At 46.0% G+C, this 144,179-nt stretch overlaps 1 long non-coding RNA gene across 1 annotated transcript; it reads right to left on the bottom strand.

The window, feature by feature from the left end:
- Positions 1-29,954: 29,954 nt before the first annotated feature.
- On the bottom strand, positions 29,955-91,154 carry LOC134928837 (uncharacterized). Its single transcript, XR_010178049.1, has 3 exons — positions 90,899-91,154; positions 83,681-83,735; positions 29,955-30,225 (listed from the first exon to the last, which is right to left on the bottom strand). It is a non-coding gene; the product is annotated as an uncharacterized LOC134928837 (long non-coding RNA).
- Positions 91,155-144,179: the final 53,025 nt, after the last annotated feature.

Below are 144,179 nucleotides of genomic sequence, written 5' to 3'. Positions count from 1 at the left end.
TGGTGGGGGCCCAAACCAACCAGTCATTTCAGCCACAGTCGTGTGGCAGACCCTGTTTATATAACATAAGGGTGGTTGGGAGGGCCCAATCACAATTCCATCTTGCACCTCTTTTTTTATTTATTTATCTTTGCATCATGTGATGTTTGGGGAAAATTGTTATAAGTGACATCCTGTCTGCCACTGCACTGCCACTCCTAAATGGGCCAGGTGTTTGTGCCGGCCACTAGGGTCGCTTAGCTTAGTCATCCAGTGACCTCGGTGAAAATTTTAGGACTACAAATAATATTGTGAGGTGTTCAGAATAGACTGGAAATGAGTGGAAATTATGGTCATTGAGGTTAATAACACTATACAGTAGGATCAAAAATACCCCCAAATTCTACGATTTAAGCTGTTTTTGAGAGGTTTTTGAAAAAAAGCACCAGGATCCAAAACAAGTCCGAATCCAAAAGCAAACACAATAGGACACGAGGATGTGCACGGAGACTGGAGGGGGGCGAGGTTCAGGGGGAATTTTAAGAAAAATTACTTCACAGAAAGTGCAGTGGACAAGTGGAATAGCCTCCCATCAGAGGTGATAGAGCCTAAAACAGTAGAGCTACAGTATTTAAACATGCATGGAAGAGACATACATAAGGATATCCTTACAAAGAAATAAGGATCAAATAAGGTTTGATGCAAAAAAAAGGTTAAAAAAAAGAGGCAGATTAGATGGCCAAAGTGGTTCTTACAGTATTTGTCATCAAATTCTATGTTTCTGTATGCAGACCCTCCAACATGACCCGCCGCACTGCTCTGTTTCTAGACTTCCCTCTTAATTTATGATTTCCATCACCTGTGTTGAACTAGTTATATGATAAGAAAGCTGTTTCTTCACAGGTGATGGCAATAATAAATTAAGAGGGAAGTCCAGAACCAGAGCATTTTGTACCTAGTGGGGCGGGTCATGTTGGAGGGTATGTGTATTTCCTGGAATGAACCTTTTTTTTTTTCACATTAATGTTTTTTTTCACAGGCCCTACACTGGAACAGGCCATGGAGGAGGAGGAGGAGGATGATGATGATGATGATGATGATGCATTTAGTGGTAAGAATTATTACTGACATTGATCTGATGCCATCAGAGTAGCACTTTTCATCAGATTTTTCTGGCAAATGCGTAGAAATCGGATGAAAATTGTTTTTGTTTGAACTGGTGATATTGCCCATACAGTAGCAACCGATCACATCCCACATTAACATTTACAGTATCTAGTTACACTTACAGACAATAATACAGTACAGTAGGTAATATTTGATTGGTTGCTACTGTATGGACAACATCCTGTTCTAAAAAAAACACCCATCTTACTCAATTTCTCTCTCTCTCTCTCTCTCTCTCTCTCTCTCTCTCTCTCTCTCTCACCCCTTGTCACTGTCTCTCCATTCATCTCTCTAGATACTGTCAGTGATGAATTTCCCATTAGGCACGAGAGGCACGTACTGTACCTAGTGGCGGCATCTGTTTGGGGGCCTCAGTTGGATGCTTACAGTATGCTAATACTGTCATCCCAAAAATTACCACTACAGTAACTGCTAAATATTTTAAGTGTACTGTACAATATGCACATACAGTACTGTACAGTATACATAATTCAAAAGAAAAAAGAGTTGCTACCTTATTCTAGTCATAATCACCGGCATACGGGTCACTCACAAATTTTCTGATGGTCTCGGTGGGGTCCCTTGGAATCACCATGCCTGTCACAAGCATACCTTTTTTTACCCACCTGACACTGGGCCTGGACACTAGTGTACTATTACTATACTTTTTACTGTATACTGTATCTTATAATATTCTTCTCTTTTACCCACAGACGACGAGCCAGAATACATTTTTGGTAAATATACTGTACAGTAGCAATAGTTGGTACTGTAATTACAGTATTTTTTTTCTCCAACATTATTTTAAGTCAAACTGATATGACTAACTGTATTTTATCTTTTTACAGTCCGTCGCCAACCAGTGGAGGAGACACCTGGTAATAAAATATAAATACATAATGCACTGTACTGTATTCTAACTTACTGTAACATGTATAACACTGAGCTGATCATCTTCACACCCTCTGACATAACCTTACAGTACATACTGTACTTTCTCTCTTTTTTCACCCTCTTCACTCCACAAATGCATGCTGCCTTTCCTGACTACTGATATAATAGTGTGCAGAGCGTAGCGAGGCACCGTGCCCACCGCATGGCGAGCGAAGCAAGCATAACGAGAATAAGAGACACTATTGCATGATATGTTGTGAATAAAGTTGCAGTACTGTGTGGCGTCATTTCAGATTGGGGAATTACTGTGTGTCCATGCCCCTTCCCAGCAAGAACATGCACCGTTTTGGGATGCACACCGAATGTGCACACTGTTGCTATTTTAAACATACAGTACTGTAGGTTGGAGGAGCACCAAAATGAGGACTGCTATGGTTGAGGGGTGATGGTGCTGGGAAAGGGGTACAGGATCAGAGGCGGAAATAGCGTCTGTGCAAGGGGGCAGCATCCAAAAACTTGACTAGGGAATCATAATATTTATGGCTGGCTCTGAGTACAGTCCACTATTATTGATAGTACTCCCTACAACACCACCTACAGTACTGTAACCCTCTTTTTTCTGAAGCGGTCATGAAATGTCATGACTGCTAATACATACAGTAAATGTCTACAGTATTTGTACTGTGGTGTTTTATTCCTTTGACAATTTGTTTATGACCTATTGAAGCTAAACTCTTGTACAGTACTTTATATTTTGAATACCAGCAATACAGTATAATACTGTACCTACAGTATACAGTAATAATTGTATAGTATTTGAATGTGACTAAATGTTTTTTTTTCTCCAATATAGTGCCAATGATTTATGGGGGCCCCAGACAGGGGCAAGATAGGTGGGCTGGCCCAGAAGCGGGCAGGCAGCAGCCCACTTATACAAGAGGTAAACTAAAGCAATGTTTAAATTACCTCGACAGCATACAGTAGTGTTTGATTTACTGTACTGACAATACAGTACTGTACATTGTAAATAACAAGATTGTCTAATATAGAGTAAAGTACTGTATTGCCATTACTACACTGTAAAGTATTCAGTATTTGTTTTGTAATACTGTCCTTTTTTTCCCACAGAACAGTTGCAGCGTGCCGTTCTGCTCCTGCGGGTGGTGGTCCACCTCTTAGTGGACCACTTTTTTAATTTGTTGTTAAGATCATTTTACATTTTTTTTTTTTTTAATAAATGTTTGTTATTGTACTCCATTGTATAGTATCTTTTTCTACTGTATAAGATAGGCATACTGTACACCATACAATTATCTGGCAGATAATCTGCAAGATCTGGCTGTTTGTAATGAAATTCTCTCGTAATTTAGCTGTGGTGTACCTCCTGAGTGTGCTGGCGTGCTTTCTGTCCAGTTTGGGGTGATTTGGAGCAAGTTTGGTCGGCCATCTGGCCGACATGTGCTGTCGACTGTTTGGCAAACATGTGTTTTCCCTCCAGCATGTGTGTGTCAGGCATTTTGTGTGTGTCAGGCATTTTGTGTGTGTCAGGCATTTTATGTGTGTCAGGCATTGCTGTGTGGTTCCACAAATGTTAGTGTGTCAAAGTGCTGACCACTGACACCACTATTTCACTTTGGACCGCATGCCTTTTGTGGAACCACACAGCCCAGCATGACTTATTGCTGGGCTGTGTGGTTCCACAAATGTTAGCGTGTCAAAGTGCTGACCACTGACACCACTATTTCACTTTGGACCGCATGCCTTTTGTGGAACCACACAGCCCAGCATGACTTATTGCTGGGCTGTGTGGTTCCACAAATGTTAGCGTGTCAAAGTGCTGACCACTGACACCACTATTTCACTTTGGACCGCATGCCTTTTGTGGAACCACACAGCCCAGCATGACTTATTGCTGGGCTGTGTGGTTCCACAAATTTTCTTGGAAAACAAATGAACATGAGTGTCTTTACTTTAATACTTTTTTTTTTTTTCCCCACAGATATCTATATACACAAGAAAAGAATGTAACGAAGAACAAACTACTTTTTTGTTTTAATTAACTTTCAAACTTTATTTAAAAAAAAACACCTTTTTTTTCTTCAATAAACTTTTAAAAATAGAAGTTTCCTGTGGTTTTTATTAAAATATGAAATGCAAGATGCCTAACCAAGTTGTTTTACATACAGTATACCACTCTTAATTGAATTCCCATCATACAGTAGTACTAATTTATACAGTACAGGAAGTTGGGAATACAAACATTGGAAACCACGTCATGTTTATTTTAAGAAACACTTTATTTACGGACAAAATCATTTGGAACATGTAACATCACACATACTGTACTGTATTGTAATAAAGCCAACATCACACATACTGTACGGTACTTTAATCAAAAGGTAACAGCACAAATACAGTAACAATATCAACTTTAACATTTTTATAATTTATTTTTTTGTGGTGGTGGTGCGGGGTAATGGTTTTTGTACTTTATTTTTAGGTTTTGCTTTTTTGAATTATTTTTCGTTTTTGTCTTTTGCTTTTTAACACTGTCGCATACGGACACCAGAATAGAGGACTGACAACAGCAGCCCCTGGATGGAAACGCAGCCCAAGGCCCCAGATGGACACAGCACAATGGACTCGGCTGCTACTGGATAGATACAGCAGCGCCCAAAAAATCAACAGGAATAAAAGGGGCAACTTGTAACAGGCCCTTACATTACCAGGAATGTGGTGAGCCAAGTTCATGCACTCCCCTTTGAGTAACCAAGCTGCTCCAAGTGGATTCAGCACAGTGCATGCAGCCCCAGAAAATGTACAGGTCATACAGGTACATTGACACAATTTTTTAGCTTCAGCTGTGTGAAGCTGATGTGCTGAAGCTAGGAGGTAGGTAATGATCTGGTTTCATCATAGTCGAGCTTCCAAGTCATTTTCCTCTTCGTTCTCAGCACAGAGTTTATGGTATCCCTTATCTTCCTCTTTTCTGGATCACCAATCCTCACGCGGCGTTCACACCTAGCCATGATGTCATGTACCAGATTTTTGGGCAGCGGAAGTTTGCCCTTGGAACCATCAAAGTTCACACGATTGGCCCACGTCAAGTATTTGTCGTACCGTACATGGTGCTGGAACAGAGAATATGCATATTTCTGAATATGTCCATTTGAAGCTCTGTACAGATGGTCGTCCAGGGAAGTTGAGATGACAGCCAGGGCAATATTGTTCAGAGAGCCTCCGAATGTATTGCGAAGTGGCCTGTGAGCAGGTGTGCTGGTCATCATTGGTGTTCCTGGCAACAGCACACTTGAATCCAGGCCTCTGCGGTCGTCCAGCCCTCTGCGGTCGTCCAGGCCTCCTCTGCGGTCCTCCAGGCCTCCTCTGCGGTCCTCCAGGCCTCCTCTGCGGTCCTCCAGGTCTCTTCTGCGGTCCTCCAGGTCTCTTCTGCGGTCCTCCAGGTCTCTTCTGCGGTCCTCCAGGCCTCCTCTGCGGTCGTCCAAGTCGCTGACTTCGTCCAGTCCGCTGCTGTGGTCCAGGCCTCCTCTGCGGTCCTCCAGGCCTCCTCTGCGGTCCTCCAGGCCTCCTCTGCGGTCCTCCAGGCCTCCTCTGCGGTCCTCCAGGTCTCTTCTGCGGTCCTCCAGGCCTCCTCTGCGGTCCTCCAGGCCTCCTCTGCGGTCCTCCAGGCCTCCTCTGCGGTCCTCCAGGCCTCCTCTGCGGTCCTCCAGGTCTCTTCTGCGGTCCTCCAGGCCTCCTCTGCGGTCCTCCAGGCCTCCTCTGCGGTCCTCCAGGTTTCCTCTGCGGTCCTCCAGGCCTCTGTGGTCGTCCAGGCCTCCTCTGCGGTCGCCCAAGTCGCTGACTTCGTCCAGTCCGCTGCTGTGGTCCAGGCCTCTGCGGTCCTCCAGGTCTCTTCTGCGGTCCTCCAGGCCTCCTCTGCGGTCGTCCAAGTCGCTGACTTCGTCCAGTCCGCTGCTGCGGTCCCCCAGGCCTCCTCTACGGTCGTCCAGGCCTCCTCTGCGGTCGTCCAGGCCTCCTCTGCGGTCGTCCAGGCCTCCTCTGCAGTCGTCCAGGCCTCCTCTGCGGTCGCCCAAGTCGCTGACTTCGCCCAGTCCGCTGCTGTGGTCCAGGCCTCTGCGGTCCTCCAGGCCTCCTCTGCGGTCGTCCAAGTCGCTGACTTCGTCCAGTCCGCTGCTGCGGTCCCCCAGGCCTCCTCTACGGTCCCCCAGGCCTCCTCTGCGGTCGTCCAGGCCTCCTCTGCGGTCGTCCAGGCCTCCTCTGCGGTCGTCCAGGCCTCCTCTGCGGTCCTCCAGGCCTCCTCTGCGGTCCTCCAGGCCTCCTCTGCGGTCCTCCAGGCCTCCTCTGCGGTCGTCCAAGTCGCTGACTTCGTCCAGTCCGCTGCTGCGGTCCCCCAGGCCTCCTCTACGGTCGTCCAGGCCTCCTCTGCGGTCGTCCAGGCCTCCTCTGCGGTCGTCCAGGCCTCCTCTGCGGTCGTCCAGGCCTCCTCTGCGGTCGTCCAGGCCTCCTCTGCGGTCCTCCAGGTCTCTTCTGCGGTCCTCCAGGCCTCCTCTGCGGTCGTCCAAGTCGCTGACTTCGTCCAGTCCGCTGCTGCGGTCCCCCAGGCCTCCTCTGCGGTCGTCCAGGCCTCCTCTGCGGTCGTCCAGGCCTCCTCTGCGGTCGTCCAGGCCTCCTCTGCGGTCCTCCAGGTCTCTTCTGCGGTCCTCCAGGCCTCCTCTGCGGTCGTCCAAGTCGCTGACTTCGTCCAGTCCGCTGCTGCGGTCCCCCAGGCCTCCTCTACGGTCGTCCAGGCCTCCTCTGCGGTCGTCCAGGCCTCCTCTGCGGTCGTCCAGGCCTCCTCTGCGGTCGTCCAGGCCTCCTCTGCGGTCGTCCAGGCCTCCTCTGCGGTCCTCCAGGCCTCCTCTGTGGTCGTCCATGCCGCTGACTTTGTCCAGTCCGCTGCGGTCCTCCAGGCCTCCTCTGCGGTCCTCCAGGCCTCCTCTGCGGTCCTCCAGGCCTCGGTCATCCAGGCCGCTGACTTGAACCGCTTGGTGGTGTGTTGCAATGATGGTGCGGCAAACTCCAACTTGCCATTCTTCCCTCGTTTGTTCAATGACTTTCTTCATGGCTTCTACCATCTGTTCCTTTATGCCTTCTTTAAGGCCAGCCACATCGGTCTGCAGCTGATTGACCTGTCCACCAACTTCTGACTCCATATTGGTCACCTTACTGAGTAGCTCCTTTAGTAAAACAGGACAGGTACACTGGCAGTCCTGCACTTTGGTGTTCACATCTGTGAAATGCAACCTTCTTCGTGGTGAATGTGTCATGTCTTCTTGTCCAGGGGTGGCTACATGGTCCAAAAAAGAAGCTTCCTGATGCAGCGTGTTTGTCACGTCCTCTAGCACCGGTATTTCCAGATTCATTGGCTGAACACTGTGATCTGCAGGAGATGGAACAATTACATCATTTGCCACACCACATATCATCTCCAACGTATTATTCTTTGCCTTGGCATTTTTTCGTGGTTTCACCACATTTTCTTTCTGAGCCGCCTTGGCAGTTTTCTTCTTCTTTTGTGGGACTAATGCAGCAAGTTTCTGTGCCACTGATGGGTGGGTTTTGGCACTCCCGTAAAATCTGGTAGTCTGCATTCTTTGTCTTTTGTCTAAAAATATAAAAACCACAATAAGAAAACATGTAAAGCACAGCATGCTAAAAATAGCAAACAACTGTACATTTTCAAATAAAGTGCACAACAGTAAAGTGCAAATACTGTACAGTATTTGCCTTTTTTCCCTGTGCCTCCCAACAAGAACCTCTGCAGGAGGGACAGAATGCTCTGTTACGGACTTCAGTTTAAATATACAGTATGATTACCATCACCTGTGCGAACAACTATACTGTACAGTAGTTACTGTATTTGATAAGATAGGTGTTTCACCACAAGTGATAGCAATCATTCAGTACTACTGCACATACCTGTAGTACACCGGGATAAGCAAGGTCTATGTACATTACGTTATACCGAGCTGGATCGCTTAGCAACCTGACAAAATGGCCACCGACCGTGAACTCCCAGCACGTGGCAGCGCTTGGATATGGAGTGAGATACAGTATGGTACAGTCCAGGGGCAATGCTGAAGGAGCGTCACAATCCCCTAGCTCAATTACTAGAGCCATCTTAACAGCAGTGTGGGCCCCTGGACACAGCAATGCACTGGGGCCCCTACCCACTCACCAGCGGAAGGGGTGGGGGGAGCTATCAGCGGCAGCTTTGATGCTCCGCGGGGGATAGGGGGGGTTCTATCTTTCGCTCAGTATGTACAGTAGGACCTGGAGAAATAATTTCTGCTAATTATTCCTTTACTGCACAGATGGGGCAGGAAGGAGAACACTAAACTGTAGAAGGGGGCATTGTGCTGAATGAAGGGGCCCTGGTACATGACTTCCAGGGTGGTAGGGGGTGTTTAATACACAGGGGAGGAGTGGATAATGGAGTGGGCTTAATATTAGTGTTATGGACTGCAATTAGTTTCCTGTATGAAACAGATACAGTACAGTAAATAACCCTCCTTGGAAGTGCATGGGCCCTGTGAGACTTACAGTAGTGTACAGCATAAGGGTCGACTGACATGATGTACAAGCATTACATACAGTACATGTCAGTACTGTATGTAAATTCTTCAATTATTGCCTAACAACAATGCTGCTTACTGTATATTAAATACTGTAGGCCTAGAAATGTGCATCTCAATATAGTAGTTAAAAACACAGGGGCCTATGTGGATAAGCGAGTTCTATGCACACTAAAAATGGCCACCGACCGTGAACCCCCAGCACGTGGCAGCGCTCGTATATGTAGTGAGATACAGTATGGCATACATTTCACAGTTCAGGGGGCAATGCTGAAGGAGCGTCACAATCCCCTAGCTCAATTACATTGGGATAAGCGAGGTCTATGCACATTACGGTATACCGAGCTGGATCGCTTAGCAACCTGACAACATGGCCGCCGACCGTGAACTCCCAGCACGTGGCAGCGCTCGGATATGTAGTGAGATACAATATGGCATACATTTCACAGTTCAGGGGGCAATGCTGAAGGAGCGTCACAATCCCCTAGCTCAATTACATTGGGATAAGCGAGGTCTATGCACATTACGGTATACCGAGCTGGATCGCTTAGCAACCTGACAACATGGCCGCCGACCGTGAACTCCCAGCACGTGGCAGCGCTCGGATATGTAGTGAGATACAATATGGCATACATTTCACAGTTCAGGGGGCAATGCTGAAGGAGCGTCACAATCCCCTAGCTCAATTACATTGGGATAAGCGAGGTCTATGCACATTACGGTATACCGAGCTGGATCGCTTAGCAACCTGACAAAATGGCCGCCGACCGTGAACTCCCAGCACGTGGCAGCGCTCGGATATGTAGTGAGATACAATATGGCATACATTTCACAGTTCAGGGGGCAATGCTGAAGGAGCGTCACAATCCCCTAGCTCAATTACATTGGGATAAGCGAGGTCTATGCACATTACGGTATACCGAGCTGGATCGCTTAGCAACCTGACAACATGGCCGCCGACCGTGAACTCCCAGCACGTGGCAGCACTCGGATATGTAGTGAGATACAATATGGCATACATTTCACAGTTCAGGGGGCAATGCTGAAGGAGCGTCACAATCCCCTAGCTCAATTACATTGGGATAAGCGAGGTCTATGCACATTACGGTATACCGAGCTGGATCGCTTAGCAACCTGACAACATGGCCGCCGACCGTGAACTCCCAGCACGTGGCAGCACTCGGATATGTAGTGAGATACAATATGGCATACATTTCACAGTTCAGGGGGCAATGCTGAAGGAGCGTCACAATCCCCTAGCTCAATTACATTGGGATAAGCGAGGTCTATGCACATTACGGTATACCGAGCTGGATCGCTTAGCAACCTGACAACATGGCCGCCGACCGTGAACTCCCAGCACGTGGCAGCGCTCGGATATGTAGTGAGATACAATATGGCATACATTTCACAGTTCAGGGGGCAATGCTGAAGGAGCGTCACAATCCCCTAGCTCAATTACATTGGGATAAGCGAGGTCTATGCACATTACGGTATACCGAGCTGGATCGCTTAGCAACCTGACAAAATGGCCGCCGACCGTGAACTCCCAGCACGTGGCAGCGCTCGGATATGTAGTGAGATACAATATGGCATACATTTCACAGTTCAGGGGGCAATGCTGAAGGAGCGTCACAATCCCCTAGCTCAATTACATTGGGATAAGCGAGGTCTATGCACATTACGGTATACCGAGCTGGATCGCTTAGCAACCTGACAAAATGGCCGCCGACCGTGAACTCCCAGCACGTGGCAGCGCTCGGATATGGAGTGAGAGATGGTATACATTTTAAAATACACCGGGATAAGTTGTACAGGCCATGGAGCAATGCACAGGGACATTCATCATTTACGTACAGTATATAAATAATTGTAAACCGTAAATGAAAGAATTACCGGTCAAATACTGTATGACGAAACTGTGTCAATGAGCTGGAACAGTATGGCCTGTGAAGAAGTTTTCGAAGGCAGAAACGGAGAGCAAATTATCAGGAGATTTCTGAAAGGTCGGAGAAGATCCACACAGCAAGTCTGCCTACGAGGAAACAGATTTGCAAAGTGGGTAGCGGGCGGTGACTGAGACGCTCTTTTATTCACATTCAAAAGTACAGTATGCTCTGTGATTGGTGTAAGGATGAATGCGCCTATATTGGCACCAATCACAGCGGTAAGAATTCCTTTTGTGTGAATGTGAATAAAAGAGCGTCTCAGTCACCGCCCCGCTACCCACTTTGCAAAGCTGTTTCCTCGTAAGCAGACTTGCTGTGTGGATCTTCTCCGACCTTTCAGAAATCTCCTGATAATTTGCTCTCCGTTTCTGCCTTCGAAAACTTCTTCACAGGCCATACTGTTCCAGCTCATTGACACAGTTTCGTCATACAGTATTTGACCGGTAATTCTTTCATTTACGGTTTACAATTATTTATATACTGTACGTAAATGATGAATGTCCCTGTGCATTGCTCCATGGCCTATACAACTTATCCCGGTGTATTTTAAAATGTATACCATCTCTCACTCCATATCCGAGCGCTGCCACGTGCTGGGAGTTCACGGTCGGCGGCCATTTTGTCAGGTTGCTAAGCGATCCAGCTCGGTATACCGTAATGTGCATAGACCTCGCTTATCCCAATGTAATTGAGCTAGGGGATTGTGACGCTCCTTCAGCATTGCCCCCTGAACTGTGAAATGTACAGTATGCCATATTGTATCTCACTACATATCCGAGCGCTGCCACGTGCTGGGAGTTCACGGTCGGCGGCCATGTTGTCAGGTTGCTAAGCGATCCAGCTCGGTATACCGTAATGTGCATAGACCTCGCTTATCCCAATGTAATTGAGCTAGGGGATTGTGACGCTCCTTCAGCATTGCCCCCTGAACTGTGAAATGTATGCCATATTGTATCTCACTACATATCCGAGCGCTGCCACGTGCTGGGAGTTCACGGTCGGCGGCCATGTTGTCAGGTTGCTAAGCGATCCAGCTCGGTATACCGTAATGTGCATAGACCTCGCTTATCCCAATGTAATTGAGCTAGGGGATTGTGACGCTCCTTCAGCATTGCCCCCTGAACTGTGAAATGTATGCCATATTGTATCTCACTACATATCCGAGCGCTGCCACGTGCTGGGAGTTCACGGTCGGCGGCCATGTTGTCAGGTTGCTAAGCGATCCAGCTCGGTATACCGTAATGTGCATAGACCTCGCTTATCCCAATGTAATTGAGCTAGGGGATTGTGACGCTCCTTCAGCATTGCCCCCTGAACTGTGAAATGTATGCCATATTGTATCTCACTACATATCCGAGCGCTGCCACGTGCTGGGAGTTCACGGTCGGCGGCCATTTTGTCAGGTTGCTAAGCGATCCAGCTCGGTATACCGTAATGTGCATAGACCTCGCTTATCCCAATGTAATTGAGCTAGGGGATTGTGACGCTCCTTCAGCATTGCCCCCTGAACTGTGAAATGTATGCCATACTGTATCTCACTACATATACGAGCGCTGCCACGTGCTGGGGGTTCACGGTCGGTGGCCATTTTTAGTGTGCATAGAACTCGCTTATCCACATAGGCCCCTGTGTTTTTAACTACTATATTGAGATGCACATTTCTAGGCCTACAGTATTTAATATACAGTAAGCAGCATTGTTGTTAGGCAATAATTGAAGAATTTACATACAGTACTGACATGTACTGTATGTAATGCTTGTACATCATGTCAGTCGACCCTTATGCTGTACACTACTGTAAGTCTCACAGGGCCCATGCACTTCCAAGGAGGGTTATTTACTGTACTGTATCTGTTTCATACAGGAAACTAATTGCAGTCCATAACACTGAAGTTGTATTTTCAGTACTGTACAGTATACAATACTTAAATTTGAACATCAGGTACTGGATAGTAAACATGTACAGTATTAACTTCTATCATAAAACTCTTATGCATTTTCAGATGTGTAAATTTTAGACTACAGTATTCACAAATGTTTTCTCTCCATACAGGAATTATAGTTGGACAACATGCCAGTAACTATCAACAAAACGATGAGCAAGATAATCGCCAACATGAAAAAAGAAAATAAAACCATCAAAGAGATCCATGCATGGCTCAAGGAAAGTGGCATTATAGTCACTTTAGAAACGGTGCGCTATCATGCATTCGAGAGAACAACGCCCAGATTTGTATTTCCTACAAAATGCACATGGTACGTACTGTACACTACTGTAATGTTTAAATGACTTGCTTTATACCATAAACAATTTTTTTGAAATAAAATAAAAACTTCATCAATTGTAACTGTGATTGTGCTGTTCATGAATTCATATTTTTCATACTGTATTGTACTGTAGGAGAGTGCAACAAATTGTGGAGGAACTAACTCGTGAGGATGATGAGCGTACTGCTCTGCAAATAAAACGAATTCTCCATTCCAAGTATGACCTGGACATATCGGCCACCAGCATCAGAAGGATGCGACGGAAAATGGGATGGACCTTTTGCGCAACAAGGTAAAATACTGAAAGCAGTATAAACCATACAGTAAATGCACTGTTAATAATCCCTTGATACGTGATATAATAATGCCATAAATCATTATACAGAGTGTGTACTTTATACTATATACAGTATGTGTGTGTGTATATACTGTATATATTCTATCCCAAAAGAGATACCTACTGTATAGGCACTCAGAGACAGCAATGAAGCATTGCCGGCTTATTGTGATGATTACATACTGTATACTGTGTGTGTGTGTTTGTGTGTATGTACAGTATGTATATATATATTACTCTGTATGTAACTTAATGTACTGTATGTACAGTTTAATGTATACAGTAGGTATATAATACAGTATACTGCACATACAGTCTACTGTATATACAGTAATCTGTAAATCTGTAATTTCATAACTGTATCTGATTTCATTATTTTTGGCTCTTCACAGGATATCTCCAATGATAAGAGATGTGAATAAAGAAAAGAGAGTGGAACAGGCACGGCGATGGATTGAGAGTGGTGAAACATTTGATGATGTCATTTTCACAGATGAATCGTCTGTTGCCCTTGAGCGGTTCTCCAGAATGTCATTCAGGAAACGTAAACATATCTCTTTAAAACCACGCCCAAAGCATCCATTGAAAGTCCATGTATGGGGAGGCATATCACGATTAGGAGCTGGTCCCCTATTATTTTTCGAAGGTACAGTACTATACTTTATTCTGTGCCTGTGTTCTGTAAAAATACATGTTGTACTGTAGAGTACGTGTAACTGCACAATAAAAGGAGTTGCTTATTAATGAACAACATTTTTTGATTTCTGTAGGAATCATGGATAAGAAATATTTCCAAGAAACAATAGTAGAGAAATGTATGGTGCCATTTGTGAATAAATATTACCCAACTCACCATAGGATATTCCAAGACAATGATCCTAAACACTCCGCCTCAGCCAAATTTATGGAAGAGAAAGGTATGAATTGGGAACGCACACCACCAGAGTGAGTATTCTTTCAACAGTGTACAAGTAAAATTTTGGATAGCACTCTAGTACTGTAAAAAAAAAAATTGTTTAATAAACAGTACAATATTGTATGTTTAATTTTCTCTATTTACTGTAATGTAATTAATTTTTTCTATACGCTTTTTTTTTATTTTTATATAGATCACCAGACATGAACCCAATCGAATTAGTGTGGGCTCAATTGAAGAGGTACGTTAGGAGTGTTGCAAAGCCAACAACAAAACAGCAACTGGTGGATGGGATAAAGAAATTTTGGCTAGAAGTACTCACACCTGAACATTGTAATAATTATATAAATCACCTGTATAAAGTATTACCTGTTGTAGTTGAAAGAAATGGTCAAGCCACAAATATGTAGTTCTGTATTTTCTGTTTAAAATTTTAAATTGGTGCATTATTAAAAAAAATGATAAAATTGCCTTTGTCTGATTATTGCATAAACTAATGTAGAATATTATACAGTAGTAATGTTATTGATGTGTACTGTATGAACAGTTATTTTCAGTTTTATAAGTCCTGAATAAGAGTACTGTACATTTTGATCAGTGCAGTACATGGAATCGGATGTTGTAATACTTTATTTTTACATTAATATTGATGTTTTTCCAATAAATATTCAATTTTACAGTATGGTACGGTACAGTACATGAGGGTACCTGTACAGTATGATACGTCATTATGGGGGAGAAATACTGTATCCACTAAATGTACAGTAAAATGTTTTTTTCTTATTACAAACACACAAATGCATCTCAGATGGAAATATGCTATACACAGCAGACAGCTTATGGTGACAGAACTTCCCTACTGTATCCCCACCCATAGTCGTGGTATATTTTAGATTGCCTAATGAGACACTCCTGCAGCATTGCCAATGATTCATGTAAAACCTGTGTGCAAACAGTATCTGTATTGAATGCAAAGTACAGTAAGAGTACAGTATACAGTATTATCAGAGCCAAACCTGACCAACATGATGCCCTAGGCTAGATTTTGGCTGATGCCCTCTTGCACAGATGCTACGTAGTTCCGCCTCTAACCCTGCACCCCTTTCCCAGCACCATCACCCATTTTGGCGCTCCTACCCCCTATAATCTAAATAAGAACAATGTGCACATTTAGTGCCAGCCCAAAACAGTGTACAGTATGTTCTTGCTGGGAAGGGGCATGGTAACACAATAATACCCGAAGATGAAATGACACAACACAGTACTGCAACTTTATTCACATTATATCATGCAGTGGTGTCTCTTATTCTCATGACATCATATCATAGTACCACATTACTCCTAACAGTAATGCCCCTTATTCACATTACACCCCACCACATTCATCTTTATTTACATTAGACCACAGGTTCTCAAACTCAGTCCTCAGGACCCCACACAGTGCAGGTTTTGCAGGTCTCACAGAATCACAAGTGAAAAAATTAGCTCCACCTACTGTATGGACCTTCTAAAATGTGTCAGTTAGTAATGAATACATCTGTGCACTTGCTGGTTTACCTGCAAAACATGCACTGTGTGGGGTCCTGAGGACCAAGTTTGAGAACCACTGCATTAGACCATGCAGTAGTGCCCTTTCCTTATGTTACACCAGAAAATATTGTAGTACACCTTATACACATACAGTACAGTAATGCCACACATTAGTAATGCATTTCATATTTAAATTTTCTGATTTAATTTCATAGAGCCGCAGTCACTCACAGAATATAGGCATGTACTGTAGCATCTCATTTTATTCTGCAGAAGCTGATTATTCCCGTTTGGCTAGTTTGCCGCCTCTGTACAGTATATCACAATAGAAAAAAGTTATAGTGTCAGTGAAAAAAGCACCTCATGACAGATACTGTACACAAGCTCATGTCTAAATACTGTATACTGTAAGCAGTGACATTAAGGGGTACAGTACTGTATATGCAATTGCAGTCGAATTCCGGAAGGAATACGGAAAAAATGGACACGGGATCCCCCATCTTTTTAGAACCAGCACCGGGCTCTGCGCCTGGTCCTGGTGCAAAAAATAAGGGGGACAAAAAAAGCGTAGGGGTTCCCCATATTTTTTGAATCAGCACTGGGCTCCACTAGCTGGACAGATAATGCACAGCCGGGGGAGACTTTTATACCGGTCCCTGCGGCCATGGAATTAAATACCCAACTAGTCACACCTGGCCGGAGTACCCTGGAGGAGTGGGGGCCACTTAAATCAAGGGGACCCCCCTCCAGCCACTCGATTATCTCTATCACCCCTGTGTATTGTAGCTAGGGGATTGTGACGCTCCTTCAGCATTGCCCCGTAGCCTGCAAAATCTGTGCTGTTATTTGCTCCATAGCTGAGTGCCTCCTAGGAGCTACTGTAGGAGTCACAGGCGGTAGCCATTTCAATTGAGTCTGCCCTGCTATAGAATTGTACAGGTATGTGTACATTACCGTACGGTGCATAGAACCTTTACAGTAGAAACTCTCCTGCAGCTTTGGCCTGCTTTACTGTATGTACTGTAAAACTTGTGTTTTGTCAGTTTGCTATGCGACCGAGCCCGGTGTAACGTACAGTACTGTAATGTGCATAGACCTCGCTTACAGTATCTCTGTGTATTTTGGCTAGGGGATTGTGACGCTCCTTCAGCATCGCCCCGTAGCCTGCACAGCTTATGCCATTTCTCATTCCATACCCAACTGCTGCATGCCACGAGGTGGGGGTTCAGGACGTGGGGGTTCATGGGTAGTGGTCGTTTTGACAGTGTGCTATGCGATTGAGTCCGGTGTACCGTAATACTGTATGCAATCCTACAGTGGCTTATCCCTCCCCTGTGTATTTTGGCTAGGGGATTGTGACGCTCCTTCAGCATTGCCCCATAACCTGCACAAGGGTTCAGGGGCGGCGGCCATTTTGCCAGTGTGCTACAGTATGTCATCGAGTCCGGTGTACCATAATATGCATACTGTGTATTTTAGCTAGGGGATTGTGACGCTCCTTCAGCATTGCCCCATAGTCTGTACAATCTGGACTATTACTTGCTCCGTAGCCTAGGGCCTCTGTGGGGCAAGGAGTCATAGGTGGTAGCCATTTCTATTCAGTCTGCCCAGCTACAGAATTGTATGTGTACTGTGTACGGAGCATAGTACCTTAACCTGCATAGAACCTGCACATTATGGTACACCGGACTCGATCGCATAGAACCGCTCATGCAGCTACTGTATGCCCTGGTTTACAGTATGTGAATAAAAAAAATAATAAAGTGTCTGAAAAAAACTACAGTAACATGCATTCGTACTTAAGGAATCGAACCCTGGACTCTGAGTATAGGAAGCGAAACACTTCACCACTTCGCCGCAGACAAATGTATAAATCCGTTGGTTTTGATTATGCTGTAATGGCTACGGGATTAGGACGATAACATACTGTAGAAAATTCCTAATCTTGAGAGGCAATAGTGAACTTGTAACACACATCCATTTGCGACAGTGTACACTACTGGTTTTACAGTACTGTGTTTTGTCTGCGGGACTTGGACGCTCACATACAGTATTCATAAAGTATTGTAGATGGATCATATACTGTATGCTGTACTACTGTATTTGCGTCGGTGTCGTACTGTATATACAGTACTGTATTAAATAATGCAGCGTAATGAGTACAGTATTTGCTGTATGCAGCGTAATGAGACGCCTTAGTAAAGTAGTCCTTATTATGTATGTCAGTATTGTATTTTACGGGAGACCACACGCATGCGCAGTGGTGATTGTAAAAAGCGACATCTGGTGGCTGATCGCATGTATTACACGTAAAGGTAACGCCAAACGTCAAATGTCTGTCTCCGTGCGATTAGATAGCCTCTCTGTGGCTAGGCGCGCCTCGCTACGCCACAGTACGCTGCGTATGGTCGAACGGGACAACCGCCGCGGCCACTCAAGATAAAGGTGGCTACATCTGTATACCCCCCAGTTCCTGCACACATATCTGTCTATCTATGTATGTAGTGTATGCGTGTATGTATCTACAGTACATATCCTGCTGAGTTGTGTTCCCCCTTTCCTCCCCCATACACCACTACTACCTGCCTGGGGTCACCGCAATATGTCACACATAGTGTGGTTTTATTTCACCATATATTTTTGGAGGGGCAGTTTGTGGGTTCGGGGGGGGGGGGGGCGGCGGGGGGTTGCAGTAGGAAGACATTTTGCCTAGGGTGCCGAAAAACCTTGCACCGGCCCTGCTGGGCGTATGGAATGGCCATATTATGACCTATGCTATAGTGTCTTCGGCAAAACTGCGATAACAAATCCCATAGCACTATCGTCATCCAGCTCTGCCAGTCGCCAGATGTCAGTCGACGAGGACTGTGAGGAAACACAGCACAGCCTTCCCAGCTCACAATGCAGCCCATCATCCCCGCTGCTTATATCGGACAGCAGTTTTGAAGACTCGACCGTCAATGATGATTCCATCAGTGCCACTATTGAGGACGTACCACAGTCTCAGGCGGAGACGTCGCAACCCCCCAAGACCACGACTTTGCGCTCAAATAGTAAGTATTACCATTACAAATACAGTTGCAGCAGTCCCTATATGTAAAGGCATGGTAATGTTGCAAAGTATAGCTAGTGTGCAGGTGGGAGAAGGCCACAAACACGTATATGCTACCACTGCTATTTTTTAATAGAATCATGGTAATGTTGCAGAGTATAGCTAGTGTGCAGGTGGGAGAAGGCCACAAACACGTATATGCTACCACTGCTATTTTTATATTGTTGCTTACATTCTGTTTCATCTCCTTCACAGTCTACAACGTTCCACAGCGGAAAAAGAAACTGAACAAAACAGAACAAACGGTCAAAGCAATGAAGTCCATTATCGTGGATCACCTGCGTGAGGCAGATAGTGAGCTCAATGCCCAGGAAGATGCACGGCTTGAGAGATTCCTTGCGTCAGAAAAAGAAATGCATCAAACTTTTATGAGTCAGTTAATGACCATGCATGATAGGCAGATGACATTTTTTGAACGCACGTTTGCACGTACCATAGGGAATACCACACAAACACAACAGCAAGACACAGCCTACCCACAGCACCCATATGGTCCATACAACTATGAGCCTCCCTCAAATCCCCCAACACAAATCCCGCAATCTTTAGAATTTCGGGTATATAGACAACTGCCTTAGAGCAGCGGGTTATAAAACAATGTTTGTGTTTTAAGGTTATGTTTGCACTGTATCCTCAACCCTGATACCTACAAATGCAAACATTATTTTGATTTTACAGAGTGCCCTGTTGGCACTTTAAAGTTTTATAGTGTTACCTCAGAAAATGGGCAGTGGGATCCAGATATTTGGGCTACCTTTTTATATTGTTACCTCAGAAAATGTGCGGCAGTGCGATCCAAATATTGGGGGTGACCCGATATCTGCCAAACCAAACATTAGGGTTTTTTTTTTACAGAGTGCCCTGTTTGCACTTTACTCTTTTACCTCAGGGCAGGTGTCTTCACCATGTGGCCCTCTAGCTGTTGTGGAAACACATAGCAACACATGCTGGTACATGTTGTTCCACAACAGCTGGAGGGACACATGTTGAAGACCCCTTGCGTTATGTGGAATTTTACAGTGACATGTTTGCACTTAAATATTTTATATTGTTACCTCAGAAAATGTGTGCCAACTGTTTAAAAGGAAAAATATAATAACTTTTGAACCAAATTTTTATAACTGAAAAAACGAAATAAACAAAAATTGTTTGCACACAAAAACTTGTCTGTTTTCTCTACTGCAACATTGTTTGAAGATTAGCTGCAATGGTGGCCCTTATGCACTCGCTGGCAGCGTCATGCCCCCCCACCAAGCCTGGTGCATCATGTACAGCGACCCCCGCCCCATGATCATGTATATTCCACTCGGGGAGAAAGTTTTCCTTTTGTATCTCACATATGTTATGGAGAATGCAGCAGGCCGCTACTATATCTGGCATTATTTTCAAGTCCACATCATTCCTCTTCATGAGGCAGCGCCAGCGTCCTTTTAAACGCCCAAACGCATTCTCCACTGCCATACGGGCCGAACTTAGGGCATGGGTATATGATGTCTGTTCGGGGGATAAGTGAACATGCTGGGTGTAGCCCTTCATTAGCCAGCGCTGTAATGGGTATGCTGCATCACCAATGAGATGGACCGGGATGTCCACACCATGTACGATCACCGATTTCTGTTAATAAAACATTAATATTATTACAGGGGTAAAACTTGACTATTGGTTTATGGGCGAACATTAGTTTAAGTAGTAAATAATCTTACCTCTCGAGGGAAAAGCCATCCACCAAGCTTGTCCTCAGCAATACTGTAAAGATCGGAGTTGGCGAGAACCCTTGCATCATGTGACCGTCCGGGCCACCCTATGAAGACATCTGTGAAACTAAAAATAAAGGTTTATGCATTATCATAAAACAGGCCAAGCCTATTTCAAACACATTAGTGAAACAGTGCTTACCAGTATTTGTGGTCCACTACAGCTTGCAGAACAATGGAATGCCAACCCTTACGATTGTAATAGTCTGCTGGGTTGTCATGGGGGGCGATGATGGGGATGTGGGTCCCATCTATGGCACCAGCACACTGTGGGTAGCCACGCTTCTTAAACCCTTTTATAGTCTCATCTAGCCACTGTCCTTGTGGCAAGGAAATAAAGCGATGGTACATGGTATCCAGCAATGCCCGCGTGACCTGGTATACAATCTTGCAGACCGTGCCAATCCCTACTCCAAATAAACTGGAAACTGTGCGATACTCTCCAGGGGTAGCATACCACCAGAGAGCAATTGCTAATCTCCTGGCTGGCTCAATGGGCTTACGGAACCTGGTGGTCTGCATGGTTATTGCGGGGGACAGTAGTTCCAAAACATACTCGAATGTAGCGCGAGACATCCTGAAGTTTGACATCCACTGCTCCTCCTGATATGCTAGAATAGTCTGCATGAATGCTTCCCCATGTCTGCGATCTCTCATCCACATTCTTCGGCTTGGTGTACAGTTCATTGTTATGAAAGAAATAACAACAGTGGATGATATACGCGCTCTCCTCCTTTTCAAATATTTGCGTCGATAGGTAGCCCTCTCTGCAAAGAATTGAGCTCTCCTTCTCCAGCTCTGCAGTAGGTAGCACAAGGTGAAAAGCTGCATCAAGCTGTCTGTAGCAGAAAGCAGCAGTAAACTGCAAACAGTCTGCGACTCCATGCTAGACACAGCTACTGCACCGGTGTCCATTGCTGCAATGCTGTGAGCAGGCCCCACCCCTCCGTTTTGGTCCTTTTGATGACATCATCTTGATGAGACAGTAAAAAGTCCATTTGTAATGACAGCAATAGGCTTTTACAGAGCTTACCCGGGTTAGGTGGAAACAGATCAGACACGGGAATAACCCGTGTCGAAGTGTAGTGGAAACGGGGGAGCCGACACGGGTTGTAGCCGTGTTAAACATCCCGGATCGGACACGGTACGTAGGTGGAAAAGGGGTATAATTGTACTGTGTGTGTTTTACAAAAGGAAGCTTCATACACAATATGTAAATGTAGTAATTTGTATTTGTTAGAGTTCTTCGTGTTAGCACATTAATTATTGCTCAGAGTCCAACAATTCCCTGAAACATTTTTCAATTGAGTTGGGAAACATTAGAAGCCACATATTTCTACAAAAATGTGAGCTAAATTGTTAAGTTTAGGCCACAATCTATTTATCATCTCCAACATGAATATTAAGAAGTAATGCATGTTGACGTAAAGCTATAAAAAGACCAATGCAAAATATTGACTAAATAGTGGCTGTCTTCAACCCCATACAGAACCACCCATCATGCCCGAGGATGCCCAGCAGGAAACTGACTTGCAGGATTCGTACACACTACACCTGCAAGCTATAGATCCAAACCAGCCAACCACGCCGCAGGACATAACCCAACCACCCCAAACATCCCACAGTCCCCAATTGAGCCCAACACCACCCCAGCCACAAATGGCCCCAGAGTTTTGGTCCAGTTGGGCCACACAACAGGCGCAACACTATGCCTGTCTGAACACCCACACCCAATACCTTGCCAGTCTGCCCCATTATCTGCCTAGACTCAGTCGGAACTCAGGCAGACTGATAGTTCAAGTTGGCAGAGTTGCAAATTCTATGGAGCAGATAAGGGCAGACAACAGCCAAATGCAAGCAAATTTACAATGAATCATGGATGACCAACAGCGGCAGCAACAAGCACTCATACAAATTATCCAACACAACCAACTAATAAACAAAAACCTCTCCCGAATCATTGCCAACAACACTGCCGCAAATACACAACTCACTGCAAGCCTAAACATCCTAAACCAAAGCCTAAATGTGTTGGCATCCCACCAACTAAGCTCAAGCTCAGGAACAACCACACCAAGCCAGACCCCAGTTACCTCCCCAGTTAGACGATCCAGCAGAACCAGGACCAATAAACCCATCCCAATCCTCTGCATCCAGCAAAAAAAAACAACAAAGAAATGATGAAGGCTGCAGCAACAACTACAATATGTTACTTTAAAAATAATATTTTTCTAATTGATTCACTAAAAATGCTTGTGTTTAAGGTAATAAATTAATCACACGCAATATGTGTATTGTTTCATTTGCTAATGAGTAACAGTGTAAGTTATACATTTTATTGGCTAACTGTAAACAACATGAGAAATAACAAACAATAACGCAACACAAACAGAATTCAGACCTATAAAACATTTTATAATAGTGGTTAGGCAAGGTTATTTATGACTAAATAATACTTACCGTTAAAATAACGCAGAATCACTTCTTGCCTTACCTGCCTCCCTACATCTGTACTCATACTGTCGCCAGATGTTACTAACTCACCTACTTGCTGACTGTTTTCTTCATCAACAACATGTGGCAGTGTCACGATCCGGGTATCTGGACGCCATTTCTTACCTATCAGATGCCTCCTAAGGCTGGCTCAGCGCTCCAGGACCGGATCCCATCTGTTATCCTGATGTGCACATTCCCGCATCCTCTCCTGTCTCTCTGGACGCAGTCACAGTAACGCCTTATACATCTGGCATGGCGTCTCCCGCGGCCTCCGCCGCCGTCCCTGAGCTTCTGCATTCAGAGTGGCGATTACGTCAGCCGCGGCCTCCGCTGTGTCTGCGTGGTCGGATGTGCATCTGTCAGCCTGGTGTCTCCTGTCTCCGGTGGCCGGCGCCGCCATTACTGTTTTCCAGACCACATGGATTACAATCCAAACTTCCCTCCAAGTGTCTGCATGGGCGCAGCCATCTTGGATTCTGTCAGCTGATCATTCCTACCAATCCGTTGTCAGTATTATTAATTTGCATAATTGCCTAGCCAACGCCTTCCTTGCTGCAGGTATAAATAGGTTGTGCCTGAGCAAGGAAGGCGTCAGTGCTTTGGTTGTCAAACCTAGTTCCAGTTTGTCTCTCTTCTGTGAATGTCTTCCAGGTTCCAGCTCCTGTCTCCAGACTTCTGCTATAGAGACCCGCACCAGCATTCCATCTGCGGTGTAGCCTGACTCTCCGATCCATACTGGACTCACCTGTTTCCAGCTACAACATCACCTGCTTCCAGCTCAGCTTCCAGCAGTGTACAGCTTCTCTTAAAGGGCCGGTGTCCTTTCTGCAGTTTACCACTCTCCACCGGTATTATTATTTCTCCGCTCTCAAATTCTACATTTCATCTACATTGCATCGCTCTCAAGCTTTATTTATTATTTAACTGGTTCCAACCAGTATCCACTCCGTGCCAACACCTGTCTGGTTCTAACCAGTACCCACAGCAGCATTTTATCTACAGCAGTCCAGCTTTCCCTGGAACACCAGCTGGTACGACCCTGGGCTTTCCTCATTGCTACAGTTGAGCCTGGTAAGGACTTTCCAACTTGCAGATAATAAGAACTGTCTCATACCACCAGAGCTCTGTGGCCCCTGCCACCCTGTAGTACCCAGGAACTGTATTATTATTTCTCTGCTGATTTTTATGTTACCTTTTACTGCTACTGTGATGCATGGAGTTTGTCATAAATAAATATCATTGACTTTTACTCAAGTTGTCGTGGTCACGCCTTCGGGCGGTTTCTCTTCATGTTACTTACATGTCCAGGGGTCTGATACAACCTCCCAGGTTCCGGTACATCTCAGCCCCTACAACTGAGGCTGCCTTCCGTCAGCTCAGGCCCTCAGTTGTGACAGTAAGCACTGACCAAATGAATCCAGCCGGAGACCAGGATCAAGTGGCCAGGCCGATGCAAGAACTGGCAGCCCGACTTGAACATCAGGAGGCTGCACAGGGCCACATCATCCGCTGTCTCCAGGATCTCTCTACTCGGCTGGATGGGATTCAGACAACTCTCCGTGGATCAGGCGCATCTGGGGCGTCAACCACAGTGACTCCAACTATAACCCCACCCACCTTACCCGTTTCTGCTCCACGTCTTCATCTTCCAACGCCAGCAAAATTTGACGGATCTCCAAGATTCTGCAGGGGATTTCTCAACCAGTGTGAGATTCAGTTTGAGCTACAACCTGGCAATTTTCCCAGTGACCGAACAAAAATTGCCTACATCATCTCTCTTCTCAGTGGCTCAGCCCTTGACTGGGCATCACCGTTATGGGAGAGGTCCGACACCCTGCTATCTTCTTACACTGCATTCGTGTCAACATTCAGGCGCATCTTCGACGAGCCAGGCCGGGTAACTTCAGCTTCGTCTGAGATTCTCCGTTTACGCCAGGGATCACATACTGTAGGACAATATCTTATACAGTTCCAGATCCTGGCATCTGAACTGGCATGGAACGACGAGGCCCTGTATGCTGCATTCTGGCATGGTTTATCCGAGCGTATTAAAGATGAGTTAGCTACCAGAGACTTACCCTCCAAGTTAGATGAGCTAATCTCACTTTGTACAAAAGTTGACTTACGTTTCAGAGAGAGAGCAATTGAGCGTGGAAGATCATCTGCTCCAAAATCTTCTGCTTCTCCTCCTCGCCAACTGTCACCAACTAAAGATGAACCCATGCAAATTGGCCGTTCCCGTTTAACTCCTGCTGAGCGCCGAAGACGTCTCTCTGAGTCTCTCTGTCTGTATTGTGCAGCTCCGTCTCACACTATTAATGCCTGTCCCAAACGTCCGGGAAAACTCCAAATCCTAGCTCGCCAAGGAGAGGGCCGGCTAGGAGTAATGATATCCTCTCCATCTCCTCAAGATTGTAATCTCCCAGTCTCGCTTCAAGTTGCTCAACGTTATCAGAACGTCATTGCCCTCCTGGATTCCGGAGCAGCTGGGAACTTTATTACCGAAGCCTATGTTAAACGGTGGTCCCTACCCACCGAGAGACTTCCTTCCTCCTTTTCCTTAACTGCCGTGGATGGCAGTAAAATTTTTGATACAGTTATTGCTCTAAGGACTCTACCAGTTCGTCTGAGAGTGGGAGTTCTTCATTCCGAACTTATTTCACTTTTAGTGATTCCAAGAGCCACACATCCTGTGGTCCTGGGCCTTCCATGGCTCCGTCTTCACAATCCTACAATTGATTGGACGACTACGCAAATCCTGGCATGGGGTTCCTCCTGTGCTGAGACATGTTTGTTTAAAGTGTTGCCTGTCTGTTCTTCCTCCCCCAGGTCGTCTGATGTTCCACCTCCTCCATATCAAGATTTCACGGATGTGTTCAGTAAAGCTTCTGCTGATATCCTTCCTCCTCATAGAGAATGGGACTGCCCGATTGATCTCGTTCCAGGGAAGGTTCCACCTCGAGGCCGAACTTATCCGTTGTCTCTGCCCGAGACGCATTCTATGGAGGAATACATTAAAGAGAACCTAGCAAAGGGGTTCATTCGACCTTCTTCTTCTCCAGCCGGCGCAGGCTTCTTTTTTGTAAAAAAGAAGGATGGTGGTCTGCGGCCGTGCATCGACTACAGAGGTTTGAACGACATTACCATCAAGAACCGCTATCCTTTACCCCTGATTACTGAGCTCTTTGACAGAGTTAGCGGTGCTACCATCTTTACAAAGCTGGACTTGAGAGGTGCATACAATCTCATCCGGATCCGTGAGGGTGACGAGTGGAAGACCGCATTTAACACCCATGACAGACATTATGAGTACCTCGTCATGCCCTTCGGATTGAGCAATGCTCCAGCTGTCTTCCAGCATTTCGTCAATGAGATCTTCAGAGACATTCTATACCGTCATGTCGTGGTTTATCTAGATGATATCCTCATTTTTGCCAACAATTTAGAGGAACATCGTTTTTGGGTAAAGGAGGTTCTGTCCCGTCTCCGTGTCAATCATCTCTATTGCAAATTAGAGAAATGCGTCTTTGAAGTCAAGTCCATTCCGTTTCTAGGGTACATTGTGTCCGGTTCCGGACTAGAGATGGATCCTGAGAAACTACAAGCAATCCAGAATTGGCCGGTACCCTTAACCCTCAAAGGGGTCCAGAGGTTCTTAGGGTTCGCCAATTATTACCGAAAGTTTATACGAGACTTTTCCACCATTGTGGCGCCTGTTACTGCTTTCACCAAGAAGGGTCCAAGTGGTCTGAAGAAGCCATGCAAGCTTTTCATCTTTTAAAACAGAGGTTCATCTCTGCGCCTGTCCTGAAACAGCCTGACATCGACTCTCCTTTCATCTTAGAGGTGGATGCCTCCTCCGTTGGAGTAGGAGCGGTGTTTTCTCAGAGGGCTAAAGATGGCCATTTACATCCTTGCAGTTTCTTCTCACGGAAGTTCTCCCCAGCGGAGCGCAACTATGCCATTGGCGACCAGGAGTTGCTAGCCATCAAGCTCGCTCTAGAGGAGTGGAGATATCTGTTGGAGGGAGCTTCTCATTCAATCACCATCCTTACAGACCACAAGAACCTTCTATATCTGAAAGGCGCACAATGTCTTAACCCTCGTCAGGCCAGATGGGCACTTTTCTTTTCCAGGTTCGACTTTAAACTCCAGTTCTGTCCGGGCTCTCAGAATCGCAAGGCCGATGCCCTTTCCCGCTCATGGGAGCAAGAAAATGAGTCAGAGTCTTCAGACAAGCATCCTATTATAAATCCGTTGGCATTCTCCACGGTAGGGATGGACTCTACGCCCCCATCAGGGAAAAGTTTTGTGAAGCCGACACTAAGGAAGAAGCTCATGCATTGGGCCCATGCTTCCCGCTTTGCCGGACATACAGGTATCCAAAAAACCCTGGAGTTTATCTCTAGGTCCTATTGGTGGCCAACTCTGAAAAAGGACGTTTTGGAGTTTATTGCATCTTGCCCAAAGTGTGCTCAACATAAAGTATCCCGCCAGTCGCCTGCGGGGCAACTGGTTCCACTATCTGTTCCCCGTCGACCATGGACCCATTTGTCGATGGATTTTATTACAGATTTGCCCATGTGCAACAAGTTTAATACCATCTGGGTGGTAGTTGACCGGTTCACCAAGATGGCACACTTCATTCCTCTCACCGGTCTTCCGTCAGCTTCCAAGTTGGCTCAAGTATTCATACAAGAGATCTTTCGACTCCACGGTCTTCCAGAAGATATTATCTCAGATCGAGGAGTTCAATTCACAGCCAAATTCTGGCGAAGTTTATGTCAAGTCCTCCAAGTCAAGCTAAAGTTTTCCACGGCTTACCATCCTCAGACCAATGGTCAAACTGAGAGGGTGAATCAGGACTTGGAGTCCTTCCTCCGCATCTATGTGTCCTCCTCTCAAGATGACTGGGTTCAATTACTTCCCTGGGCCGAGTTCTGTCATAACAACCAGTATCATTCTTCATCTTCTTCAACACCATTCTTCACCAACTTTGGATTCCACCCTAAAGTCCCTGAGTTCCAACCGCTTCCAGCAACTTCTGTTCCCGCAGTGGATATCACCTTGCATCAGTTTGCCAATATCTGGAAGAGCGTACGATCAGCTCTGCTCAAGGCATCGTTCAGGTACAAGAAGTTTGCGGATAAGAAGCGTCGAGCAGTTCCTGCTCTCAAGGTGGGTGATCGGGTATGGTTATCCACGAAGAATTTGAGGTTAAGAGTTCCCAGTATGAAGTTTGCACCTCGCTACATCGGTCCTTTTAAAATTGATCAAGTCATCAATCCTGTTGCTTACAGACTCCAGTTGCCTCCCTTCTTAAAGATACCCAGGACATTCCATGTTTCCCTGTTGAAACCGTTAATCTTGAATCGGTTTCATTCCTCACTTCCTCCAACTCCGAAAGTCCAAACTCAACGAGGCGTTGAGTATGAAGTAGCCAAGATCCTGGACTCACGTCACCGTTACGGTCAACTTCAGTATCTTATTGACTGGAAGGGTTATGGCCCTGAGGAACGTTCATGGACCAATGCTTCTGATGTCCATGCTCCTGCCTTGGTCCGGAGATTCCATTCCAAGTTTCCTCAAAAGCCAAAGAAGTGTCCTGGGGCCACTCCTAAAGGGGGGGGTGCTGTCACGATCCGGGTATCTGGACGCCATTTCTTACCTATCAGATGCCTCCTAAGGCTGGCTCAGCGCTCCAGGACCGGATCCCATCTGTTATCCTGATGTGCACATTCCCGCATCCTCTCCTGTCTCTCTGGACGCAGTCACAGTAACGCCTTATACATCTGGCATGGCGTCTCCCGCGGCCTCCGCCGCCGTCCCTGAGCTTCTGCATTCAGAGTGGCGATTACGTCAGCCGCGGCCTCCGCTGTGTCTGCGTGGTCGGATGTGCATCTGTCAGCCTGGCGTCTCCTGTCTCCGGTGGCCGGCGCCGCCATTACTGTTTTCCAGACCACATGGATTACAATCCAAACTTCCCTCCAAGTGTCTGCATGGGCGCAGCCATCTTGGATTCTGTCAGCTGATCATTCCTACCAATCCGTTGTCAGTATTATTAATTTGCATAATTGCCTAGCCAACGCCTTCCTTGCTGCAGGTATAAATAGGTTGTGCCTGAGCAAGGAAGGCGTCAGTGCTTTGGTTGTCAAACCTAGTTCCAGTTTGTCTCTCTTCTGTGAATGTCTTCCAGGTTCCAGCTCCTGTCTCCAGACTTCTGCTATAGAGACCCGCACCAGCATTCCATCTGCGGTGTAGCCTGACTCTCCGATCCATACTGGACTCACCTGTTTCCAGCTACAACATCACCTGCTTCCAGCTCAGCTTCCAGCAGTGTACAGCTTCTCTTAAAGGGCCGGTGTCCTTTCTGCAGTTTACCACTCTCCACCGGTATTATTATTTCTCCGCTCTCAAATTCTACATTTCATCTACATTGCATCGCTCTCAAGCTTTATTTATTATTTAACTGGTTCCAGCCAGTATCCACTCCGTGCCAACACCTGTCTGGTTCTAACCAGTACCCACAGCAGCATTTTATCTACAGCAGTCCAGCTTTCCCTGGAACACCAGCTGGTACGACCCTGGGCTTTCCTCATTGCTACAGTTGAGCCTGGTAAGGACTTTCCAACTTGCAGATAATAAGAACTGTCTCATACCACCAGAGCTCTGTGGCCCCTGCCACCCTGTAGTACCCAGGAACTGTATTATTATTTCTCTGCTGATTTTTATGTTACCTTTTACTGCTACTGTGATGCATGGAGTTTGTCATAAATAAATATCATTGACTTTTACTCAAGTTGTCGTGGTCACGCCTTCGGGCGGTTTCTCTTCATGTTACTTACATGTCCAGGGGTCTGATACAACCTCCCAGGTTCCGGTACATCTCAGCCCCTACAACTGAGGCTGCCTTCCGTCAGCTCAGGCCCTCAGTTGTGACAGGCAGATGTTGCCGCAAACACATGTTATGAAGAAAACAGCAGCAGAACACAATCCTAGTCACCTTTAAAGGACTATACAAAAGCCCTGCAGACTTATCCAGACACCGAAACCTAGATTTCAGCACCCCAAAACATCTTTCTATCACATTCCGCGTGGACTTATGTTCATTATTATATTTGTGTTCAGCAGGAGAGTCAGGTTGGGACAATGGAGTAAGGAGCCAAGAGTAGTAGATATAACCACCATCACCTGAAAGACAGATATAGGCAACATTAGGACATGTGGTTTATGGGAAATAACATAAAAAAAATGAGGAGGTTGAAGTTACCACACATACACACAACACACTTGGAACATACCCAGCAGCCAGCCATCAGGCATTTGTCCAGCCTCAAACTTATCAAAGAGGGATGACTGACTGAGGATGAAGGAGTCATGGCAGCCGCCAGGGTAACCCGCAACAACACTCATAATTTTTAGATTTGCATCACAAACCACCTGGACATTAGTGGATTGGCCCAGATGTCTATTGGTATAAATATATTGCCTGCCCCTAGGTGGTCTCAGCTCAACGTGTGTGCAATCTATGGCACCCAGCACATTGGGCATGCCAGCAAGCTCATAGAAAGCTACCCTGACTGCATGCCACTGCGACTCCTGGGTAGGGAAGCAGATAGAGGCATCTATGTGGGGATCCAAGACACCCAAAACCTGAGTGGACATTACAAAATATAAGGTGAGTGTCATGACCTGTAATCAATACAATACTGTGTTATATTACATAACAGAAGCACCACTTAGACATAGACGTGTATGTATGTTTTAACTCACCTGAATTAAATATTTTGAAAAGGTGGGCTGTGATATACTAATTACATCGCCAGTCACAGCCTGGAAGCTGCCAGTAGCCATAAAGTGCAACACAGCAAGGAGTTTGTACAGGCCTGAGACAGAGCGAGAGCGTGCTGTCTCAGGGTCTAGGTCCAGTTTGACAAGGTCATACAGACGGAAAATGTTGTTTCTATTTAGCCGGAACATCTGTATAACCAGGTCATCGGCCAATGCGTTCAAGTTTAAACGCCCCCTAAAAAAACGAGGCCTGCGCAGCCTCCGCAGCACCTGTACAACCTGCTGACCATGTTCATTTTCCTGGCCCTGGTTTATTGTAGCCTCATGGAGCACTGTCAGGTATCCCCCAGCAAACAAGAAAGCAGTACTACACACGGTAGCAGCCATTTCAGAGTGAGAGAGGAGAAAAATGTGTTTGGGCCCCTTTTAAAGGCCCAAAAAGTCAGGTGTGAGTAATGTAGAATTGGCAACACATGTAAACACGCTTCTCAAAAGCAGGTCTACTTTTTTTTAGCCTTTTTTTACTGTTTGTATTTTTTCACGGCCGCAAATGCATTTTCACGGTAGAGATTTCAAATACGAATGCATAGTAAATGACCGACTTCTATACCTAAACAGCCGCGTTTGACCGATGGTGTATTCATTCGTATTTTTACTACACAGCCGTAAAAAAAATACGAATGCCCTCATCACTGCCGAGATTTGAGTTTAGTAAATTCCCGAGATGACACTTTGAACAAAAAACACCAAATCGGTCAAAATCGGTAGCTTAGTAAATATACCCCAAGGAGTATTCCCCAAGCAGAGATGTATAGAATTACACAAGTGGAGAGCATGATCTCTCCTAGCTAGTTTCTGTGCATTAACCCCTTCATATCTGGAGACTCAATGGGGGTAATTCCAAGTTGATCGCAGCAGGATTTTTTTTAGCAGTTGGGCAAAACCATGTGCACTGCAGGGGAGGCAGATTTAACATGTGCTGAGAGAGTTAGATTTGGGTGTGGTGTGTTCAATCTGCAATCTAATTTGCAGTGTAAAAATAAAGCAGCCAGTATTTACCCTGCACAGAAACAATATAACCCACCCAAATCTAACTCGTTCTGCACATGTTATATCTGCAATGCACATGGTTTTGCCCAACTGCAAAAAAAAATCCTGCTGCGATCAACTTGGAATTACCCCCAATAGCCCAAACAATTTTTTTATTACCAGTTATTTATATGGGTGGTCATTCCGAGTTGATCGTTCATTAGCTGTTTTTAGCAGCCGTGCAAACGCTATGCCGCCTCCCACTGGGAGTGTACCTTAGCTTAGTAGAAGTGCGCACGAATGGATCGCAGAGTGGCTACAAAGTTTTTTTTGTGCAGTTTTAGAGTAACTCAAAACCTACTCAGCGCTTGCGATCACTACAGACTGTTCAGTCCCTGTTTTGACATCACAAACACGTCCTGCGTTCGCCCAGCCACGCCTGCATTTTTCCTGGCACGCCTGAAAACGGTCAGTTGACACCCAGAAGCGCCCACTTCATGTCAATCACTCTGCGGCCAGCAGTGCGACTGAAAAGCTTCACTAGACCATGTGTGAAACTACATCGTTCGTTGTAATAGTACGTCGCACGTGTGCATTGCGCCGCATACGCATGCGCAGAAGTGACTTTTTTTGCTTCATCGCTGCACAGCGAACGACTGCAGCTAGCGATCAACTCGGAATGACCACCATAGTGCACACATATTCCGCAGCGCTTCACAGAGAGAGGATATTTGGCCATTCGCATCAGTCCCTCCCCCAATGGAGTTTATAATCTACAGTATATTCCCTACCACATGTACACGCACACACATTCACACTAGGGTTCATTTTTGTTGGGAGCCAATTAACCTACCAGTATATTTTTGGATTTTGGGAGGAAACCAGAGTACCCGGAGGAAACCCACGCAAGTACCGGGAGAATATACAAACTCCACACAGTTAGAGCCATGGTGGGAATCGAACCCATGACCTCAGTGCTGTGAAACGGTAATTCTAACCATTACACCATCTGTATTTATCACATTTATGCATTCTTTATTCCACGGATACTTTTTTTTATTTCTTTACAGCACCTACAATAATACCCCTTTCAGATCGCAATGCCGGGTCCCACTCGGGAATTGGAAACGGGTCCTTCCAGGGTGGGACCCAGCATTGGACCTTGCACACTGCGTCCCTGACCCAGCAATATGCCGGATGGATAGCTATAGCGGCGGGGGGTGGAGCCGGCATCAGGGGTGGGTCCGGAGGTGGCGCTGGGAGATGAGCTTATCTTCGCGCAACCTCTCCCTATGTAGTGAACGGGTCCCGGGTCGCATCGACCTGGCAATCCATTCACACTGCACCTGACCCGGTATTCAACCCGGGAATAACACTGCTTTATTCCCGGGTTGAATTACCGGGTAAGGCTTCCCGGGAATTTGTGCATGGCCCCTTTCACACCGCACAGCGACCGGGCCGACCTGGCAATATACCGGGTCAATACCAGGTTATTTGTGCGGTGTGAAAGGGGTATAATTTGTCAAATTAATTCTAGAAGATGGATGGGAGGAGAGGTCACCTTTTAGGGCCGTTCAATGCGGTCTCAGTGGGTGCACAGCCATTGGCTATCTACAATATAACTTCATTATTGCACCAGCTCTGAACTTACTGTAAATGTCAGAGACATTTCATGGGACGCATTATAGACCTACCTACCAACTGAGCATTGATTGAGAAGACAATTTTTAAGCACACTTGTAACATAGGAGATGTAACATAGGAGATCATACACATACATGTACAATGGGCCTAATTCAAGGTTGATTGCAAAAGCAAAAGCATCCTCTAATGGGCAAAACCATGTGCACTGCAAGGGGGAGCAGATATAACATGTGAGGAGAGAGTTAGATTTGGGTGGGTTATATTGTTTCTGTGCAGGGTAAATACTGGCTGCTTTATTTTTACACTGCCATTTAGATTTCAGTTTGAACACACCACACCCAAATCTAACTCTCTCTGCACATGTTACATCTGCCCCACCTGCAGCGCACATGGTTTTGCCCATTAGAGGAAAATGTTGCTTTTGCGATCAACCTTGAATTAGGCCCTATATGTACTATATGTAATAAATAACGTTCTGATATGCCCTTACTCTTATCTAAAAAGATTTTAGGTGAAAAACTGCTAGGTTTTATATACTAGAAGGTGTAGCTCTAAAGGGCTTTTTTTAATTGCTATTTACACTTTAATAGTATGCACTTCTGAAACAATATTACTGCATCCCCACTTGGCCCAGCCAATGCTGCATCACCCTGCGCAGAGTTGCCACGTGCTTTGCAAGACCCCATTTGGCTCTCTTTCAGCAGGGCCTGATGAACCAATAGGCTGATCAGGCTGCAGCCTGGAATGCTGGGTCCTGGGGGGGCGCAGCGCCGACACAGTAGATTAATTAGGTTTCTTTTTCTTTTTTTTACCTCTAAGCAGCGATGGCGATGCTCATTTCTGCCATCGCCGCTCATCTGCCCTAAGCTGTCATCGAGGCCGCTCCTGGTTTCAAGGGGGCGGGCCCCGTCTGTCAATAACACCTAGGCTAAGATATGTAGGCAGCTAACAACAAATCCGATGCTGTTAGCGGCCCTAGTGCGGTACTAAAGCTAGGTGCACACCTAAAGATTTATCTGTCCAATCTGTCTGGTGGGAACAAAATTCTGGTAATGTATGGGAGCAAATGACAATCAACCAATTTGCTCTAAAACGTAGAAAGATAGACAAAATCGATTGTTCGGATAAATTGTTTTAATCAAACAGATTTAACCAATTTGAATGAATGACCATTGTCTGTTTTCCAGTGTTTGGATACAAATGATTGATTGTCATTTGCTCTCATATAACCAGATTTTTGTTCCCACCAGACGGATTGGACAGATAAATATTTAGGTGTGTACCCAACTTTATTCTCAGCTTGGTTTTGTGAGATTACCACACAGACTGCATCTGCAGCTAACAGCATCGCTTATGCCTGCCTGCTGTCAAGACCTAAAGAAGACACTGGGCGGGATGTACTATTAGACATCGCCGCCCCTCGCCGCCTACCGCAGCGATACTAATCACATATGTACTAACATATGCGATTAGTATAGCAATGTGGTAAAGGAGGCCCCCCGCGATGATGTCTGCAGGGGTCGACGGTGGTCAGCGGGGGTCTCCGTCACCTCCCAGGCCCGGGAGGTGACGTGCGCAGGGAGTCCCCGGGCTCCTCCTCCTCCCCCCTGCAGCTGGAAGGAGAAAAGACTGTACTGCGGGGGAGAAGGAGGAGGGGTGCCGCACCAGCAGCAGCACAAAGGTATGCCGGGGAGAGGGGGATCGTCGTGAGCGGGTTGGCGGCGGGATGCGGCGGTAAGAATCCCATAGGCTTCTATAGGATATCACCATAAAAAGATGACGATACCCTATGGGGCGAAAAACGCTGCGGTCAGGGGTTAGTACATATGAAAATGCAGTAAAACGGGGGTTTTACCGCATTTTCCCTTTAGTAAATCCTGCCCACTGAATAAAGAAGAGGAGCTCCAGGGGCCCTGGACTAGGGACAGAAGAGAGGAAGCAAACAGGAAATTGAATCTGTGGTAAATTTTGACACATAATTATAGATTTTTAGCTGCATATGAGCAAAGAAAATTAGGTGGTGGGGGGTGGGGAAGAGCGGCTGCTTCTGTATTAGCCTAGGGTGGCTGGAACCCTTAATCAGGCCCTGCCTTTCAGGGTTCTACTGCTCATCATTAGCTCCCCATACACTCACGCTTGGTACAGGGCCACCTGCACTGTGGAGATTAGCCGACCTACCAGTGCCTGTATGGAGCCCCAGTAGCACAGCTCTCTCTATGGCTTTATGTATTCCAGCTGCCTTGTTCCCCACATACCTCAGCACACTTCTAGTTTCTGTCCTGAAAGTAGTGTGTACTGTCTGTAAGTGTGCACCTTCATATGCACCAAGCAGACCAAGTATCTAGGTGCACCAGTGTGAAATCAAGGGGGTAAATTTACTAAGATGGGAGTTCTATTTAAGATGGGATGTTGCCCATAGCAACCAATCAGATTCTACTTCTAATTTATCTAGCACCTTCTAGATGATAGTACCTGGAATCTGATTGGTTGCTATGGGCAACATCCCATCTTAAATAAAACTCCCATCTTAGTAAATTTACCCCAAGGTGTTTTGCACTGCTTATCTAGGGGCCCATTTAACATTAAATATTTTCAGCTTATTCCCACAAAAACACCTGTTTTCAGTCAGTGTATTACAATCAGCTCCAAATCTACCTGAACAGTATACTTTCTTTGAATTACAATTAGGGGGGTCATTCCCAGTTGATCGCTCACTAGCAGTTTTTAGCAGCCGTGCAAACGCTATGCCGCCTCCCACTGGGAGTGTATTTTAGCTTAGCAGAAGTGCGAACGAAAGAATCTCAGAGAGGCTACAATGTTTTTTTGTGCAGTTTTAGAGTAGCTCAATACCTACTCAGCTCTTGCGATGACTTCAGACTAGTGATATGCACCGGACATTTTTCGGGTTTTGTGTTTTGGTTTTGGATTCGGTTCCGCGGCCGTGTTTTGGATTCGGACGCGTTTTGGCAAAACCTCCCTGAAAATTTTTTGTCGGATTCGGGTGTGTTTTGGATTCGGGTGTTTTTTTACAAAAAACCCTCAAAAACAGCTTAAATCATAGAATTTGGGGGTCATTTTAATCCCATAGTATTATTAACCTCAATAACCATAATTTCCACTCATTTCCAGTCTATTCTGAACACCTCACACCTCACAATATTATTTTAAGTCCTAAAATTTGCACAGAGGTCGCTGAATGACTAAGCTAAGCGACCCAAGTGGCCGACACAAACACCTGGCCCATCTAGGAGCGGCACTGCAGTGTCAGACAGGATGGCACTTCAAAAAATAGTCCCCAAACAGCACATGATGCAAAGAAAAAAAGAGGTGCACCAAGGTCGCTGTGTGACTAAGCTAAGCGACCCAAGTGGCCGACACAAACACCTGGCCCATCTATGAGTGGCACTGCAGTGTCAGACAGGGTGGCAGATTTAAAAAATAGTCCCCAAACAGCACATGATGTAAAGAAAAAAAGAGGTGCACCAAGGTCACTGTGTGACTAAGCTAAGCGACCCAAGTGGCCGACACAAACACCTGGCCCATCTAGGAGTGGCACTGCAGTGTCAGACAGGATGGCAGATTTAAAAAATAGTACCCAAACAGCACATGATGCAAATAAAAAAAGAGGTGCACCAAGGTTGCTGTGTGACTAAGCTAAGCGACCCAAGTGGCCGACACAAACACCTGGCCCATCTAGGAGTGGCACTGCAGTGTCAGACAGGATGGCAGATTTAAAAAATAGTCCCCTAACAGCACATGATGCAAAGAAAAAAAGAGGTGCACCAAGGTCGCTGTGAGACTAAGCTAAGCGACCCAAGTGGCCGACACAAACACCTGGCCCATCTGGGTGTGGCACTGCAGTGTCAGACAGGATGGCACTTCAAAAAATAGTCCCCAAACAGCACATGATGCAAAGAAAAAAAGAGGTGCACCAAGGTCGCTGGATGGCTAAGCTAAACGACCCAAGTGGCCGACACAAACACCTGGCCTATCTAGGAGTGGCACTGCAGTTTTCTAATGAGAGGATGAGTGCTTCCATCCTAATGTGAATCTGAACCACTAGCCATGAACATAGGCCAGGGCCCCAGCCGTTCCTTGCCACTCCGTTTCGTAAATGGCATATTGGCAAGTTTACGCTTCTCATCAAACACTTTTAATTTTGATTTTTGGGTCATTTTACTGAACTTTTATTTTTTTGGATTTTACATGCTCTCTACTATGACATTGGGCATCGACCTTGGCAGACAAAATTGATGGCATTTCAACGTCTCGGCCATGACTAGTGGCAGCAGCTTCAGCACGAGGTGGAAGTGGATCTTGATCTTTCCCTATTTTACCCTCCACATTTTTGTTCTCCATTTTTTAATGTGTGGAATTATATGCCAGTAATATATCAATAGCAATGGCCTACTGTACCGTACTGCTATATATTATATACTGGTGGTCAGCAAAATTATGCACTGTCCTCCTACTATATATACTGCGCACAACAACTAAAATGCACCACAGGTATGGATGGATAGTATACTTGACGACACAGAGGTTGGTAGAGCAGTGGACTACTGTACCGTACTGCTATATATTATATACTGGTGGTCAGCAAAATTCTGCACTGTCCTCCTACTACTGTGAAAAACTTAAATGCACCACAGGTATGGATGGATAGTATACTTGACGACACAGAGGTAGGTAGAGCAGTGGACTACTGTACCGTACTGCTATATATTATATACTGGTGGTCAGCAAAATTATGCACTCTCCTCCTATTATATATACTGCCCAAAACTTAAATGCACCACAGGTATGGATGGATAGTATAATTGACGACACAGAGGTAGGTAGAGCAGTGGACTACTGTAACATACTGCTATATATTATATACTGGTGGTCAGCAAAATTATGCACTGTCCTACTATATATACTGCGCAAAACTTAAATGCACCACAGGTATGGATGAATAGTATACTTGACGACACAGAGGTAGGTAGAGCAGTGGACTACTGTACTGTACTGCTATATATTATATACTGGTGGTCAGCAAAATGATGCACTGTCCTACTACTGCACAAAACTTAAATGCACCACAGGTATGGATGGTTAGTATACTTGACGATACCGAGGTAGGTAGAGCAGTGGACTACTGTACCGTACTGCTATATATTATATACTGGTGGTCAGCAAAATTATGCACTGTCCTCCTACTACTGCGCAAAACTTAAATGCACCACAGGTATGGATGTATAGTATGCTTGACGACACAGAGGTAGGTAGAGCAGTGGACTACTGTACCGTACTGCTATATATTATATACTGGTGCTCAGCAAAATTATGCACTGTCCTCCTACTATATATACTGCGCAAAACTTAAATGCACCACAGGTATGGATGGATAGTATACTTGACGATACAGAGGTAGGTAGAGCAGTGGACTACTGTACCATACTGCTATATATTATATACTGGTGGTCAGCAAAATTATGCACTGTCCTCCCACTACTGCGCAAAACTTAAATGCACCACAGGTATGGATGGATAGTATACTTGACGACACAGAGGTAGGTAGAGCAGTGGACTGCTGTACCGTACTGCTATATATTATATACTGGTGGTCAGCAAAATTATGCACTGTCCTCCTACTACATCGCAAAACTTAAACGCACCACAGGTATGGATGGATAGTATACTTGACGATACAGAGGTAGGTAGAGCAGTGGACTACTGTACCATACTGCTATATATTATATACTGGTGGTCAGCAAAATTATGCACTGTCCTCCTACTACTGCGCAAAACTTAAATGCACCACATGTATGGATGGATAGTATACTTGACGACACAGAGGTAGGTAGAGCAGTGGACTACTGTACCGTACTGCTATATATTATATACTGGTGGTCAGCAAAATTATGCACTCTCCTCCTACTATATATACTGCGCACAACAACTAAAATGCACCACAGGTATGGATGGATAGTATACTTGATGACACAGAGGTAGGTAGAGCAGTGGACTACTGTACCGTACTGCTATATATTATATACTGGTGGTCAGCAAAATTATGCACTGTCCTACTACTATATATACTGCGCACAACAACTAAAATGCACCACAGGTATGGATGGATAGTATACTTGACGACACAGAGGTAGGTAGAGCAGTGGACTACTGTACAGTACTGCTATATATTATATACTGGTGGTCAGAAAAATTATGCACTGTCCTCCTACTACTGTGCAAAATTGAAATGCACCACAGGTATGGATGGATAGTATACTTGACGACACAGAGGTAGGTAGAGCAGTGGACTACTGTACCGTACTGCTATATATTATATACTGGTGCTCAGCAAAATTATGCACTGTCCTACTATATATACTGCACACAACAACTAAAATGCACCACAGGTATGGATGGATAGTATACTTGACGACACAGAGGTAGGTAGAGCAGTGGACTACTGTACCGTACTGCTATATATTATATACTGGTGGTCAGCAAAATTATGCACTGTCCTCCTACTACTGCGCAAAACATAAATGCACCACAGGTATGGATGGATAGTATACTTGACGACACAGAGGTAGGTAGAGCAGTGGACTACTGTACCGTACTGCTATATATTATATACTGGTGCTCAGCAAAATTATGCACTGTCCTCCTACTATATATACTGCACACAACAACTAAAATGCACCACAGGTATGGATGGATTGTATACTTGACGACACAGAGGTAGGTAGAGCAGTGGACTACTGTACCGTACTGCTATATATTATATACTGGTGGTCAGCAAAATTATGCACTGTCCTCCTACTACTGCGCAAAACTTAAATGCACCACAGGTATGGATGGATAGTATACTTGACGACACAGAGGTAGGTAGAGCAGTGGACTACTGTACCGTACTGCTATATATTATATACTGGTGCTCAGCAAAATTATGCACTGTCCTCCTACTATATATACTACGCACAACAACTTAAATGCACCACAGGTATGGATGGATAGTATACTTGACGACACAGAGGTAGGTAGAGCAGTGGACTACTGTACCGTACTGCTATTTATTATATACTGGTGGTCAGCAAAATTATGCACTGTCCTCCTACTACTGCGCAAAACTTAAATGCACCACAGGTATGGATGGATAGTATACTTGACGACACAGAGGTAGGTAGAGCAGTGGACTACTCTACCATACTGCTATATATTATATACTGTTGGTCAGCAAAATTATGCACTGTCCTCCAACTATATATACTGCGCAAAACTTAAATGCACCACAGGTATGGATGGATAGTATACTTGACGACACAGAGGTAGGTAGAGCAGTGGACTACTGTACCGTACTGCTATATATTATATACTGGTGGTCAGCAAAATTATGCACTGTCCTCCTACTATATATACTGCGCACAACAACTAAAATGCACCACAGGTATGGATGGATAGTATACTTGACGACACAGAGGTAGGTAGAGCAGTGGACTACTGTACCATACTGCTATATATTATATACTGGTGGTCAGCAAAATTATGCACTGTCCTCCTACAACTGCGCAAAACTTAAATGCACCACAGGTATGGATGGATAGTATACTTGACGACACAGAGGTAGGTAGAGCAGTGGACTACTGTACCGTACTGTTATTTATTATTTACTGGTGGTCAGCAAAATTATGCACTGTCCTCCTACTACTGCGCAAAACTTAAATGCACCACAGGTATGGATGGATAGTATACTTGACGACACAGAGGTAGGTAGAGCAGTGGACTACTGTACCGTACTGCTATATATTATAGACTGGTGGTCAGCAAAATTATGCACTGTCCTCCTACTACTGCGCAAAACTTAAATGCACCACAGGTATGGATGGATAGTATACTTGACGACACAGGGGTAGGTAGAGCAGTGGACTACTGTACCGTACTGCTATATATTATATACTGGTGGTCAGCAAAATTATGCACTGTCCTCCTACTATATATACTGCGCACAACAACTAAAATGCACCACAGGTATGGACACAGAGGCAGGTAGAGCAGTAGACTACTGTAACGTACTGCTATATAAATAGTTATACTGGTGGTCAGCAAACTGTGCAAAATTGAAATGCACCACAGGTATGGATGGATAGTATACTTGACGACACAGAGGTAGGTAGAGCAGTGGACTACTGTACCGTACTGCTATATATTATATACTGGTGGTCAGCAAAATTATGCACTGTCCTCCTACTATATATACTGCGCACAACAACTAAAATGCACCACAGGTATGGATGGATAGTATACTTGATGACACAGAGGTAGGTAGAGCAGTGGACTACTGTACCGTACTGCTATATATTATATACTGGTGCTCAGCAAAATTATGCACTGTCCTCCTACTACTGCGCAAAACTTAAATGCACCACAGGTATGGATGGATAGTATACTTGAATACACAGAGGTAGGTAGAGCAGTGGACTACTGTACCGTACTGATATAATACTGGTGGTCACTGGTCAACAAAATTCTGCACTGTCCTCCTACTATATACTACAATGCAGCACAGATGTGGAGCGTTTTTCAGGCAGAGAACGTAGATATTTTCAGCACACTGAGCACAGATATTTGCAAGCACACTGAGCACAGATATTTGCAGCACACTGAGCACAGATATTTGCAGCACACTGAACACAACTGAGAGAACGCTGCACACGTCCTCTCCCTATCATCTCCAATGCACGAGTGAAAATTGCGGCGACGCGCGGCTCCTTATATAGAATACGAATCTCGCGATAATCCGACAGCGGGATGATGACGTTCGGGCGCGCTCGGGTTAACCGAGCAAGGCGGGAAGATTTGAGTCCGCCTCGAAACCGTGTAAAATGGGTGAAGTTCGGGGGGGTTCGGATTCCGAGGAACCGCACCCGCTCATCTCTACTTCAGACTGTTCAGTTCCTGTTTTGACATCACAAACACGCCCTGCGTTCGCCCAGCCACGCCTGCGTTTTCCCTGGCACGCCTGCATTTTCCCTGGCACGCATTCGTATTTTCGAACACTCCCTGAAAACGGTCAGTTGACACCCAGAAACGCCCACTTAATGTCAATCACTCTGCGGTCAGCAGTGCGACTGAAAAGGATCTCTAGACCTTGTGTAAAACTACATCATTCGTTGTAATAGTACATCGTGCATGCGCATTGCGCTGCATACGCATGCGCAGAAGTGCCTTTTTTTGCACAGCGAACGAATGCAGCTAGCGATCAACTCGGAATGACCACCTATGTACAGCAACTTGCGTTAAGGCACCTGCAAATGTTCACTTTCCAAACATCTATTAACATAATGAGATTAAAGACTGCAGAATCAGGGCCGTCTTATCAGCAGTGTAGGCCCCTGGGCACAGCAATGCACTGGGCCCCCTGCCCATCCTCCAGCGGTAGGGGTGGGGGGTGCTATTAGTGGCTGCTTTGATGTCCCGTGGGTGGTAGGGGGTGTTCTATCTTCCGCTCAGCATGTAGGACCTGGAGCAGTAATTTCTGCTAATTACTCCTTTACTGCACAGATGGGGCTAAACTGTAGAAGGGGGCATTGGGCTGAATGAAGAAGCCCTGGTACATGACTTCCAGCGTGTTAGGGGGTGTTTAATACGTAGGGGAGGGGTGGATAGTGGAGTGGGCTTAATATTTATCTTTTTCCGGTGGGAGGGCAGCTTACTTGACTGCAGATATCTCAAGTTTCTGAAAATATATTTCTTAGCTTTGAATGGGATAAAAATCTAGAGAGACCCACCTTTGAGAAGGTTCTGGGGACTTGGGGATCAGAGTTCAGGAGCCAGAGCAATTCACCAATGAAAATCTAAAACTACATATTAGGCGTCTGGAGCTGGAGCAGGGACCAGCTGCTGGAAGGCTGATATCTCTGGTTCTGGGCATAGAAGAGACAAGGTGCCAGTGTCCACCAAAAGGAGAGAGTCCCAGCTTTTCGATTATAGCCTCAGAAAAACTCCAAGTCAGATAGAACCCCAGATATCTGGATGGGAAGAGCAATTAACAGGCTTGGATGGGGACCACTGCTTTCAAGTCGGATATCTCTGGTTCCCCAGGGCCGATTTTCAAAAATCTGGTACCCCTGGAAAGAGGGGACCCTCAGCTATCAGCCTAGGACCCCTATACTCCTGGGGCCCTTGGGCAAGAGCCCATTGAGCCGATACGAAAAGACGGCCTTGTGCAGATTGTCAAAGGCCTACATGACACACAAATCAAAATATGACCTCAGCTGTTGATACTTACATTAGGAGGGGCGCTTAGCACATATAAACATAAATGTAAAGATGTATGTAGTATATGTGCTGGTTTGTTTTATCTTGGGACAGCAGTGCTGTGTGTAATGTATCACAGCCGCCGTACGCATCCGGGACTCAGCATTAGGCATTGATCACTCTCCTTCTAAGTCCGCCCCCAGATTCCCATTGGCTATGTTTCACATGAGTCTGTGGACGGGCTTTGAAGGACAGTAAAGCTGAATGCTGCGTTCTATGTGCAGCGACAGCTGTGACAGGGACCTGCAATCGGCACATATATTACATACCTCTCTGCATGTATGTTTATATGTGCTAACCTGCTCCCTCTGCACTATGTGATGTGAGCTTCAGCCCAGGGGCTGCAGCCGCCACTGCTCATGACACACATAAACCATGATCCAATACACGATACCAATGCATTCCTCTTTATCTTGTAGATCACACTCCTTCAGGATGTAAAAAAGTCACAATTCTCTCTCACTATGGTGTCTATTCATTATCTTAATTATTGTGGGCCGAATGTATCTAACTCAAAATCAACTTTCCCCGCAAGTCCTTTCACTGGCGGTTTGACTAGGTAGTGCTGCCTGCTGCACATGTGTGAACTTGGGATCACGCAAGTGGGAATTCCAGTTGAAGGAGCCGAACAGTGATGGAGTGACCATAATGGATTCTTCTTTGCAACTGGGACTGGGGGGCAGATGTATTAACCTGGAGAAGGCATAAGGAAGTGATAAACCAGTGATATGTGCAAGGTGATAACCAGACCAGCCAATCAGCTCCAATATGTAAATTACCAGTTAGGAGCTGATTGCCTGGTGCGTTTATCACCTTCCACTTATCACTGGTTTATCACTTCCTTATGCCTTCTCCAGGTTAATACATCTGCCCCTGGCTGCGGGAACAAACGCTAATTGAAGATGGGGAATGCTCCCGCAGTCAAGCTCTGAAAATGTTATATTGAATAGTCCTGACAATTAATTCATACAAAAACAGATTCAAATGATAATTTTCAACTGCTTTTGTATAAATTTAGTGATGATGAACAGAACCCTATATAATGCTTTTGTGTGTAAATAACTTAAGTTTTAGCAGGGTGGCAAGCTAAAGTTGTTTGCCTATGGATATTTTACTATAAGACAAGTGTACCTCTTGTATATCCCTGATTTTTATTTTTAATGAAAATATTCTGCTTATGAGTGTATGACTATAATTATCTGGCAGAATAGTTCAAGTTAACATAAACAGCTTTGTCTGATCTAAGTTGACAAATTTTGCACAGAATTGTCAGTAAATGTAATCGCTGAGCTGGTTCTTCAATACTTTATTAACATGAAAAGTTCCTTCTGCCGAGTAACTTTACCGCATACAACCCTGGCTGCTTTGTTAATGGGATTAGCACTAGAAATGCTTGGAAATTTCTAACCAGTCTCAGACAAATTCCTTGATATACACTGATCCGATCTTTGGAATTTGTTCTCTGGGCCTGATCCAGGTTTGTAAGTAAAGCAAAAAAAGCAAACAACTGGGCAAGGGATCAGTACTAAATGCCGCCGGTCGGAATCCCGGCGGTCGAAATACCGACGCCGGAATCCCGACCACACAATCCCGACAGGGGTGGCGAGCGGAACGCAGCCTCTTGCGGGCTCTCTTCGCTCGCCACGCTGCGGGCACGGTGCCTCGCTACACTCGGCACACTATTATATTCTCCCTCTATGGGTGTCGTGGACACCCACGGAGGGAGAATATGTCGGGATTGTGGCGGTCGGGATTCCGACGTCGGTATTTCGACCGCCGGGATTCCGGTCGGCGGCATCTTGACCGGATCCCCTGGGCAAAGCTACGTTGCACTGCAGGTGGGGCTGATGTGAAATGTGCAGAGACGGTTAAATCTTGGTGGGGTGAGTTCAAACTGAAATCTAACTTGTAGTGTAGACATAAAGTCTAGCATTTGTGGGCTAAGGGTTTTTTTCAGAGTTGTTAGCAAACCAAAAAAGTAAGCAATTAGGCAAAACCATGTTGCGCTGCAGGTGGGGCAGATGTAACATGTGCAGAGAGATTTGGATTTGGGTGGATTATATTGTTTCTGTGCAGGATAAATTCTGGCTGATTTATTTTTACACTGCAATTTAGATTTCAGTTTGAACATACCCCACCCAAATCTAACTCTCTCTGCACATGTTACATCTGCCCCACCTGCAGTGCAACATGGTTCTGCCCAATTGCTAACTTTTTTGGTTTGCTAACAACTCTGAATAACCCCCTTAATGAAAAAAGCAGCCAGTATTTACCCTGCACAGAAACAATATAGCCCATCCAAATCTAAATCTCCTCACATGTTACATAAATTCCACCTGCAGTGCAATATGGTTTTGCCCAGTTGCTTTTTTGTTTTGTTTACAAACCTGAATCAGCCTCTGTTCCCAGCCCACTTTACAGTATTTACAGTTTTGCCCTTCATCTTTCACATTCTACATTTGCTGTTCATGTTCCCCATTTGCATTAATGATGATTAAAAAAAAGTATTTAAAAAATATATTTTTATTCAAGGAGCTTACATTACCAGGCCATTAACCTTTGAGGGTCACCCTTAGCATTTCAAAAAGTGTTAACATTTTATTCATTATTGTAGACTCTTTGCCAGCTGGTTTACAGAGATATACAGTATAATCTGGCTCGATCATGTGATAACCATACTCCACCATAGTTGAACTGGCTCAAACATATTTAGGACCTCATTCAGCAAGTACATGTCAGAAAGAGAGAAAAAAACGCCTCTTGCGGAAATTGCGAATACATCGCAATGTGCGGTCTGATCGCAAAAACATACGCAATTACCGGAACATCGAAGATTTTTCCTAACTCCGCCAGGCAAGGTCATCCACAATTCTGGCGACACAAGAGGCTGGAAGTAGTCATCGTTGATGTCAGAGGCCATCCTTAAAAACACCTGGGAGACACCCAGAAAACGGAAGGTTTGTGCCCAGAAAACGGAAGGTTTGTGCCCAGAAACACCGACTTCCTGTCAGTCAAACAGCGGCAGCATTGCGATAACGATCTGTACGCAATTTCTGTTGCTATTTTCCCTCGCGCGTGCAAAATGCAAACACTGCACATGCGCAGTCGTTTGATAATCGGCCGGATTGCGATTCTTACATTTTGCAATCCAACCTGAATAAAGCCCATATTGCTCAAATTTAGCTTACATTTTGTGATTGATCTAAAGTCCAACAATTTCCAGTGAATCAGTGGCCAATTCATGTCTAGTTAGCACCCACATTATAGTGTTGTCATTCTAAAGCTCTGACATAACCTTCATGTTAAAGAATATGCTATATTGGAGCAGCATAAAGGATAATCAAACAGGAACTCTTATATTTCTGTACAAACAGTAACAACACATGCTGTAATCTCAACATGCAGATGTCAGCGACCTTCTTTTTATCTATCTTTATCAGCAACTGGTGACCTCTGCAATGTACAGTGGAACACAGTTGATAATAGTGGTTGCAATATCAAAAAGGCATGTCTAACACCTCCACTCGTAAACGGCATCTCATACCACACCATCTTGGATCCAGGGCCATAGAGAACGGGGACATGCCTGTGTACTGGGGGAACAAGGCCAAATCTAGGAGGCGTGGTCATACCACCTAAAAAAAAAGTGCTGTGCGCTGTTATGGCGGGTACTGCATGTTGCAAGGCAGACAGTTGTCCCCTCAGAAGCACTGCTCAGCAACTGACTCGGGCCCGCAGCACTGCAAAAGGGAACCTTTGTCCACTTTAGCAGGGCTGCAAAGGTGGACAATACCCCCCCTCAGAAACTGACCCCAGCCTCCGCCAAGCCCTTCCAACAAACCCAGGCCTGGGTAAATACTACCCACCCAACCTCCCACTTGGCACCACTGTGTGGATCTTATGTCCCCAATGACCTTAGGATTGGCTTTGTCAAAACTTCTGCCAACATATTTCCATTCTCACAGTATGTCAGCAGAATCATATCTTGCTGCACTAGATCAAGGAGGTAATGATGCTTCACATCAACACGCTTGCTTTGCTTCAAAATATTGTTATGTTTTAGGTCAGATTTCTTTCTAATCCACGGTCCATATGGAGTCTTTTCCATTGTTATTCCCAATACATTAGTTTGAGGATAGCAGCTGTCGTGCTTTCCCCAGTAAATTGTCAAAGAGCATGCTCCGCCCACTTTCAGAGTGTCCCGTTCATCTTCTCAGCGACATTTGGTCTGAATTGTACATTACTGATGCACTAAACATAGGGCCTGATTAGGGCCGTATATCTAGAGAGGAGGGGACCCGTGTGCAGTCTCCGGGTGTGGGCCCCCTCCTCTCCCATCCCGTAGCCGGCGGCAGCGCTGTTAGCGCTCTATCTGAGCACTAGAGACTCTGGCACAGTAGCAGAGTCTACAGCGCTCGGTGCTCAGAGCGCTAACAGCGCTACTGTTGCTATGGTGACGGGAGAGGAGGTGGCCCATGCATGGACACCAGGAAGGTAAGTATAGAAGAAATTATAGATACGCCACTGGGCCTGATTCAGAGATGAATGCAGGTATTGTGTCCAATGCAGATTCACGATTATCAGGAATCTGAGAGGACAAATGTCTGACATGCACAAAACGGGCCTTGCGCTGTTGAGAAAGAGAGAAACCCTCCGCTGCTGCCTGATTGACAGACAGCAGTGCTGAGGGGGTAACATAGTAACATAGTAACATAGTATCTGAGGTTGAAAAAAGACAATTGTCCATCGAGTTCAACCTATTTGTGGTGTCCTCTGCATGATGATTTGACTAAATAGTAACTATAATGCATGACTATGCACCATACCCCTGGATATCCTTATCCAATAGGAATTTATCTAACCCATTCTTAAAGGTGTTGACAGATTCCGCCATTACAACTCCCTCAGGCAGGGAATTCCAAACACGTATTGTCCTTACCGTGAAAAAGCCTTTACGCCGTATTGTGCGGAATCTCCTCTCCTCTAACCTGAGCGAGTGTCCACGAGTCCTCTGTGTTGATCTAACCAAAAACAGGTCCCGCGCAAGCTCTGAGTATTGTCCCCTTATATATTTGTAGATGTTGATCATATCCCCTCTTAGTCTCCGCTTTTCCAATGTAAACATGCCTAGTCTTTCAAGCCTTTCCTTGTATTCCATCGTCTCCATGCCCTTAATTAGTTTGGTCGCCCTCCTTTGTACCTTTTCAAGCTCCAGGATATCCTTTTTGTAGTACGGTGCCCAGAACTGTACACAGTATTCAAGGTGTGGCCTCACTAGTGATTTATATAATGGGAGTATAATACTCTCGTCCCTAGCATCAATACCCCGTTTTATGCATGCTAATATCTTATTAGCCTTCTTTGCTGCAGTCCTACTTTGGGTACTACTGCTTAGCTTGCTATCTATGAGGACACCTAAGTCCTTTTCCAGTACAGAATCCCCTAGTTTTACCCCATTTAGTAGGTAGGTGTAATTTTTGTTCTTGTTACCACAGTGCATTACCTTACACTTGTCTGTGTTGAAGCGCATTCTCCATTTGGCTGCCCATGCTTCTAATTTAACTAAGTCGTTCTGAAGAGACTCGGCATCCTCCTCTGTATTTATAGCCTTACACAATTTGGTATCATCTGCAAAAATTGACACCATGCTCTCTAGACCTTCTGTTAGGTCGTTAATGAAAATATTGAACAATAGCTTTCCTAATACTGAGCCTTGCGGCACACCACTTAGCACTTCAGTCCAAGTTGAAAAATATCCATTAACCACAACGCGCTGCTTCCTATTATCTAACCAGTTTTTGACCCAAGTGCATATTGTGCTTCCTAGCCCTGATTCTTGTAGCTTGTATATAAGTCTCATGTGTGGTACAGTATCAAACGCTTTGGCAAAGTCTAAAAAGATTACATCCACGTCTTTACCCTGATCTAGGTTTGCGCTTACTGTTTCATAAAAGCCAAGTAAGTTGGTTTGACAGGATCTGTCCTTCATAAACCCATGTTGATTCCTTTTAATGACCTTATTGGTTTCAAGGAACTTCTGAATACTATCTCTTAGAATACCTTCCAATACTTTCCCCACTATAGATGTAAGACTAACTGGTCTATAATTACCTGGTTCAGCTTTACTTCCCTTTTTGAATATAGGCACTACTTCCGCTATACGCCAGTCTTTGGGAACCATACCTGATATAACTGAATCCTCAAAGATCAGAGATAGCGGTTTTGCCAGTTCAGAGTGAAGCTCCATTAGAACCCTTGGATGAATACCATCGGGCCCTGGTGATTTATTAATCTTTAAATGTTTTAATCGGTGACAGACTACTTCCTCGCTTAAATAAGTACCTATCAGTGTGATATTGTCCTTATTGAGATTGTGTGTCAGTCCCTGAATTGGGTCCTCTCTAGTGAATACTGTTGAAAAAAACTCATTTAGTGTGTTCGCTATGTCATTATCATTTTTGCTTAAGACTCCCAACGTGTCCTTCAAAGGGCCTATACTCTCCTTTTTTAATCTCTTGCTATTGATGTATTTAAAGAATTTTTTGGGATTTGCTTTGCTTTCCTTTGCTACTAGTTTTTCAGTTTCTACTTTAGCCGCTCTTATTTCCTTTTTGCAATTTTTGTTACATTCCTTATAGTGCTGAAATGACTCTGCTTCCCCGTCAGATTTGTATTTTTTAAATGCTCGCCTTTTCTTGCCCATAAGTTCCTTAATCTTTTTGTTAAGCCACATCGGTTTATGATTTTTATTCCCTTTTTTGCTACTCATAGGAATATATTTGAGTGTATTTTTAGCTAGCAGGAATTTTAGTACCTCCCATTTCTCCGTAGTATTTTTTCCTAAAAACAAACCTTCCCATTCAATATCCCTGAAAAATACCCTCATCATTTCAAAATTTGCTTTGCTAAAATTTAAAGTCCTAGTTGAGCCAGTATAGGGCTGTTTGTAGAAACTGATATTGAATGTGACCATATTATGGTCGCTGTTTCCTATGGGTTCCCCTACTATAATACCCGATACCAAATCCTGATTGTTTGTTAATACCAGGTCTAAGATTGCATTGTACCTAGTTGGTTCCTCAATTAGTTGGACTAGGTAGTTATCATTTAGTGTGTTTAAAAACATACTGCCCCTAGCAGTATCACATGAATCGTTTTTCCAGTTTATCTCTGGATAGTTAAAATCTCCCATCACTACTATGTCTCCTACTCCTGCTGCTTTTTCAATTTGCTTTAGTAACAATTCATCATCAGATGCGTTGATACCAGGCGGCCTATAGCATACACCCAATACTAACTTTTTTGTTCCTTTTTCCCCGCATGCAATTTCTACCCATAGTGTCTCAACAGTGTCTACAGTACCCTCCTGAGTATCTTCCCATATATTAGGTTTTAAAAACGGCTTTACGTACAGACACACCCCTCCACCCTTTTTATTTAGTCTGTCTCTCCTAAACAGTGTATAGCCCTCTAGATTGACTGTCCAGTCACGAGATTCATCCCACCAAGTTTCAGTAATGCCTATAATATCATACTGTTTGCTTGCTGCAAGTATTTCTAGTTCACCCTTTTTACCAGTAATGCTTCTGGCGTTTACATACATACAACTAAGATAAGTATTTTCCCTTGCATTAGGGACATCTTTCACCTTATGTGGCAAGGATGACCTGTAATCGTCATTGGTTAGTGCTTTGGTAAAATCCCTTTTAGTACCCATGTTAATAACCTTACTGCCTGCTCTTACCCTCCCCCCAACTTCTCCCCCATTTTGTTTACTACCGCCATCCCCACTATTCTCACTGCATGACCCGTAGTTTTTAGCTAAACCCTCCCCCCAGGCTCCTAGTTTAAAATCTCCTCCAACCTTCTAACCATCCTTCCCCCCAGCACCGCTGCCCCCTCCTCAGTCAGGTGCAATCCGTCACGACAAAAGAGATGGCGTCTGACTGAGAAGTCCGCCCAGTGTTCCAGGAACACAAACCCCTCTTTCCTGCACCAATCCCTAAGCCACACATTTACCTCCCTAATCTCCCTCTGCCTCCCTGGACTAGCGCGTGGCACGGGTAATAATTCCGAGAATATTACCTTAGATGTCCTTGCCTTCAGTTTCTTTCCTAAGTCCCTATAATCTTTCTTAAGGACATCCCACCTTCCGCTAACTTTGTCATTGGTGCCAACGTGCACCAAGACCGCCGGGTCTTTGCCAGCCCCTCCCAACAATCTATCTACCCGGTCCGCGATGTGCCGTACCCGAGCACCCGGGAGACAACAGACTGTACGGCGATCACGGTCCCGGTAGCAGATTGCCCTATCTGCCTTCCTGATGATAGAACCCCCTACCACCACCATTTGACTAGGTACCTCTCTATCTTTTATCCCAACCGCGCCAGAGGGACCGCACCTCTGGATGCTAGAGGGAGCAGTCTCCTCCGGCACCGTCATTTCTTCGCTATCATCCTCCGATTCCTCGTCCAATCGGGCAAATTTGTTCGGGTTTGATAGTTCGGAGATGTCGTGCCTCCCCCTCTTATTCTTCCTTCTAACTGTGACCCAACTGGCTACCTGATCATCATCCTCTTCTACCAGTGGCCCCTCCCGCAACTCCTCCACCGTTCTGTCTAAACTACGCTCGAGATTGTGAATCTCCCTCAGTCGCGTAACCGTTTGCTCTAGATCAGTTACCTGGGCTTCCAGGGCAACAGTTCGCACACACCTCGTGCAGATGTATTCACACTGGGCCGGTAGCTCCAGGTGTGCATACATCTTGCACGACATGCACTGAGTGAGGTCCTCAATCACAGCCCCTCCCATATTGTTTGCAAGGTCTAACTCCCTGTTACACTCAAAGAAAAAGCAGCAAAAATAAAAAATAGAAGACAAGCAATATCACTTATACAATAATTAAGCTGGCTTATACTTATCTATCTTTGTGCGGTTCTTGGTCCTTCACTTTTATGCAGCCGTAGTGCTCTCACCTGCGGCACCTATACTCCACTTAGCAGTTGCAGTTGTACCAGCTCACTGCTCCTCCTTTTCACTCGGCTTCCAGCTCCTGCTAAGAAAAAAAATAAAAAATGCCCCTCACACCCGCACAATCACAGCCCCTCTGCTACTCCAAGTAAGAGACCCTCTCACTCACTCACAAGGTCAGCCCCTTGCAGTCTCACCAGAAGTTTAATGGTACTGTAAATGTGTGTTCCTGATTGTGTATTAAAAAACTCACCTTTATCTGTATTCTAACTCACCTTTATACTGTTTCCAACTCACTTAAAAATCCCAGCAGCACTTTGAAGAGACCAGCCCCACAGAGCAGGCTCAAAGAGTCTGGTCACTGCTTATATAGGCTCACCCAGCTGTTTCAATCAGCCCCTCACCCTCCTGATTACTCCTGATTACTCACACCTGAGTTAACCCCTCAGGCTATCACCTCACACTTTTTTTTTTTTTTCCCTCCAAAAGAAAAACACAAAAAAAAAAACCCAGTACAGATGTATTAAAACAAAAAGAAACAGTATAGATACAATCAATCAATCAATCAGAATCAGATTACTTTCTCTCACAAAATTAATATCTCTGTATGGATAGACAGAGATTAATCAGAGTTCACCTTTATACTGTTTCCAACTCACTTAGAAATCCCAGCAGCACTTTGAAGAGACCAGCCCCACAGAGCAGGCTCAAAGAGTCTGGTCACTGCTTATATAGGCTCATCCAGCTGTTTCAATCAGCCCCTCACCCTCCTGATTACTCCTGATTACTCACACCTGAGTTAACCCCTCAGGCTATCACCTCACACTTTTTTTTTTTTCCTCCAAAAGAAAAACACAAAAAAAAAACCCAGTACAGATGTATTAAAACAAAAAGAAACAGTATAGATACAATCAATCAATCAGAATCAGATTACTTTCTCTCACAAAATTAATATCTCTGTATGGATAGACAGAGATTAATCAGAGTTCACCTTTATACTGTTTCCAACTCACTTAGAAATCCCAGCAGCACTTTGAAGAGACCAGCCCCACAGAGCAGGCTCAAAGAGTCTGGTCACTGCTTATATAGGCTCACCCAGCTGTTTCAATCAGCCCCTCACCCTCCTGATTACTCCTGATTACTCACACCTGAGTTAACCCCTCAGGCTATCACCTCACACTTTTTTTTTTTTTTATCCTCCAAAAGAAAAACAACACAAAAAAACAACCCAGTACAGATGTATTAAAACAAAAAGAAACAGTATAGATACAATCAATCAATCAGAATCAGATTACTTTCTCTCACAAAATTAATATCTCTGTATGGATAGACAGAGATTAATCAGAGTTCACCTTTATACTGTTTCCAACTCACTTAGAAATCCCAGCAGCACTTTGAAGAGACCAGCCCCACAGAGCAGGCTCAAAGAGTCTGGTCACTGCTTATATAGGCTCACCCAGCTGTTTCAATCAGCCCCTCACCCTCCTGATTACTCACACCTGAGTTAACCCCTCAGGCTATCACCTCACACTTTTTTTTTTTTTTTTTCCTCCAAAAGAAAAACAACACAAAAAAAAAACCCAGTACAGATGTATTAAAACAAAAAGAAACAGTATAGATACAATCAATCAATCAGAATCAGATTACTTTCTCTCACAAAATTAATATCTCTGTATGGATAGACAGAGATTAATCAGAGTTCACCTTTATACTGTTTCCAACTCACTTAGAAATCCCAGCAGCACTTTGAAGAGACCAGCCCCACAGAGGTGGCGAGGGGACAGAGGCGAGGGGACAGAGGAAGGCCTGCGTTCCTAGAAACAGAGGATTGTCGAACCCCATTTTCTGGTAGGGGGAGCCAGGGGTCTCCATGTCACCACGCCAACTCCCTGGCCTCGCAGCCCCGACATCTGTTGGACAGCTGCGCAAGCTGAGGCTTACTCAGCTAGCCGGCGTGAAATCAATGGCCGCGATGCTGGAACCCAGCTTGCAACATCAGAATCACAGTAACATGCAGGAGGTGTTTCTTCTACTGAGATGTCTGCTGCATGCCCCTCCAAGAGATCATTTAGAAATGTAATGCTGCTTGCATACATCATTAAACTTCCGCCCATCTCTGAATCAGGTCCATAAATATATGTTTTTAGAATGGCTTGGGTCTTTCCACTTATATATTCCATACTTGCCGACTATCTGGGTGCTCACTCCGGGAGGGAGCAACCGGGTCAGCTCACCAAAGGGCAGGGCTCGGAAATAAGGGGCAATCAGGGAGTGTGGGGACATGAATGTCATTGCGGCCCCACCCCCCGCTATGCAACGTCCACATTACCGGCATTGCAAAGCGGGGGGGGGGGGCTATGATGGAGCTAGTTGATGCAAATTGTGTCATCACCCCGTCCACTTTTCCTCTCGCTGTGGGCTGTTGCAGGGGTAACCGGGGGTTTCCACTAAGCTGCGGGAGATTTGCCTCCTTTTCCGGGTGGCTGGGAGTGCCACCCGATTTTCAGGAGCCTCCCGGCCATTCCAGAAGAGTAGTCAAGTATGATATATTCTGTCCCTTTATCTGCACATAGTTTTTTTTTTTTTATGTCCAGACATGTTCTTTGCATGAGCAAGATATTCTACAAGTTTTTCTGAGACTAATGTGTAATGTGTTGTAATCATCAATGAATGAAAATATTTCTTTTGTCCTGAGGTCACAATTTTTCATTGGTCCACATACATCTGTGTGAATTAGGTCAATACACTTCTTAACTCTGCTGTTACTGTTATTTTCAGTTGCTATTTTCCCTTTTAAACAGCTTACATATTTCATTACTTGGGTACAGGGATCAATCTGTATACCATTTGTTCTAGGGCTAGTATTCTTATAGCTTCTGGATTTCTGTGCCCTAGACGACGATGTCATACATGAGTACAGTTAATATGCTTCTGCTTAGCGACATTAACACCTATATTACCATTTAACTGGTACAGTTGATTTTTTATTTATTTTTTCTGTTTGTTATAATTTATTTATTGCCTTTAAATGTCACAATATCCTAGCTTGGTAAGATTTTTTTTCACAGACAGCAGATGGTGTCAAGATTAGACACATATAGGTCATTCTTCATAAGTATCTTTCTGGTAAATGTTGGATAGATTGGGCAGGAAATATATAACCTTCTTTTCCTTCTGAGACCATATAATGACCATTAGCTATGACTATTCTTTCTAAATTACTTTGGGCTAAGTAAAGAAATTATTATTATTTGTCATGAGTCAATACACCAAGCATTTATCAAAGTGCATGTGCGTGTATTGAAAGCACATTCAACATGAAAATAATTTTCCAGCTGTTTTATAGTACTTATTGCATTTATCTTTGCATCTTGTTTCTTCATCTGTTGCTTTCTGGCTTTCCAGACTCTGCAATCAGCCTATAATGGACCAGGCTCTGACTAGTGCATTTACACAGGCGAGTCACATTATTATGACCACCAGCTAATAGCCAGAGTAACCGTCATGTTCAGCACGGACAGCAGCTAAACGGGCTGAACTGTCGTTTTAGACTAGTCTGGTAGCCTCCAGGTTTATTTTGTTGGTAAGCTGCTCCACTATAACGTGTCGGTCGGCCCCCACGTACCTTCGTAGCCGACGTTCACCTCTCACATCAATGGCACGTGGTGCTCCGCAGTTTCCACACTGGTTATTCGCACTGGTGCCATTTGGCCAGTCACGATAACCCTTCACCACAACAGCATGCGAACAGTTCACATACTGCGCTGTTTCAGAAATACTGCAACTCTTATGTATTATTAATTACCAATTATTTATATAGCACACACACAGTCCGCAGTGCTTTACAGAGAATATTTGGCCATTCACATCAGTTCCTGCCCTAGTGGAGTTTATAATCTATATTCCCTACCACATGTACACAAACATTCATGCTAGGGCCAATTTTGTCAAGAGCCAATTAACCTACCAGTATATTTTTGGTTTATGGGAGGAAACCGGAGTACCCGGAGGAAACCCACGCAAGTACAGGGAGAATATACAAACTCCACACAGTTAGGGCCATGGTGGGAGTTTGAGAGCCCATAATCATCCATTTTTGCAACCGGATAAATCGGCCCATTTACCCATGACAGCAACGAGTGATGTGTGTGCAGACTGCCTATCACACACCTTATATACCCACCAAGCCAGCGCATGACACATGACATACTTCATGGGCTACACAATACCGAAGTCAAATATAGGAGGTGGTTATTATAATGTGACTCGACTGAGTCCTCAACTCTCAGTGCGGTATCATGCTTATTTGCATTTTCTATCTTGCGACTGAATTTATCCAATGGCCTCTCAAGACCCACTGCTTAACCAAACCCAGCCTAATCTCATCCTAACCCTCTGTTCCACGCTGTCTACCCCATCTGTGCCACCCCTGTCTGTCTGCTCCTCCCCTTTAGAATGTAAGCTCTCACGAGCAGGGCCCTTAATCCTCATGTGCTTATCCTTCACTTACTAAAACCATGCTCAACAGCACCTAATCCCGCGGTTTTCTGCCACTCTGATACTTATGTCAGTGTTATTTACCCTGTACTACTTGCCCTATATTGTCTTCAACTGTATAGTCCCGTTTTGATTTTTCATTTATGTACTCTGTAATTGGGCGCTGCAGAACCCTTGTGGTGCAACATAAATCGAGGATAATAATCCACAATTTTCCTTTTAACATACTCTAATGTCAACTCTCTCATGCACTTTCTGCAGCACATCCCACATTTCTCTTTCACTGTCACAGTTACATATATGCACAATCTAATCATCTACAGAGATATTGTAATCTGGGCTTTCTCAGTTCATTCCACTGTGACTGGGTCAGACTTAGGGGTATATTCAATTAAAGTTGGATCCATTCCGACATGTATTTGTCGGAATGGATCCGACAACCCCTGTTCAATATCATCTCAATTCGATTTTTTCAAGTCGAATTGAGATGAGGGACGCAGTGGAAGAGAGGGGGGCGAGCTGCGGGGAGACCAGCGGGGACAGCAGGCGGGCATACAGGGGAGATCAGCGCTACAGTAGCGCTGCAGCAGGGTGTCACACAGCCGCCCGACCTCACGGCAGCTTCCACCTGGCTCCAGCAAGCGTGATCGGCTGTGTGACACCCTGCTGCAGCGCTACTGTAGCACTGATCTCCCCTGTATGCGCGCCGGCAGTCGCCCCATCTCCCTGCAGCTCTCCCCCTCTCTTCCTCTGGGTCCGCATCTCAGTCCAACATCATTTTGATGTCGGACTGAGATGGTCGAAAAGTGGGCCAAAACCTGTCGGTTTTGGCCCAGTTTTCGACACAAGCATGTGGATCGGCAGCTATTTGACCCGTCGAAAAATTTAGGGACATATTGAATAGGTCGAATCAGGATTCGTCCTTAAAAAGTCAAAAACTGCCGTCTTTTCGACAGACGTCTGTTTTCGACTTCAATTGAATATACCCCTTAGCCCAGTGGTTTCCAAACTTTTTTGAATCACGGCGCCCTAGAATATCAGAATTTTTTTCACGGCACCCCTAGGCCAAAAATGTCTTATTGAGAAACTTAGAAAGAAATTTTACATTAAGTAGATCGCGTTTATATTAGAGATGAGCGCCTGAAATTTTTCGGGTTTTGTGTTTTGGTTTTGGGTTCGGTTCCGCGGCCGTGTTTTGGGTTCGACCGCGTTTTGGCAAAACCTCACCGAATTTTTTTTGTCGGATTCGGGTGTGTTTTGGATTCGGGTGTTTTTTTTAAAAAACACTAAAAAACAGCTTAAATCATAGAATTTGGGGGTCATTTTGATCCCATATTATTATTAACCTCAAAAACCATAATTTCCACTCATTTTCAGTCTATTCTGAATACCTCACACCTCACAATATTATTTTTAGTCCTAAAATTTGCACCAAGGTCGCTGGATGACTAAGCTAAGCGACACTAGTGGCCGACACAAACACCTGGCCCATCTAGGAGTGGCACTGCAGTGTCACGCAGGATGTCCCTTCCAAAAAACCCTCCCCAATCAGCACATGACGCAAAGAAAAAAAGAGGCGCAATGAGGTAGCTGACTGTGTGAGTAAGATAAGCGACCCTAGTGGCCGACACAAACACCGGGCCCATTTAGGAGTGGCACTGCAGTGTCACGCAGGATGTCCCTTCCAAAAAAACCCTCCCCAATCAGCACATGACGCAAAGAAAAAAAGAGGCGCAATGAGGTAGCTGACTGTGTGAGTAAGATTAGCGACCCTAGTGGCCGACACAAACACCGGGCCCATTTAGGAGTGGCACTGCAGTGTCACGCAGGATGCCCTTCCAAAAAACCCTCCCCAATCAGCACATGACGCAAAGAAAAAAAGAGGCGCAATGAGGTAGCTGACTGTGTGAGTAAGATTAGCGACCCTAGTGGCCGACACAAACAACGGGCCCATTTAGGAGTGGCACTGCAGTGTCACGCAAGATGGCCCTTCCAAAAAACCCTCCCCAATCAGCACATGACGCAAAGAAAAAAAGAGGCGCAATGAGGTAGCTGACTGTGTGAGTAAGATTAGCGACCCTAGTGGCCGACACAAACACCGGGCCCATTTAGGAGTGGCACTGCAGTGTCACGCAGGATGTCCCTTCCAAAAAACCCTCCCCAATCAGCACATGACGCAAAGAAAAAAAGAGGCGCAATGAGGTAGCTGACTGTGTGAGTAAGATTAGCGACCCTAGTGGCCGACACAAACACCGGGCCCATTTAGGAGTGGCACTGCAGTGTCACGCAGGATGTCCCTTCCAAAAAACCCTCCCCAATCAGCACATGACGCAAAGAAAAAAAGAGGCGCAATGAGGTAGCTGACTGTGTGAGTAAGATTAGCGACCCTAGTGGCCGACACAAACACCGGGCCCATTTAGGAGTGGCACTGCAGTGTCACGCAGGATGTCCCTTCCAAAAAACCCTCCCCAAACAGCACATGACGCAAAGAAAAATAAAAGAAAAAAGAGGTGCAAGATGGAATTGTCCTTGGGCCCTCCCACCCACCCTTATGTTGTATAAACAAAACAGGACATGCACACTTTAACCAACCCATCATTTCAGTGACAGGGTCTGCCACACGACTGTGACTGATATGACGGGTTGGTTTGGACCCCCCCCAAAAAAGAAGCAATTAATCTCTCCTTGCACAAACTGGCTCTACAGAGGCAAGATGTCCACCTCATCATCACCCTCCGATATATCACCGTGTACATCCCCCTCCTCACAGATTATCAATTCGTCCCCACTGGAATCCACCATCTCAGCTCCCTGTGTACTTTGTGGAGGCAATTGCTGCTGGTCAATGTCTCCGCGGAGGAATTGATTATAATTCATTTTAATGAACATCATCTTCTCCACATTTTCTGGATGTAACCTCGTACGCCGATTGCTGACAAGGTGAGCGGCGGCACTAAACACTCTTTCGGAGTACACACTTGTGGGAGGGCAACTTAGGTAGAATAAAGCCAGTTTGTGCAATGGCCTCCAAATTGCCTCTTTTTCCTGCCAGTATAAGTATGGACTGTGTGACGTGCCTACTTGGATGCGGTCACTCATATAATCCTCCACCATTCTTTCAATGGTGAGAGAATCATATGCAGTGACAGTAGACGACATGTCCGTAATCGTTGTCAGGTCCTTCAGTCCGGACCAGATGTCAGCATCAGCAGTCGCTCCAGACTGCCCTGCATCACCGCCAGCGGGTGGGCTCGGAATTCTGAGCCTTTTCCTCGCACCCCCAGTTGCGGGAGAATGTGAAGGAGGAGATGTTGACAGGTCGCGTTCCGCTTGACTTGACAATTTTCTCACCAGCAGGTCTTTCAACCCCAGCAGACTTGTGTCTGCCGGAAAGAGAGATCCAAGGTAGGCTTTAAATCTAGGATCGAGCACGGTGGCCAAAATGTAGTGCTCTGATTTCAACAGATTGACCACCCGTGAATCCTTGTTAAGCGAATTAAGGGCTCCATCCACAAGTCCCACATGCCTAGCGGAATCGCTCCGTGTTAGCTCCTCCTTCAATGTCTCCAGCTTCTTCTGCAAAAGCCTGATGAGGGGAATGACCTGACTCAGGCTGGCAGTGTCTGAACTGACTTCACGTGTGGCAAGTTCAAAGGGCATCAGAACCTTGCACAACGTTGAAATCATTCTCCACTGCGCTTGAGACAGGTGCATTCCACCTCCTATATCGTGCTCAATTGTATAGGCTTGAATGGCCTTTTGCTGCTCCTCCAACCTCTGAAGCATATAGAGGGTTGAATTCCACCTCGTTACCACTTCTTGCTTCAGATGATGGCAGGGCAGGTTCAGTAGTTTTTGGTGGTGCTCCAGTCTTCTGTACGTGGTGCCTGTACGCCGAAAGTGTCCCGCAATTTTTCTGGCCACCGACAGCATCTCTTGCACGCCCCTGTCGTTTTTTAAATAATTCTGCACCACCAAATTCAAGGTATGTGCAAAACATGGGACGTGCTGGAATTTGCCCATATTTAATGCACACACAATATTGCTGGCGTTGTCCGATGCCACAAATCCACAGGAGAGTCCAATTGGGGTAAGCCATTCCGCGATGATCTTCCTCAGTTGCCGTAAGAGGTTTTCAGCTGTGTGCGTATTCTGGAAAGCGGTGATACAAAGCGTAGCCTGCCTAGGAAAGAGTTGGCGTTTGCGAGATGCTGCTACTGGTGCCGCCGCTGCTGTTCTTGCGGCGGGAGTCCATACATCTACCCAGTGGGCTGTCACAGTCATATAGTCCTGACCCTGCCCTGCTCCACTTGTCCACATGTCCGTGGTTAAGTGGACATTGGGTACAACTGCATTTTTTAGGACACTGGTGAGTCTTTTTCTGACGTCCGTGTACATTCTCGGTATCGCCTGCCTAGAGAAGTGGAACCTAGATGGTATTTGGTAACGGGGGCACACTGCCTCAATAAATTGTCTAGTTCCCTGTGAACTAACGGCGGATACCGGACGCACGTCTAACACCAACATAGTTGTCAAGGCCTCAGTTATCCGCTTTGCAGCAGGATGACTGCTGTGATATTTCATCTTCCTCGCAAAGGACTGTTGAACAGTCAATTGCTTACTGGAAGTAGTACAAGTGGGCTTACGACTTCCCCTCTGGGATGACCATCGACTCCCAGCAGCAACAACAGCAGCGCCAGCAGCAGTAGGCGTTACACGCAAGGATGCATCGGAGGAATCCCAGGCAGGAGAGGACTCGTCAGAATTGCCAGTGACATTGCCTGCAGGACTATTGGCATTCCTGGGGAAGGAGGAAATTGACACTGAGGGAGTTGGTGGGGTGGTTTGCGTGAGCTTGGTTACAAGAGGAAGGGATTTACTGGTCAGTGGACTGCTTCCGCTGTCACCCAAAGTTTTTGAACTTGTCACTGACTTATTATGAATGCGCTGCAGGTGACGTATAAGGGAGGATGTTCCGAGGTGGTTAACGTCCTTACCCCTACTTATTACAGCTTGACAAAGGGAACACACGGCTTGACACCTGTTGTCCGCATTTCTGTTGAAATAGTTCCACACCGAAGAGCTGATTTTTTTGGTATTTTCACCAGGCATGTCAACGGCCATATTCCTCCCACGGACAACAGGTGTCTCCCCGGGTGCCTGACTTAAACAAACCACCTCACCATCAGAATCCTCCTGGTCAATTTCCTCCCCAGCGCCAGCAACACCCATATCCTCCTCATCCTGGTGTACTTCAACACTGACATCTTCAATCTGACTATCAGGAACTGGACTGCGGGTGCTCCTTCCAGCACTTGCAGGGGGCGTGCAAATGGTGGAAGGCGCATGCTCTTCACGTCCAGTGTTGGGAAGGTCAGGCATCGCAACCGACACAATTGGACTCTCCTTGTGGATTTGGGATTTCGAAGAACGCACAGTTCTTTGCGGTTCTACTGCCTTTGCCAGCTTGAGTCTTTTCATTTTTCTAGCGAGAGGCTGAGTGCCTCCATCCTCATGTGAAGCTGAACCACTAGCCATGAACATAGGCCAGGGCCTCAGCCGTTCCTTGCCACTCCGTGTGGTAAATGGCATATTGGCAAGTTTACGCTTCTCCTCCGACAATTTTATTTTAGGTTTTGGAGTCCTTTTTTTACTGATATTTGGTGTTTTGGATTTGACATGCTCTGTACTATGACATTGGGCATCGGCCTTGGCAGACGACGTTGCTGGCATTTCATCGTCGCGGCCATGACTAGTGGCAGCAGCTTCAGCACGAGGTGGAAGTGGATCTTGATCTTTCCCTAATTTTGGAACCTCAACATTTTTGTTCTCCATATTTTAATAGGCACAACTAAAAGGCACCTCAGGTAAACAATGGAGATGGATGGATACTAGTATACAATTATGGACGGACTGCCGAGTGCCGACACAGAGGTAGCTACAGCCGTGAACTACCGTACTGTGTCTGCTGCTAATATAGACTGGTTGATAAAGAGATGTCGTAGTATGTATGTATGAAGAAGAAAGAAAAAAAAACCACGGTTAGGTGGTATACAATTATGGACGGACTGCCGAGTGCCGACACAGAGGTAGCCACAGCCGTGAACTACCGTACTGTACTGTGTCTGCTGCTAATATAGACTGGTTGATAAAGAGATGTCGTAGTATGTATGTATGAAGAAGAAAGAAAAAAAAACCACGGTTAGGTGGTATACAATTATGGACGGACTGCCGAGTGCCGACACAGAGGTAGCCACAGCCGTGAACTACCGTACTGTACTGTGTCTGCTGCTAATATAGACTGGTTGATAAAGAGATGTCGTAGTATGTATGTATAAAGAAGAAAGAAAAAAAAACCACGGTTAGGTGGTATACAATTATGGACGGACTGCCGAGTGCCGACACAGAGGTAGCCACAGCCGTGAACTACCGTACTGTACTGTGTCTGCTGCTAATATAGACTGGTTGATAAAGAGATGTAGTAGTATGTATGTATAAAGAAGAAAGAAAAAAAAACCACGGGTAGGTGGTATACAATTATGGATGGACTGCCGAGTGCCGACACAGAGGTAGCTACAGCCGTGAACTACCGTACTGTGTCTGCTGCGACTGGATGATAAATAATGATATAAAAAATATATATATATCACTACTGCAGCCGGACAGGTATATATATTATATAATGACGGACCTGCTGGACACTGTCTGTCAGCAGAATGAGTTTTTTATAGAATAAAAAAAAAAACACCACACAAGTGAAGTCACACGACGAGTGTTTAACTTTTTCAGGCAATCACAATATAGTATACTACTAACTATACTGGTGGTCAGTGTGGTCAGGTCACTGGTCAGTCACACTGGCAGTGGCACTCCTGCAGCAAAAGTGTGCACTGTTTAATTTTAATATAATATGTACTCCTGGCTCCTGCTATAACCTATAAATGGCACTGCAGTGCTCCCCAGTCTCCCCCACAATTATAAGCTGTGTGAGCTGAGCACAGTCAGATATATAATATATACATAGATGATGCAGCACACTGGGCTGAGCAGTGCACACAGATATGGTATGTGACTGTCTTGTACTCCTGGCTCCTGCTATAACCTATAACTGGCACTGCAGTGCTCCCCAGTCTCCCCCACAATTATAAGCTGTGTGAGCTGAGCACAGTCAGATATATAATATATACATAGATGATGCAGGCATGCAGCACACTGGGCTGAGCAGTGCACACAGATATGGTATGTGACTGAGTCACTGTGTGTACCGTTTTTTTCAGGCAGAGAACGGATATATTAAATAAAACAACTGCACTGCTGGTGGTCACTGTGGTCAGTCACTAAACTCTGCACTCTCTTCTACAGTATCAGCCTCAGGTCAATCTCTCTCTCTCTCTCCTAATCTAAATGGAGAGGACGCCAGCCACGTCCTCTCCCTATCAATCTCAATGCACGTGTGAAAATGGCGGCGACGCGCGGCTCCTTATATAGAATCCGAGTCTCGCGAGAATCCGACAGCGTCATGATGACGTTCGGGCGCGCTCGGGTTAACCGAGCAAGGCGGGAAGATCCGAGTCGCTCGGACCCGTGAAAAAAAACATGAAGTTCGTGCGGGTTCGGATTCAGAGAAACCGAACCCGCTCATCTCTAGTTTATATGTCATCCTTAGGGTCAGTTGTATGGTGAGGGACAAGATTTGCTTCTGTTTGGCCACATATTTTATGTCTGGCAGCCACCAGCACTGGTTTTGCCTATTATATTGACCATGTATAATTTGAATTGGTCCTGGACCACCAATCCAGGGCACCCCTGCAAGTGTCCCGAGGCACCCCATGGAGCCACGGCACACAGTTTGGGAACCTCTGCCTTAGCCTCTTGTATACATTTCCACATACATTCTCTTAAGAGCAGCATCTTTACTCATCAATGTGAATTTGGTTGAAGCAACGGTATTAGCCATTTCTTCTGGCTCTGTCTTTTCTTTTTCTGAGGTTCTGACTTTTGTAACTTATTTCTGCAGCCTTGGGCCCATAACCTGTTAGCCACTCTTGCTTCTTCTCTCCCAATTCACTGTGGAGTCTCCCACTGTGCCCTGCAAAGTTCAACAAAAATCCTGTATTCCCCACTGCCCCACCAGGAAACAGGGCTGTGCATGAGCGAGCCTGGATTGCATGAGAGGAGTAAGCTGAGATGTCAGAATGAAGGCAGCCCCACACTACAACCTCCGTGTTCTGCTCGGCCTAGACAGGAAGCCTGCGGAGCAGCTGTTGCAAGACCTGCCCCAGCCTCCGCACACTGACAGCATAAGATAAGAGTTGGATGAGCAGGGGTGCAGAGAGGTATGGAGAGTGGAGACTTAGGGGGCTGATAACACTGCTGTGGAGGGAGGTAGGCAGAGACATGGTGGCTCAGGGGGAGATGACACTGCTATGGGGGAGATAATACTGCTAAAGGGAGAAGAAGGCACAGATATGGAGATCGGGGGTTCAGGGGGCTAATGACACTGCTATGGAGGGGTAAAGACATGGAGATAGGGGACTCAGGGGGCTGATAACACTGCTATGGAAGTGGGTAGTCACTGTCAGAGACATGGAGGGCGGGATTCAGAGGGAAATTACACTGTAGGACACACCCATAGGTAAAGCCAGACGCAGCCTTTGGGCTGACATGACACGCCCCCTCAACTGCATTCTACTACCTACCATAATGTCCCTGAAACTAGTTTTTAAAAGTAGACAAGTATGCTGTTAGCAGAGACACTCTATAGGAGAGGCAGAAAGTATACTCATACAGTATAGTGATGAGCGGGTTTGGTTCCTCGGAATCCGAACCCCCCCCCCCCCCCCGAACTTCACCCATTTTACACGGGTCCGAGGCATACTCGGATACTCCAGTATTGCTCGGTTAACCCGAGCGCGCCCGAACGTCATCATCCCGCTGTCGGATTCTCGCGAGATTCGGATTCTATATAAGGAGCCACGCATCGCCGCCATTTTTCACTCATGCATTGGAAATGATAGTGAGAGGACGTGGCTGGCGTCCTCTCACTTTGTTTCAGAACTTTCAGGCGGCTGCAAATATCTTTATTCTGGGGACCAGCAGTATTATAGGAGGAGTACAGTGCAGAGTTTTGCTGACCAGTGACCACCAGTATTATACGTTCTCTGCCTGAAAAACGCTCCATATCTGTGCTCAGTGTGCTGCATATATCTGTGCTCACACTGCTTTATTGTGGGGACTGGGGACCAGCAGTATTATATAGGAGGAGTACAGTGCAGAGTTTTGCTGACCAGTGACCACCAGTATTATACGTTCTCTCCTCTGCCTGAAAAACGCTCCATATCTGTGCTCAGTGTGCTGCATATATCTGTGCTCACACTGCTTTATTGTGGGGACTGGGGACCAGCAGTATTATATAGGAGGAGTACAGTGCAGAGTTTTGCTGACCAGTGACCACCATTATTATACGTTCTCTGCCTGAAAAACGCTCCATATCTGTGCTCAGTGTGCTGCATATATCTGTGCTCACACTGCTTTATTGTGGGGACTGGGGACCAGCAGTATTATATAGGAGGAGTACAGTGCAGAGTTTTGCTGACCAGTGACCACCAGTATTATACGTTCTCTGCCTGAAAAACGCTCCATATCTGTGCTGCATTGTAGTATATAGTAGGAGTACAGTGCATAATTTTGCTGACCACCAGTATATAATATATAGGAGTACGGTACAGAAGGCCACTGCTCTACCTACCTATGTGTCGTCAAGTATACTATCCATCCATACCTGTGGTGCATTTCAGTTTTGCGCAGTAGTAGGAGGACAGTGCATAATTTTGCTGACCACCAGTATATACTATATAGCAGTACGGTACAGAAGGCCACTGCTCTACCTACCTCTGTGTCGTCAAGTATACTATCCATCCATACCTGTGGTGCATTTCAGTTTTGCACAGTTTGCTGACCACCAGTATAACTATATATATAGCAGTACGGTACAGTAGTCCACTACTCTACCTACCTCTGTGTCGTCAAGTATACTATCCATCCATACCTGTGGTGCATTTCAGTTTTGCACAGTTTGCTGACCACCAGTATATACTATATAGCAGTACGGTACAGAAGTCCACTGCTCTACCTACCTCTGTGTCGTCAAGTATACTATCCATCCATACCTGTGGTGCATTTCAGTTGTGCGCAGTATATATAGTAGTAGGCCATTGCTATTGATATATTACTGGCATATAATTCCACACATTAAAAAATGGAGAACAAAAATGTGGAGGGTAAAATAGGGAAAGATCAAGATCCACTTCCACCTCGTGCTGAAGCTGCTGCCACTAGTCATGGCTGAGACGATGAAATGCCATCAACATCATCTGCCAAGTCCAATACCCAATGTCATAGTAGAGAGCATGTAAAATCAAAAAAAATAAAGCTCAGTAAAATGACCCAAAAATCTAAATCAAAATCGTCTGAGGAGAAGCGTAAACTTGCCAATGTGCCATTTACGACACGGAGTGTCAAAGAACAGCTGAGGGCCTGGCCTATGTTCATGGCTAGTGGTTCAGCTTCACATTAGGATGGAAGCACTCATCCTCCTGCTAGAAAACTTAAAAGAGTTAAGATGGCAAAAGCACAGCAAAGAACTGTGCGTTCTTCTAAATCACAAATCCCCAAGGAGAGTCCAATAGTGTCGGTTGCGATGCCTGACCTTCCCAACACTGGACAGGAAAAGGTTGCGCCTTCCACCATTTGCACGCCCCCTGCAAGTGCTGGAAGGAGCACCCGCAGTCCAGTTCCTGATAGTCAAATTGAAGATGTCACTGTTGAAGTACACCAGGATGAGGATATGGGTGTTGCTGGCGCTGGGGAGGAAATTGACAAGGAGGATTCTGATGGTGAGGTGGTTTGTTTAAGTTAGGCACCTCTTTTTTTCTTTGCATCATGTGCTCTTTGGGGACTATTTTTTAAATCTGCCATCCTGTCTGACACTGCAGTGCCACTCCTAGATGGGCCAGGTATTTGTGTCGGCCACTTGGGTCGCTTAGCTTAGCCATCCAGCGACCTTGGTGCACCTCTTTTTTTTCTTTGCATCATGTGCTGTTTGGGGACTATTTTTTGAAGTGCCATCCTGTCTGACACTGCAGTGCCACTCCTAGATGGGCCAGGTGTTTGTGTCGGCCACTTGGGTCGCTTAGCTTAGTCACACAGCTACCTCATTGCACCTCTTTTTTTCTTTGCATCATGTGCTGTTCGGGGACTATTTTTTGAAGTGCCATCCTGTCTGACACTGCAGTGCCACTCCTAGATGGGCCAGGTGTTTGTGTCGGCCACTTGGGTCGCTTAGCTTAGTCATCCAGCGACCTCGGTGCAAATTTTAGGACTAAAAATAATATTGTGAGGTGTGAGGTGTTCAGAATAGACTGGAAATGAGTGTAAATTATGGTTATTGAGGTTAATAATACTGTGGGATCAAAATGACCCCCAAATTCTATGATTTAAGCTGTTTTTGAGGGTTTTTTGTAAAAAAACAGCCGAATCCAAAACACACCCGAATCCGACAAAAAATTTTCAGGGAGGTTTTGCCAAAACGCGTCCGAATCCAAAACACGGCCGCGGAACCGAATCCAAAACCAAAACACAAAACCCGAAAAATTTCCGGTGCACATCACTATACTCAAACAGCAACCCTTGAACGGCCGATATATCACGGGTCCGTCGGCAAGTGTGTACGGCCGATACGTCTGTGAACTCCGTCGTTCACAGACGTATCACGTAGGCCCCGCAGCACAGCCGACGGCCAATATATCTACCGATATATTGGCGCATCGCTGTGTGTGTACGGCGGTCGGCCAACCGCCCGTACACATGCTGCGGCGGCCGGCGGTGATTGACAGCTGAACTGGGCGGGCGTGTGTACATGCCCGCCCAGTTCATGACGTCAGTCCCCGACGGATCGAGCAGTGTGTATGCACAGCACACTGCCCGATCCGTCCATAGATATATCTGCAGATCAATTGATCTGCAGATATATCTTTCCAGTGTGTACCCACCTTAAAACTTCCCCATCAGTGGCCTGCGGCCTGGAGGATCCACTCAGTGCTATCAGTACTCTCTCTTTGTACTTAATTCAAAGAATCAAGCATACTGTGCCACTCTCTCACTCCATAACAGCCAAGAACCAGTGTCCCAACCACCATGAATTCCCATTTGTATAAAATTAAAATTACTTTTTACCTGTAACATGCCTCCCAACTTTGTGGATGATTGAAGCGGGACTCAGGCGTGACGTAGCCGCACCCACCCGGAAAAAGGGTGTGGCCTCATTAAAGGGGGTGTGGCTTCACGGTAATGCCGCAATCACGAGCAATGCCCCCATTCTCCATCATTATGTCTCACACCCCCATTCTCCAGTCTCTCTGGTCTCCGTTAATAGACCTGTGCGCATGCAGACAGCATCTATTCACCGCTGCTCTGCTAAGCAGGAGCCTCTCAACTGCCTCCCCCCCCCCCTCCCCACTGAGGTACACTGCGGCCCGCAGGTGGGACAGTCTAAAGAAAGACGGAACTGTCTCGCGAAAATCGGGACAGTTGGGAGGTATGCAGTAATTTATAGTAATCGCATATAATTGTATTCTGGTCTACATGTGCATCCCTACACACGTGATCATCTAATATTTGCACAACAAAAATGTAAATATAGTATATTATAAAATAAATATAAATGTTGTAGAATGATGAGAATGGGAACCTTGCTACAGCTGCAGTTCTACTACTGTAGCAATGCCGGATTACAGAGGGGCGATTGCCTGGGGACCCCCACACATATAGTGTCTCCCACCAGCGTCGTCCTGCAGAACTCAGATTTTGCTGAGATGAGTAGGTCATATCTATGCAACATCTGGCTGCAAATGGGGCTCTCTCTCTCAGAAGCATCACTCAATGGGGGGAATATTCATCAGCAATATATGTTTAGAAAAGGGCGTATCTCTGCCATGTATGCAGGGGCGTTTTAAGAAAGGAGGGGACCAGCTTGCAGCCTCCGTTGGGGGCCCCTCCTCTCTGGCAGCAAGTAGACTCTGGCTTACTGCCAGAGTCTACTGCGCATGCGCAGATCTCCGGGAACAAGGCGCCCGCGCCTTGTTCCCGGGGGACACCTCTAGTGTACATGCGCAAGTCACTCGGACATGGCCTTGGCGGCCATTTTCCGAGTGATTCATGCCTGCACTAGAGGGCAGTCGCTGCGGGACTCCTGAATGGTAAGTATATTAAATGGGTGCAGTGTGTGCGGTGTGGGTCCCCCTAGACCCAGGTGCCCGTGTGCACGGCACACACTGCACCCAATATAGAAACGCCAATGCATGTATGGCTGGCAGTGGGTATACTTCCTGACAGTCCATATTTGCAGACTTCGAAAGAAGTGGATTTGCAAACAATTGTCAGTTCCTGAGTAGATATGATTGGCTATTGTGCTGGCAGGGGTGTGGTTTGGGGAATTGGGGTGGGATTTGTGTGGGGCTTATTTTTTTGTCTTGATTCGATGTCTCTAAATATTATGCGTATGAATAAGAGTGTTTTTCATGCAATCATTGGCTGCATTGGGTGTTAGGGAATGTCTTCCATCGGTAGGTAGCAGGGATGAACTTTACGTAGCATTCATAAAAATAGAATTCTTGTTTCTCAATACTAATGCAGTAGAATAAGCAGTAATCTATCTAATGCTCCAGTAGCAATGCTTGTGATCAGCATTAGTAGGTCATTATTCAAAGTCTAATTTTATTGTCATTTTATTATATTTTAAAGTAAAATTTTATTGCAATGATGTGAATAGCTCTTTTTTATAGAGTTGGTGGAAGGTGGATATCTCTTTAATATAATGTTGTTTTACTAACCAGTTGACCTTGAAAAGTAGCCAAGAATGTAAATAGGCATTCGCAGAAGTTCCTCATTCCAATGTTCTATCAATCAGCATTCTAATTATTTCAATCTCTGCTCCACGCAGCCTGAAGTTTGCACAACATGCTACACGTTACATTGCTAAAGTCAAATATTTACATTTTTAAAGTATTGCGAAAATAATTTCAGCCTGGGCATCAACAGACAGACGTGGGTATGTGTAAAGATTAAATGATAAAAGAAGATTAACATTTTTACACATACTATATACTCCCTGGGGGAAATTTACTAAGCTCCCGATTTTGACCGAGATGCCGTTTTTTCATCAAAGTGTCATCTCGGTAATTTACTAAGCACTAATCACGGCAGTGATGAGGGCATTCGTAATTTTTTGCAAGTTCAGGTAAAAAATTACGAATGAATACACCATCGGTCAAAACGCGGCTGTTTAAGTATGAATCTCGGTCATTTACTAAGAAGTGCAAAGCAAAAAAAGAACAAACACTGCCGTGAAAAATTACAACTCGTAAAAAAGTGCTAAAAAAAAACAGACCTGCTTTTTTTATTCGTGATTGGATAGGCATGCACGGATCCATGAGATCCGTGCATGTATATCAGTGGGAAGGGGTGGGAAAGTGCTTATTTTTTCAAAAAAAATTGCGTGGGGTCCCCCCTCCTAAGCATAACCAGCCTCGGGCTCTTTGAGCCGATCCTGGTTGCAGAAATATGGGGGAAAAAATGACAGGGGTTCCCCCATATTTAAGCAACCAGCATCGGGCTCTGCGCCTGGTCCTGGTCCCAAAAATACGGGGGACAAAAAGAGTAGGGGTCCCCCGTATTTTTAAAACCAGCACCGGGCTCCACTAGCTGGACAGATAATGCCACAGCCGGGGGTCACTTTTATATAGTGCCCTGCGGCCGTGGCATCAAAAATCCAACTAGTCACCCCTGGCCGGGGTACCCTGGGGGAGTGGGGACCCCTTCAATCAAGGGGTCCCCCCCCCCAGCCACCCAAGGGCCAGGGGTGAAGCCCGAGGCTGTCCCCCCCCATCCAATGGGCTGCGGATGGGGAGGCTGATAGCCTTTGTTGTAAAAGAAAAGATATTGTTTTTAGTAGCAGTACTACAAGGCCCAGCAAGCCTCCCCCGCATGCTGGTACTTGGAGAACCACAAGTACCAGCATGCGACGGAAAAACGGGCCCGCTGGTACCTGTAGTACTACTACTAAAAAAATACCCAAAAAAAGACAAGACACACACACCGTGAAAGTATAATTTTATTACATACATACACACATACATACATACTTACCTTATGTTCCCACGCAGGTCGGTCCTCTTCTCCAGTAGAATCCAAGGGGTACCTGTTGAAGAAATTATACTCACGAGATCCAGGGGTCCAGGCTCCTCGGCAAATCCAGGGTTAATCCACGTACTTGAAAAAAAAAAAAAAACGGTGTCCCGACCACGAACTGAAAGGGGACCCATGTTTGCACATGGGTCACCTTTCCACGAATGCCAGAAAGCCACTTTGACTTCTGTCTAAGTGGGTTTCTGCAGCCAATCAGGGAGCGCCACGTTGTAGCACTCTCCTGATCAGCTGTGTGCTCCTGTCCTCACTGACAGGCAGCACACGGCAGTGTTACAATGTAGCGCCTATGCGCTACATTGTAACCAATGATGGGAACTTTCAGCTCAGCGGTGACGTCACTTTAGGTCAACCGCAGGGCAGAAAGTTCCCATCATTGGTTACAATGTAGCGCATAGGCGCTACATTGTAACACTGCCGTGTGCTGCCTGTCAGTGAGGACAAGAGCACACAGCCGATCAGGAGAGTGCTACAACGTGGCACTCCCTGATTGGCTGAAGAAACCCACTTAGACATCAGTCAGAGTGGGTTTCTGGCATTCGTGGAAAGGAGTCCCATGTGAAAACATGGGGCCCCTTTCAGTTCGTGGCTCGGCTTTCCGTTTTCTTATTTTATGCAAGTACGTGGATTACCCCTGGATTTCCCGAGGAGCCTGGACCCCTGGATCTCGTGCGTATAATTTCTTCAACAGGTACCCCTTGGATTCTACTGGAGAAGAGGACCGACCTGCGTGTGAACATAAGGTAAGTATGTATGTATGTTTGTGTGGATGTATGTAATAAATCTTTACTTTCACGGTGTGTGTGTCTTGTCTTTTTTTGGGTATTTTTTTAGTAGTAGTACTACAGGTACCAGCGGGCCCGTTTTTCCGTCGCATGCTGGTACTTGTGGTTCTCCAAGTACCAGCATGCGGGGGAGGCTTGCTGGGCCTTGTAGTACTGCTACTAAAAACAATATCTTTTCTTTTACAACAAAGGCTATCAGCCTCCCCATCCGCAGCCCATTGGATGGGGGGGGACAGCCTCGGGCTTCACCCCTGGCCCTTGGGTGGCTGGGGGGGGGGGACCCCTTGATTGAAGGGGTCCCCACTCCCCCAGGGTACCCCGGCCAGGGGTGACTAGTTGGATTTTTGATGCCACGGCCGCAGGGCACTATATAAAAGTGACCCCCGGCTGTGGCATTATCTGTCCAGCTAGTGGAGCCCGGTGCTGGTTTTAAAAATACGGGGGACCCCTACTCTTTTTGTCCCCCGTATTTTTGGGACCAGGACCAGGCGCAGAGCCCGATGCTGGTTGCTTAAATATGGGGGAACCCCTGTCATTTTTTTCCCCATATTTTTGCAACCAGGATCGGCTCAAAGAGCCCAAGGCTGGTTATGCTTAGGAGGGGGGACCCCACGCATTTTTTTTTATTATTTTACAGTGTTTAATTAAAAAAAAATACAAAAATAAACCCCAGCACGGATCACACAGATCCGGCCGAGATTGATTGTAAAAAAAAGTCGGCAGTGTTTTGCTAATCACTGCCGTAAAAATAGGTAAAAAACCACGAATGACATCGACATCGGAAGAAAAGAAAAACCCGAATACGACAGCTTAGTAAATCCATCGTAATCAATTCAAAAAGTTGCAGTTTTACACTGTCGATGTCATTCGTGATTGAACTTTGACCTTTTTTCGGAAATTACGAATCTTAGTAAATTTACCCCCCTGTGTTCATTAAAGTAATGCCCAGGAATAAAGTGGTCTATTTACTAAGCCTTGGAGAAATATAAAGTGGACGGAGATAAAGTACCAGCCAATTAGCTCCTATCTGCCATGTTACAGGCTAGGTTTAAAAAATGACTGTTAGGAGCTGATTGGTTTGTAATTTGGGGTCTGTTTACTAAGCCTTGGCGAGAGATAAAGTAGTTGGAGATAAAGTACCATCCAATCAGCTTCTATGTTACAGGCTGTGTTTGAAAAGTGACAGTTAGGACCTGATTGGCTGGTACTTTATCTCTCGTCCACTTTATCTCAATCCAAGGTTTAGTAAACAGACCCCTTAATCTCTCTTCACTTAATCTCTCTCCAAGGCTTAGTAAATAGACCTCATAGTTTAATGAGAAACTTTCCCTTTGCTGGGAAAATAATGAGCTAAAAGCAGCAGAATTCTGACTTTTGCCAGTTATAAAACCAGTTGATTATGCACAGTCCATAATGCAGGGGGGGGCGGAGGGGGTAAAGTCTCAGAGCGGCACACCTGCGTTGGCTCCTGCGCACGCCTTTGACCACCGGTCGTGCGTTCGTGCTGCATCCAAAAATCCACGAGGCCAGGGGGAGATCGGGCTGTGAGGCTGGCAAGTTGCATGACCGTTGGTGGCATTCCACGTCGTTACAACAGCAACTAGCCCCCCTCGTGCACTGGCGTATCTATAATGGGTGCAGTGTGTGCAGTGTACACGGGCCCCCAGGGTCCAGGGGAAACCCACAACGCACGCCCTGCACCCATTTCTTTCATACTTACGCTCTGGAGTCCCGTGTTGGCTGCACAGCAGAAGCCTCCAAGAAAATGGCCACCGCACCACTTTCTCGGGGACCTGCACATGCGCACTAGACTCTGGGATGGCTAGAGAGGAGGGGGCCCGGATGGAGACTGCACACAGGCATCCTCCTCTCTTCATGTGCCCCTTCGTCTAACTGATTGACCCCATATAGCTACAAAGTACAGTATTATTACTGTGGCACATGATCATAGAACTCGGTATGTTACCGATAATCTTATTCCAGAAGCAACAATTATCCCCCGTACGCTGGAAATGAGATGACATTGACTCATATTGTAGTGGTCGGTTGGCTTGTCCAATGTTATTATTTTTGGATAAAGTCTATTTTGTTCTGTGTATGTTATATGAAGCTGATGACAGGCATGGTGAGATGTTAATCTCTTACATAGTCGGTGCAGCCAGATGTCTGTGCTGAGTCCAGGAGGGTGGGAGACAAAGGCCAGTTATGTGTGGAAAAGAATTTTGTTTTGTCATTTATTATAAAAAAGGACCCATTCATTGTGGAAGATTCCTGCTTTGCACAAGGTTTATTTTTGCATTAAGATACAAAACATTTTTTTAAATGACAGAGATATCCATTATTTATAAATGCTCAAATTACAGTACATAAACACAAGAATCGATATTGTATACCTTTAAGAACCTTCAAAATCTAATATTAATTACTACATACAGTTGCAGTTGTGGTTACTATTCATAGATTAAATAATTTTCATTTTTTTTTACAAAAAATATACAAAAACAGAATTTTACATAGCCATCATTTAACGCAAAAGGAACCAGTGCATTCAGCGTAAACAGCCAGTAAATGTATTTTCTGATTAATTTATTTAATATATCCCTTTGGCTATCTTCCATTACCACTGCTTCATATTATAGTTTTAAATGAACACACCTGAAGAGATGAACACTGGCACTCGGTACAATGTCTCTAATGCGTCATAATGACACTAGGATTCTTTACCTTGTTTTCAATATTTATTGTATGCTCCAAGATATGGATTTGTAGTTGGCGCTGTGTTTTCCCTATGTACTTTTTACCAAATTTGCACTTAATTAAACAAATTACAACAGTGGTTTGGCACTACATGAAGCTATTTTTTGTTTTTCAAAATTTTGTATTATTATAGTTAAATAATTAATTCGCTTTCTTCTAGCAGTTCTGACAAAGCTTACAGTTTGTGCATGGAAAAAGCCCGGACTACTCTCCAGTCAACAAGTCTTCTCTTAAGGGGGGTACTCACGGAGCGATATTCTAAGCAATCTGACTAGATTGCTTAGAATTTCAGCATTATCGCTCCGTGTGTACCCCCTACAGCGATAGCGATGTGCAGCCCCACGTATAGCTTTCGCTGCTGCTAGATTGGCCTGCCGTGCAGGTCAATCTAACGGGTCGCTGAAGTGAGCGCCCCCCCCCCCCCGTCTCCCCTCGCACACGCTCAGCACAGATCGCGCTGTGCTGAGCGGCGGGTGTCAGCGTCCGGAGTCTTCCCGGTACGCTGGGGCCGCGGGGCTGGCTTCCTTGGCGATGTGCGGGCAGCGGCGGAGGTGGGCTGCTGCGCCGGATCCGTGGGCAGCAGTAGCGGCTGTGAGGGGGTCCGCTCGTGGCGGCAGGACGCCACTACAGCGGGTCGCTCTTGCTGAGCCGTTGCTAGGAGACCAGGGGCAGTGAGCATTGTGGCTTTGCAAAAAGGTCTGCATTACTGGGCGCCGCCATGTTGGAGACCAAGTTTTAAGCATAGTTCCTGTTTTCTGTTTCTTCCAGCCAATCCAGGGGAAGCTCTCCCTATAAAAGGGGGCTGGTTTAGGACAGGGATGCCAGTGCTTCAAGTTACAACCCTGTTGTAGGTGCTTTAGCCTGTGCTCCCAGGATTCCTGCTGTATTCTGGTTCCTCCTGATCCTGCTTGGTCGGTTCTCTGTTGTTGCTGCAGCCCTGCCGTTTCTAGCCTGCTACTGCCTGTGGAAGCGCCCCTGGAAAACCCGGTCCACTAAGACTCTTTGGGCACAGTCGGCCCCGGGTCTTCTGCCTCGTCTTTCAAGCCACACTCCACAGATCTCCTTCACCAGCCACGCCTTTGTACCACCGACCACAGCCTGCAGATTATTATCTTCAGCCTCGTTTTCCAAACCACAGTCCACAGTCCTTGTCTCAAGCCACGTCTTCAACCACCATCCACAGTTCATCATCTACAGTCTCGTCTTTCAAATCACAGTCCACAGTTCTTCGCCTCCAGCCACGTCTTTAACCACTATCCACAGCTCTGCAGTTCATTAATCACAACCTGGTCTTTCAAGCCACAATCCGCAGTTCTTTATCCGCAATTACGTTCCTTAACCATCGTACTCCAGCCTCGGTTCTCTAACTCAACCCTGTACATAATAAATACTTTCCACTGACTCTCAAACCCCGCCTACGTTCTTCATTGCTCCGTGTCCCATGCGAAGGAACTCTATCCAGCCCCCTCATCTTGTTCATTCACAGCCTGCTACCTCCTCGGGCAAATCTCAGCTGCCGGATCCACAAACTTTGCTAGACGTGACAGTAAGCACTGGCTGAATGAATTCGACGGATGATCAGGCCTCAGGAGGGGATTCAACTGCAGATATCTGGTCTCGCTTAAGTAAGCAGGAGGCCAGACAATCTCAAATCGTGCAGTTCATGCAGAGTATGTCCGAACGTCTCGATTCTCTCTGTGTTGCCATGACGGCCCCTCAAGTATCTACAGCTGCTCCCACATTAGCACCTCTGGTCCCGCTTCCTCCTGTACCAGTACCACTTCCACGGTTGCATTTGCCACCTCCCAGTAAATTTGATGGGAATCCAAAACAATGCCACAGGTTTCTTAACCAGTGCGAAATCTATTTCTAACTACAGTCGGCCAACTTCCCATCAGCACGAACCAAAGTAGCCTATATAATTTCTTTACTTACCGGGCAAGCGTTGGAATGGGCTTCACCATTGTGGGAGAGGATGGATCCCATCTTATCTAACTATCCAGAATTTGTGGCCAACTTTCAAAGAATCTTCGACGAACCGGGCAGGACTTCTGCCACCTCATTGGAGATCCTGCGCCTGCGTCAGGGCACGCATACGTACGTACGTACGGTCAGTCAGTACGTGATCCAGTTTCGCACCCTTTCCTCAGAACTGAACTGGAACGAGGAGGCTCTCATTGCAGCTTTCTGGAGCCGTCTCTCCGAAAAGATCAAAGATGACCTCGCAACTCAGGACGTACCTGATAAGTTGGATAAACTAATTTCTTTATGCAATAAGTTAGACCAAAGGTACAGAGAACGCTGTATGGAGAGGTTGTGGTCAGATCGCCCTAAGCCTAGAGTTGTTCTTCCACCAACACCATCATCACCAACTGCGGAAGAACCCATGCAGATTAATCGCTCCCGCCTCTCCAATGAAGAACGTCAGAGATGGCGACAAGGGAACCTCTGCCTGTATTGTGGTGCATCTGATCACTTTGTTAAAACTTGCAATCTACGTCCGGGAAACGCCCGCTCCTAGTTTGTGCTGGAGAGGTCAAGCTAGGAGAATTCTCAAAATTACATACCAAGAAAGAGTCTGTCCTGTTAACCCAATTGGAGCTCCCTTCTTCTTCTCTTCTCATCCCTGCACTACTCGACTCCGGAGCCGCCGAAAGCTTCATTACGTCAGCTCTGGTCAAACGATCTGGAACACAAATGGTTCCTTTGGATCGTACCATTTCTGTTACCGCAGTGGATGGAAGTTATATCCCTGAGGGTATTATATCCTTTCGTACTATTCCTCTCAAGATGAAGGTCGGAGTTCTCCATTCAGAAAAAGTATCCTTCCTTGTAATTCCTAAAGCCTCTCATGAACTAATCCTAGGGTTTCCATGGTTAATCAGACACAATCCCCACATAGTTTGGCAAACTATGGATGTTCTCTCTTGGGGACAAGACTGCTTTCAGAACTGTTTACCTTCAGTTAGACCTCTCTGTTCTTCCAGCCCTTCCAGCCTTCCTGTGGAGTACCAAGCTTTTCAAGATGTTTTCAGTAAGCATGGGGCGGACACCTTGCCTCCGCATCGTACTTGGGATTGTCCCATTGAGCTAGTACCCGGTAAGACTCCTCCCCGAGGTCGAATTTACCCTCTCTCACTTCCCGAGACACAGGCCATGTCGGAGTATATCCGGGAGAACTTGGAGAAAGGGTTCATCAGGTCTTCTACATCTCCGGCCGGAGCACGGTTTTTCTTCGTCAAAAAGAAGGATACGGGGTTGCGGCCCTCTATTGACTATAGAGGTCTCAATGACATAACAGTTAAGAACAGATATCCGTTACCTCTGATTCCAGAACTGTTTGACCGTGTTAAAGGAGCTACTGTATTTACTAAGTTGGACTTACGGGGGGCCTACAATCTTATACGTATTCGCCCAGGGGACGAATGGAAGACTGCATTTAATACCCGCGACGGCCATTATGAATACCTGGTAATGCCTTTTGGCCTATGTAATGCCCCAGCCGTCTTTCAAGAGTTCGTTAACGAAATCTTCAGAGATCTCCTCTACGACTGCTTGGTAGTGTATCTGGATGACATCCTCATTTTTTCTAGGAATCTGAAGACCCATCGGGAACAAGTCAAAGAAGTGTTAACTCGTTTATGAAGGAATCAGTTATTCTGTAAGTTAGAGAAGTGAACCTTTGAACTACCCACGATTCCATTCCTCGGTTGCATTCTTTCAGGGCAGAGGTTACAGATGGACCCCGCTAAAGTCCAGGCGATCTAGGATTGGGCACTTCCAGCTACCCTTAAAGGAATTCAACGTTTCCTGGGGTTTGGTAACGTCTACCGAAGATTCATTCAAAATTATTCTTCTATCATAGCTCCTATAACCGCATTAACTAGGAAGGGAGCCGATCCTGCCAAGTGGTCTCCTGAGGCTTTGGAAGCTTTTTCATCTTTAAAGGAGGCCTTCACGACTGCTCCAGTTGTTCGACAACCCAATCTCAGCCGTCCGTTCTTGGTGGAGGTTGATGCCTCTACTGTGGGAGTGGGAGCAGTATTATCCCAGCTTTTCGAGGACAAGAAGGTCCCTCCTTGTGCGTTCTTCTCGCGAAGCTTCTCCCCCGCTGAACAGAATTACGCTATTGGGGAACAGGAATTACCGGTCAATTAAGTTGGCCTTTGAGGAGTGGAGGTATTTGTTGGAGGGAGCTCAGCATCCAATTTTGGTGACCACGGATCACAAGAACCTCCTGTATCTACAGTCAGCCCGATGTCTGAACCCACGCCAAGCAAGATGGGCACTCTTCTTTTCCCGTTTTAATTTTAAACTCAGTTACCCACCAGGTTCCCTCAACAAAAAGGCAGATGCATTATCTCGCTCCCTAAGTTCAGAAGAACCCTCTGACCATTCAAAAGAGCAATTTATCCTGGAATCCACCTATTTTTCTGCAACTAATACCTCTCCACTTCCACCTCCAGGGAAGATCTTCGTTGCACCAAATCTTCGCAAAAAACTTCTTACATGGGCTCACTCCTCCTCCTTCATGGGCCATGTGGGCGGTCATAAGACACTTAATATCATTCAGCGCTCCTACTGGTGGCCTCATCTCAGGACTGACGTTCAGGAATTCGTAGCTGCCTGTCCAAAATGTGCTCAGCATAAAAGTCCCAAAGGTCCACCAGCTGGGTTACTCCATCCTTTGCCGGTACCACTAAGACCATGGATGCATATTTCTATGGACTTTATTACAGATTTACCTACGTCTGGTGGGCGGAACACTGTATGGGTCATAGTTGACCGATTCTCTAAAATGGCACACTTTGTTCCTCTGGCTAATCTTCCATCTGCATCCCAGTTGGCAAAATTGTTTATAGCAGAGATCTTTCGACTCCATGGTCTACCACAGGAAATCGTGTCTGATAGAGGTCCTCAATTTGTGGCCAAGTTTTGGAGATCCCAATGTTCTGCTCTTGGCGTGAAATTAAACTTCTCCTCAGGATATCATCCCCAAACGGCTGGTCAAACAGAGAGAGTGAACCAGGATCTGGAGACTTTTCTGCGTTTATTCATGTCCTCCTCACAGGACGACTGGCTGGACTTCCTCCCATTCGCAGAATTTGGCCATAACAATTTTTATCACTCTGCCACAAAATCTTCTCCATTCTTCATTAATTATGGTTACCATCCAAGAGTTCCTGACTTCCAACTTCTGCCTACGCTCGAGGTTCCTGCCGCAGAGTCAACACTTGGACAATTTACTGAAGCCTGGAAACAAGTTCACAAGACTTTGCTCAAGACATCCAAGAGATATAAGACCTATGCAGATCTGAAACGAAAAGCTGTACCAAGCCTTAAGGTAGGAGATCGGGTTTGGGTTTCCACACGTAACCTAAGATTAGAGGTTCCTACAAAGAAGTTTGCTCCCAGATTTATTGGGCCTTACCCAATCGAAAAAGTGTTGAATCCTGTGGCTTACAAAGTGAAATTACCTCCGCAGTTAAAAATTCCTAATGCATTTCATATTTCTCACTTAAAACCATGGGTACTTAATCGGTTCAGAGCCGCTGTGCCTAAATCACCCAAGATCCAATCAGCACATGGAGACGAATTTGAGATTCACAAGATCCTCGATTCTCGCTGACGTTATGGTCGCATCTAGTACCTTGTTGATTGGAAGGGGTATGGGCCAGAGGAGAGATCTTGGGTAGATGCAGAGGATGTCCATGCTCCAAGACTTCTTCGGACATCTCATGTCAAGTTTCCAACTAAACCACATAGGTGTCCGGAGTCCACCCGCAAAGGGGGGGTACTGTCAGCATCCGGAGTCTTACCGGTACGCTGGGGCCGCGGGGCTGGCTTCCTTGGCGATGTGCGGGCAGCGGCGGAGGTGGGCTGCTACGCCGGATCCGTGGGCAGCAGTAGCGGCGGTGAGGGTGTCCGCTCGTGGCGGCGGGACGTAGCTACAGCGGGTCGCTCTTGCTGAGCCATTGCTAGGAGACCAGGGGCAGTGAGCATTGTGGCTTTGCAAAAAGGTCTGCATGTTGGAGACCAAGTTTTAGGCATAGTTCCTGTTTCCTGTTTCTTCCAGCCAATCCAGGGGAAGCTCTCCCTATAAAAGGGGGCTGGTTTAGGACAGGGATGCCAGTGCTTCAAGTTACAACCCTGTTGTAGGTGCTTTAGCCTGTGCTCCCAGGATTCCTGCTGTATTCTGGTTCCTCCTGATCCTGCTTAGTCGGTTCTCTGTTGCTGCTGCAGCCCTGCCGTTTCTAGCCTGCTACTGCCTGTGGAAGCTCCCCTGGAAAACCCGGTCCAGTAAGACTCTTTGGGCACAGTCGGCCCTGGGTCTTCTGCCTCATCTTTCAAGCCACACTCCACAGATCTCCTTCACCAGCCACGCCTTTGTACCACCGACCACAGCCTGCAGATTATTATCTTCAGCCTCGTTTTCCAAACCACAGTCCACAGTCCTTGTCTCAAGCCACGTCTTCAACCACCATCCACAGTTCCACAGTTCATCATCTACAGTCTCGTCTTTCAAATCACAGTCCACAGTTCTTCGCCTCCAGCCACGTCTTTAACCACTATCCACAGCTCTGCAGTTCATTAATCACAACCTCGTCTTTCAAGCCACAATCCGCAGTTCTTTATCCGCAATTACGTTCCTTAACCATCGTGCTCCAGCCTCGGTTCTCTACCTCAACCCTGTACATAATAAATACTTTCCATTGACTCTCAAACCCCGCCTACGTTCTTCATTGATCTGTGTCCCATGCGAAAGAACTATATCCAGCCCCCTCATCTTGTTCATTCACAGCCTGCTACCTCCTCGGGCAAATCTCAGCTGCCGGATCCTCAAACTTTGCTAGACGTGACAGCGGGAGAGATGTGTGCTGAGCGGTTCGCTCAGCACACATCTCTCCTGCATCGGCCCGTCTATATGGGCCTTTATACTATTATTGAAAAAACAGGTGCTAGCCTATTTTTAAGATTTTGGACTTAAGAAAAAATATATATAAATATTGGTTTATTTGGTAACACGGGGGCTAATTTGATGATATCCCAATTTTTTGTCAACACATTTTTAATCTTTTATTATTATTATTATTATTATTATTATTATTATTATTATTATTATTATTATTATATTGTGACAAATGGAACAAAAAAGTATTGATATTACCTGTATCTTCCAAACTCTTATACTCTAAAAAAAAGTTATTTTATCTAGCAATATTATATACACTTATGTCATGTAATTGAATGCAATTCATTTATTATTATTATTATTATTATTATTATTATTATTATTATTATTATTATTATTTTTGTAACCACTAAACTGGCATTTTTTTCCAAAAGCCACTCAGAAAATGTCAGATTTTTTTATGAGTGAATTAGGTGAAGAACATGTATTTAAAGTTCTCCACAACAATTTTATTAGAAAAATAAAAAAAGTTTACATTGGGAACATCGATAAACATTGCGAGCATCGACTGATGCCGGTAAGGGGAGAGAGATGTGGGGTGAGGGGGAGGGGGGGGGGGTTTGATGCAGGGCTAGGGGTTAAAAGTTTGCAGATGACATTAGTAAAGATGCATCCCTCCACAGAGACTTACCTCTACTTTATGGTGCCTCCCTGGTCTTGCAGGTCAGAGGTTCAAGATGCCTCTCCTACAAGCAAAACAAATAATCAGTGCCAACTGCTCCTTTTCGAAAGTGGGGAAAGATGCTGGGGATGATAGCACACTTTTATCAGGCAAGGAGAATCGTCATCAGACCTCTGATTATCACAGAATGGCACGTGCCCACCTGTGTGAAACCACGTGCCCACCTGGTACCTTGCATTGACTGCAAACCTTACCGAAGGCTGATAGGAAGGTAAGAGAAGGGAAGACAACACTCACATAGAATTTATTCACAGCTATGATTCTTGTCACCTTGATGCGAGGTATACGCTCCAGAAATACCCACCCACATGGCTATCTAACCACTACCTATTAGTAATGTGCCCAACCCACCAACTAACAAAACACGTTGGTCTTTAATACACAACTGGCCTAGTTAAAAATATAACTTTAACTCTGGCTGTGGTGCACTTTACTTTATGTTCTATCTCCCTTAATCAACTTAAACCATGCAAAGCAAGACAGTCACAACAAGTCACATTGTCAAAACAATAAGAATCACAGTAGATAAAATTGTATTTCTTACAGCGTACTATACAATTCCCCTTTCCTACATGTAGTCTCTTCTTAATGGATACATCCTATTGAACTATGGCCTAGATCAGGGGTGGGAAATTATTTCAGCTGGGGGCCACTTAAGACTTTCCAGTGAATATTTGAGGGCTGCACACAAAATATCCTGTCACGTCCCGGAGCCTTACCGTGCAATCGGAGCCGCGGTGGTTACTGCTCAGGTGTCTGGCGGGCAGCGGCAGTGCTGGGCTGCTGCGACGGGTCCGTGTGCGGCGGTGAGGGGATGCTGTGGCTGGTCCGCTCGTAGTAGCTGGAGGCTGCTGCAGCGGGCTTGCTGGCACTAGGGAGCAGCTTCCGGAGAGGCCAGGGGGAGTTCTGGTGGTAAACACTAAAATGTGTCTGCTACACAGGGGCGGCCATGTTGGAGACCAAAGCTTTGAACCTATTGCACAGGCTCATTCTGTCCAGCCTATCCAGGGAGATCTCTCCTCTTAAAAGGAAGCTGGTTCAGGTTATGAGTGCCAGTGCTTCAAGTTGCTACTTAGGTGTAGGATCTCCAGCCCTGTGCTCCCAGGTTACTTCTGTACCTTGGTTACTCTCCAGCTTTGCTCTGTCTTGGTCTTTCTGATTGCAGCAGTCCCGCTGTCCCTAACCTGATACCATCTGAGAGGGGCGTACTCTGTAATCTTGATTCTTCAAGGATATAGGTCGTCGACAGTTGCCGTGTTCTTCAACCTCGTCTTTCAAACCACAGTTCATTATCTTCAAGTGTTCTTCAGCCTCGTTATCCAAGCCACAGCTCACCGTTCACAGTCCTTCATCTTCAGTGTTCTTCAACCTCGTCTTTCAAACCACAGCTCACAGTCTTCAGTTTTCCAAGTTACAGATTACCACCCGCAGTTCATTATTTACAGTGACTATCCCATCTCGGTAGCCTCCACTTCCATTGCTCCTGACTCATGAGTAGGAATTACATCCAGCCACCTCGTCTTCTTTCCTCGCAAGTGTCCGCTTCCTCAGGCAAACCTCAGTCGCCGGATCCTCATTTCCAGCCGAGCGTGACATATCCCATCCCTTCCTGGGCACAGTTACCAGCTATCCTCCCTCCCTTGGCACAATTACCAGCCCCCTCCCTCCCTGGCCACAGTTACCAGCTCCCCTCCCTCCCTGGCCACACTTACCAGCTCCCCTTCCTCCCTGGCCACAGTTACCAGCTCCCTTCCCTTCCTGGCCACAGATACCAGCTCCCCTCCCTCCCTGGGCACAGTTACCAGCTCCCCTCCCTCCCTGGGCATAGTTACCAGCTCCCCTCCCTACCTGGCCACACTTACCAGCTCCCCTTCCTCCCTGGCCACAGTTACCAGCTCCCCTCCCTCCCTGGCCACAGTTACCAGCTCCCCTCCCTCCCTGGCCACACTTACCAGCTCCCCTTCCTCCCTGGCCACAGTTACCAGCTCCCTTCCCTTCCTGGCCACAGATACCAGCTCCCCTCCCTCCCTGGGCACAGTTACCAGCTCCCCTCCCTCCCTGGGCACAGTTACCAGCTCCCCTCCCTCCCTGGCCACACTTACCAGCTCCCCTTCCTCCCTGGCCACAGTTACCAGCTCCCCTCCCTCCCTGGCCACAGATACCAGCTCCCCTCCCTCCCTGGGCAAAGTTACCATCCCCCCTCCCTCCCTGGGCACAGTAACCAGCTCCCCTCCCTCCCTGGCCACAGTTACCAGCTCACCTCCCTCCCTAGCCACAGTTACCTGCTCACCTCCCTCCCTGGGCACAGTTATCAGCTCCCCTCCCTCCCTGTGCACAGTTACCAGCTACCAACTTGACAATTAAGTGATTCTCAAAAAAGGAGTGAGAGAGGCAGCAAAAAACTAACACACCGAATGCAATAGGCCTAGTGCCCTTCTGGTGCAACTCTATCTAAGCAGTGTTGGTCTACTGTCCATAAGTATCACAAGTCTAACTGGAAATAGTAATTGCGGGATGGACCTAGTACCCAAAGATAAAGCAAGAGACATCCTGACAGTCTAGTTAAAATAAGTACAAGGCCCACTAAAGTCTTACCTTGTCTGGTGTATTCAGCTTACCCTGAAACATATCCCTTGCAGGCTCAGCCTGCTTTTGAACTGGCCTCACAATGATGGTTTTAATGGAATCTTTGGCTTTGAACTTCCCCCAAGGAGTGATGGCTGCTCCTGCATCAGGATTTCCAAGATCCTCAGTCCTCCATCCCTGTTTTCACCGGTGGTCTGCTTCAGCTCTTTTGCAGTCGATGCTGCTATCCCAGGACTTTCAGCGTCTTCTCCCTCAGCTTTGATTGCTGGGTTTTCCTCTCCGCTACTATTGCTGTCTTTTTTCTTCTGGATGCTGCTCCAGATTTTCACTGCCTCTCCTGCAGCTCTCTGGCAACTGAACTTGCACTGGATAATAAAAGCGGGAGAAGCTGGATAGAGCCAGGATTGGCTGGCTGTGGCCATCGCTGCCCAGGGCATTGGCAATCTTTGACTGGCGCATCTGCAACTCTTTTTTCAAATGTACAGTCTGACCAGAGTGGTAATAAGCCTTTTCTACTGCTCTCCAATTGCCCCACTTCAGAGGTATGGTGATTCAGGGTGAAGTGGAAGGGGACGGTGACTCAAGCAGGTGAAATAAGGGGAGGAGACATGGCGATAGGAGGAGAGAATGTCAGAGCAGTGCATTGGTTGCTGGTCCTGGGGATGGGACCAGCCACCATAAAGCAGAAAACCAATGTGGCTAGTCCCCTTTATGGCAGGGACTGGCCTCAATTTTTACTGTCACTACTTGGATGATTTCCTACTTACGGGTCTACAAAGTCTATTATTATTATTATTATTATTATTATTAATAATAACACAAAGGCACTATTGCAATATACTGACATATGGCGAGAAATTTGGAAACCAAAGTTGAGTCATTTATGGGCATAAACAGTAGTTTTAGTTTTGTTTAATTCTAATGGGGTTTTATTTTTAGATTTAATATGAGTAATACATATCGCTATCTACTGCATGGGTCTTCAACCTGTGGCCCTCCAGCTGTTGTGGAACTACACAAACCAGCTTGCCCTGCTCAATTTTAGCATGCCTTAATAGCAAAACTGTGGCAGGGCATGCTGGGATGTGCAGTTCCACAGCAGCTGGAGGGCCACAGGTTGAAGACCCATGATCTAAAGTATACAGCAAAACAGAGACAATGCTTACATGTTTATTGGTCTGGCATTTACTTTCACATTGTTTGTATTTATCATTTTCTAACATACAACCCCTGCAATGCTAAGGTGACATTGTCGTACTTTAAATAAATATATATATATTTCTTGCACTTTAAAAGTTTTATTTATAGTAGCAATAGACGTGGATAGTGCAATTATTTTTCTCTTACGTCCTAGGGGATACTGGGAATCCATTTAGTACCATGGGGTATAGATGGGTCCACTAGGAACCATGGACACTATAGAAGTTTGATTAGGTGTGCTGGCTCCTCCCTCTATGCCCCTCCTACCAGACTCAGTTTAGAAAATGTGCCCAGAGGAGCCGGTCACGTCTCTGGAAGTTCCTGAAGAGTTTTCTGCATTTATTTTCAAAGTTTGTTATTTTCAGGCAGGACTGGATGGCACCAGCCTGCCTGCATCGTGGGACTTAGGATGGGGGAACGGTGCAACCTCTCTCAGGGTTAATGGTCCCGTTCCCCACTGACAGGACGCTAGCTCCTGAGGGAACTATTCGCAAGCCCCACAACGGCGAGCGTATATTCCCGCAGCAGCCGCCACCCCTAACAGAGGCAGAAGAATGCAGAGAGGTGAGTACTAAGCCGGCGTCCCGGCTAGCAGGGTCGCCGGCCATTATGGCGGCATGAGGGTACGGAGACGCATGGCTTCTAAACGGGGCAGACTGCGTCTCCCGACTGTGTACAGACACAGACGCTGAACAGCGGACACAGTAACCAGACTTGCAACAAAGTCATAAAAGGAGTCTGTCCCCATTTTATGCACATAGACACATACAGCCAGTATAAAGAAGCGTGGGAAGACCGCGCACCATTGAAGGGCGGGCTTCACTATGAGCTGATCCAGCAGCTCCCAAGCGCCATTTTCCCTACTACAGCTGACACAGATGCTGACTGACAGGGACGCACAGCTCCTCCGGAGAGACTCCAGATTACCTCAGCGGTACCAGGGGGTCATAGTAGGGGGGGGAAACGATTATTAGTGAACTAAATCGCTAATCTAGGTACTTAGTCTGAGACCCAGCTAATCTTGGCATTAGCGATAAGGGCGCTGTGTGCTGGTTCCACGCTCTCTCTGTGTCTCCCTGGAAGGGCTCTTTGTGGGGTAATTGTGCATTTAACCTTTTCGTGTGTGTGTGTGTGTGTGTGTGTGTGTGTGTGTGTGTGTGTGTGTGTGTGTGTGTGTGTGTGTGTGTGTGTGTGTGTGTGCTCTGTCACTGTTACATATGTGAGGCAAAGAGTGTGTTTCATGTAAGGCACAGTGTTCCTCTTCTCCAGGGGGTTCACTAGTGTGTACTCAGTGTAGTATCCCTTCACAGGCTAGTGGAGCAGAACCAGCATGGCTGGACTCCATTAGGGGAATGATTTCCACAATTTCTACTAAGTTATCTCGGAATGAGAAAGAGATGCAAAACTTAAGACAGTGTATGACTGAGTTTATGAAAAAGGACTCAGTACCCAATGATGATGAGGGGTCAGAAATGGAGGAGGGTGAGATGGACTCAGACGTGGGGGAGGGTTCTATGTCGCAGGGAATAGAGGCTCTCATAGAGTGACAGGGGAGAGTGAGTAATCTTATTGTAATATAAAGAAAAAATCCTCAGCCACTTTTCCTGTGTCAAAAGAACTCAATACCCTGTTTGAACAACCATGCATTAATCCAGATAAGATATTAAAATCCCTAAACGGTTGTTATCATCTTTTCCTTTTCCTCCTGAGGATAGAAAAAAAAATGGGAGAATTCACCGGTAGTGGATACATCGGTCTTCAGGCTCTCACGGAAAATGGTATTGCCTGTCCCGGGTGCAGCCTCCCTGAAAGACGCGGCTGATAGCAAAATTGAGACTATGCTCAAATCTTTGTATACAGCTGCGGGGGTGGACCAGAGACCTACTGTAGCATGTGTCTGGATTACGTGAGCCATTGCTAAATGGTTGGGTAACCTAATTGAGGGGTTAGATACCTTGCCTCAAGGGTAGATTATTTTGCCTCTGCAACATATACAGGATGCTGCAAATTTTATCGTGGAAGCCATAAAAGAGAAAGCCTTGCTTAATGCTCGCACTACAGCTATGGCAGTGTCTGCATGCAGCGGTTTATGGCTACGCCAGTGGAGTGCGGATGTGGACTACAGGAAAGGCGTGGAAGGCCTACCTTTAATAGGCGAGACCTTATTTGGAGATGAACTAGACCAGGGCCGAAACTAGGATTCTTGTCACCCGGGGCAAAACAGTAATCCGGCGCCCCACACACAAACACACACGCACAGACAACCAACCCACCACCACCACCACGTGTAACTCTGTGCGAAGACTGACAATGCCATCAGCCAGTACCAGCTAACGGGCTATTTCCACTCATTGGTGTCCACGACACCCATAGAGTGGGAATAGAACCTGTGGCGAGCGCAGCGAAGCCCACAAGGGGCTTTTTTACACTCACCCCCTGACAGCATTCTGGTGGCCGGGATCCTGGCGTCGGTATGCTGACCGTGCACCGGCCACGTAACCCCAACCCATATCTACTCGATGAGAGCAAAGGGCTGGTAGCTGCTATATAGCTTCTTTTCTAGACATTTAGCTGGACTCAGGGGGTCATTTTCGACCCGTTTGCACGCTGCGGTTCATTGCAGCGGTGCAAACGGTTCAGAACTGCGCGTGTGCGGCGGCCGCATTGTGCAGGCGCATCATTGCCTGGTGATGGCAGTCTCCGGCCAGCGACGCCGCATACTAAGAAAGCGGTCGCAGCGGCGACCGCAAGAAGATTGACAGGAGGAAGGCGTTCCGGGGTGTCAACTCACCGTTTCCCAGACGTGGAGATCCGAACGCAGGTGTGTCCAGGCGTTTGGAGGGCGGATGTCTGATGTCAATTCCGGTACCTTCATCGCTAGATCCCTCGCACAGGGTAAGTAGGTCTAGGGCTGGTCTTGTTTTACACAAAACTTTTTTAGCATAGCAGGGCTGCACAAGCGATCACAACCCTGCTATGCTAAAATACACTCCCCCATAGGCGGTGTCTAGTTGATTGCTACGTGCGATCAACTCGGAATGACCCCCTTAGTTAGACATTTGGGCTACAGATTAAGTTAACAAGGAAATAATACCCCATACATTGATACATATGTAAAATCACACACATACATACTGTCACACATCTAAACACGCACGCATACATTAAATTCACTCACGTACATAGTCACACACTGTCCTGTATACATACATAGTCACACATACATACATACATAATACATACATACATACATACAGTGACACACAAGCACACATACAGATATGTAGTGACACACCTATTCACATACAGTCACACACATGCACAACACATTCATACACACACACATATAGTAGTTGCACACACATACAGTTTCACACTCACTATTTAGGCTTTGGTGTGTGCTGCTGCTGCTCCTCTCCCCTCCTCTCTTCGATGGTGCTGGCTGGCCTGGCACTGAGTAAAGTGCTGTGTAGCTCCGCCCCCTTTTCGGACCATTCATGTTTCCAGCTCAGCAGTGCAATAGTGCACTGCTGCGATTATCAAAGGCAGCAGGGGGGGCTGGGGTAACTTGTTCCATGTGCCCCGTCTTAGGGCACAACAGGCAGCACACGACAGTCAGCATAGAAGAAACTGAAAGTAAACTACAGCTCCCGCAGCAAGGGCTTCTGGGAGCTGTAGTTTATTTTCAGTTTCATCACACACAGACTGGACTGCTTTGTGCTGCTCCTGCGAAGGGACCTGTGCGCATCGGGACTCGGAGGGGGTGTAATCATTGCGGCGCCCCCTCCAATCCGGCGCCCAGGTCACATGCCCCCCTAGCCCCCCCTTAGTTACGGCTCTGACTAGACAAATGGATCTCCAAAGCTACTGCGGGTAAGTCCACATACCTACCTTCATCAATTCCCCCAGCTAGGAAGGCCTATTCAACTTACAGTCCTTTCAGAAGGCCAAGTTTAGGGGCTAAGCCAGAGGTTCCTCTGCTGCTGCCAGAAGTGATATTGGTAAACTGCTGGTTCACAGGAAGAGAGTCCAGTCTCTGCTTCTTCAAAACCTTCCGCATGACGGTGGACCGCGATGCCTGGAAGACTGTCGAGTGGGAGCCTGGCTAACATTCTTCAGTCACATCTGGACAAGATTGTGCCAGGATCCCTGGGTCATAGACCTTATACCCCAGGGCTACAGACTGGAGTTCCAGGAGTTCCCATCTCACAGATTCTTCAAATCAGGCTTACCAGCTTCACTAGAGGCAAGAATAACCTTACAGGACGCCATTCAAAAACTGTTACAAACCCACGTCATTGTTCCAGTTCCACCTCATTTACAAAACAAGGGTTACTATTCCAGGTTGTTTGTAGTACCGAAGCCGGATGGTTTGCTAAGACCGATTCTGAACCTCAAGTCATTGAACCCATACGTACGAGTGTTCAAATTCAAGATGGAGTCTCTGAGAGCAGTGATCTCAGGTCTGGAGGAGGGGGAATTCCTAGTGTCTCTGTCACCCAGACTACTCCTGGATCACGGGTGGATTCTAAACCGACCAAAACCTAGAACCAACACAGAGGCTTCCTTTCCTGGGAATGATACTGGACACAGAGTCTCAGAAAGTATTCCTTTCCTTGGAAAAGGCAATGGTAATCCCGTCGATGGTTCGGGCTGTCCTGAAGCCAACCCGGATCTCGGCCCATCTCTGCATACGCATTCTGGGGAAAATGGTGGGCTTTTATGAGGCGATTCAGTACGGAAGGTTTAATGCAAGGCCCTTCCAGCTGGATCTATTGGACAAATAGTCAGGTTCGCATCTTCACACGCACCAGAGGATTCGTCTGTCTCCAAAAGTCAGGATCTCCCTCCTGTGGTGGTTACAAACTTCTCACCTAGTCGAGGGTCGGAGGTTCGGGATTCAGAATTGGATTCTGATAACCACAGACGCGAGCCTCAGAGGTTGGGGCGCAGTCGCCCAGGAGGTACAGTTTCAGGGAAGATGGTCAAGTCAGGAAGTCGTCCTTCCAATAAACATACTGGAACTCAGGGCTATCTACAATGCCATTTGGCAGGCCGCATTTCTTCTTCAGAATCAGGCTTTTCAGGTCCAGTCAGACAGTGTGACGGCAGTGATGTACATAAACCGACAAGGCAGAACGAAAAGCAGAGTTGCAATGTCAGAGGTGTCAAGAATTCTTCTCTGGGTGGAAAAACACACCGTGGCGTTGTCTGCGGTCTTCATTCCGGGAGTAGATAACTGGTAAGCAGACTTCCACAGCAGACACGACCTGCACCCGGGGAAGTGGGTCCTTCACCCGGAGGTGTTCCAGTGGTTGACACGTCGGTGGAGATATCCACAAATCGACATGATGGCCTCTTGACTCAACAAGAAGCTCAAGCAGTATTGTTCCAGGTCGAGATACCCACAGGCAGTGGCGGTAGATGCTCTGACAACTCCGTGGGTCTACCAGATGGTCTACGTGTTTCCTCCACTTCCTCTGATCCCAAGAATTCTAAAAAGAATAAAAAGGGAAAAGGTTCAAGCAATACTCATTGCTCTGGACTGGCCATGAAGGGCCAGGTATGCGGATCTTCTCGAGATGCTGCTCGAAGATCCGTGACCTCTACCTCTTTGCGAGGATCTTCTGCAACAGGAACCATTTGTATATACAAACTTACTGTGACTATGTTTAACGGCATGGAAGTTGAACGGCTGATTCTAGCCAGGAGAGGGATTCCTGACAAGGTCATCCCAACTATGATCCAAGCCAGTTAGGGGGTAACGTCTAAACATTACCATCGTATTTGGAAGAAATATGTCTCTTGGTGTGTGAGCAGACAATATTCTGTGGTGGAATTTCATCTGGGACGTTTCCTGCTTTTTCTGCAGTCGGGATTGGATGTGGGCCTACGTCTAGGCTCCGTGAAAGTCCAGATTTCGGCCTTGTCTGTTTTCTTTCAGTAACAATTGGTTTCTCTTCCTGAGGTCCAGACGTTCTTAAAAGGTGTTCTACACATACAACCTCCCTTTGTGCCTCTCAGGGAACCTTGGGATCTCAAGTTGGTGCTGCAGTTCCTCCAATCAGACTGGTTTGAATCGTTACAGGAGGTAGACGTAAAGTACCTTACGTGGAAGACTGTCACACTGTTGGCCTTGGCTTCAGCAAGACATGTGTCGGAGTTGGGGGCGTTGTCTTACAAGATCCCCTACCTGATTTTGCATGAGGACAGAGCTGAACTCAGGACTCATGAGCAATTTCTTCCAAAGCTGGTGTCTGCGTTTCACATAAACCAACCTATTGTGGTTCTGGTTGTTTCGGATACCTCTGCTACTTCAAAGTCTTTGGCTGTTGGGAGGGCTTTGAAGGTGTACGTAAAGAGAACAGCTTGTCACAGGAAATCGGACTCGCTGTTCGTTCTCTATGATCCCAAAAACATTGGGTGTCCTGCTTCAAAGCAGTCAATTGCACGCTGGATCAGGCTCACTATCCAGCATGCTTATTCCACTGCAGGCTTGCCGGTTGCAAAATCTGTACAGGCCCACTCTACTAGGCCGGTGGGTTCTTCTTGGGCGACTGCCCGGGGTGTCTCGGCTTTACAGCTCTGCCGAGCAGCTACTTGGTCAGGTACGAACACGTTTGCTAAGTTTTACAAGTTCGATACATTGGCCTCTGAGGACCTTCAGTTTGGTCAATCATTTCTACAGGAACCTCAGCACTCTCCCACCCGGTTTGGGAGCTTTGGTACTTCCCCATGGTACTAAATGGATTCCCAGTATCCCCTAAGACGTAAGAGAAAATAGGATTTTAATTACCTTCCGGTAAATCCTTTTCTCGTAATCCGTAGGGGATTCTGGGTGCCCGCCCGGTGCTTCGTTCTTCCTAGCCTTTGATGACCTTCAGTTTGGTCAATCAGTTCTGCAGGAACCTCAGCACTCTCCCAGACGGTTTGGGAGCTTTGGTACTTCCCCATGGTACTAAATGGATTCCCAGTATCCCCTAGGACGTAAGAGAAAATAGGATTTTAATTGCCTACTGGTAAATCCTTTTCTCATAGTCCATAGGGGATTCTGGGCGCCCAGTGCTTCGTTCTTCCTGCACTGTTACTTGGTTAAGTAATGTTGTTTGGTTCAGCTGCTGCTGTTCCTGTTTGCAAGTTTTGGTTAGCATGGAGAAAAATGGTGATATGGGATCCCTGGCGCATAACCTTCATAGATGTATAATACACTTAATAGTGCTGAATCAATGAACCACCATGTGCATTTTTAAACACACAAGCATAACATTTATTAAAACAGATATACGTATACCATGTTAAAAACATATATTGTACAAAACAAGCTATGAAGGTTATGCGCCAGGGATCCCATATCACCATTTTTCTCCATATATATTGAAGATTAGTGTTTATCTTCTTTTTATTGGATCCAGGCAGCGCTATTTTCATTACTGCGCTCACCTGAAAATACTGCTTTTTCCATCGAGTTTTGGTTAGCATGGCTTTCCTCTTGTTATGGTTGTGCTGGTTCGAAATGTCACCACTTTCCTTTTTCTATAGCCTTCTCTCATAGTATGTCCGTCTCCTCGGGCACAGTTTCCTAGACTGAGTCTGGTAGAAGGGGCATAGAGGGAGGAGCCAGCACACCTAATCAAACATCTATAGTGCCCATGGCTCCTAGTGGACTCGTCTATACCCCATGGTACTAAATGGATTCCCAGTATCCCCTATGGACTACGAGAAAAGGATTTACCGGTAGGTAATTAAAATCCTATTTTCTTCCTAACTCTGGTTATAAGTCCCTGAGTTTACATCACCATTTGCTGAGTGAGAATAATCATATGTGAGAACCCTGCATCTGCCTTCGGATCACTCATCAGTAAATCACAGGTGTTATTATTTATATGAAATGAAAGAAACACTGAATTATAATGTCAGCATATGCTAATGCTTCTACTTGCTATCTGTAATGTGATTACACTGTACATTTCATGACCTTGATCAATTTTTCTCTGTGGAAAATAAAATCCATAACCTTAATTATTTATGAAAAATCCATTAAAACCAATCTACGTGGATTTTATCTGCAATAATATTTTAATTGCTGGAATTATACTGGAATAAATGAACAATACATGTGTTTAGTAGTGTGCCATTCATTGAATATTTACATTTTGATTACTCAGTCTCTACTGCTGTCTGATTATGTATATTATTAGCTTTTGGGAGTCCACAAGTGGTATATAATATAATGCATATTCAACATGTTTCATTGTTAATAAGTATGGTCTAATAAGGAATAATTCACTTGGATGCAATAGAAGCCCTTAATCAATAGCGTGTCTGCACAAATTCCCAAAGAGTATAATCTTTAGCTTCTTGGATCCAGATGAACTGTTAGAGTTACTTATAAAAAGCTCTTTGGGGCAATTCAAGTGTTTTAACGGGCCCCGAAACTAATGGTCATTGGTCACCTGTCATACTAATTCAATTGTCGCTGTAATCGGGTGCCCATCCCTTTTCTCTTACGTCTTAGGGGATACTGGGAATCCATTTAATACCATGGGGTATAGATGGGTCCACTAGGAGCCATGGGCACTATAGAAGTTTGATTGTGTGTGCTGGCTCCTCCCTCTATGCCCCTCCTACCAGACTCAGTTTTTAGAAAATGTGTCTGGAGGAGCCGGTCACATCTCTGGAAGCTCCTGAAGCGTTTTCTGCATTTATTTTAAAAGCTTGTTATTTTCAGACAGGACTGGATGGCACCAGCCTGCCTGCTTCGTGGGACTTAGGGGGAGAATGGCCCAACCTCTCTCAGGGATCAGTGGCGTAAGTTCGCCCCAGTCGCCTGGAGGCATGATAAAATGTTGGTGCCCCCCTCCCCCCCCCCCCCCAAACACATACAGTATATGCAGTGCCAGATTAAGGTCCATATGGGCCTGGAGCTGAAATTTATGAAGGGCCTATTTTATGCCACGGCAGGGTATGTGAAAACACTATGGGGGTGTGGCTAGTAATGTTGGGGGTGTGGTTGATGTGAGGGTGTGGTCTGCACAGGGGGTGTGACTAGCGCCTAACTTGAAAAACCTCAATCTCCCTCACTTCTTCAATGATATCAATAGTGTAATGTGAGAATCTACAAATGAACTAAGGAAGACATCTCTTGTTAATGTGACTGTAATATGGAAAATGGTGCTTAGTGATGACATAAATATGAATCCTCTCTACGAAAGAGGCTACATGTTGCTCAGGGATGTCATGAATGTGAAATCTTTTTATATGTAAAAAAAAAACCCAAAAAACAAAGACTTTTACCTTTCTAATAAGTAGTTATACTAAGAAGATATATCAGGAATTGTGGATAGAGGGTGTGGGGTTGGAGGGAGGGTGTCGCCTGGACAGGGCAGAACAGGGGGAAGACTGAGGTGACCCAGCATATAGTATTATGTGTACATACATACATTCACACACACACACACACACACACACACACACACACATTGGGGTATATTCAATTGAAGTCGAAAGCTGCCGTCTGTCGGAAAGACAGCAGTTTTCAACTTTTTTAGGTCGGAAGGGGTTCCGACCTATTCAATGTATCCCAAAATTATAGCTGCCGATCCGTGTGTTTCTGTCGGAAACGGGGCCAAATCCGACAGGTTTTGGCTCCCTTACCGACCATCTCAATCCGACTTTAAAAAAAGTCGGATTGAGATAAGGGACATTGAGGGAGCTGAGAGGAGGAGACGGGGGAGAGCAGCGGCTACAGCAAAGCATATGCAGGAGGAAGGGGCACTGCCGCCGCTCACGACAGCGTCCACCCGCTCCAGCAAGCGAGGTCTTGCTTGCTGGAGCCGGGACGCTGCGGTGAGGTCTGGCGGCTGTGCCCCTTCCTCCGGCTAAACTGCTGTAGCCGCTGCTCTCCCCCGTCTCCCCGATGTCTCTCCGCTGCTCACCCCCTGTCTCCCTGCTGCTCTCGGATTGAGATGACAGGAACGGTCAAATCTGATCGGATTTGGCCGCATTGAATAGGTTCTGTCAGATCCATTCCGACAAATTCATGTCGGAATAGATCCGGTTTGAATTGAATATACCCCATAGATAGATTGCCTATTACATTGTCCATAAATTAATCTGAATTGGTTCTGGACCACCAATCCAACGCACCCCTGCAAGAGGCTCACTTCACCCCAGGGTGCCACGGCGCACAGTTTGAGAACCACTGGCATAAGACACACGGAGACGCACCATCTTAAGGACATGTTATAGGAGTGTCACTGCAGTTGTAGCGGAATCAGATGATTAATCTTTGGAGGCAGTAGTCTGTCAGAGATCTGCACCTAGCATGGGGCAGGTGCAGGTTTTCAAGTTTGTGTTTCAAGATGCGCCAAGAGGGTTTGCAATGTCTAAAGAAGCTGAAAGTGGACATGTCACTGCTTGCATATGTACGGCTGTACACCAAAGACGTGCTTGTACCAATATTAGCATAAAGTCGCAAACGCTACAGCGGCAAAAGAGGCACACGCGGATGTGCCCGACTTTGACTCAGAATAAGGCCCAAATTTTGGGTTATTATATATGTTTTAATGGGGTTGGTATTAGGATCCAGACGGTTGGGATGCCAGCTGTGAAAATACCAACATGAACTAATTAACTAAGCTAACCCTGATCCCTAACCCACCTTTCCCGTAGCCTAAACCTAACCCCCCACCCACCACATCCTAACCCTAATGGGCCCTACACACTATGCGATCCGCTGCCGAGCTGCCCGACGGCGGATACGGCCGACGGGCGACCCGGCAGCGGGGGGGCAGTGACAGGGGGAGTGAAGTTTCTTTCTCTGGTGGTCTCTGTAATCATCGTTCGGGATTCTGGCGCCGGGATACTGATCAATGTCGGGATCCCGGCGCTGACTTTCCGAGTACTGTCGGGATTCTGGCATCGGTATTTTGACTGGCGGGACCCCGACAGGATCCCGTATTAATGGTGTTAAAAATAAGAATTTACTTACCGATAATTCTATTTCTCGAAGTCCGTAGTGGATGCTGGGGACTCCGTCAGGACCATGGGGAATAGCGGCTCCGCAGGAGACAGGGCACAAAAGTAAAAGCTTTAGGATCAGGTGGTGTGCACTGGCTCCTCCCCCTATGACCCTCCTCCAAGCCTCAGTTAGGATACTGTGCCCGGACGAGCGTACACAATAAGGAAGGATTTTGAATCCCGGGTAAGACTCATACCAGCCACACCAATCACACTGTACAACCTGTGATCTGAACCCAGTTAACAGCATGATAACAGCGGAGCCTCTGAAAAGATGGCTCACAACAATAATAACCCGATTTTTGTAACAATAACTATGTACAAGTATTGCAGACAATCCGCACTTGGGATGGGCGCCCAGCATCCACTACGGACTACGAGAAATAGAATTATCGGTAAGTAAATTCTTATTTTCTCTGACGTCCTAAGTGGATGCTGGGGACTCCGTCAGGACCATGGGGATTATACCAAAGCTCCCAAACGGGCGGGAGAGTGCAGATTACTCTGCAGCACCGAGTGAGAGAACTCCAGGTCCTCCTCAGCCAGGGTGTGCCCCTGACCAAGTAGCAGCTCGGCAAAGTTGTAAAGCCGAGACCCCTCGGGCAGCCGCCCAAGATGAGCCCACCTTCCTTGTGGAATGGGCATTTACATATTTTGGCTGTGACAGGCCTGCCACAGAATGTGCAAGCTGAATTGTACTACACATCCAACTAGCAATCGTCTGCTTAGAAGCAAGAGCACCCAGTTTGTTGGGTGCATACAGGATAACAGCAAGTCAGTTTTCCTGACTCCAGCCGTCCTGGAAACCTATATTTTCAGGGCCCTGACAACATCTAGCAACTTGGAGTCCTCCAAGTCCCTAGTAGCCGCAGGTACCACAATAAGCTGGTTCAGGTGAAACGCTGACACCACCTTAGGGAGAAACTGGGGACGAGTCCGCAGCTCTGCCCTGTCCGAATGGACAATCAGATATGGGCTTTTGTGAGACAAAGCCGCCAATTCTGACACTCGCCTGGCCGAGGCCAGGGCCAACATCATGGTCACTTTCCATGTGAGATATTTCAAATCAACAGATTTGAGCGGTTTAAACCAATGTGATTTGAGGAATCCCAGAACTACGTTGAGATCCCACAGTGCCACTGGAGGCACAAAAGGGGGTTGTATATGCAGTACTCCCTTGACAAACTTCTGGACTTCAGGAAACTGAAGCCAATTCTTTCTGGAAGAAAAACGACAGGGCCGAAATTTGAACCTTAATGGACCCCAATTTGAGGCCCATAGACACTCCTGTTTGCAGGAAATGCAGGAATCGACCGAGTTGAAATTTCTTCGTGGGGCCTTCCTGGCCTCACACCACGCAACATATTTTCGCCACATGTGGTGATAATGTTGTGCGGTCACCTCCTTCCTGGCTTTGACCAGGGTAGGAATGACCTCTTCCGGAATGCCTTTTTCCCTTAGGATCCGGCGTTCAACCGCCATGCCATCAAACGCAGCCGCGGTAAGTCTTGGAACAGACATGGTACTTGCTGAAGCAAGTCCCTTCTTAGCGGCAGAGGCCATGAGTCCTCTGTGAGCATCTCTTGAAGTTCCGGGTACCAAGTCCTTCTTGGCCAATCCGGAGCCACGAGTATAGTTCTTACTCCTCTACGTCTTATAATTCTCAGTACCTTAGGTATGAGAAGCAGAGGAGGGAACACATACACCGACTGGTACACCCACGGTGTTACCAGAACGTCCACAGCTATTGCCTGAGGGTCTCTTGACCTGGCGCAATACCTGTCCAGTTTTTTGTTCAGGCGGGACGCCATCATGTCCACCTTTGGTCTTTCCCAACGGTTCACAATCATGTGGAAGACTTCCCGATGAAGTCCCCACTCTCCCGGGTGGAGGTCGTGCTGAGGAAGTCTGCTTCCCAGTTGTCCACTCCCGGAATGAACACTGCTGACAGTGCTATCACATGATTTTCCGCCCAGCGAAGAATCCTTGCAGTTTCTGCCATTGCCCTCCTGCTTCTTGTGCCGCCCTGTCTGTTTACGTGGGCGACTGCCGCGATGTTGTCCCACTGGATCAATACCGGCTGACCTTGAAGCAGAGGTCTTGCTAAGCTTAGAGCATTGTAAATTGCTCTTAGCTCCAGTACATTTATGTGGAGAGAAGTCTCCAGACTTGATCACACTCCCTGGAAATTTTTTCCTTGTGTGACTGCTCCCCAGCCTTTCAGGCTGGCATCCGTGGTCACCAGGACCCAGTCCTGAATGCCGAATCTGTGGCCCTTTAGTAGATGAGCACTCTGCAGCAACCACAGAAGAGACACCCTTGTCCTTGGAGACAGGGTTATCCGCTGATGCATCTGAAGATGCGATCCGGACCATTTTTCCAGCAGATCCCACTGAAAAGTTCTTGCGTGAAATCTGCCGAATGGAATCGCTTCGTAAGAAGCCACCATTTTTCCCAGGACCCTTGTGCAATGATGCACTGACACTTTTCCTGGTTTTAGGAGGTTCCTGACTAGCTCGGATAACTCCCTGGCTTTCTCCTCCGGGAGAAACACCTTTTTCTGGACTGTGTCCAGAATCATCCCTAGGAACAGCAGACGTGTCGTCGGAGACAGCTGCGATTTTGGAATATTTAGAATCCACCCGTGCTGTCGTAGAACTACTTGAGATAGTGCTACTCCGACCTCCCACTGTTCTCTGGACCTTGCCCTTATCAGGAGATCGTCCAAGTAAGGGATAATTAAGACGCCTTTTCTTTGAAGAAGAATCATTATTTCGGCCAGTACCTTGGTAAAGACCCGGGGTGCCGTGGACAATCCAAACGGCAGCGTCTGAAACTGATAGTGACAGTTTTGTACCACGAACCTGAGGTACCCTTGGTGAGAAGGGCAAATTGGGACATGGAGGTAAGCATCCTTGATGTCCAGGGACACCATATAGTCCCCTTCTTCCTGGTTCGCTATCACTGCTCTGAGTGACTTCATCTTGATTTGAACCTTTGTATGTAAGTGTTCAAATATTTCAGATTTAGAATAGGTCTCACCGAGCCGTCTGGCTTCAGTACCACAATATAGTGTGGAATAATACCCCTTTCCTTGTTGTAGGAGGGGTACTTTGATTATCACCTGCTGGGAATACAGCTTGTGAATTGTTTCCAATACTGCCTCCCTGTCGGAGGAGACGTTGGTAAAGCAGACTTCAGGAACCTGCGAGGGGGAGACGTCTCGAATTTCCAATCTGTACCCCTGGGATACTACTTGTAGGATCCAGGGGTCCACTTGCGAGTGAGCCCACTGCGCGCTGAAACTCTTGAGACGACCCCCCACCGCACCTGAGTCCTGTACGGCCCCAGCGTTATGCTGAGGACTTGGCAAAAGCGGTGGAGGGCTTCTGTTCCTGGGAATGGGCTGCCTGCTGCAGTCTTCTTCCCTTTCCTCTATCCCTGGGCAGATATGACTGGCCTTTTGCCTGCTTGCCCTTATGGGGACGAAAGGACTGAGGCTGAAAAGACGGTGTCTTTTTCTGCTGAGATGTGACTTGGGGTAAAAAAGGTGGATTTTCCAGCTGTTGCCGTGGCCACCAGGTCCGATGGACCGACCCCAAATAACTCCTCCCCTTTATACGGCAATACTTCCATGTGCCGTTTGGAATCTGCATCACCTGACCACTGTCGTGTCCATAAACATCTTCTGGCAGATATGGACATCGCACTTACTCTTGATGCCAGAGTGCAAATATCCCTCTGTGCATCTCGCATATATAGAAATGCATCCTTTAAATGCGCTATAGTCAATAAAATACTGTCCCTGTCAAGGGTATCAATATTTTCAGTCAGGGAATTCGACCAAGCCACCCCAGCGCTGCACATCCAGGCTGAGGCGATCGCTGGTCGCAGTATAACACCAGTATGTGTGTATATACTTTTTAGGATATTTTCCAGCCTCCTATCAGCTGGCTCCTTGAGGGCGGCCGTATCTGGAGACGGTAACGCCACTTGTTTTGATAAGCGTGTGAGCGCCTTATCCACCCTAAGGGGTGTTTCCCAACGCGCCCTAACTTCTGGCGGGAAAGGGTATAACGCCAATAATTTTCTATCGGGGAAAACCCACGCATCATCACACACTTCATTTAATTTATCTGATTCAGGAAAAACTACAGGTAGTTTTTTCACACCCCACATAATACCCTCTTTTGTGGTACTTGTAGTATCAGAAATATGTAACACCTCCTTCATTGCCCTTAACATGTAACGTGTGGCCCAAATGGAAAATACGTTTGTTTCTTCACCGTCGACACTGGAGTCAGTGTCCGTGTCTGTGTCTGTGTCGACCGACTGAGGTAAATGAGCATTTTAAAGCCCCTGACGGTGTTTGAGACGCCTGGACAGGTACTAATTGGTTTGCCGGCCGTCTCATGTCGTCAACCGACCTTGCAGCGTGTTGACATTATCACGTAATTCCCTAAATAAGCCATCCATTCCGGTGTCGACTCCCTAGAGAGTGACATCACCATTACAGGCAATTGCTCCGCCTCCTCACCAACATCGTCCTCATACATGTCGACACACACGTACCGACACACAGCACACACACAGGGAATGCTCTGATAGAGGACAGGACCCCACTAGCCCTTTGGGGAGACAGAGGGAGAGTTTGCCAGCACACACCAAAACGCTATATTATACAGGGACAACCTTATATAAGTGTTTTCCCTTATAGCATCTTAATATATAATAATATCGCCAAATAAGTGCCCCCCCTCTCTGTTTTAACCCTGTTTCTGTAGTGCAGTGCAGGGGAGAGCCTGGGAGCCTTCCTAGCAGCGGAGCTGTGTAGGAAAATGGCGCTGTGTGCTGAGGAGAATAGGCCCCGCCCCCTTTTCGGCGGGCTTCTTCTCCCGTTTTTCTGACAACCTGGCAGGGGTTAAATACATCCATATAGCCCCAGGGGCTATATGTGATGTATTTTTAGCCAGCATAGGTACTTTCATTGCTGCCCAGGGCGCCCCCCCAAGCGCCCTGCACCCTCAGTGACCGTTGGTGTGAAGTGTGCTGAGAGCAATGGCGCACAGCTGCAGTGCTGTGCGCTACCTCATGAAGACTGAGAAGTCTTCAGCCGCCGATTTCTGGACCTCTTCTCTCTTCAGCATCTGCAAGGGGGTCGGCGGCGCGGCTCCGGTGACCCATCCAGGCTGTACCTGTGATCGTCCCTCTGGAGCTAGTGTCCAGTAGCCTACGAAGCCAATCCATCCTGCACGCTGGTGAGTTCACTTCTTCTCCCCTAAGTCCCTCGTTGCAGTGAGCCTGTTGCCAGCAGGACTCACTGAAAATAAAAAACCTAACAAAACTTTTACTCTAAGCAGCTCTTTAGGAGAGCCACCTAGATTGCACCCTTCTCGGCCGGGCACAAAAACCTAACTGAGGCTTGGAGGAGGGTCATAGGGGGAGGAGCCAGTGCACACCACCTGATCCTAAAGCTTTTACTTTTGTGCCCTGTCTCCTGCGGAGCCGCTATTCCCCATGGTCCTGACGGAGTCCCCAGCATCCACTTAGGACGTCAGAGAAATGTATAAAGCAAAATGAGAGGACTATCTGTATATTGGCCCTCATTCCGAGTCGTTCGCTCGGTATTTTTCATCGCATCGCAATGAAAATCCGCTTAGTACGCATGCGCAATATTCGCACTGCGACTGCGCCAAGTAATTTAACAATGAAGATAGTATTTTTACTCACGGCTTTTTCATCGCTCCGGCGATCGTAATGTGATTGACAGGAAATGGGTGTTACTGGGCGGAAACACGGCGTTTTATGGGCGTGTGGATGAAAACGCTACCGTTTCCGGAAAAAAAGCAGGAGTGGCTGGAGAAACGGGGGAGTGTCTGAGCGAACGCTGGGTGTGTTTGTGACGTCAAACCAGGAACGACAAGCACTGAACTGATCGCACAGGCAGAGTAAGGTTGAAGTTACTCAGAAACTGCAAAGTAGTTTGTAATCGCAATATTGCGATTACATCGGTCGCAATTTTAAGAAGCTAAGATACACTCCCAGTAGGCGTAGGCTTAGCGTGTGTAACTCTGCTAAATTCGCCTTGCGACCGATCAACTCGGAATGAGGGCCATTATATTTTGGTGTTATACACACAAAATATTTTTGGGAAGCAGGGGGGCAGGCTTTTGTTTTTATCACACAGACACACTCCCTCCCCCCGCGGCCTGCATTGTATCACAGACACACTCCCTCCCCCTGCGGCCTGCATTGTATCACAGACACACTCCCTCCCCCCGCGGCCTGCGTTGTATCACAGACACACTCCCTCCCCCCGCGGCCTGCATTGTATCACACAGACACACTCCCTCCCCCCACGGCCTGCGTTGTATCACAGACACACTCCCTCCCCCTGCGGCCTGCGTTGTATCACACAGACACACTCCCTCCCCCGGCGGCCTGCACTTTACCACACTCCTTCCCCCCACGCTGTACCACATTCGCACACTCCCTCCCCCCGCAATCTATTACACTCACACACTCCGGCCCCTGCACTTTATCACACTCACACTCCCTCCCCCTGCGCTATATCACACACTCCCTCCCCCCGTGCTCTATCAGTCACACACTCCCTCCCCCATGCTCTATCACACTCACACACTCTCTCCCCCTGCTTTGTCACACTCACACACTCCCTCCCCATGCTTTGTCACACTCACACACTCCCTCCCCCTGCTTTGTCACACACTCCCTTCCTCTGCACCCTGTGCTTTATCACACTCCCTCCCGACGTGCTCTATGACACTCCCTCCCCCCGTGCTCTATGACACTCCCTCCCCCTGTGCTTTATCACACTCACCCCCCCTGTGCTTTATCACACTCCCTCTCGCCGTGCTTTATCACACTCCCTCCCCCCGTGCTCTATGACACTCCCTCCCCCTGTGCTTTATCACACTCCCTCTCGCCGTGCTTTATCACACTCCCTCCTGCGCTTTATCAGTTATACACTCCCTTCCCCCGTGCGCTATATCACATTTCCTCCCCCCGTGCGCTATATCACACTCCCTCCCCCGAGCTCTATGACACTCCCTCCCCCCGTGCTTTATCACACTCCTTCCTGCGCTTTACCGCAGTCACACACTCCCTCCCACTGCGCTTTATCACACCCCTCCGCTGGCGCTCTATTACTCTCACACACTCTCTCACCCTTGCACTATAATAAATCCTAACCCATGCAGAAGCTCACATGCAAGACACACACATATATAGAAGTTCACATGGAAGTCACACACTGAAGCTCACAAATACATACACAAATCACACACACACATACAATTCCCCCCCCAACTCACACTTACCTTACACACTACAGCAGAGTGTACTCGCACTGGCTGGGCTGTAGCTGGATGTGCAGCAGCTTCTACTCTCCCTCGGCTCTCACAGCAGCAGCAGCCATTTCAGCAGCAGGCAGGAAGCCTGAGTGTCCCGTGTAGCTCCGCCCCCTGGACCCCGTGTAGCCCTGCCCCCTTCCGATTTCCTGCTTTCCCTGCCCAAGTGTGGCTGCTTACAACATGTAACTGCGCGCAGGAGAGTGCGGAGCTTCATGCCGTCACTTGCAAGCTACTGTAGCAAGGAAACAAAATTCCTGGCTGCAGCAGCACAGCAGACGCTATGGGCCTATTGTGATGGGTGGGCCTGGAGCTGCAGCTCCACCCGCCCCATTGTTAATCCGGCCCTGAGTATACGCCATATGTAGATATCTGGTACTCAGGGTGAACAGTGGCAGCGTACTCAGATGCCTTTCACAATAGTAGTATAGACATACACACACACCTCTTTCACTTACACACACATGCCTCTTTTCCTTGCACACACATGCCTTTTTCACTTAAAACACACACACCTCTTTCAGTTACACAAACATGCCTTTTTCACTAACCCACACGCCTCTTTCACTTGCACACATACGCTTCTTTTACTTACACACACACGCCTCTTTCACTTACACACACACATGACTTTCACTTACACACAAACACACGTCTCTTTTAATTACACACACATGCCTCTCACGCAAACCCACACACACATGCCTCTCACATAAACCCACATACACACCTCTTTCACTTACACACACACACACGTCTCTTTTAATTACACACACATGCCTCTCACGCAAACCCACACACACATGCCTCTCACATAAACCCACATACACACCTCTTTCACTTACACACACGCCTCTTTCACTTACACACACATGCCTCTTTCACTAACACTAACTCACATGCCTCTCATGAAAACCCACACACACATGCCTTTTTCACTTACACGCCTTTTTCACTTACACACATACATGCCTCTTTCACTTACACACACACGCCTTTTTCTCTTACACACACACATCTTTCTCACTTACACACATGCCTTTTTCAGTTACACACACATGCCTTTTTCACTTACACATGCCTTTTTCACTTATACGTGCCTTTTTCACAAAACCACACATGCCTCTTTCACTTACACACACACACGCCTTTTCACTTACACACACCATTTTCACTTAAACACATGTGCCTGTTTCACTTACACACGCACACACACACCTTTTTCACTTACACACACGCCGCTTTCACTTACACACACACCTTTTTCACTTACACACAATTACACACACACACGTCACTTACACACAATTACACACACATGCCACTTTCAGTTACACACACACACACGCCACTTTCACTTACACACAATTAGACACACACACACACGTCACTTTCACTTACACACAAACACACAAGCCACTTTCACTTACACACAATTACACCCACACACATGTCACTTTCACTTACACATGCACAATTACACACACACATGCCTCTTTCACTTACACACACACACACACAGATGCCACGTTCACTTACACACATCACTTTCACTTACACACACAAATACACACACACATGCCTATTTCATTTATACACACACAATTACACACACACAACACTTTCACTTACACATGCACAATAATACACACACATGCCACTTTAACTTACACACACACACACATACATGCCTCTTTTACGTAAACACACAACTTTCCTTTAAAAAACACAGACATACACACCTCACTTAAAACCATTCACACACATAAACACAGTGCTCCCAACATTTATTAAAGATACCCCTGGAAATCACCCCCCCCCCTCCCCACACACACACACACACACATACACCCCCCCCCACACACACACACACACACACACACACACACACAGACAATACAGCAGCTGGAGGCAGGTGATGCCAGTGCCTACCTGATATTAGCAGGACGGAGGAAGAGAGAGCTTCAGCCAGCCAGCCCAGCTCCATGGAAGTCCCTGTGAGCAGCCGTGTGCTGGAGCTCCCCCTAGCTGCAACCAGCTGTCAGCTCCTCTCTGTGCATACGAGGACGAGGAGGCAGCTGCTGCTGCCGTGTGATGACACTGACACGCTCCTCCGTCCAGTCAGATGCGGAGATGGATTGTCGGGCAGTGGGAGGCAATGGAGAAGTGCCCCCTGCAGGTCAGGAGGCCCGCCTCTGTCAGGGATAATGGTCACGTTCCCCGCTGACAGGACGCTAGCTCCTGAGGGAACTATTCGCAAGCCCCACCATGGTTAGTGTACATTCCCGCAGCACACCGCCACCCCTAACAGAGCCAGAAGAATGAAGAGTGGAGAGTACTAAGCGAGCCTCCCGGTTAGCGGGTCGCCGGCCATTATGATGGCACGGCTTCTAAATGGGGCGGACTGCATCTCCTGACTGTGTACATTATAGCAGACACAGTACCCAGACTGGCAACAAAGCCATAGAAGGAGTCTGTCTCCATTTTATGCACATAGACACATACAGCCAGTATAAAGAAGAGTGGGAAGACCGCAAGCCATTGAAGGGGCGGGGCTTCACTATGAGCAGATCCAGCAGCTCACAAGCGCCATACTGCAGCTGACACAGATGCTGACTGACAGGGACACGCAGCTCCTTCGGAGAGACTCCAGATTACCTCAGCGGTACCAGGGGGTCATAGCGGGGGGGGGTGATTTATTAGTATACTAAGTCCCTAATCTAGTCACTTGGTCTGCGACCCGGCTAAGCTTGGCATTAATGATAAGGGCGCCGTGTGCTGGTTCCATACTCTCTCTGTGTCTCCCTGAAAGGGCTCTTTGTGGGGTAATTGTGCATTTAACCTTTTCCTTTTCCTGTTTGTGTGTGCTATCACTGTTACATGTCAGGCAAAGAGTGTGTTTCATGTAAGACACAGTGTTCCTCTTCTCCCGCTTGTCCAGGGGGTTCACTAGTGTGTACTCAGTGTAGTATTCCTTCCCAGGCTAGTGGGGCAGAACCAGCATGCCTGGACTCTAAGTTATCTTGGAATGAGAAAGAGACGCAATACTTAAGACAGTCTATAACTGAGTTTATGGAAAAGGACTCAGTACCCAAACAAGCATCTCAGTCCCCTGCCATTTGTCCGCAAAATCGTACTTTGGCTCATATCCTGCAGTCTGACTCTGATGATTAGGGGTCAGAAATGGAGGAGGGTGAGGTGGACTCAGAGGTGGGGGAGGGTACTCTGTCGCAGGGAATAGAGGCTCTCACACAAGCTATCAGAGAAGTACTGAATATCCATGATAAGGTGACAGAGGAGAGTAAGGAATCTTATTTTAATATAAAGAAGAAATCCTCTGCTTCTTTTCCTGTGTCAAAGGAACTCAATACCCTGTTTGAAGAACCGTGGGTTAATCCAGATAAGAAATTTTAAATCCCAAAATGGTTGTTATCACCTTTTCCTTTTCCTCCTGAGGATAGGTCAAAAAAGACAGCACATATAAATAGTTGCGCAATAAACAGATAGAGCAGCTCGTATTACTGTTAACAAAGGTTTCTCAATTAACCTCCAAATACAATATACAAAAAGAAGATGTAACAGAGATACAACAGCGCTAAATCTGAACCATAAAGAGCAATACGGATAATCACCCTTATATTATTCTTCAACGTAGGTCAGTTCTCAAATGAGGGAAGGCAGTCCATACGAAATTCTGAACTCTAATAAAATAAGAAAAAACTGTGCCCACAGCATCAAAACTCAATTTGAGGCAAAATGTGTTATAGGCACAGAGGACAGATGATCGTGCAGTAACGCAAGTATAGGGAATATTACTTTGTTAATAGACCATTGCACTCACAATAATGAAGTGTTTTGAGAGCATATCATCAATCCATCCTCAGATGTCTCCCCAGATCAGGATAGCCAATTTATGAATATTCCTTTGGTTTTCATAAAAACCTGATAAAACAGAAATCTGCGTCCACCGTTTCAAAGTAGGATAAAGTGTATACACAGAAAAAAGATCATAGTGCAATACCTTTTATATTAAAAGGATAGTTTTTATTTACAATACCGCACTCACAATGTAAAAAATGAATGAAAGCATATAATACATCACTCCACATAGGGTCCTTTCTGGTCTGGAGGGGGAATCTCCGGTGCTCCCAAGATTGAAAAGGGATTTGACACAACCCGGGTGAAAAGTGTCAACCACCGGGGATCACCACAGCAAAACCATCCTGGACTCACAGACCACACCGTGCTTAACGCGTTTCGGATCCTCCTCGATCCTTCATCAGAAGCAAGACGGTGGACGCAGATTTCTGTTTTATCAGGTTTTTATGAAAACCAAAGGAATATTCATAAATTGGCTATCCTGATCTGGGGAGACATCTGAGGATGGATTGATGATATGCTCTTAAAACACTTCATTATTGTGAGTGCAATGGTCTATTAACAAAGTAATATTCCCTATACTTGCGTTACTGCACGATCATCTGTCCTCTGTGCCTATAACACATTTTGCCTCAAATTGAGTTTTGATGCTGTGGGCACAGTTTTTTCTTATTTTATTAGAGTTCAGAATTTCGTATGGACTGCCTTCCCTCATTTGAGAACTGACCTACGTTGAAGAATAATATAAGGGTGATTATCCGTATTGCTCTTTATGGTTCAGATTTAGCGCTGTTGTATCTCTGTTACATCTTCTTTTTGTCTCCTGAGGATAGGAAAAAATAGGAGAATCCACTGATAGTGGATGAATCAGTCTCCAGGCTCTTACAGCAAAAAATTGTATTGCTTGTCCCGGGTGCAGCCTCTCTAAAAGACGCGGCTGATCGCAAAATTGAGACTATGCTCAAATCTTTGCATACAGCTGCTGGGGTGGCCCAGAGACCCACTATAGCATGTGGGTGGATTACACAAGCCATTGCTGAGTGGTTGGGTAACCCAATTGAGGGGTTAGATACTTTATCTCAAGAGCAGATTGTTTTGCTCATGCAACACATACAGGATGCTGCAAACTTTATGGTGGAAGCCATAAAAGAGATAGGCTTACTTAATGCACGCACTACAGTTATGGCAGTGTCGTTATGCAGGGGGGTAAGGCTACGCCAGTGGACTGCGGATGCGGGCTCCAGAAAAGGCGTGGAAGGCCTACCTTTCACAGGCGAGGCCTTATTTGGAGATGAACTAGACAAATGGATCTCCAAAGCTACTGTGGGTAAGTCCACATACCTACCTTCTGCAGCTCTCCTAGGAAAGGCCTATTCAGGATCCAATTTACAGTCCTTTCAGACTGCCAAGTTTAGAGGCAAGGCCAGAGGTTCCTCTACTGCCATCAGGGGTGCTAGAGGTAAACCACGGAAACCAGCTACTGCCGGTTCACAGGAACAGAGCTCAGGCTCTGCTTTCTCCAAACCGTCCGCATGATGGTGGACCTGGAAGATTGGCAGGTGGGAGCCCAGCTAAAATTCTTCAGTCACATCTGGACAAGATTATGCCAGGATCCCTGGGTCATATACCTTATCTCCCAGACTGGGCGAGATTTTGGTAGGTTCAGAATCCACCCGGACAAGGTAGCAATGTGGCGGCGCCCCCCCCCCCCCCCCCACGCACACACATTTCAAAAATAAAAAAATAACCTATGCAACACATTAGAGCCCCTTATATATAATACCCAACACAGTAGTAATGTCCTTTATAACAAATTATGCCATACAGTAGTATCCCTTCTACATGTTATGCCACACAGTACTAATGCACCTTATACACATAATGCCACACAGTAATAGTGCCATTAGGCTCAAGTGTGGCAAGCAAAGCAGGGATGTTCTGAAGAAGTTTAGTTAAGACACCATCAATAAACAGTACAGTGCATATATACACAGCCCATGAATATACACATACCCCCAATAAACATATATACAGTACATGCTATATTGTGACAATTTACATCCCTTCAAGTACCCACCCTGGGTACCAAATGTTGCATCACATTGCTGCAGCACGCACACACACACACACAATGGGTTACACGGCACTACTCCAAAACTCACACACACTGGGTCACAATGCACTGCTCCAGCTTACACATACACACACCGTGTTACACTGAACAGCTTCAGCACACACACAGGGTTATACTGCACTTTTCCAGCACGCAAACACACACACACGCAGGGAAACACTGCACGCTCCAGCACACACATACAGTATTACGCTGCACTGCTTCAGCACACATATACACAAACACACTGTAGTGATATAGCTGTCTCTACCTTCCCTATTATATGCCATCAGTCCCAAATCCCCTGTGCTGAAGCAACTCCAACACTGTGTGTGTGCATAGTGTGAGCGGAGCAGGGGCGGTGTCTCTTCAGCCTTCAGCCCGTGCCATTCAGCATTACATGCTTCTGCTGGCACTCACTGCTTTGCACCAGCACCAGGGGCAAAAACGACATTTGAAGGGGGGGTTTCCATGCACACATATATTAATATAAATTACCACCAACATGCCTCATACATGTGTACAATTGTAACAATGTATACTGTAAAACAGTATATGTGTATTACCAATATGAAACACCCAGACTACCCCCACTACATAAACAGTCAGACTGTAGATTACATAGACAGACTGCCCCCCCTCCCAGCATGCACCCACTCAGACTGTAGACAGATTACACACACACACAGACTCACACTGTCGCCTCCCTCCCCCACACACACACTGGACTGCATATAGACTAATACACACACAGACTCACACTGTGTGCCCTCCCCACACACACACTGGACTGCATATAGACTAATACACACACAGACTCACACTGTGTGCCCTCCCCCTTCACACTACACACAACGGCAGATTATACCCTCTCACGGAACTTGAAGACACCAGTAGCAATGGCAGGGTAATAGTATTACCTGCTGTCCGGTACTGTATCCAAGGAGGAGAGTAGTAACTGCGTGGCCAACTCAGTGCCTGGGAGGAGGAGCGCACGCCGCGGCAGCACAGATCACAGGCTGTGTGATTCACAGCACAGTCTCCCAAACCTCCGCCCAGGCTAGTCTGTGAGCTCTCCATCTGTCTCACAGAGGGAGGGCCAGGATGGGGGAGATGAATCGCTGCGCTGCGCTTCGGCACTCGGCAGTAAATCTGATTGTGCCTGCGGGCACAAGTGGGTCCTGTCAGCGCCCTCTCTGATTGGGCGCCTGGGTCACATGCCCCCCTAGCCCCCCCCCTAGTTACGGCTCTGCACCCACTTCCCAGCATCCCCCTGGTCCCAGGGACCATCACTGAAGATTCAGGCTTACACAGATTAGTAAGGGAGTGTCTACAAATATTAAGCATTCTAATAGACTAACATCACATTCTCTTTTCTTTAAAGATAAGCCCTATACGCTTCAATGCAGCAATTAACAACGTCATATTAAGAACATCATCTAACATGTTTCAATGAGTCTCTCAGGTCTGCGTATTTCCCTTTTGGGTCTTTCATACACAGTCTGTGTTTCATCGACCATGTTGGACCTTTCTAGAATCGTGGTTGGTTCACCATTATCAGGATCATCATACATGTCAGATGAAGGGTATTCTTCAGTCATGTTGTCTTCATTATGGTTAGGTTGAGATCTTGAATCCACCAGATTTCTTCTTACTTACGTTCCACGCTCTGTATGTATAGTATAAGATATTGATGCTACTTGTGCTTGCACAATACCTTTCTGCACCCAAATACCTTTCTCGTGATCTCTGAGACTGACTTGGTCACCCGATTTTAGATCAGATAAGCTTTTTGTTCGTCTGTCATGGAACAGTTTCTGTTTCGCCTGTTGACGTTCCTTACCCAGTCTGACCAACGCTGAGTTGTGTGTATTAAGCAGTTCATCATGTATCGGGAGATTTGCTCTAATCCTCCTTCCCATCAGCATTTGTGCAGGAGAAAGTCCATTCTGTAAAGGTGTACTGCGGTAGATTAAAAGACTTTTGTAGAAATCTTCTTTACCTTCTTGAGCTTTTTTCATGAGACTCTACAGTTTTTACTGAACTTTCCACCAACCCATTTGAGCGTGGATAGTGGGGACTTGACGTAGTATGGACAAATTCCCACTCATCAGCAAATTGTCTAAATTCAGCACTGGAAAACTGAGGACCATTGTCAGTGAACACTTCCATAGGAACACCATGTCTTGCAAAGATTGACTTCATGCAATTGATTACGGCTATACTAGTAGTTATATGTAATGGCTTCACCTCAGGGTAGTTAGAGTAATAATCAGTCATGACAATGTATGTTTTCCCATTACAATCAAACAAATCTGCGCCAACTTTCTGGTACGGTCTCTCTGGCACTGCGTGAGGACTCAGTGGCTCGACTTGTTGTTTCGGTCTATACGTAAGACATAATTCACATGTAGCTGTAGTCTGTGCTATGTCTTGGTTTATTCTTGGCCAATACATAACTTCACACGCTCTCCGCTTACATTTTTCTTCTCCTAAGTGGCCTTCATGTATCTTGCGCAGCATAGTTTTTCTTAGTCATGCAAGTATGGCAAACCTATTGCCTTTGTAAATAATACCATCGACAACTGTAAGGTCACTGCGGTACATCCAATAATCATGGATAGACAGCGGGCATGTTTTTCTGCTGGCCAACCTTTCAGAATGATATCTTTCAACACTTTCATTGTGTCATCTGTCTCAGTTTCTTTCCTAATCTGTTCTTGTCTTGCAAGAGAGACTGGTAGAGAAGCTACGATCAAATTAACATAGGCTTCTATCTCTTCATCCATCAGACTTTTGGAACCTTCACTTTTGTCCACAGCGTGAGAAAGTGTATCAGCAATGTACATGTATTTGCCGGGACAGTACAGCAAGTGTACATCATATTTCTGTAGTCTGATAAGCATTTGTTGAATTCTCATGGGACAGTCATGTAATGATTTAGTCATGATTTCCACTGTAAATGTTTGACCATACACAAACTGATGAAATCGCTCACATGCATATGTGATCGCTAGAAGTTCTTTTTCTATCTGAGCATACCTTGTTTTAGCACTTGTCAGTGCTCTTGATGCATAGATTACTGGTTGCCATGTATCCTCATGTTCTTGTAACAGCACTGAGCCTAGGCCAAATTGCGAAGCATCTGCTGAAATTCTTATTCTTTTTGCAGGATCAAAGAATTTTAGCACTGGTTGCTCTGTAATGATCTGTTTCAAGTTTTGCCAACTTTCTTCTTGTTCATGTGACCACATCCACTTGTTATCTTTGTCCAACAACCATCTAAGAGAGGCTGTTCGTTCAGAGAGTTGAGAAATAAACTTTCCTAAGTAAGTAATCATTCCTAGGAATCTTCTGACGTCGTCTTTGTTAGGACATTCCATGTTCACTATGGCTGATATTTTCCTTGGGTCTGGTTTTACACCTTGATCCGAGACCATGTCGCCCATAAAGGTAAGTGTATTCACGCCAAATTCACATTTGTCCTTGTTTAGCTTTAGATTCACTTTCTTGACAAGTTCCATTACTTGTCTCAATCTAGAATCATGTTCTTCCTTTGTAGATCCCCAGACAATAATGTCATCCATCATTGTTTCAACACCTGGAATATGTTTAAAAACTATGTGTATCTTTTTGTGATATACTTCTGGAACAGACAGTATTCCATATGGTAGCCGAAAAAATCTGTATCTACCTTCTGGTGTATTAAATGTACAAAGCTTTGAGCTGGCCTCATCTAGCTTCATTTGCCAGAATCCTGATGATGCGTCCAATTTACTGAACCATTTTGCTCCCGCAAATGGCAACATGATTTTATCTCTGGTTGGTAGTTTGAAATGTTCTCGTTTAATAGCTTTTTTAAATCTCTGGGGTCTAGACATATTCTGAGTTGTCCATTTTCTTTTCAACAATTACTAAGGAGCGTACCCATTCAGTAGGCTCATCAACTTTCTGTATCACACCCAAGGCTTCCGATACGATTTAACTCTTGTTTCAGTTTTTCTCTCAGCGCAAACGGCACTTTTCTACAGGGGTGTATCACTGAAGAAACTTGCGTGTCTATATTTATTTTATGCTCTCCAGGCAAACAACCTAGACCTTCAAACAAGTCTCTGTATTCTGTAAACATCGATTTGCAGTCATCTTCTACTTGTGATGTCACCATTAAAACTTTCTTTAGCAAGCTGAGTTTCTCACAGGAACTTAATCCTAGAATCGGTTGCACATTTTTATCCATAATCAGTAGAGATGTTTTAAACTGTTGTCCCTTATATTTCAGTGTCACTAAGCATTTACCTTTCACAGGAATTTCCTCCCCAGTGTACCCTGTAACTTTCACTTTGGTTTCACTTTTCATTTTACAGTATTTGGCAAAGTGATTAAGTCTACCACATTTCATGCAGGTTTTACCATAAGCAGGGCACATTTTCGGATTGTGAGCATTTCCACATCTACTACACATTTCCTTGTTAGACTGTGGCTTAGACTGCTTCATTCTTGAGAATGGCAACAAATAGAATTCTAGCGCTATAGGTCATAGATGAGATGAGAAGATCAATAGACAATCATATTTAATGCATATAAAAATCACTAAAAACATCCATGGATTTGAACACATAAATAAAAAATAGATGACTATACAAATATAAAATGTATGAAGATAATGTACCCTAGAAGAGGGTGTATGGCATAACTCCCAGACACATTCAGCTGAAATTTAGGAGAAAGTACTAGGACCTGTTCCTATGTAAAATGTCCCCTTCTGTATCCAATAGTACCAATAGGATAGTCCTTTGTTAGCAATAGTTACCACAGAAGATCAAGGATATTTAAGCGGCTCAGCATTCCGCAGTATTGCAGTTCCTTGGTGCAGTGGAATAGATTTAGAGTTCCTCAATTGAGATGGTTTACCTCCAGCAAAGGTCCATGAGGTTCAGTAAGGGGATTTGGTTCAGGTCCTCTTTCTCCAAGTATTTGTAGGTCCAGGGAGTATTGCAGGAGAGCAGCTCACACCAACGCGTTTCGTTGTGATCACACAACTTTTTCAAGGTGCTAACTGGGCTGTAAGCAGGGGTTTATATACCCAAACAATATGGCTGCTCATTTGCATACAAGATTGAAATTAATCAGCTCATCTCATAATATGACCAATTACAGACAGACATATAAATCCAGTGTAAACCACATACTAGTATATTTAAAGAATATCTAAGTTGGTTTAATAATATGTTTTTTTCCCACATATCAAATGGTCACATGACCATTTGGAGAATACCTCACCTCAGTAATCTCTAAAACAGGGAGTTACAACCCATTAGAACTAATAATATGTGTTTATATCAAGGAGTGATCCCATGTCACATTTTCGTAGTGACCTTTTAGAGGTCCCATGGACTCGCACCTGAGGTTTCCTGTCTACTGATCGGAAGCAGGGTGAGGGTGGCGCGAACGGATCCCGTCCCGTCGCGTCATCCAAACCCGTCCGATCACGTGCAGTGACGCGGACGAGTCACCACCACCACGTCATTGACGCGCGCCGAGGTGTGCGTATCCTGACGTGGGAGGTGTCGTTCTGGTTGTCCGGGCAACGCGTCATCGCAGGCACTTTCCCATCTCAGCCGGACGGCACTCATATCTTCTATCTTTTTGTGTTACATATATTGGTGTCCCCGCAAGTTTGACAACCACTGTGCCAACCACAAGATGGATACATATATTTTAATATAATGATAATAACATGTTGCACTCGGATCCCATTATTCCAATTCAGTTTACATACTTAAATTAAAGACAGAAAAATTGTGATTTTAGTTGTTTAGGCCAGGCAAAGAATGTAGGATGGGATATAGATAAAGTGGAATATATTAATTAGGATAAGTTGTACACACTAGATAATAATTGGTAACACAAAATCACTAATCTATACTCATTATCACTAGACCGAATATAATCACAATATGTAGAATGATTTGTTTGAACTTTCTCTCTAAATTCAACATTCTAAACATAGGCATCATATCGTGTTGTGGTCTGGGATATTTCGGCCTACAGAGAGAGGAAGCAAAAGGAAAAGGAAAAAGGAGGGGAAAGAAACCAGCAATAAATATATGGCGTAGAAAATTGAGGGAGGATGATCACAAAACTGTGTTGAGTTCCACTGTTTCGTTTAATCCATTCGGAAATATCGTGTTCAATTTGAACATCCAATATAACTCCTGTTTAGATAGAATTTTATACCTGTCCCCCCCCCTCTTTGTTGAATCTACCTGTTCGATCGCTATTAAATGAAGTGAGCTAGGGTCCCCCCCATGATGATCTCTAAAGTGTCGAGAGACACTATGTGTGTGGACTTTTTTAATGATATTACGGCGGTGCTCCATGAAGCGGGTTTTGATGCTTCTGGTTGTGCGTCCCACGTATCTTAAATCACATCCACAGGAGAGGAGGTATATGATATAAGACGAGTTACAATTCATGAAACTCGAAAGTTCGTAGTTCTCCCCGTCTCTAACGTGGAGTTGTGTAGTTTTCTTACACATGTGTTTGCAGGTCGTGCACCTAGTGGCTCCACATCTAAAAAACCCGTTGGGTTTTGATGTCAACCAAGTCTCCCCTATAGTCTGTTTGGTAGGAACTTTTTTAATAAAGCTGGGAGCAAGGATATTTTTAAGTGATTTATTCTTTTTAAAAATGAATTTCGGTTTTTGTGGTAATTGATTTCTGAGTAATTTGTCCTGATTTAAAATACTGAAATTTTTACAAACAATCTTTTTAATCTGCATACTTTCATTGTTAAATGTAGATATAAAGGCCAAACTTTCTGATTTATCCTTCAGATCTCTTTCTTTGGTTTCTAGTTTGTTAGATCTAAGTAAAATATCTCTCTCCAAATCCGAGACTTCCCTAAGAGCTTTCTTTAATGGCGAATGGGGATAACCCCTTTCACCAAAAATCTTCACCATAGAGTCCGCCTGTTCCAAAAATTTAGATTTTTCGGTACAATTGCGTCGTAGTCGCAATAGTTGGCCCCTTGGAATATTCTTCTTCCAAGGGGGGTAATGAGCGCTCTGGTAGTGCAAATAGGAATGAGTATCCACCTCTTTGTTATAGTTGGAGGTGTAAATCTTGTTATCCCTAGCCTCCAGAGTCACATCCAGGAAGTTGGTAGTGAGGGGGTGATAAGAATAGGTAAAGTGAAGATTAAAATGATTGGAATTCAAATTAGAAACAAATAACTGTGCAGATGATAGATCCCCATCCCAAATAATAAAAAGATTGTCAATATAACGGCCATAGAGGACGAGATTCGCGCCAAAGTCGCCACCCCACACATGGGTATCCTCAAAGAGTCCCATGTAGAGGTTGGCATAACTAGGCGCAAACCTCGTCCCCATGGCCGTCCCCATAACCTGTAAATAATATTTGTCCATGAACAAAAAATAATTGTGCTGAAGTATAAAAGAAATAGCATCCACCAAAAAAGTCCTGTGTCTCTCCGAGAGGTCACCATCTGCTTTTAATCTGGCTGCTATTGCATCTCGACCAAGATCGTGTGGGATGTTAGTATAAAGGCTCTGTACATCTAAAGTCAGAAACGCATAAGTATCTTTCCACACGAAGTCTTTTACTAGTTGCAAAAAATGAGTGGTGTCTTTAATGTGTGACCTCAAGGTAGAGACACGGGGTTGAAGAAAAGTGTCAACATAAAAAGATAAGTTAGAAGACAGAGACCCTACACCAGAAATAATCGGACGCCCCGGAGGTGAATTCAGTGATTTATGTATTTTGGGGAGGTGATAATAAATCGGAACTGTGGGGTATTTAATAAACAAAAAATTATATTCCTCCCTGGATATGACTCCATCGGCCAGGGCTTCATCCAATAAGTTGTGTAATTGTCTCAAATAATGTGATGTTGGATCAAAATCAAGAATCTTATAGAATTCGGTATTGTTCAGTTGTCTATGAGCTTCAATCATATAATCTTCCCTATTCTGCACCACCAGACCGCCACCCTTATCTGCCTCTCTGAAAACCAGGGAGGTGTCTTTAGTAAGGTCACGTAGGGCCTTCCTCTCCCATCTAGTGAGGTTAGTGCTTGTCTTCTTACCAGTGGAGGATTTATTACGTTGACATAAATTCTTAAAGTCCTCTAATGTAGTTTTATAAAAGCATTCAACCATAGGGCTCTTATAAGAGAGAGGGTAGAACTCAGATTTGCGCCTAAAATCACCCCTCTTGATATCATAAACTTTCTTTGTTTCAGTTCTTTCAGAACTGATGCTATTGTCCAAAAGAGAGTGTAATATTTCGAGAGCTGAATCATCCCCTGAATCCAGGGTAATGGCCATGCCCTCTTCTTTATGTTGTTGTATATTGCGTTGAATGAAATACCGTTTCCTACATAGGGTGCGGACAAATCTATTCAACTCAACGAACAGATTAAATATGTTGGGGGTGCTTGTAGGCGCAAATTTAAGTCCCTTGGCCAAAAGGGATTTCTCGCTGGTAGAAAACTGTTTATTTGAAAGGTTGTATACATTAGTAGGGGTGGGGTTTTCTTGGTGAATCAGTCCCAACCCCTTGGCTGTCTTCTTTTTCCCCCCTCTGCACCCTCTGTACTTCTGGGTCTTCCTCTTTTTGATGTTTTTCTTTCCCACTCTATTCTTGTCGGGGACCCGTGGCGTCTCTCGTATCTTTGCTCTAAAAAAACCTCGGAATTTTTCTGAGAATCATGTTCGGGATCTAATCTCTGTTCCCTAGGTCTTGCTCCCAGTTCAGTCAATTTACTCGCACCTGATTGTGCCGGTTTAGTCACTGTACCTCTATCTAGTACATCATTAGAGAATTTCCTCTTATCCCTGCTAGCCCCTTCATATCTAGATGGATACCTCCTAGGGATTCTTTGTTGGTCCCATCTCCTATTTGTGGGAGCCCTTTCAGGGGGATAGGCCGTGGAGCTAGGATAAGTTGTACACACTAGATAATAATTGGTAACACAAAATCACTAATCTATACTCATTATCACTAGACCGAATATAATCACAATATGTAGAATGATTTGTTTGAACTTTGCTGGAGGTAAACCATCTCAATTGAGGAACTCTAAATCTATTCCACTGCACCAAGGAACTGCAATACTGCGGAATGCTGAGCCGCTTAAATATCCTTGATCTTCTGTGGTAACTATTGCTAACAAAGGACTATCCTATTGGTACTATTGGATACAGAAGGGGACATTTTACATAGGAACAGGTCCTAGTACTTTCTCCTAAATTTCAGCTGAATGTGTCTGGGAGTTATGCCATACACCCTTTTCTAGGGTACATTATCTTCATACATTTTATATTTGTATAGTCATCTATTTTTTATTTATGTGTTCAAATCCATGGATGTTTTAGTGATTTTTATATGCATTAAATATGATTGTCTATTGATCTTCTCATCTCATCTATGACCTATAGCGCTAGAATTCTATTTGTTGCCGTTGTTTTGTGAGGTCTGACCAACCTCTTTCCTTTTAGCTGCTGTGTTGAACCTCCCCTAGTGTAGCGCCTTGAGAAAATCACCTTAGGGTGTTTTTTCGTTTCTCTCTTGCATTTTCACATAGTCCTACTCAAGGCTGCAATAATGGGGAGTTTCTCCACTTTTGATGACAGACATAGTAGAAGGAATGTGTTTCTCAAAAAATGGGATGATCCCATGGAGACGAATTTAGAAGCCAAAACTGATCTGTTGAAAAATGAGTTTTATAAGTTGGAGGATCTAATGAGATCAGAGACTAAACATTGGCTTGACAGTATCAATTTACAGAAATACATTGATAAGAATATGATTCCCAGAGGTCTCAGACTCTTCAAGCCCTCTATCTTCAATGGGGATAGAGAGTTTGAAGAGAAATGGGAGAAGACACTGGACAAGTGCTCTTTGAGCCTTATGGAAATAGTGATCACATATAGAGATCGGAAAGTTAAAGAAATTGAATTGGATATTGAGTCCCTTAAAGATAAATTAGAACCCCAGAGCAATACAAAGGAATATAAAGAAAGGGATTTACTAGTTATGGAGAGGGTGACTAAATTCGAGCAAACAGTTGTAGATAACAAATGTAAAAAATTTCAGAGGGATCTGGAGGACTATAATACTGGTCAAGTGAGGAGTTATAGGAACAAAAACAGAGAAAGGACTAGCTCCACGGCCTATCCCCCTGAAAGGGCTCCCACAAATAGGAGATGGGACCAACAAAGAATCCCTAGGAGGTATCCATCTAGATATGAAGGGGCTAGCAGGGATAAGAGGAAATTCTCTAATGATGTACTAGATAGAGGTACAGTGACTAAACCGGCACAATCAGGTGCGAGTAAATTGACTGAACTGGGAGCAAGACCTAGGGAACAGAGATCAGATCCCGAACATGATTCTCAGAAAAATTCCGAGGTTTTTTTAGAGCAAAGATACGAGAGACGCCACGGGTCCCCGACAAGAATAGAGTGGGAAAGAAAAACATCAAAAAGAGGAAGACCCAGAAGTACAGAGGGTGCAGAGGGGGGAAAAAGAAGACAGCCAAGGGGTTGGGACTGATTCACCAAGAAAACCCCACCCCTACTAATGTATACAACCTTTCAAATAAACAGTTTTCTACCAGCGAGAAATCCCTTTTGGCCAAGGGACTTAAATTTGCGCCTACAAGCACCCCCAACATATTTAATCTGTTCGTTGAGTTGAATAGATTTGTCCGCACCCTATGTAGGAAACGGTATTTCATTCAACGCAATATACAACAACATAAAGAAGAGGGCATGGCCATTACCCTGGATTCAGGGGATGATTCAGCTCTCGAAATATTACACTCTCTTTTGGACAATAGCATCAGTTCTGAAAGAACTGAAACAAAGAAAGTTTATGATATCAAGAGGGGTGATTTTAGGCGCAAATCTGAGTTCTACCCTCTCTCTTATAAGAGCCCTATGGTTGAATGCTTTTATAAAACTACATTAGAGGACTTTAAGAATTTATGTCAACGTAATAAATCCTCCACTGGTAAGAAGACAAGCACTAACCTCACTAGATGGGAGAGGAAGGCCCTACGTGACCTTACTAAAGACACCTCCCTGGTTTTCAGAGAGGCAGATAAGGGTGGCGGTCTGGTGGTGCAGAATAGGGAAGATTATATGATTGAAGCTCATAGACAACTGAACAATACCGAATTCTATAAGATTCTTGATTTTGATCCAACATCACATTATTTGAGACAATTACACAACTTATTGGATGAAGCCCTGGCCGATGGAGTCATATCCAGGGAGGAATATAATTTTTTGTTTATTAAATACCCCACAGTTCCGATTTATTATCACCTCCCCAAAATACATAAATCACTGAATTCACCTCCGGGGCGTCCGATTATTTCTGGTGTAGGGTCTCTGTCTTCTAACTTATCTTTTTATGTTGACACTTTTCTTCAACCCCGTGTCTCTACCTTGAGGTCACACATTAAAGACACCACTCATTTTTTGCAACTAGTAAAAGACTTCGTGTGGAAAGATACTTATGCGTTTCTGACTTTAGATGTACAGAGCCTTTATACTAACATCCCACACGATCTTGGTCGAGATGCAATAGCAGCCAGATTAAAAGCAGATGGTGACCTCTCGGAGAGACACAGGACTTTTTTGGTGGATGCTATTTCTTTTATACTTCAGCACAATTATTTTTTGTTCATGGACAAATATTATTTACAGGTTATGGGGACGGCCATGGGGACGAGGTTTGCGCCTAGTTATGCCAACCTCTACATGGGACTCTTTGAGGATACCCATGTGTGGGGTGGCGACTTTGGCGCGAATCTCGTCCTCTATGGCCGTTATATTGACGATCTTTTTATTATTTGGGATGGGGATCTATCATCTGCACAGTTATTTGTTTCTAATTTGAATTCCAATCATTTTAATCTTCACTTTACCTATTCTTATCACCCCCTCACTACCAACTTCCTGGATGTGACTCTGTAGGCTAGGGATAACAAGATTTACACCTCCAACTATAACAAAGAGGTGGATACTCATTCCTATTTGCACTACCAGAGCGCTCATTACCCCCCTTGGAAGAAGAATATTCCAAGGGGCCAACTATTGCGACTACGACGCAATTGTACCGAAAAATCTAAATTTTTGGAACAGGCGGACTCTATGGTGAAGATTTTTGGTGAAAGGGGTTATCCCCATTCGCCATTAAAGAAAGCTCTTAGGGAAGTCTCGGATTTGGAGAGAGATACTTTACTTAGATCTAACAAACTAGAAACCAAAGAAAGAGATCTGAAGGATAAATCAGAAAGTTTGGCCTTTATATCTACATTTAACAATGAAAGTATGCAGATTAAAAAGATTGTTTGTAAAAATTTCAGTATTTTAAATCAGGACAAATTACTCAGAAATCAATTACCACAAAAACCGAAATTCATTTTTAAAAAGAATAAATCACTTAAAAATATCCTTGCTCCCAGCTTTATTAAAAAAGTTCCTACCAAACAGACTATAGGGGAGACTTGGTTGACATCAAAACCCAACGGGTTTTTTAGATGTGGAGCCACTAGGTGCACGACCTGCAAACACATGTATAAGAAAACTACACAACTCCACGTTAGAGACGGGGAAAACTATGAACTTTCGAGTTTCATGAATTGTAACTCGTCTTATATCATATACCTCCTCTCCTGTGGATGTGATTTAAGATACGTGGGACGCACAACCAGAAGCATCAAAACCCGCTTCATGGAGCACCGCCGTAATATCATTAAAAAAGTCCACACACATAGTGTCTCTCGACACTTTAGAGATCATCATGGGGGGGACCCTAGCTCACTTCATTTAATAGCGATCGAACAGGTAGATTCAACAAAGAGGGGGGGGGACAGGTATAATATTCTATGTAAACAGGAGTTATATTGGATGTTCAAATTGAACACGATATTTCCGAATGGATTAAACGAAACAGTGGAACTCAACACAGTTTTGTGATCATCCTCCCTCAATTTTCTACGCCATATATTTATTGCTGGTTTCTTTCCCCTCCTTTTTCCTTTTCCTTTTGCTTCCTCTCTCTGTAGGCCGAAATATCCCAGACCACAACACGATATGATGCCTATGTTTAGAATGTTGAATTTAGAGAGAAAGTTCAAACAAATCATTCTACATATTGTGATTATATTCGGTCTAGTGATAATGAGTATAGATTAGTGATTTTGTGTTACCAATTATTATCTAGTGTGTACAACTTATCCTAATTAATATATTCCACTTTATCTATATCCCATCCTACATTCTTTGCCTGGCCTAAACAACTAAAATCACAATTTTTCTGTCTTTAATTTAAGTATGTAAACTGAATTGGAATAATGGGATCCGAGTGCAACATGTTATTATCATTATATTAAAATATATGTATCCATCTTGTGGTTGGCACAGTGGTTGTCAAACTTGCGGGGACACCAATATATGTAACACAAAAAGATAGAAGATATGAGTGCCGTCCGGCTGAGATGGGAAAGTGCCTGCGATGACGCGTTGCCCGGACAACCAGAACGACACCTCCCACGTCAGGATACGCACACCTCGGCGCGCGTCAATGACGTGGTGGTGGTGACTCGTCCGCGTCACTGCACGTGATCGGACGGGTTTGGATGACGCGACGGGACGGGATCCGTTCGCGCCACCCTCACCCTGCTTCCGATCAGTAGACAGGAAACCTCAGGTGCAAGTCCATGGGACCTCTAAAAGGTCACTACGAAAATGTGACATGGGATCACTCCTTGATATAAACACATATTATTAGTTCTAATGGGTTGTAACTCCCTGTTTTAGAGATTACTGAGGTGAGGTATTCTCCAAATGGTCATGTGACCATTTGATATGTGGGAAAAAAACATATTATTAAACCAACTTAGATATTCTTTAAATATACTAGTATGTGGTTTACACTGGATTTATATGTCTGTCTGTAATTGGTCATATTATGAGATGAGCTGATTAATTTCAATCTTGTATGCAAATGAGCAGCCATATTGTTTGGGTATATAAACCCCTGCTTACAGCCCAGTTAGCACCTTGAAAAAGTTGTGTGATCACAACGAAACGCGTTGGTGTGAGCTGCTCTCCTGCAATACTCCCTGGACCTACAAATACTTGGAGAAAGAGGACCTGAACCAAATCCCCTTACTGAACCTCATGGACCTTTGCTGGAGGTAAACCATCTCAATTGAGGAACTCTAAATCTATTCCACTGCACCAAGGAACTGCAATACTGCGGAATGCTGAGCCGCTTAAATATCCTTGATCTTCTGTGGTAACTATTGCTAACAAAGGACTATCCTATTGGTACTATTGGATACAGAAGGGGACATTTTACATAGGAACAGGTCCTAGTACTTTCTCCTAAATTTCAGCTGAATGTGTCTGGGAGTTATGCCATACACCCTTTTCTAGGGTACATTATCTTCATACATTTTATATTTGTATAGTCATCTATTTTTTATTTATGTGTTCAAATCCATGGATGTTTTAGTGATTTTTATATGCATTAAATATGATTGTCTATTGATCTTCTCATCTCATCTATGACCTATAGCGCTAGAATTCTATTTGTTGCCGTTGTTTTGTGAGGTCTGACCAACCTCTTTCCTTTTAGCTGCTGTGTTGAACCTCCCCTAGTGTAGCGCCTTGAGAAAATCACCTTAGGGTGTTTTTCGTTTCTCTCATTCTTGAGAATGGAGGTTTGCTTGGCTCTGTTTTCTGCACTACCCGCACTACAGGTTTGCTTGGCTCTGTTTTCTGCACTACATCAGCTTCCTTGTGTAACTTTTTGGCTTGAAATCTAGTTATTTCTGCAGATCTGCACATAGTCACTGCCTTTTCTAGTGTTAAGTCTTGCTCTCTCAGCAATCTCTCTCTGAGTCCATTATCAGGTATTCCACAGACAATACGGTCTCTAATCAGTGAATCCTTTAAATCACCAAACTCACAGGTTTTACTGAGTGATTGCAGCTCTGTAACATACTGATCAAATCCATCACCAGACTTCTGATCACATGTGAAAAACATATATCTTTCATATGTCACATTTTTCCTTGGCACAAAGTAATCTTCAAACTTTTGCATTATAGAAGATAGCACCATATTCTGCCCCTCCTCAAACTGAAAACTATTATAAATATCCAGCACATCCTTTCCTATCACATGGAGGAAAATAGATGCCTTCATTTTGTCAGCCTCTGTATCAGCTCCACATGCAGCAAGATATATATTAAACCTTTGCTTAAATCTTTTCCAGTTTTCAGACAAGTTATCAGACATCAGCATGCCAGTTGGAGGAGCTATTTTATCCATGGTTACTCACTGTGTGAAGAGAGGAGCACACGGCAGGCTTTGCAGACACTGAGTATTACAGCCTTACAGACTTCTGCAGGATTCTTTCACACTCTGAGAGCACTAGCAGTCCAAGTAAAACTTCTTCTGACACCATGTTTTGTTCATATGTTTATAAATCCAGTCATCAGGACACAGAGACATGTGAGTTCACTGCTGTGCTGTTTATTCCATCACCAACTCCAGACACACTGCACACTGGACCACCCACTTCCCAGCATCCCCCTGGTCCTAGGGACCATCACTGAAGATTCGGGCTTACACATATTACTAAGGGAGTGTCTACAAATATTAAGCATTCTAATACACTAACATCACAGCCCATAGTCATGAAGACGCACCACTAACAAGTATCACATTTTGGGGTAATAATGTGACTACAATTTGCACACCAATACCTGTTAACAATACCAATATTCAGCATCAAAAGGTGTCATGTCCAACAGAACAGGGGTATATGACCTTGGGTGTGGAGTAGTCTGATCAGACAGTACATGGTTTGGCCAAACGTACAGTGAGCCTGATTCAGAGATAGAAAGAAGTTCAATGCCGCATGCAAGCAGCATTGATTTTCCATCCAATCTCTAGGAGGGACACGCAGGAAATGTCTCAGTAGAAAAGACGCCTCCTACATGTAGCTGTGATCCCAGCACTGCGACTGACGTCGTAAGCTGGGATCCAAATTCGTAGAAGGCCAGCTGAGTAAGCTGGCTAATTGGAAGAGGGTTCTGTGAAGCCAGGAAGTGACCCTTGCATCTCCCCTCCTAGCACTGGGATGACACGCCCCCATGTCTAGGAACACAGCCCTCCCTCCACCCCCTCCACACCCCCTCAACACCACTGCCTGTCAATCAGGCAGTGGAAGAGGAGAACTACGGACAACGACGCAAAGCCCAACTTGGAATCAGGCCCTGTATAAGCTAACAATACCTAACTATTTTGCTGCCTTTTAACATCCACCTATAGACAGGCTATTTTGGCCTTGTCACTGTGGGATATTCTGGTGAGTGGTGACCGCAGTCATAAAAGCAGTATCACTAGCGAATTTCCCAAAATAGCAAAGGCCTTGCAATAAACTGGCTTGCCAACAATAAACTGACTTTCCTTATGCCTACATCATCTGTTGGATATTGCACACTCCTCCTTTGTTCCGTCTTGCCCAATGCCTGGAAAATTGTCAAACTCAAAGGTTCACGGAAAGAAAAACTGTGAAGAGCCTTTGTACCTCCAGTACCTTATGAGAGATCCCTGCATTACTATAAGTACCTTTAATAATCCAACCTTGATAAGCTATGAACATGTTTTATCATTAGTGATATTAGCATTAGGCAACAAAATATCTGCATAAAGTCTGGGAGCCAATAGGCACGTAGGAACCTTTTTCATTTATATAACACTGATAATGACTCATATCATATCATATCATTAAAAAAACGGCACACCTGTAAGTCTGCTTCAAAGCTAGCGTGCCCGGCATTGCCCTACATTCAGCAATTTGAGGTTAAACATAATACTGGTGTACAGTTCATGCTGATGTAGCGTTGTGTATTTTTACTATGCAATCATTGTGGATAATTACGAAACATGGCCCTCATTCCGAGTTGATCGCTCGCAAGGCGAATTTAGCAGAGTTGCTCACGCTAAGCCTACGCCTACTGGGAGTGTATCTTAGCTTCTTAAAATTGCGACCGATGTATTCGCAATATAAACATCCTAGTAGTAATTGGTGTACCCCCTTCTTAAAGTAAACCTTAGTTACCTTCTAAAACTCAGTAAATAAAGACACAGAGACATGATTTTGGCAGAAAAATTGCTAGCTATTTATTTGACCCTAACCATAGCAAACCTGTGAATGGAAAATTTGTTAAGCTGCCGAATCAGCCGGCAAAATGGTGGCAGAAAAAAGAACGGCTCAATTAACTATTGGTAAGGTTAAATTATTAAACTGACCGAAACCGTCCAACACCTTATCAAAAACCGGTAATAGGTGTCAACACAACCCCCACAGTGACTTCCCACCGCTCCTGGGTGCCCTGCCGCTGCCTCCCGGATGGGTGGTCGAGCGGCCATTAAGTCGATGGAGGTGAGTGCACCTAAACCAAATAAACTGAAACTTACTACCTATATATAAGCGATACAACTACAAACTGCCGTTCTTTTCCGCCAATAAATAGCCAACGAATGAAAAACCAGCCAGCAATCAAAACGCCAATGCACTCCGCGTGATTTAAGACAACCTTCATCCCCATAGGGCGGGAGGGCGGGAAAGAGATTCAAGCAGCAAAGAGGCCTAAAATGGCCGCTGCAGTCTATATATATACCTCACCCTCCCCTTTTTCCTAAGGCTGTACTACCTCACTTCTGGGTACACCCCCTCACAGGATGTTTAACCCATTCCTCTCCTATGCAGTCAATTCTTTCTCCTAAACATCCTAGTAGTAATTGGTGTACCCCCTTCTTAAAGTAAACCTTAGTTACCTTCTAAAACTCAGTAAATAAAGACACAGAGACATGATTTTGGCAGAAAAATTGCTAGCTATTTATTTGACCCTAACCATAGCAAACCTGTGAATGGAAAATTTGTTAAGCTGCCGAATCAGCCGGCAAAATGGTGGCAGAAAAAAGAACGGCTCAATTAACTATTGGTAAGGTTAAATTATTAAACTGACCGAAACCGTCCAACACCTTATCAAAAACCGGTAATAGGTGTCAACACAACCCCCACAGTGACTTCCCACCGCTCCTGGGTGCCCTGCCGCTGCCTCCCGGATGGGTGGTCGAGCGGCCATTAAGTCGATGGAGGTGAGTGCACCTAAACCAAATAAACTGAAACTTACTACCTATATATAAGCGATACAACTACAAACTGCCGTTCTTTTCCGCCAACAGCGAAGGACTCCCACCCAGAGTCCTCGCACCGCCACCATAAGCTACCCTAACTCCTGCAACACTAGGAACAGATCCTCCAGGAAAAACATCATCCCCTCATCGGATAGATGCACACCATCAGGCCGGAAAAGGTGTTTGTCTCGGAACCGAATCCTAGGGTGGCGAACCACTTTGCCTCCGTGAGCCAAGACCCACTTCGCCACCGCCCCATTCACCTTTATCCTGGCCTCATCTATTACGCGTCCGTCCTCCACACCGCGCCAATTCAACCTTGGCACCATCAGGGAAAAAACCAATACGCAATTGGCCCATGCTGCGGCCACCTTTGCCAGATCCTGTATCATGGCCCACCTTAGCTCCAAAGAAGTCCTCTTCCCAAGGTCGTTTCCACCTAAGTGGACAACCAACACCTTGGGAACACCATGTTTCCTAGCTTGACTGACTAATCTACTCAATAGATCTGTCCACATCATTCCTCGCCAACCAAGCCATCTGATTCCCTGACCTCCAGGGAACCTTTGAGCCGTATCCGAGGCCAAGGATCTAGCTGCCCAAAAGACATGAGTGGCCAACCACCCAAACGCGCAAGCCATCAGCGCAACAACCTGAATGGAAGGAAAAAGGGGTAAAATGTGTTACTAAAATCTATACCAGAAGATAGAAATTGCATTAACCTGAAGGATCTGCCAAAAAAGAAAAATTTCTTTGTTCATAGTTCCTAAGCCGCAGTAGTCACGGCCTAGCCGATCTCCCGATATACTATTAAATTTAGAGCAAGGCAATTAAGATGAAAAAGAGGGTAAAACATGAAATAACTCAGCTGGAGGTGAAAGCATAAAAACCTGCTGAGGGACTTTGATAGCACAGATTAGCCGAATTAAATGATTAGAATTCAGTCCGTCAAGTCAGGCAAAAATAGCAAAATAACTCCAGACCCCCGCTGCCGGCTCACGCCCGCAGCGGCAAGTGGCTAATCCCTGAGTAGGATCACAAACTGGTAAACGAACAAACATATAGTGAACATGACATGATCATAAAACAGCAAACCTTAACTTACTCTAACTTATCGATGCCAGCTACGCTTCTGCAACTAATCTCAGGCGACGGGGCGAATGTATCGCTTATAACAGGACGACTTCCATCGTCCCACCGCCTGGATCTGGGCTCCCGAAAAACCCGCTGCCGCTGCCGCCGTAGCTGCCCCAATGCGGAAGGAGTGTGTACCGAAGTGGGAGGGGGAAAGGCCCAAGCTCGTCAGACAGCGACCCATCATCCACCGAAATTGGAACTTAGTTACTGGCAGCCCATTATAGTGCATCAACCACGACCCCTGACAGTCGGGCCTTACTGCTTCATATTGTACCGCCAACCGTACTGGGCATATGCTCTCATCCAATGCCGGAACCAGTGTGACCCATCGGCCCTTTCCCATCTGGTCCGTCTTAGAGCGTCGCAGTCTGCACAGCAGGGACCCCTCACTCACCACCACGTCACCCACCAGCATGCGCGAATCCGTACGCTTAGAAGGCGCTACCAGCTCCGAAATCCTAAAGGCACCATGGTAGGCCATAGAAAAAGCCAATCTGAAAAGCAGCGATTCAAACAAAGACGATGCTATGGCTCCCACCGACCCAATGATGTCCGGCAACAGTGCTGCATCAATGGGCCTCCTTCTGTCAGGTGGCGTAGGTGCAACGCGCGCCCATCCTTTCATAGCTTTAAGCAGAATCCCGCTTTTTGTCAGATCTGGAACACCTTTAATTCTGCAGAAAAACGCAATGCCAGCCAGGTACCGGGACACCACTGCTCTGGACCTACCCGAAACATAAAGCTGCCAAATAAAAGAAAGCATCATCCGATGCCCGCTCTTACCTCGTTGCTTCCGTCCTCTGGTAAAGTCTTCCCACTCGCTCCAGGCCTGTTCGTAAGCCTTAAGCGTGGATGGCGCGACCGACCGCAGCGCTAGCCCTTCCATTCCGGCTCGATGACCTGCCAGACATAACCGGGACAATGAAAACCCTGTTGATCGGCCTCGGGAGCCAGCAAGTAAAACCTATCCCAGTGCCCTCGCGATAGTGCATCAGCGACCCCGTTCTCCAGACCCGGCACATGCTGAGCACGGAACCACACGTTCCTGCGCAAGCAAGTAAGCAGCAACTGCCCTAGGACCCTCAGCACCACGAGCGATTTAGCCCTCTGGTTGTTAATCGCGTGTACCACGCCCAGATTGTCGCATCTGAACAGGATACTGCGATGCGCTAGCCGCTCGCCCCAAATCTCGAGCGCAACCATGATGGGAAAAAGCTCCAGGAGCAGAAGGTCCCTAGTGAGACCAGCCTGATGCCACTCCGCTGGCCATGCTGCTGCGCACCAAGCTCCTTCAAGATAGCACCCAAAACCGGATGCTCCCGCCGCGTCTGTGAAAAGCTGCAATCTGGCGCTATCTGTCGTTGGTGTTAGCCATATCCGAACCCCGTTAAAATCTTCCAGGAACGAGGCCCAGACTGCCAGATCTCTTTTTATCTCGGCTGGCAACCTTACAAAGTGGTGCGGCCGGGAACATCCCGCGGTTGCTCTTTCCAGCTTCCGGCAGAAAACCCTGCCCATCGGGATGACCCGACAAGCAAAGTTAAACATGCCCAGCAAGGATTGCGCCTGCCGCAGTTTAACCTTACGCGAGCCCAGGAACTGTCCAATGACCTCGCGAAGCTTAGCCACTTTGTCCAAAGGCAGGCGACACTCGCCCGCCACTGTGTCGATCTCGATACCCAGAAATGACAGGCAAGAGATCGGCCCCTCCGTTTTGTCTTCGGCAACTGGCACTCCGAAGTGACAAAACAAAGCTCGTATACTGAAAAGCAGGTTGCCGCACCGCGGCGAACCTGCCGGACCCGTACAAAGGAAATCATCGAGGTAATGGGCAACTCCGTGCCCACCCGACGAAGATTCCACGCACCAATGCAGGAAGGTGCTAAACCGTTCAAAATACGAGCATGAAACGGAACATCCCATCGGCAAACATTTGTCGATGAAATATTCCGCTCCAATCCGGAATCCCATAAAACGAAATGACTCCGGATGGAGGGGTAGCAACCTGAAAGCGGATTCGACGTCAATCTTTGCCATGAGGGCCCCATTTCTCGTAGCTGCGGACCAAATTGAGCGCCTCGTCAAACGATTGATATACTACCGAGCAATGGCCCTGAGGTATAGCGTCGTTTACCGAAGCCCCCGGTGGGTAGGAAAGGTGCTGTATCAGACGGAAGGCCCCAGGTGTCTTCTTGGGCACCACCCCCACCGGGGAGATGACGAGGTCAGCCACGGGGGGTGCAGCAAAAGGCCCCCCCATCCTGCCCAGCCTGACCTCCTTATCGACTTTTTCCCGCAACACTAAAGGCAAGGACCTAGCCGACTGAAGGTTCCTCTGCGCCCTAACTGTAACCTCGCTTGCAACAGGCAAGCGGAAACCAAAACTAAAACCTTCGAACAAAAACCTGGCATCGTCCTTATTCGGATACCAATTGAGCCATTTGCGCATAGCTTCTATCCTAACTGGCGTTGGTGCCCTGCGGAGCACTCCCGCCGGGAGCTCCCTTCGAATAGGGTTGTTTAGCGCGGGGGCCCTGCCGAGCATTCTTGAAACAGGAGGAGGCGGGGTGGAAACCCCCGCAATGCAGGCAAGCGTGGCGGAACCGACACTGCTTGCCGTATGTACATGCCGCGTTGTTAAACGCGAAGCATAACCCCTTAATTCCTGCCTGTTTACCAGTCCGGACGGCCGACCTAACTTGCTTGGCCGGCCCCCCGACCCCGCCGAGCGCTTGGGCGGACGGACCAACCCGGGGTCCGTCCGCCCCAGCGCCCCGGGGCTCCGTGGTCTGTTGTGAGGCCCTGGTGACCCTAAGCCAGACCTCCACGTCTTTGAACCCAAAGTACATAATGTACAACCCATCTTGTTTTTCTCTAAACTCCTCGTCATACCTACGCCACTCATCATCCGCCGACGTGCGCTGCATGTCATGCACGAGGTGCAGGTACCGGATGATGTTCATATGCTCATCCGGCCTGTCCTCAAGGTAACAGGCCGCGAAAACCCAGAACCCTGCAAGCCAGTTATCGAACGTGCGAAATGCCTCGGCCCCTATGCCCTCCTTAGCGGTAGCTGCCTTGAATTCCTTCTTCGCGCCCTTCGTCAATACGAAGATATCCACGAAGTCTCCTTTGCGAATGCTTTTGCTGCAGCTATCCCTGAGCCCTCGCATGACAGCTGTATATTCGCAGCGGACCACGCCCGGCAAGTCGCGTCGCTTCCTAGCCTTGCGAGATTCTTTGCTAACCCGCCTTCGCCTCTTATGCCGCTCCTGTCTCCCGGCTGCCTTTCTGGCGTATTTAATCGCCCGTTTCCTCGCCTTGGCCGTGCTACTTATGTCGGACATTGCCGAGGAAAGGGAGGAGGAGGAAGACGAGGAAGAAGAGGACGAGCTGCGAGAACTTGAGGAAGTACTCGCGACCGACACTGACTGCTCCGCCTCACCTGAAGCCGTAGAATGATCGGATCCAGATTCATCCGGGGCGATGTATGAAACGTCCTCAACTTCCGATTCCGCTTCTTCCGTATCATTCCGATCAACTGCGGGCAAAAAGGGGGAAAAGGACCCAGAGACAGAGAGTGGCGAGGGCCTAGCCCTACCATGCGATGGCGTGCTACGTGAACGCACATTCCCACCCCGCCGTGGCTGCTGCTGCAGCTGAGCCGCGGCCGCACCAAGCTCACGGCATGCTCGCGCGACCCTCTGCGCGGCTGAGCCCGCGCCCGTTCCGCTAGGACACCCCCCTAACCCGACCTCGCGGTCGGGGGCCGCTGAGAGCGGGCCCAAAGCCGCGACCACCGTGGCGAGGGCCGTAGTGAATGCGTCCTGATTAACATCCGCACCCCTTGGCGACGGAGCGTCCCCCGCTGGTTGTCGAGCGGGTGGAACGCGCCGTGTGGACCCGCTGATGGGCACGGGAAGCCATGACCCATCAGGACCACAAACCGGTCGGCCTTGCGGGGAAAGGTCCGTATTGACTGGGTGCCTCACCCCGGACCTAAACCCCCCCCCGCTTGCCGCGCCCGCCCGCCCAGGAACCCCTGCGGCGATGAGGGCACTGCTCCGTGCCTCATGTGAAGGCCGCTGTGCTATGCTGTCCCTCCCGTCCACCCTGCTGGCGGACAATTGCCGCAAACCTGGTTGATCACCGCCAGGCCTATTTGCCCCCCTCGCCCCGCCGGAATTACTCCGTTGCGAGGAGGGATGAGGGGACATTGAACCAAGTGGCGGCGCCGCGCGCACACGTGTGCGCCTGGCGCCGCCGGAGCCGCGCGTTGGTGCGCGCGCCAGCCGTGCGCGCGCCCCAGCGCCTCCCATCCTGGCGTCCTCCGCCGCCGAAGCGGCCTGCTGTGTATCCTCTGCACCCGACGATCCCGCGCTGGGCGCCTCAACGGGCCCAGGCCGGATCGCCGTAGTCTCTGCTGCTCTCCCAGTTCTCCCCCGCCGCGTGGACCTTGCAAGCGGCCCTGGCAGGGGAGACTGGTTGATGGACACCGCGACAGGAGCCGGGCGGCGTCCCGCGAGGCGCGCCAGCGCGCGCCCGCGGGCCACCACCGCCCCGACGCCCGCAGCTGAGCCCGGAGGTGAGGACCGTTGGTCCCCCCCCTCCAGGATACCAGACCTCCGGGCCGTCCCTTGCCGCCCACTGCGGCCGCCAGTAGCCTCATTCGCGACCGCAGTGCCGCCGGATGAGCGCGTCCGGCGCCCTGCACCCGACGGTCCCGCAGCAGCCCCAAGCCCAGACACAGCCTCCCCCGCACCGGAGATCCCGGCCCCGGGTTCGGCTTCGCTGGCCTGATAACGGGCCGGGGTGCCCGCAGAACGACGAGGGCGGTTGGAGGCCATAACAATGGTTAAAATTTCAAAAGGGGAAAGATCTGCTAGGCAGACTTACCCCAAAGAGATTCAAGCAGCAAAGAGGCCTAAAATGGCCGCTGCAGTCTATATATATACCTCACCCTCCCCTTTTTCCTAAGGCTGTACTACCTCACTTCTGGGTACACCCCCTCACAGGATGTTTAACCCATTCCTCTCCTATGCAGTCAATTCTTTCTCCTTGCGATTACAAACTACTTAGCAGTTTCAGAGTAGCTTCAGACTTACTCGGCATCTGCGTTCAGTTCAGTGCTTGTCGTTCCTGGTTTGACGTCATAAACACACCCAGTGTTCGCCCAGACACTCCCCCGTTTCTCCGGCCACTCCTGCGTTTTTTCCGGAAACGGTAGCGTTTTTATCCACACGCCCCGAAAACGCTGTGTTTCCGCCCAGTAACACCCATTTCCTGTCAATCACACTACGTTCGCCAGAGCGAAGAAAAAGCCGTGAGTAAAAATACTATCTTCATTGTAAAATTACTTGGCGCAGTCGCAGTGCGAATATTGCGCATGCGTACTAAGCGGAATTTCACTGCGATGCGAAGAAAATTACCGAGCGATCAACTCGGAATGAGGGCCCATGTCTATTCCTCGCATAGTTTACCCACATCATCTTTCTCTGCACGCTAGTTACCACTCGGGGAGAAAGTACACACCACGCACCATAAATAAGCAGGGTGGTGGTTCTACAGACATGAGCTCATAGTCACATATTAAGTAACCATTTCCTGTGTTTATGGGATTAATAGTAAAGGTCACAGCACTTGCTTAGGTTAAAAAGGAGAAATTAAATTAACGATCAGAAATGACTGTAAAATATTAGGATTCGGTCAGTCACCGTAAAACAAAATGACCTTGCCATCAGATATTATGCTAAATGGTAGGAATACGCCCAAATGTTTATCAAGTGGATTCATCACTGACTCACATCTCCTTGCAGGTGGAGAGGCGTTCAGAACCTCAAACGACAACTTTGGGACTAATTAGGTTTTTCTATTTTGAGTCACCTCCAGCTTCCACTGAGGCAGCTAATTCAGAGATTTCCTTATTACGGTAATGATGAATATGGGTGAATGGGATCTATTTTTGGCACAAAAGAAAAAAAGTGAAAACAGAGGCTACTTGCAGGGAATGCAAGAGATTAAAAATAAAAGGAGATCCCACATGATTTCTCACTCTTTCCATATTTCACTTTAGAGTGACAAGGAAACCCTCAGCGATTAACCGGCATATGCCTAAAGCAGGAGTAATATTATCAGTAGCAGATCTTGCCACGGGCAAGCAGGATTTTTGCCCGAGGCGCCGCTGTCCGGAGATCCGCTACTGGTGCAGGTGCCATGCAGTGCTGTACGGTGCTGTGCATTGTGCGATGATGTCATCGTGCACCGCGCGGCATTGTGGGAGCGGCACATAGATGCTAGAGGTCATAACTGACCTCTAGCGTCCTTGCGGTGCTATGGGAGAGACGGTCGGGAAGCAGGAGCGGGGATGGTGAGTATTTATTTAAAAAATGTGGGGGGTTTTTGGTAAGCGGCGCAACTAGGGGGCACAGCTACTGGTGCACAACTCTACAGAGGGCACAGTACTGGGGGCAAAACTACTGGAGGCACAGCTATAGGGAGCACAGTACTGGGGGGGCAAAACTACTGGGGGCACAACTACTGAGGGCATAGCTACTGGGGGCACAACTGCTGGGGGCACAGCTACAGGGGGCACAGTACTGGGGGCACAACTACTGAGGGCACAGCTACAGGGGGCACAGTACTGGGGGCACAACTACTGAGGGCACAGCTACTGGGGGCACAGTACTGAGGGCACAGTACTGGGGGGACACCTTCTGGGTGCACAACTACTGAGAGTACAGCTACAGTGGGCATAACTGTGACCACGCCCCTTCCTCGTGAAGCCACACCCCTATTTTTGCCGGTGGGGGGGGCACCGGGCACCAAATGAAACTTTCACCCTGGGCGCCACAAGGTCTAGATCCGGCCCTGAATATTATTAATGCTAGGAGTAAAATGAGTATTTTTTTTTCTGTTGATCTAATTAAAATATCTCCCACATGCTCAATCCATGATAGCAGGCGATTTTCATAAACATTAATTGATTCAATTGTTAAAATCTCTCGTGTGGTATAAAATGATGAATGCCAGAGATTTGTACTGTGCTCAGCTACTTGTTCTTGTTTTGGGCAACAACCCTTCATCAGCAGAGTGTCCAAGAGTTGTTACCCAGTCCTGGGGAAGGATGGGGGGGATTCCCAAGAGGGGTCCATGTCTGTGCCCAGTCAGGTACACTTGGAGCTGCACAACAAGGGGATCCTGGACACACCATCTTGTGGAGGACTGGCTACACCACTCTCTCTGTCACCCTCCCTCTCCGGGACCCTGTTCATCAAAGTTATTGTATAAGGATTTTGTCTAACTTGATGCTAAAGGGAATTTTTTTGTCTAAACATTTTAATCTTTGCTGGTTAATATGTGGCTACTCTGCATAGGGCTCTCATTGATCGCAGCGGAATTTTGGCCAACCCAAATACCATGACATTAACCAGTCCATAACAGATATATCATGTCTCTTATAGGGTGCCTAATGTATATCAAAATAGTAACTGTTCATGTAAAATGTATGCTATCAGAGGGTACAAGAGGGACCCATGCATAAGACGCAAGAGGTCAGCAGAGTAAGGGGCCTCAGCGTTACCCGGGTTTAGAAAGCAGTACCCTTATATACTTCTGACTCTACTTCATCATGATACTAGTAGGGGAAATTGCAGGTGCTGCTAGTAACACCTAGCTGTGGTAACATCTACATAACATCAGACATTGTGAAGATTGTTTCTGCTCAAAACATTATACAAATCAGAGCATGCAATGGCAAATGACTGTCCATCTATATGGAACTTACTGCTCGCAAAGGTCTCCCCTAAAAGTAAGCAAGCCACCACATTTAAAGTTTTGCCATATTCTAGCAGGGGCAGATTAGTCATTAGCCTTATAGTGACTTTTCCTCGTGGGCCATCTGGTGGTTTGTTTTTGTCATCTATTTTATATATAACCATTTATCTGCTAATTGAGGGGGAAGGGGGGGATGAGGTGCCTCCCTCTCTCCCAACCCATCTTCCCCACAGGGCCATCCACACCATGGGCCCGATTTCGAGTCGAACAAAGAGTTGTCTGCTTGTATTGCCGCAGTTGCATCTGTGACTTTATGTAAATGCCACTACAAAGCCTTTCCCCGGTGTTCAAGCGAGCGTCCAAATGTTCAAGGACTCAGACGACCACTCACAGCATCTGAAGCTGCTACAATACCATCCGGTGCATCTTTACATGAACCATTGGGGCAATTGTTTGCATCATCAAAACTTGCACAGCCCTATGCAGTTTCTCCATCTGAGTATGGTCTCCTATATGAGCACATATGCTCTTTCAGCAACACACCTGTGACACTACCATATGACGTAGCATTAGTGTGTGTCTGTTTATCCACCCCTCTGTTACCTCCCAGTCCCCACCCAGGATTACCCAATATACACTGCCTACACAGCTCTATGTGAATGTGTGCAAATCAGTATAGCATCTGTGTATAAACAGCATCTGAAAACATGTGGCTCACAACACAGTACATTAATTGGGATCAGGCAGTTAATGATTATAATGGGACTAATTATGTTGAATGGTGCTGTTACAATGATGCTGCAGAAGATTATGCTTTTTGAGATGAGATTCATTCATAATTAAGGGATGATATTGTATGGTGGACTCAAAAATGCTCATTCTATAGCATTATATGGATATTCTCCTTATTGTATGGTGGGCATTGGGATAGTTTGTCAGTCACTGGAATGCTCTCTGTATTTTATTTTGGTTATTATCATTGTGTCTGTATTTTATGGTGGTCACTGGGATGTTCTGTGTATTGTATGGTGTTCACATGTATGCTGTCTCTATCATGGCTATAGAGTGGGGGGTGGGGCGGTGCAGCCACCCTGGCTACAAGGACGAGGAGGCAGCACAGTCGCTGCACAGATGGTACCCTTCTCTGGCATGTGGGGTGCCTGGAACAGCAACCCACAGCCTGGAGAGCCTCCTGGATAGGCTCTCACCAACCTGCAGGTCCTGCTGCTAGACCCCTATTTCTTTCAGTTACCATATAAGAACTATTCATTCCTAGTAATGCCCCTAGTAAAGATGAGCTCGGAAATGTTTGTTCAACCATGTACGGACCCTTAATACGGGATGAGAAGGATTGAATTAATACTTCGCATGACCTAGAAGCTTGTTAAACTTTTTTTTTTTTTTTTGTCTCTTGCAGAAATAGAAAACTCTCCATCTGGATAAGATCACTGGTAAACACTAATTCGGCAAATGGGAGATGGCTGTCTCCGTGCAAATGGACGGGCTCAATAAGGCATTGAGTGTCAGGGTGCAGACTTCTTTGCTAAATTGGAAAGGTCACAGTAGCTAATTTGTGTGCTATTGAACATCACAAGAATAGTGCTAGGCGCAGAGAACAACAGGTGGAGAGGTTGAGGACGGTAAGTATACTGGAACATACAGGAAAGACCCATCAGTCCAAACCCCAGATCCCAAATGGTCAATAATATGTTACACTTGTAGGAAGGAAGGGCATTTTGCCAGAGATTGTAGGAGTAGTAGGACACATAGTCAATATAGATCCCCTAGACAGAAAACACAAGCCACATTATTAAACACATAGACGGGACCAAGGGACATATAGTAAGAAATCATAAGCCATATAGAAAACAGATTCGGCTAATGGGAAGAACAAAATAAATGCAACATTACCCTTTGACAAAACTTGCTGGGGTTAAGATGGGGCCTCTAAACTTTTGCTTCTTTTTCCTAGCAGAAATGGCCCCTGATTAACTTAATTTTGTTAGATATGATATACATATACTATGCTCCCGCTCAGGAAGTACAAAGTATGTTAGACACCCACGAAGACTAATGTCGCATTCTACTGTTCTAGATGCATGTCCATCACAGGTAGAGGAAATTATCTCACAGATACCGGGTTCCCTAAGAACTTAGGATGGACAGGACACTGGATTGATCCAATAGTGATACGACAAACACAGAAATTTTTTTAAGGGAAGTAGACCAAGTAGAGAATCACTTCCCCGTAGTGCCCAATCCAGTTGTCAAATTTTTATAAAATCTTCTTCACCTCTACAAACTCATCTGCCACCAACCTCTATTCTGTTTCTCTACAGTTTCCTCTTCATCTTTTGCGTTCACACAAGGTGGTACAATACATGGACCCAAGTACAGTTCAAACTCCACATGCCTACGTCCTTCAGAGTTCTGCCCGAACCCAGTATATCTCAACAGCACGATGACACCAGTACTACTGCAGTGTGCCTTGTCATGCACAAAGGGTGGAGAATGGGAATACTGGTGAAGGGAAATTTTGTATAGACACTGATATGCCTGTTGGTGAATGGCAAACCTGACATTTTCTTTTTCATTTTCTTCTTCTTTCTCTCCTCTAGAGATGTTTTTTTCTTTTTTTTTTGAGTTATGCTCATGGTACTCTACATTGCAAACACACGATAGTAAATTAAAATTAAAAAATATGTGTTCCCTACAGGAAAAGGCAGTCTGGAGGACAAAGGGGTATGGCCAGGAGTCCTCAGGACTGTGGGCAGGTGGACACGGTAAGCCAGTAGCCCCCAGAGCATACCTTCCAAGTCTAGCTGAGGTGGCACACGGTCTGACTCATCTAGGCAAAGAGGGTAGGTGCAGGCTGATGAGAGCCTACTGGTGTGCGCCAGGATTCTATTCTCATGCAGGTAAGAGAGCAATGACCTGTCTTGCTTGCTTGAGGAAGAATATTGGTAAAGTAATACCAATAGAGCCATCCCATATCCCTCCTGCAGACGGATCTTTTCAGGAAATACAAATCGACTTCGTACAGTTAACACCCTTTAGGAATTATTGTTATGTATTGGTGTGCACTGATGTTTTCTCAAACTGGGTAGAGGCATTTCCTGCCACCACGGATGCTGCTGTGTTTACCGCAAAGAAAAATTGCGCAGAAATTTGTGTGTAGATAATGGTACCCCTAGAAGTAGGAGCAAAGCTTGAAATTGTACTATTGTGATCATAGATACTGCCACTAGTATTATGTAGCTTCGGAACCACTTCCAGATCTTCACTCAACGAATCACCCTCTTCGAAATTTGTTTTTGTTTTGGAATTTGTGTCTTTTTTGGGTTGTTTTTGGAAGACAACCTCATGTCATGATTGATCCGCACAATGATCAGAGATACACCAATGAGGTGACAGTACAGTACCTTGTTGAGATGAGCCAGCATTTGAGAACTTGACAAAAGAACTTGAAACTGTTGATTGCTGGTATGCCAAATACTAACTGTCTTGATTGTGAACCAAGAGACTGTGTGATTGTTCTTACGCTCAGGTTGCCTAATAGACAGGTGTGAAGGACCATACCAAGTTCTGTTGACAGCACTATCCCAGTGAAAGTAGCCGAGAGAGAGACTTGGGTCCACGATTCCCATTGCAGGAAAGTCGGTAGTCCGGAAGGAACTCGTAAATGGAGTGAGATCGCAAAAGTATCACCAGAGACTCTGTTCCGTGAAGACTGAGAGGCGGCACTGTTGAACACTACCTGAGCGTACTAAAGGATTGCAGAAAGACCAGTCATTGTAATTGATTTGTTATGAACAAGAGTTGTTTTGTTCTATTTCTCTTTTCTCTCTTTCCCGCTGACAAACATTTTCTTTCAGGATATTCTATTTTTGCGAGGTTTTTTTTATCGAGTGTGGGACTGGAACTGGTTCTGGAGGAAGGAGTGATTTCCTTATAGGATCCCAGGATTAGCCGATCAGTTTGTTAAAATCAGAGAAAAATCAAAGGTCTAGTAGTTATGGAGTTCAGAGGTAATCAGGAACAATCAGACAATGGCTATTCACACATTGCAGATAAAGAGCTCATTGATATATGTGGAAGAAAGGTTTATGAGTGGCTCTCCCCGAACTCCGAAGGTTTATGTTATTTAGGAAGGACACTACTTATAACCCTTGTTCAATTATTAAACAGACCTAGCATACGTTCCAGAAATGGAAACAATGTTCAGAAAATGATAGGAATATGTAGATTTTATTTAAAATGTTATATGTTACTGTCACGATTTGTTTGTGTCTTCTTCATCTACCTCAATCGAATCCAAACATCAGTGTACAAAGACGTAGGTACATGTATGTGTGAAATGTTCGTCGCAAATCAGACATTATAGGCCAAAGCACTGTCCCAGCATACTCTATAGGTTGAATGTTGTCCCACACCCAACCAGTGGTCCCGTGACCGCCGAGTGCATATAGAGGATGTCTCGTCCTCCTCCCTGTCTTCCCCAAATATAGTCAAGTGTCTGATTTGTGAAATGCATACATACTTGTGTCTAGGTCACCGATTATTGTATGAAATATTTTTTTTCTTATGTTAATAATTGATGGCAGTTATTGTTTGCTGCCAAAGGGTGGACTGTCGAAGTCAAAAATATGACATAAAAAGAACATACAAACTGCACACATATGAGTCGCTATACTTGCAAATACGCACAGCGAGCACAGCAATATATGGTAACACACGCATTTACATGGACATGCCACAGAGATGGATTCGACACTTATTTCATACAGTACATAATTATAATAATATCAAGCGCCAGACATCATGATGATTTAAAATTATATAATGAAGTAATGTCATGTATGTGTATTATTTGAACGAAGCAAGATAGACCTGTCATATTTACAATTAAAGCAACCAGATTAATGTGTAGATTCATTTGATACTTGTTATAAAGTTGTAGGACATTGCAACAAATAATTATGGTTAAATGTATGTAAGCTAAAATCACTTTTATTAGAACAATAGATATTCCAAACAGGTAGTGGACAAGAAGCTCAGGCCAGCCCTTGGAATGTCTTCAAGGCTGAACCTGATTAGCATATACAAAGAGA

This window comes from Pseudophryne corroboree, chromosome 5 (genome assembly GCF_028390025.1).
Source record: "Pseudophryne corroboree isolate aPseCor3 chromosome 5, aPseCor3.hap2, whole genome shotgun sequence".
NCBI lineage: Eukaryota > Metazoa > Chordata > Amphibia > Anura > Myobatrachidae > Pseudophryne > Pseudophryne corroboree.
The sequence above is the reverse complement of the archived record's forward strand: the minus strand, read 5'-3'. Positions and strand labels throughout refer to the sequence as shown.